Consider the following 143,019-nt stretch of genomic DNA (forward strand, 5'->3'; position numbering starts at 1 on the left):
GTGTTGGTTTCAGATGCACAGCAAAGTGAGTTAGTTATAGGCACATCCACTCTTTTTTAGATTCTCTTCCTATACAGGCCTAAGCCAGAGTAGTGAGTAGGGTTCCCTACACAGTAGACCTTTACCATCTTTCCGACACAGAGTGTGTGTCTTTCTCAATCCCAGCTCAGCTCCCCTTTCCCCCCAACTGGGCTTCCCTGGTGGCTTAGTCAGTAGGGAATCTGCCTGCAATGCAGGAGACCCAGGTTTGATCCCTGGGTTGGGAAGATCCCCTGGAAAAGGAAAGAGCAAACCACTCCAGTACCCTTGCCTGGAGAATCCCATGGAGAGAGGAGCCTGGTGGGCTGCAGTCCATGGCGACGCAAAGAGTCGGACACGACTGAGTGACTCACACTTAACACAAGGCCCTACTGTGGAGCAGGAAACTCTGCCCCATACTCCGTGATGACCTATACGGGAAGAGACGCTAAAAGAGGGTGGATATTTGGGCATGTCTAACTGATTCACTTTGATGTAGAACAGAAACTACCACAACATTGTAAATCAACTACACTCCAATAAATTTTTTTTTTAAGTCATGGATGTCAAGGTACGGACTAATGTGTTCCAAAATGAAAGGAGAAAGGACTATGATGAGCTCACTGGTATGGGTTAGGAATCCAGCTCAACTCCCTTTGGGAGAACTTTGAAGACTTCCCCTGCCCAGCTTCAGGCTCCGGCCCCTCCTTACCCTGATGCCCACCTCCCAGCCCCTGCAGACAGAGTTCTCCCAGCCCAGAGGCTCAGCCACTGGAGCCGCTAAGAGCTTGCTCACCATCTGGCCACTTTTCACTCTCCTCTTTCAACTTCGATTGTTCTGCAGAATCAGTGGGCAGAAGTTACTAGCAGAAGTATTTTTGTTTTTATACTCCTTACAAAAAAAAATTCAGAAAAATTCAGAAGTCAGTTATTTTTTCCTTTTCATTTTGGAGAAATTAGGGGGAAACTGCATGGCAGATATAATTACTAAGAGGAAATTTTAAAACAACTTAGGTCACTCTGGAGCACCCTTCAAACGAGGTCAACCTTTTCATGCTTTCCCTCTTGTTGCTGAATAATTCTTTGTTTGCTGGAAAGAAAAACAAAGAAACACCTTGAATAACCAAAACCACAAGTCTGTTGCTGCTTCCTCTGTATTGGAAAATATCTTGTCTTAACATTTGACGCACTTGTAAATACAAGCACACATTTCTAAACTCAGGCTATTTTTCTCCACAAACTCCATTAAGACCTATACAAAAACATAAATGACCACATGAAAGATTTTATAAATCTCTCTATTAACACCAATCAGAAATTTTAAAAATACATATGTGGAATTGCTTCAAGTACTACAAAAAAGGTTTTTCAACACAAACTAAATATTATATGAAGTACTCTTCTGTTTACTGAGTAATCCTCCAAAAATCAGCAAGTTTGATGAATAGAGAGGCTGTGAGAGCCGGCAAGAACCTGGGGTCACCCTGATCTTTTAATTCCTTTGGCTTGAACAATATCATGATTTGTAGATGGTGATGTTCTGCCAAAGATTTATGTGACTTCCCAGGGGAGCCCTAAACTCCCATGGTTACTCTTGGCTGTAAGCCCCTCATTCCTACTGAATTAGTTGTGAATCATATCACAGTGTCCCACATCCTGTTTCTGCTCTGTCTGAAATTATTCCAGATATAGAAATGGTGCCTTCCTTCATTTTCACAAAAAAAGAAATTCACCAAGCAAGCCATAAAGTGAAAGCCAGGCTCACCACAATACTCAACCCGGCAGACCTGACCCAAAGTTAGGGAAGCTCAAAGAAATTAACATCACAGCAAGGCAAACAACAGAAACCAAACCAAGTATAAGTCTGTTCCCAAACCGCTTGAGGCCACCTACTTACGGCAAACTCACCTGTCCCACCAACAAAAGCAAAGCTCCGCCCTCAGCATCCTTCCAACCACTCCCCTCCTCCACCCCTCCTCCCAGCCCCTCTCTCACAGCATCCATACCAAGAATGGCTTATTTCTAACACAGCACATTTAGCTCGCTCTCTCCTTTTCTCCTGCTAACCCCATGTGATTTATGATGCTATTGTTTAAAGCAAAGGCATTTGCCCCTAACAGGAATGCTATTGCTATTAATAAATGTTTTTATGCAACTTTCATTGTAATACTTTGGACCCCTGATGCGAAGAACTGACTCATTGGAAAAGACCCTGACGCTGGGAAAGATTGAGGGCGGGAGGAGAATGGGGTGACAGAGGATGAGATGGCTGGATGGCATCACCGACTTGATGGACATGAGTTTGAGCAAGCTCTGGGAGTAGAGATGGACAGAGAAGCCTGGTGTGCTGCAGTCCATGGGGTCGCAAAGAGTCAGACACAGCTGAGTGACTGAACTGAACTTCATTATAATCACCAAATCTTAGGAATCAGTCGGGCCAAGACCCTTGTCTTAAAAGGTGAGAAATACCTAAAAAATAAAGACTAAATAAACGACTTTACCCCGAGGTCTTATATCTTAGTAGAAGCAGAGTTAACAGGAAAGCCCTCCTCTTCTGAATTCTGTCTGACGTTTGCCAATGCTAAATACAAACACTAAAACATCCCAGTACTGGCTGATATTAACCAGTAGGGAAAGCCTAAAATTCTGTTTGTTTTATACATTATAAAAAAGTAGGATGACTAATGCAAAACCAGTCCAGGAGACTTTTCATCATCAAATATTTCTGAGCTCACATTTGTGCTAAACGTCAACACAGGCATGACGGAGCCAAGACTGAGCGGAATGTCTTTGGCATTTAGACAGGTGCTTCCTTAGTGGCTCAGATGGTAAAGAATCTGTCTGCAACGCATGAGAGCAAGATTCGATCCCAGGGGCATATAGACACCCTGTGTCGTGACCCCAAACTACCTTCCCTTACTCCTGGCTGTAAGTGCCATCTGTATGCTGATGATGCTCTGAATTTAGGTCTCTCCACTCCTGACCTCAGTGGCAAGCTCCGTGTTTGTACACCTAAACGCCTTCTTTACCCTGCTGTCTGGTTGACTAATCAGCAAAACAGAACTCTCAAATTGTTTCTCAGCCACTCCTTAAACAGTTCTTTCCTTGGGTTCTCCGTCTCAGTAAATAGCATCACAGCTGCCCAGTTGCTCAGGCCCAAAACCCTCAGAATTTTCCTCTGTTTGGCTCATTCGATTATAACCTACGCCTACTCTCTCTGCTTTCCTAAGTACGTCTGAATCTCTTCCCTTCTGTCTCTGCCACAGTCCCCCCATCCAAGATCTCCTGACAAAGACTGCTCTAATAATCTTCTCACCAGCTCCCCTCCTCCACTCCTGCCCTCTGTGGTCTATTTTCCACAAAGCAGCCAATGGGAATTTTTAAATATAAATCACATCATAATAATCTCCTACTCAAAACCCTTCAGTGTCTCCCCACAAGGTTCATTAGGACCACCAACTTTCCTTCTAGAGGCTATGACGCTTTGCCTGATTGGCCCCTGCCTGTCTCTTTGTGATTAAATATATCAATCTCTTCCTTTACTGTTTTTATTTTATTTTATATATTCCTTTATAGCCTTGATGAATAAGTTCTTCCTACTGTAAGAACATAAGGACATGCTCTTCAATTTTTTTTCTAATCCAAATGCAATTGATTTTGGCATATGGTGTGATGAAAGCATTCAACTTCATCTTTCCCCACATAGATAAAAATTACCTCGATCCCATTAATTGGTATTGACCCCCATTGGAAATTGCATTTCTGTGAATGGGTCTGCTTCTGGATCTCAATTCTGTCTCATTGGTCTACTCTTTTATTGATCTGAACAAACACTGCATTTTATTAATGATTATAACTTTACAGTAACTTTGGTATCTGATAAGGCAGTTTCCCCCACATCTTTTTCTTCTGCAGGGATGTCTTGGTTATTGTTGGATCTTTGCTTTTTTGCATACATTTCAGAATTAGTATTAATTATAAATCAGCATTGAATCAAACCATAGTACTGCATTGAATTTATGAATTATATATATATATATTTTAGTTTTGAATGTGCATTTATTGAAATATAAGCCACAGTGCTTGAAAATATATTGGTTGTAAGCTAGTATCTTTACAAATTGAGTCTTCCTATTCATAAATATGGTATACCTCTCAATTTGCTTCTCCTAATTAATAACTCTCCATATAGTTTTATAATTTCACCCATAATCTTTTGACAGACTTATCATTAGAGCCGACTCATTGGAAAAGACCCTGATGCTGGGAAAGATTGAAGGCAGGAGGAGAAGGGGGCAACACAGAATGAGATGGCTGGATAGCATCACTGACTCCATGGACATGAGTTTGAGCAAGCTCTGGGAGTTGGTGAAGGACAGGGAAGCCTAGCGAGCTGCAGTCCATGGGGTTGCAAAGAGTTGGACAAGACTGAGCGACTGAACAACAACAACAAAATTATTGGCTGACAAGATTTTATAGCTGTTAAAAGTATTATCATTTTAATGTATCTTCAAGGTGTTTACTGCTGGCTTCTTTACACTGATTTTAAATCAACCCAGTTTTTGACATGTTTTCAGATCTCATAATTTGCCCATAGTTGTTTTTTTTTTCTTTGAATTACCCTGTAAGAAATTACACTATGTGAAAATAATGCACGTATCATTTCTTGCCTCCTTTTCGGTTCCTCCTGTTTTCTGTTTTCTTTCTCCTTTTGTCCATCTCTTCTCGTCTTGCCATCTCCCGTCCCTCTCTCTTCCCCCCTCCCCACTCCTTCTCCTGGACCAGTCAGGATCTCCAGAACGATGTTAAACAGAAGCGGTTACAATATGCAGTACTGTGTAAAACATGATGTTGAAGGAAACTTCTAATATTTCACCACTCCATACTGCATTTGTGGAAGATTTTTGTAGATCCACTGTATGAGAATAATGATTTCTAGCTTTCTAATCATTTGGCTTCCCAGGTGCTCAGTGGTAGAGAATATGCCTGCCAGCGCTGGAGACACAGGTACCTGGGTTCAATCCCTGGGTCAGGAAGATCCTCTGGAGAAGGAAATGGCAGCCCACTCCAGTATTCTTGCCTGGAGAATCCCATGGACAGAGGAGCCTGGTGGGCTACAGTCCATGGTTGTAGTCGCAAAGTCAGACACAACTGAGTTACCGAGTTCTCATGTAATACTGTTCATTATGAAGAGACCTGGAGGGAATCTGCTGGGAATCTGCATCTGTGGAGCTAGTCTCAATTTTGTCCTCAGAAATGAGGAAACACCTTGAGGACAAACTGCAAGCCAACTCAACGTCCACTCCCTTTGGTTCTGCTTTCTCTGCGTTAATGGCCTTTCAAGTCCTAGCAGCTTTGCATCCTGAACACCAACCGTCCTGCCTGTGGCAAGCCTCAAGCTGCCACTTTCTGCCGTTTCCACACCCCATGGTCACGGGGCCTGAGTCAGCAGATACTCCAGGGGGAGAGCAGCAGCTGGAGAGAAAGGACTCTCTCCTAACCGCTTGGCCCTTCCAATCCTGGCAACCTTGACTCTCGGAGGCTCTCAGACTACTTTCCATTTTGTTTTATCCAGCTTCGCAGTTCCTCCCCGCACAGGTTATCCTGATATAAAATACTTCTTCACTGCCACAAATGGAAATCCCCTGCAAGGATTCTTTTTTTTCCCCCCAAGAAATGTACCAGGTGGCGTATTTTCTTACTTAATGGAAATGCCTTTCTGTTGGCTTTAAACGTGAAAGATAATTTGACACAGAACAAAATTCTTTGTTCACAAACACCTTCTCCTAAAGATTCTGTAGATGTTTCTCCATATTCTTTTTGCATTTAATGTGTCAGAGGAAAATGCTTAGGTGAGTCTGATTTTTGTTTCTTTGTAACAGGTGTTAAAATTAATTAATGTTTCCAGCAAGACACCAAAAAGAATGGTATCAGTTACAAGGCAATGGCTGCATAGATTTTCTGAGTGGGTGGATAATAAGGAATTTCACAACTGGAGCCCTCCCACAAACAGGATGGGAAGTTGGGATAAATTGAAAGGAGGACATTTGTGTGTGGGGGTGGGGAGGGGAGGTGCCTTTGGAGTGTGAGTTCCACACTCTCTCACCTCAAGTGTGAGCTCAAGGGGGAGCTCAGTGGAACCCTCAAAACCCCCGAGATGCCACCTATCTTGAGATTAGGCAACGCTTTCCACATTGCCTTCCATAAATGTTTGTATATTGACCATGTCTAAAAATTCATATCATATGCTCTCAACTAAATGAGGCATGCACAGTAAAAATATTTTAAGAAATCATACCAAAAGGATTATAATGTGCTTGGAGTCTGGGGGATTTTTATTTTTGTCTTCACTTACTTCCTTATTTTCCAAAACATGTACATACAAGTTTTTATAATTAGAAATCGTGTTTTTAAATATCTAAGTACAATAAAAAAATTTTTACAATACACCATGTATGCTATGTATGTATGCATGTTTAATACACAATTATGTAAAAAATATTCATATTAAAAAAAAAAAACAATCCCGGACAGAACTTTTCCCCTCAAAAACCGTGATGTTCTCTGGCTAGTGATTTCTCCGTATATATGTGTTTTTATGTAATAGGCGGCGGGGGAGGGCTTCAGGAAACAGCGGTCCCATGCCTACAGTGGGTCTACCTGCTCGTCATGGGGTCTGAGGAGCATCTGCCGCGTTCTCCCCCGCCCCACCTCCAGGTGAGACCCTTTCATCCCGCCGCTTGCCTCCCCCTCCTTCCGTTCCCACGCACCCCACCGCCTCTCCTCTGGACCCCCAAGCCCCTCGCAGGCCACTTAGCTGGCCTGTGCTAGCATCTTCGCGTACTGCCGTCCACCTGACCGGCCCCTGCTTTGCGGTCCGGTCTCGCCTGCAGCCCGCAGCGCCCGCGGCGCGGCGATGCGACCCCAGGCCGAGCTCGAGGTGCGCTTGCCGCCATCGCGACTCAACTGACAGGCGCCCCGCTCCCCGCGCCCCTGCCCACCCTCCCCGGCCGCCCGCCCCGCTCCAGGAAGCCCCGGCCCCCAGCTCTGCCGGGACATCAGAGGAGGAAAGGGACCAGGCCACGCAGTGGCTCTCCCGGGTCAGCAGCAGAGCGGCGGGGCGGGGAGCGGCGGCCCCTGGCGCAGTCGGGTCCGGGGTCGAGGACCTGCAATCGAGTCCCAGCGCCCCCCCCCCCACCCCGCCCCACCCGGGACGCCTTCAGATGCGCAGCCAAGTGAACTACGATGAGAAATGCATCCTCGGCCTCCCCTCATCCGCGGCCCAGACAGGCGCGGAGCAGAGGCCGGCGCTGGAGGGCCGCGCCCCGCGATGCTCAGGGTGGGGGCGAGAGCGGGGAGATGTAGGCCCACCCGACAGTTTCTTCTCCAAAGGACCATGGGAAGCGCTCCCTGCGCCCCACGACCCTCGAGTGTGTAACTGGGCCCCCGACCAGGGCCTGTTCGCTGGCCACCAGCTCCCGCAGCCGCTGCGCAGCCGGAGCGCACGGCCCCTCCAGGCGCGGGGGTGGCCGGAGCCCGGCGGGTGGGGCAGCCCCCGGGGCCGGGGTGGCGAGGGGCCAGCGCCGCAGGTTTCCGGAGGCCGCCGCGGCCCCTACCATCTGCGCACCGCGCGGACAGCCGCTGCGTGGGCCCCCGGCGCCGGCCTCCCCCGCGCTCTGCGGGCCGGCTCCACGTCGGGGCTGCGGGGAGGGGCCGCCCGCCGGGCTCGCTGCCCCCCAGACTCGGCATTTCTAAGTCGTTTCTTAAAGTCACCCTTTACACTGCCGGTCTGCTGCAGGCCGCGCAGCGCCGTGGGATGCGACGCCCTGGCCTCGGTGGGATGCGCCGCGTGTCTCCGCCGTTTCGCGGTGGAATCCGCGGCAGCCATCCGGGATGTTTGGGATCCAGGTCGGGCTCGCCCGGCCCCTCCGGGCCCGCAGGGCGCTGGCTCGCGGACCAACACCGCCATCTGGTGCTCGTGGTCAGCAGGTGCGGGCCTTGCCCGGAAAACGGCGGGGTGACGTCAGGGTCCGCGTTTGCTCTGAAGCGGGCTCTGCGGCAGGGCCCGCGTCGCCGGAGTTCTTACCGCAGTCTTGTAAAGGAGTCATCGTGCCAGAGGCTTCGCCATAGGACCCAGGTTATATATATCGCCACTGAAACTTCCCTCTTTGACTGCAGTCTCTTCTAGGGCTGCTGGATTTGAAACTGAAAGGGACGGAGAGATGAAAAACCAACCTTGACTCACAGCTCCGAAGCCCGCTCGTCTCCCAGGCGCAGGCCCGTCAGTCCCCCGCGTGTGACCTTCTCGTCGGGCCTGGGCCGAATCGGGTGGCAGTCAAGGAAGCAGCTGAGGGTGTCACCTGGGGTTGGGGTAAGGGGGCGGGGAGGAGAGGAGACCACGGGGAAATCCTGGTCCCTTGACCCCAGCCAGCTTCTTCCTTCTCCCAGGACTGCAGGGCACACCGCTCGCTTCCTGAAACGCTGGCGGCAGGGTCTCCCTCCAGCGCATTCTGACCTCTCCTCTGTTTTTCCCCTCTTTGCCCCCGACCAGAACCCCAGCTGACATCCTCAGTTGCTTCATGTCTGGCACCCGATTCGGCCAAGGCTCAAGGAGAAAGTCTTCCCTGGTAGCTCAGTTGGTACAGAATCCATCTGCAAGGCGGACCCGGTTCGATTCCTGGGTAGGGAAGGTCCGCTGCAGAAGGGATAGGCTACCCACGCCAGCATTCTTGGGCTTCCCTTGTGGCTCAGCTGGTAAAGAATCCGCCCGCAACGTGGGAGACCCGGGTTCTACCCTGGGTTGGGAAGATCTACTGGAGAAGGGATAGGCTACCCATTCTAGTATTCTGGCCTGGAGAATTTTGTGGACTGTATGGTCCAAGGCCTCCAAAGAGTCTGACAGGACTAATCGACTTTCACTTTCATTCAATGAGAAAGTCACCATTCTGATTGGCTGGGAGGCAAATTTAGGTGATTGGCCTTGGGAGCGCTCCCTGCAGTTGAGTGCTTTCAACATCTGTTGATTCCTGCAGTGCAGACGCACCAAATGTTTCCTTCTGATCTTCAGCTCTTGCCCGTACAATACTTCACCTTGTGAAAAACAAATTCTCCCATCTTCCAGAGATGAAGTTCCCCACATGGGAGCTTCCTCCATGTTGCTCTTTTGCCTTTAGAATGTTTGTATCATCTCTTGTATCATCTGTCAAGGTGGGGGCCGGGGGTGGGGGGTGGGGATGTCCTTTGTCTTTTTCCAAACCAAATACCTACTTTTACCTCTAACATGAAAATACTAAGCCCAAACAAAACAGGAAGGAAAAATAACTCAAAGGAGAAAAAAATCAAGAAGCTGAAGGAAAGTTTAAGAAACTATCAATAATATTCTCAGGTGCATGGGGGAAAGAAAGATATTACATACCTGAGAAAGGGATGCCACAAGAAAAGGAATGTTAGGAAGAAAGGGGGGAAAAAGCCTCTTGGAAATTAAAAGATATGATTGAAACAATGACATATTCAAAGGAAGAGTTCAGATCACACTCTAGGGAGGCCCCAGAAAGTTGAACAAAAAGGCAGAAAGATACATGATTAAAAATTAGAAACATAGCAACCATATAAATCAGAGGCAAAATCAGCTACATGATTTGAAAGGCTCAGCACAAGATGGTAATGTGGGCGCCCTTGTTTAAAACTGACTAGGGTGTTCAAGGGTGTTAAAGCCGACATGGGGCAGGGTCCAGAGGACTGTGTCTGCTGGACCCTGCCCCATTCCTCTCAATTCAGGGATGTCAGGAACCTATGGCGGTAGGAGTCCTGATCAGAACTTTGAACCATGAGAGCACTGCCTGTTAGACTGTTAAGGGGTTGGCGGAAGGCAAGAGGGCCATATCGGCCCTGGGGGCTTGAAGCTGAGTCATCCAAAACAAAGCCTTGTTGTTTAGTTGCTCAGTCACGTCCAACCCTTTGCGAGCCCGTGGACTGCAGCCCACCAGGCTCCTCTGTCCATGGGATTTCCCAGGCAAGAAGACTGGAATGAGTTGCCATTTCCTTTTCCAAAGGATCTTCCCGACCCGGAGGTGGAACCTTTGGCCTCTCTTACATCTCCTGCACTGGCAGTCAGGTTCTTTGTCACTAGCACCACCTAGGGAGCCCTTGTAATATGTAGTTGCTAGAAAAATACGTAAATGTAGCTCGTGTTGTATTTTCATTGGATGGCACTGGTCTGAAGAGATTTATTACTGAGCCAGTCAATAACCTAGTTACTTCTATATTTTGTTTCTTTCTTTCTTATCACAAGGTCTCGGGACCGCAGGCTTGGCCCTGGCTGTATCCTTCAGTGTCCAAAATAGAAAACAGAAATCACGTTAGGTATTTTGAAAGGCTGGAGATTTGCTATGGGGAGTTAGGTTGCCAGATTGTTATAAAGGCCAGAACAGCAAAACAGGAGGGTGGCGGGTCCTGAAATCCAGAGCTGCGGAAAGCTGCTGCCCCCTCTGCAGGAGCCAGAGCTCCGGCGAGCCCACTCCACTCCCCTGCGCTGCTCTTCAGCAGCCCCAAGAGCTCACGGCAAGCTCAGGCCGCCCCAGGCCAGAGGCTGCCCGCCTGGAGATGCGGGTCGTGTTGCGGCCATTGGCACGCGGCAGCAGGCAGGCACCCTCCACCATCACTGAGCTGGCGTGAGACAGGGCCTGCCAGAAACATAACAGCCTCGATCTCACTCCTAGCTTCTGCGAATGCCTCCAGCAGGCAGACTTAAGCAGCATTCAGCTGGTAATGGAGTCTGAAAAAGGTAGTTTGCAAGCTTCCAGTCCTGGAGGTGAGAAGGAAAGGAAGGTAGACCAAGGCACAGAGGTTTCCTATAGAATCTCTTCTAGATGCTGAAACTGGCAGATGTGGTGGAATGTACCGGGAGGGAAGTCTTTGGCTGAACGGGAATGAATCATTGATGCTGTTGTTGTTCAATCGGTAAGTCGTGTCCCACTCTCTGAGACCCCACGGACGGCAGGACACCAGGCTTCCTTGTCCTTCACATCTCCCAGAGTTTGCTCAAATTCGTGTCCATTGAGTCAGTGATGCCATCCAGCCATCTTGCCCTCTGCCACCCGCTTCTCCTCCTGCCCTCCATCTTTCCCAGTGTCAGGATCTTTTTCAATGAGTTGGCTCTTAGCATCAGGTGGCCAAAGTACTGGAGTTTCAGCTTCAGCCACAGTCCTTTCAATAAATATTCAGGGTTGATCTCTTTAAGGATTGACTGGTTTGATCTTGCAGTCCAAGGGAGTCTCCAGAGCCTGAGAGTCTTATTGATAGTGACACAATAGTCTTATTGATAGCGACAGGGAAAACTAAGAGAGCAATAACAATGTAAAAATACGTCAACTATAAACTCCAGGAGAAGCAAAAAGTTCTACAATAAAGGAAATGTAATCACGGTGCTTGACTAGGTTCAGCTGTGAATTAACATGTCTGTGGTCAGAATAATATAAATTCCTAATATAAATTTACCAAAAATGATATATAATTTTATTGGTATGAAGGGGCATGTAAAATAGGCAAGTGTGAATTTGAGCTCCAAATCTTCATCCCCCCCATGGTAGAAATTCAACACATAAAAGCAAATCTTGGAGAGAAAATCAAGATGTAGCAGTACAAGATCGTCATGTGTATGTTTGAAGCTTTGTCCTCAAGGAAGCAACTGAATAGTTAGACCAGGAAGTGAGGATCTAAGTGAGGATGAGGCAATGACTCTGTCCTTTGGGATGGTAAGCTCTTGGGAATGAGATCATTGGTTTTCCTTTTAAAAGCAAAATTTAGCATCTTTTTGATTTCGTATATAAGGAAACCTCCCCACCCCCAACCCTTCACTTCTCATAGAGTATGCATTGTACACACAAATTTATGGTAATAATGAAAAGAAAACACAATTACTGTCAGAGTTAAGCAATGCTTGACAGCCCTGAGTGGCATGATTTATTTATGGAAGGAAAGTTGACTGGGCAGGAACTAATTATTATCTTTAGCTAATATTCTTTACCATAAATTCATATCAGCTTAATTGTACTTTGGGTGAGCAACTGAGGTTACAAATATGCAGCATTCTGTTTCAGACTACCTTGCCATGACAAGATTGTTAATTAGGTAACTTTGAAATCTATGTTAATTCTTTGACACTAAATTGTATCTGGAGTATGACAGTTACCGCTCACCAAATGTCCACCTCTTATAATCAGGTAGGTCCGTGTGACATTCTGGCCAATAGGCCACACGTGGGAGTGATTCGAGTCCCTTCTAAACGAAGGCACTTAGGAACCAGGATTCAGCTGGCCAGCCCTCTGTCCCCAACCTTGGTGACTGCTGAGAAGAGCGTTCTGAGGTGGCAGCGGCGTCCTGGGCTGCTGAGTCAACCCGGGGAGAGTGGGTTCCATGAGAGTCACCCATCACCCAGTGCCCCTTAGGTGGCTGAGAAACAAGCTGTTACTGTTTTTACCCCCTTGAGATTGCAGCATGCATGTGTCATTGAAACACAGTCCAGTCTATCTGACACAATGTTCTTTTGATATGCTGTTTATAGAAAACACTTTCTAATCCACCATCATAAATCCATCACCCCGTGTAATTAAAGCATGGTTCTAATGGGAGCAATGGGCCTACGCACTCCCCCCCACCCCGCCCCACCGAGGCTCCTAGGATGACTTTCCTTAAGGTGGTCGCAGGAGGAGGAGGAGGCAGGTGGTCACGTGACGAATCTTGGGTCTGTGTGACATTACCTCACCAGGGCGGGAGCTAGGCCCCTAAAGGAGCATGCCTGGTGTTCTAGCTGACAGCCCACCAAGGAAACAGAATACGAGGGGTTAGACTGTTTAGACTGAGTCAAACATTTCAATCAATCAATCAATAACATTAATTCAAAGCCTGCTGAGTTCAGTGTGTTGAGCCAAGCACAACATCAGACTGAAATGAGGGAGAGATATGTTTGTTTCCCCCAACAAAGGAAAGAACTGCTGCGAGAAAGGAATGCTCAACGTTCCTATAAAACAGCATCTCAACAAATACCCAACAGCATACTTCAAATTTCCACGCCCCTGGATTTTTAGCTAACTTGTTCCTTGATGCTTCATCTCAACTACATTGTAACAGTCTGATTGCAGAACCCATAGCTCACCTGTTTGTTTTGGATTTTTTTTTTAACTTCTGCAGAATCCATGGTAGAACCTGGTTCTACTGAGCGCTTCCCTTATGGAGTGCAGTTTCATCCTTGTGGGAGCTCGTGGAGGGTCAGGGCAAGAGTGGAAATCTTGTTTTAAAAAAAATTTTTTAATGTAATTCCAGGAGATGGTGTGTGGGTGAAATGGGGAAAGGGGGTTGAAAGGTACAAATTTCGGGTTATAAAATAAATAAGTCATGGGGATGTGATGCACCGTATGGTGACTAAGGAAAAAAAAAAAGTAATTCCAGACTTTTGCATTAAGTTCATGGGCTATTTGGTCTCCACTTCCAATTTATAGTACACTAATTATGATTCATTCAGCATCATAACAGCAGACTGGGGCCCACACACATAGCACCAGACACAGCCAGCTACGCCCCAAGCTGTTAGAAAAACACCAGCTCTGAGGGAGGGCTCCTGGATGTGAGCGCTTCTGACTATTCCTGAGGAAACACTGAGTGACTCATCCGCTCCCCTCCAACACCTCCAGCTCGCCATCCTGTGCTGGGTCCATCTGGCTTCCCAGGGCCAAAATAGCATCCTGAGATGACTGTCCCAGCGTGTACCAGAATGGATAGACAGGATGGCGAAGCCTCTCCAGAGGCCCTCAGATGATTTTCTGGAACAGAAAGCGCCAGCAGTTCTTTTCTGCACTGGTATCCTTTGCTTGACCCTGGATACCAAAGGTCCTCGACTCATCCCATCTGCTCCACCGAGTCCTTCCGGGTGCATTGTTTTCTGGCAACAGTAAACTGCCATATGTCCTACAGATGTGGCATTGCTCGGGGACTTCAGCCTGCCTCCCCGGGCGCCCCTCTCCAAGGCTGAGTGGATTGCCACCATGCAGCATGGTGAAGAGACACTCCCACGAAGAGCATAGCTGCATGGCTTCTCATTCCCATGCTGGTCCCCCGACTGAGGAAGCTTATACCCTGGAGCCCAGGGTCTGTCAGTGCCCAGCACGCACAGACCAGGTGCCAAAGAACAGAGTAGGCTCCAGCCTCACGATGATGTCCGTGCAGAGCGAAGCCCAGGAAACCTGGCTCTTGACTCACGCATGCTCTGTGCTCAGTCGTGTCCGACTCTCTACCACCCCATGAATCTCAGCACGCCAGGCCTCCCTGTCTATCACCAACTCCCGGAGTTTACTCAAACTCATGTCCATAATGAGTTGAGTCGGTGATGCCATTCAACCAGCTCATCCTCCATTGTCCCCTTCTCCTCCCGCCTTCAATCATTCCCAGCAACAAGGTCTTTCCCAATGAGTCAACTCTTCGCATGAGGTGGCCAAAGTACTGGAGTTTCAGCTTCACCATCAGTCCTTCCAATGAATATTCAGGACTGATCTCCTTTAGGATGGACTGGTTGGATCTCCTTGCAGTCCAAGGGACTCTCAAGAGGCTTCTCCAACACCACAGTTCAAAAGCATCAATTCTTCAGCGCTCAGCTTTCTTTATGGTCCAGCTCTCACATCCCTACATGACCACTGGGAAAAACAAAGCCAGGAGCCCGGCGGGAAGCTGCAGGGCAGCCTGATGGCCACTAGGGGGCTCCCTGCTGGCATCTGCCAGCGCCAGAGGGCTTAGTCCCTGAAGATTTCTGGTAAATTCCACAGGATCTAGCAAACTGTTTATTTCCTCCTTCCGCAGATGTTTAGAAAGCAGGGATAATGTGACGATGCCAAGTGAAGAGGAATAGTCATCTGTTTAACGGTCACTGGCTTTTGGAAAGGAACTGAACCTACTGTTGGCCACAGTATGTCATCCGGGCGTGGGAAGTTGGCAGCGAGGCACCTCCCGAGGAAGGCAGGCGGGCGGCCCCTCGTCCCGGAGCCGAGGAGCCCTGGGCGCCCTCTGCCCTACGAGATGCAAGACCCTCGTTAGCGCCTCGCAAACATCGTTCCTCTCGGGAGGGTTAGGTCTCCTCCTCCTTCTCCTTTTGAAGTTTTTATTGAGATAAGTGCAGATTCACACGCGGCTGTGAGAAGTAATGTTGATGCTTCACATGTGCTTAACGGAGTCTCCCTAACGGTGACATTTTTCTAAACTGTAGTACAATATAGCAACCAGGATATTGACTTTAATACAACCTACTGATCCTATTTAGATTTCCCCAGTTTTACTGGTACTCCCGTGTGTGTCTGTCTCTATGCAATTTCATCACCTGTGGATTCAGAAATCCACAACCAGTCAAGACACCGGGCCTTTTTATAACCAAACCAACTCGCTCCCAAGCCTCCAGCAATGGATAATCTGCCCTGCGTTTCTAAAATTTTGTCATTTCAAAGAATATGATATAAATGGAATAATATAGTATGTATATTTTGACGACTGGGTTTTTGTTTTTGTTTTTTTTTTGGCTCAGTATAATTCCCTGGAGATTTATCCAAGTCACAGTTTGCATGCACTAGCCTGCTTAAACCATTCATCTACAAAGAACATCTGGGTTGATTTAAGATTTAACCCTTAAGCGAAGTTGCCGTGACTGATAGTGCAGTGTTGTTCGTGCTGCTGGCTACTGATGTTGACCATTTTCATGTGCTTCCTATCTAATCACCTGGAGAAGGAAGTGGCGACCCACTCCAGTATTCTTGCCTGGAGGATCCCATGGACTGCAGTCAATGGGTTTGCAAAGAGTCAGACATGACTGAGCGCCTAACACTCACTAATTATAAATCCTCTTTGAAGTAACTCTTCTTGTCTTATACACATTTTCTAATTGGGTTGTTTGGGGTTTTTTGACTGTTGCATTTTGAGTACAGTCAGACACGGCTGAAGCAACTTACCACAGCACACACGTATTCTTTTTCAGAATAGTTTTTATGGCAAATTCAGTTTCTTTAATCAGTTCAATTCAGTCGCTCAGTCGTGTCTGACTCTTTGTGACCCCTTGGACTGCAGCACGCCAGGCCTCCCTGTCCATCACCAACTCCCGGAATTTACCCAGACTCACGTCCATTGAGTCAGTGATGCCATCCAACCACCTGCTCCTCTGTTTTCCCCTTCTCCTCCCACCTTCAATCTTGCCCAGCATCAGGGTCTTTTCTAGTGAGTCAGCTCTTCACATGAGGTGGCCAAAGTCTTGGAGTTTCAGCTTCAGCATCAGTCCTTCCAATGAATACCCAGGACTGATCTCTTTCAGGATGGACTGGTTGGATCTCCTTGCAGTCCAAGGGACTCTCAAGAGGCTTCTCCAACACCACAGTTCAAAAGCATCAATTCTTCTGCACTCAGCTTTCTTTATAGTCCAACTCTCACATCCATACATGACCATTGGATAAACCATAGCCTTGACTAGATGGACCTTTGTTGGCAAAGTAATGTCTCTGCTTTTTAATATGCTGTCTAGGTTGGTCATAACTTTTCTTCCAAGGAGCAAGCATCTTTTAATTTAGTGGCTGCAATCACCATCTGCAGTGATTTTGGAGATCAAAAATAAAAAAATAAAAAATAAAGTCAGCCACTGTTTCCATTGTTTCCCCATCTATTTGCCATGAAGTGATGGGACCACATGCCATGATCTTAGTTTTCTGAATGTTGAGCTTTAAGCCAACTTTTTCACTCTCCTCTTTCACTTTCATCAAGAGGCTTTTTAGTTCCTCTTCACTTTCTGCCATAAGGGTGGTGTCATCTGCATATCTGAGGTTATTGATATTTCTCCCAGCAATCTTGATTCCAGCTTGTGCTTCTTCCAGCCCAGTGTTTCTCATGATGTACTCTGCATACAAGTTAAACAAGCACGGTGACAATATACAGCCTTGCCGTATTCCTTTCCCTATTTGAAACCAGTCTGTTGTTCCATGTCCAGTTCTAACTGTTGCTTCTTGACCTGAATACAGATTTCTCAGGAGGCAGGTCATGTGGTCTGGTATTCCCATCTCTTTCAAGGAAATTAGAGATACCAAGGGAACATTTTATGCAAAGTTGAGCACAATAAAGGACACAAATGGTATGGCATTAACAGAAGCAGAAGATATAAGAAGCGGTGGCAAGAATACAAAGAAGAACTATACAAAAAATATCTTCATGACCCGGATAATCACAATGTTGTGATCACTCACCTAGACCCAGACATCCTAGAATGCAAAGTCAAGTGGGCCTTAGGAAGCATCACTATGAACAACGCTAGTGGAGGTGATAGAATTCCGGTTGAACTATTTCAAATCCTAAAAGATGATGCTATGAAAGTGCTGCACTCAATATGCCAGAAAATTTGGAACACTCAGCTTTTTTAGTGGTTATAAGTATATTCAAGTTATCTATTTTTTATTGCCTGAGCTTTGGTGGTTCATTCTTTTCGAGGAAATTGTGCATTTCTTTCAAGTTTTCAAATTTTCCAGCATAAAATTGTTCATAGCACTCATTTGTTGTCTTTCAAATGGTTGAAGGATCTGGAGCAATATTCTCTGTTTTATTCCTGGTGTTGGTGCTGGGTGTCTTCACTCTTTCTATTTTTGTCAATCTTGCTAGACGTTTTTCAATTTCATTGATTTTTTTTTTTTCAGAGAACCAGTATTCTCTTTCATAGATTTGTTCTATTGTCCTGTTTTCCATTTCTCTTCTTTATTATTTCCTTCATTATTCTTGGGTTTATTTTTCTACTCTTTTTCTGGTTTCTTGAACTGTATATGTAGATTATTGCTTTGAGACGTTTCCTCATTTCTCTTGTGAACACTTCATGCTATAGTTTCCCTCTCAGCACTGCTTTAGCTGCACCTCACATTTTTTGGTTCCTGGCGTTTCATTTTTATTCAGTCCTGTATTGTTTCTTAAATTTCCTTTGAGGCATCTTCTTTGATGATGGATTATTTAGAAGTGTGTTGTTTCATCTCCACGTGTCAAGAGATTTTCCTGTTGTCATTCAGTTATCGATTTCTAGTTTGATTCTGTTAGGGTCAGAAAACACACTCTGCGTAATTTCAATTCTTTTAAATTCACAGTCCAGTGGTTAGTACTCTGTTAGGTTAAGACTGCCAAGGGCCCAGGCTCAATCCCTGGTCAGGAAACTAATATCCCACAAGCAGTGTGGCTCAGCCGAAAATAGAAATAAATTTTCTGAGGTCTGTTTCATGGCCCAGAGTATGATATGTCTTGGTCAATATTCTAGGGGGCTTTAAAAATCTATATGTAATCTCTAGTCTGTGGATAGAGTGTTCCATGCATGTCATTTAGGGTCTGTTGATTGATGGCATTGACCAGATGTTCTATTTCCCTGATGATTTTCTGTCCACTCATTAATATCTGTTGCTGAGAAGGTGAAGTCTTCAACTGTAGTTTCAGATTTGTCTGTTTCTCCATTCAGCTCTTTCAGTTTTGACTCATGTATTTTGAAGTGCTATTCTTGGTGCAGACCCCTTTGAGATCATAATGTCTCCCTGGTGGATTGATCGTTTTATCATTATGCAATGTATTCTTTTTCTCTAGTAATTTCTTCTTGCTCTGAAGTCCACTTTATCAGAAGGTAATGTAACTACTTGTGATATCTTTACTAATATTTTTATGACATATTTTTTCCTATCGGTTTAATTTCACCCCACATCATCAAGTTTGAAGTGATATTTTTGGAATAGCATATAGATCCTCTACCAGCCTCTGCCCTTAGGGATTGGTATATTTAGATCATTTACAGTTAAGGTAATTACTGGTATGTTAGTGTTTAAATCTGCCGCTTTTGTGATAGCAGGTGACCCAATGCATGTGTGTGTGCTAAGCTGTTTCAGTCGTGTCTGACTCTGTGCGACGCTATGGACTGTATCCTGCTAGGCTCCTATGTCTGTGGAATTCTCCAGGCAAGCACACTGGAGTGGGTTGCCATGCCCTCCTCCAGGGGATCTTCCTGACCCAGGGATCAAACCACATCTCTTATGTCTAACCTGCATTGGCAGGCGGGTTCTTTACCACTAGCGCCACCTGGGAAGCCCAGGTGACCCAGAGCCCCCACCATAAACCACTGTTAGCAAAGACTCTCTGATGTGACCCAAGGTCCCCAGTAAACAAAGCCACTTCTATCAGAGAAGCTATTCCAGAGGCATAGAGTTTACCTCCCAGGAGCCAAGGGCAAAGGCCAGACCTTTCTTTTGGTAAGCGTCATTCTTTACTACACAGTTTGCAAATTGCAAAGGATAGTCCATGAATGTACCTGTATTTCTACTCTTTCCATTAGTCCCTCTTCCTTCCTGTTGGTCTTTGGTCCTCCTTTGTCTCATTTTGTTGAAAGCCTTTCCATTAGTCAGCCTTTAAGGGTGGGTCACTTGCAGCATGCTCCTTTGTCTCAGAAGGTCTTTATTTCCTCTTCATCCCTGAAGGATAGTATCGCCCGGTAAAGAATTTGATTGACAATTCTTTTCACTCAGCACTTGAAAAATATGATGCCACTTCCTTCTGGCCTCTGAGATTTCCGAGGAGAAATCCACTCTATCTGAATCAATTTCCCCCACAGATAACATGTTGTTCATCTCTGACTGCTTCCAAGCCTTTGTCTTTCATTTTGAGTTTAATTGTGACAGATCTCTGTGTGGATTTCTTTGGGCTTATCTTGTTTGGGGTTTTCTTATCTTCATGGGTCTGCGATTTTTGTGTCTTATGCCAAATGAAGGGAGTTTTCATGCATTTGTCTTATGCCAAATGAAGGGAGTTTTCAGGCATTTTTCTGCAAACCCTCTTTCAGCCCACACTCTTGCTCTTCTTCTCAGACTCTGATGGTACAGATGTTGAATCCTTTTTACTACCCCATCATCCCTGAAGCTCTGTTCATTTATTTTCTGCCCGTTTTTCTTTCTGTCATTTATATGGGTGAGTTTTATTGTTCTGTGTTCAAGTTCACTGATTCCTCTGTCAGGGAAGAGTATTCCCCTACTGCTTGTGGGAAGGACTCCCAGGGGTTCGCTAAGGATGGTGGGTGTCGTCACTGGGACCCCTGTTGGGTGTAGGGGAGGGGCCAGCCCTCCCAGGGCTGCCTTCACTGCTGGGCTGGGCTGGGAAATGCCAGGCCTGGATGGTCTTCTCTTGGTGGAGGGGACATAAGATGTCTACCTCTGTTACTCCTCCAGTCCCAGGACCCCGAACAAATTTCTCTTCTTCCTTTCAGAGTTTTCCTTTAGTTTTCTCTTGCATTATTTCCAGGGTTCCTAGTTGTGCTTCCATGAGGAGGAGCACAGAGAAAAGAGGATCCAGCTAGTCCTTGAAGTGCCCCCTCCCCAGTCTGGGAAGCCTACAGAGGACCGAGCAGGGATGCCCCAAAGTCAGCTCGAGGGTCTACAGGTTTGAGGAGCCGCTGTATTTGTGCAGATGCCGGGGGCTGTGACCACGCTTGGAAGAGACGAGGTTGGGAAAAGAGAGGAATTAGACGTGGTCCAGTGGCCAAAAGGCTCCCCTGGTGGCTCCCCTGGTGGCTCCTCCTGCAATGCAGGAGACCTGGGTTCGATCCCTGGGTCGGGAAGATCCTCTGGAGAAGGAAATGGCAACCCACTCCAGTACTGTCCAGTACTGGACAGACACTCCAGTACTCTTGCCATGGGAAAATCCCATGGACAGAGGAGGCTGGTAGGCTACAGTCCACGGGGTTGTGAAGAATCGGACATGACCGAGCAACTTCACCTTCACTTTCAGTGGCCAAATAGCACAGTGTGACCTATGGGCTACTGTGATAAACGCGTGGGCCACGAGAGCATCAGGGACACTTCGGTCAAGCCCAGGAGAAGGGACTATCATTATTGGGCTTCACTGTTTACAGACACGGAAACTGAGGCTCATGAAGGTCAGAGCTGGGCCTTGGAAATGGGTCTGCCTGTACCCAGAACTCACGTCCCCATGGGTCCAGATCTCTGATTTTTTTTTTTTTTTACACACATCTCTTAGCAGTGGAGCTAAATTGGCCTTGCTTCTCACTTTCAGAATTCTCTCCCTTGTTCAGACTTGGCAGCATCCAATGTGTGTACTCAGTCGCTCGTCGTGTCTGACTCTTTGCAACCCCATGTCCTGTAGTCCGCTGGGCTCCTCTTGTCCATGGAAGGACAAGAATACTGGAGTGAGTTGTCATTTTCCTCCTCCTCTAGGAGGTCTTCCCAACCCAGGGATCAAACCTGCATCTCTTGCGTCTCTGCCTTGGCAGGCAGATTCTTTACCTCCAGCACCACATGGAAAGCCAAAACTCCAAGTATGAGAAAACTCTAACATTCTCTGAAAAGGGCAGGGGTGAAGCATCCTACGTGAGCAGAATTGGCCAGGCCTCTCCTCTTACCCTGCCCATGTGGACTCATCTCTCTAGTCCCATATGGGGCCCAGCCTGGGCGGAGCATGGGCTCCTCCCCACTGCCCACCTGCCAATCTCCCCCTCCCTCAGGGAGGGTCCTCACCTTGGTGGATGCAGGTACATAAATGTGGTCGGAGTTGGGAGGCACCTGGATGGCTCAGGGTGAAGAACGCACTAGACAGGTATGTTACAGGGTTGGGAAGAAAGAAGAGGCTGGCCCTGAAAGCTCCTTTGTTTTGTTCCCTGTAGTTCAGCCCTGAAAAAGCCTGAAATGCACAGAGACAAATTCTCCTCCATTCTCATCTCCACTAAGCCCAAATTGAGACATTTATTAGAGCTGAATTTAAAGGTTTTTAAAATCTCTTTCATCCTAAAGGGAAAAACTCCTGGGTAGCTGGTGTGCCCTATAATAATGGCTGTAACTAATCTGTTGAGGTCTGTGCAGTGCAGTAGACAGGGCGGCGGCTGCTCCTTGGCTTTGCAGCCTGCGGCTTCAGGACAAAGACTGCAGGATGGAGAGCTCACAGTATAGCAGGAAACCCAAGGGCCACCTTCTGTCAGCTCCTCCGCGACACCCTCGTCTACTGTCTCCCATGGATGTCAGCTTTGGGGGGAAGCGTTATGTCAGCTTACGGGGGGACATCAACTCTCCCAAGCTTGGCTATAAATCTTGTATGGAAAATTGAAGACAAAAATCACATTTCTTTTTCATCGGTCTCATTTGTGTAATAAATGCCTCAGGGACTCGCAGCTCAATCAATGCTTCCAATCTCCTGAAATTAAATTATCTTCTTTTCGTGAGCGAGATAAAAATGACTGAAGTAGGTGGAATAATTTGGGTCTTATCTTAGCATTATTGACTGAATGGCATTACCATCAGTGATTTTTCCCCTCCTGTGTTATTTATTTCAAGAATTACCTGAGATTGCTGAATACACACACACACACACACACATACATATGTATGTACTGGGCTTCCCAGGTGGCCCTAGTGGTGAGGAACCCTCCTGCCAGTGCAGGAGATGTAAGAGATGCAGGTTTGATCCCTGGGTCAGGAAAATCTGGAGGAGGGCATGGCAACTCACTCCAGTATTCTTGCCTGGAGAATCCCATGGACAGAGGAGCCTAGCGGGATACGGCCCATAGAGTGGAAAAGAGCTGGACACGACTGAAGCGACTTAGCGTGCCTGCACATATGTATTACGGCACTAAGGAGTGTGCTTGCAAACCAGCCATACTCAGTAAATAGAAGGTGCTGTCATTTATCTCTTGGAGGAGAAGTGGAAACTTGAGGCCACTAGTCTTCCTTAAGTGAAAGTGGATTTAATCCCCTCCAATTCAGACAGTTCATACTAAATATAGAGCATTCTTACATAAGGCATATAAACACCCAAATCAGAACTACAGAAGAAATACAGAAAAGCACCTCCATCCTTTGATAAGAATAGCTTGTCTTGGAATGTTTTAATGCTTTGTGTGTTATACAAACGTTTATTTTGTAATCACTACATGCTACACTGAAGGCCAGTTTTTATGAATAGAAAGATGGATAGCACAGAGACCTGATATCCCACAAGTACACATAGAAATAAATACTGTTAATAGAGTGTAAATACTATAGCGGAGCTATATAACTGGCCCTGAATGGGAGAGTTTGGGATGGGGAAAAGCCTGAAGGATATGTTTTCTAACGCAGCGTTCCTCAACACAAGTTTCTGTGATGATGAAAATGTCCAGTTTCTTCACTGTCTAAGGTGACAGCCACCAGACACATGTGGCTCTTGAGCACTAGAAATTTTTAGTTTTATTTAATTTTCATCAGTTTTAATAGTGGCTCCTATGTTGGATAGCACAGTTCTGAAGCAGTAATTCTCAAACCTTCAGTCTGTATCAGAGCCATCTAAAGACCTTCTTAGATCTGATTTAGCAGGGATGGGGCCTAAGAATTTGCACTATTACAAGCCCAGTGACTGATGCTTCTGGTCCAGGGGTTCTCACCCCAAGAAACACTGTTCTAAAGGTCGAGTCTTTGGAGGTCAGAAGACTGTCTGCCCTTTGCCTGTAGACTTGCTGTGAGCAAACGAAGTCAGCTCTGTGACCTTCATTGGAAGGGCTTCAGCCGTGTCTTCAAGTTGTCATAATTTGTAAAACTTGTAAAACCCAGGTTGGTTAAGACCTCCATCTTCTACTTTGGCAAACTCTCCATCATGTTTCCCCATTCTGTCCAGTGTGTGGAGGGACCAGTTGCATTTGGGAGTGGTGTTAAGGGCAGATTGAACTGGACATCCATTTGGCTGACTAACTGGGATATATTTTTGTGGTTTCCAGCCACTAGCATGTATGGAGTTCCTGCAGGTGGTTCTCGTTCAGGAATTGCGTCCAGGAATTCTCCAGCCCTCTGCTTGCCTGTCAGCGCTGAGTAGTTTAGAGCCTGGAGGTCATTGCCTTATAGGTTCTCCATAGCATCAGACAGAAGTGTGTAGGTCATGGGGGAGAAACAAGGTTTGAAATGGAATCTGTGGGAATTGTTTCTTATCATCAGACATTTAAAATTATAAGTGGGAGTTTCAGTAGTCAAAATGGAAACTCTTGCCTATAGAAATCTATTTGGTGATTCAGCTAATACACTTATTCACAAGACATCCCCTTTTTGTTTATTAAATTTCTTTTTATAAAGAGAAAGATGTTTTCAATAAAGCTTGAAAAGACTGTTCTACCACTGAATTTGCAAGAGGTTTTGAAATATATCAATCAAACAAGTGAAAAATTTCAGAGACCTAATTTGGATATAGAAAAAAGGCATTTATTTTGCTCATCACTCAATTTATTTATTAAAAAACCAAGAGAAAAATCCAGCAAAAAATTAATTGAATATAAAACAAAATCCATAATTTGAACAATGTAGTAATCAGTATGAATTATTCTGATATTGAGAAGTAAATTCTAACAATTTTGTTTCTTTATAGTAAACCAAAAGTAGTAATTCATTAAGAGGAAGTAATGCATTTTGAGCAGAAATAAAGAATAGACTCTTTGGGTTGTTTGATAATCTGATTAATGAAAAGGAGTCCATTCTACAAGGAAAATGGGAAAATATTTAACTTCTATGGGTTTGGCACAAACCACAGATAGTGGAATTGACAACAATAACCTAAAACTCATAAGAAGCCACTAAACCAAGGCCTTGGTGACAAAATGATTTATGAGTGTTTCCAATGCAAAGATTTTTTTTTTTTTAGAAATTAGTTAGTGTATAAAAAACCAGAAAAGTCCTTTACAGAGTCCTTGAAAATCTACTGTATAGCTCAGGGAACTATATTCAGTGTCTTTTGATAACATGCAAAATAATTGGAAAAAGAATATATATACAAGTATAACTGAATCACTTGATGCACACCTGAAACATTGTAAGTAACTATACTTCAGAATGGAGAAGGGAATGCACCCCACTCCAGTGTTCTTGCCTGGAGAATCCCATGGACAGAGGAACCTGGTGGGCTGCAGTCTTGGGGGGGGTCGCGAAGAGTTGGACACGATGGAAGTGACTTAACATATACTTCAATAATTTAAAAAAAAAAGTCTCACCTCTGAAGCTACTTCTCAAAAAAAATAAACACATAAATAAAATAAAACAGAAAACCCGTTACTGCATGAAAGAAACTCAATAGATGTTTTCCCAAATTTGACAATAGCCCTAAAACTTAACCAGTAACAAATTGAGAAACCACGTAATCATCTTTTGCAAACTAGCAGTAGTTCAAAAAAAACCTGGCCAACACCAATCAACAATGCTGGAGGAAAGTCTAAATTATCTCTCTAGTCTCTTCATGGGAAAATATGACAAAGCTGCCACCTGGAGAGAGTGAAACTCCGGGAAATCCAGGAGCAACAAGCACTCGTAGAGGAAACACAGATATCAAGAGTCAACTAAAATGTTATTTTTACAAATTTTGCAATGTCTTGCTATTTGTTGACATTTAAAACTTAATGATTTTATTATTTTTAATTTAATGATTTTAAATTTAATGATATATCATTTCTTCTGTCACTTGAAATAATCAATGTAAATATTCATTTTTATTTACAATTTTGCTAATTTTTTCTTAAAGAAGACCTGTAACTTGTGAGTTTTAGGCTCCACAAAGCCTGGATTTACTCCTGTCCTTCTCCAAGTATTTATGAAGTGAGCTGGGAAAAACCTCTCTAAACAAATGGACCTAGGAAATGGTTTCTTTACTCTTGCACCCCCAGCGCCCAGCACATGTTGTTCGGTCATTTGGTTGTGTCAAACTCTTTGTGACGCCATGGACTGTAGGCCGCCAGGCTCCTCTGTGCATGGGATTCTCCAGGCAAGAATACTGGAGTGGGTTGCCATCTCCTTCTCCAGGGGATCTTCCCGACCCAGAAATCAAACCCGAGTCTCCGGTGTCTCCTGCATTGGCAGGCGGGTTCTTTACCACCGAGCCACCAAGGAAGCCCACCTAGCACGTAGTAGGCCTTTAATAAAAACTTGTTAAAGGACAAATGAAGAGTGAAGCTATGAGCAAAAATGGTGAGTAATTACCCCAGCCGGAGCTATAGCATCAGGAGGGGAGACGGAACCCGTGGAAGGCAGAGCACACCCTTTGACGCTTGCCCCTGGGGTGGGGAAGTCACAGGATGGATGTCAGAGGAGAGAGATGACAGGGCGAGGTCACTGGGACACGTTTATGGAAAGTGACTCCGAAGCAGAGGAAAGGAGAGAAGGCTGGGGAAGGGTGGGTCGAACCAGGGATGCGGGTGGGAACCCACGTGACCTGCTTGAAAGGGGCAAGCCAGTTGGTGAAAGCAGGAAGGCTGGACAGGAGAGTCTGAAGGGCAAGCTCAGAGCTGCTTTGGGATAATTAGCCAGGAAAGCCAAGGCGACCCAACCAAGGAGCTTGGTTCTACCCCGAGGAGAGAAAAGACCGCACAATGGGTCTGCCCTTGGGGAGACATGTGTGTGTGGAGTTCAGAATGTCTCGTCTCCACGGCAGGAGGAGGTCTTGGAAAGAGAGACCCTGGGCAAGGAGACCAGAGCAGAGATGATTCCACCAGCTCAGGAAGCGGGGCGCACGGTCCAGGGCTGGGGAGACGGGGTGAAAACAGCCAAGGAGGTGTGGGACCGAGACACAAGACACAAAATAGAGGCTGCTGGGGGCGGGGGCGGCGATTTCTCTGTTTTACCGTTGATTGAACGCCTACCATATAGCGGACGCTTTTTCATGGACCACTTCACTGACTCCTCAAACTCTCCTGAGATGAGGGAGACCGTCATGCTCAAGACACAGGTTAGAGAAGCAGGGCTCAGGAAGAGACAACCGTCCACGCTAGGCAGCCAGGATTCGGGGCGGGCATCTCAGGATCTATCCCCCTCAGGCCCCTTCTCCTTGCAGACCCCACATGGCCCCGGGGCACAGGCAGAGGGCAAGTCAAGAACAGCTTCTGACTTCGCCCCTTGGAGGCTGAAGACCGTCTGTCAGAGAGCAGTGTGGTGGGGGAGCGGGAAGATCCAGGGAGAATCTTCTGGAGGCATATTTCTACTTGAACAGCTGGAGGACACCTTCTTTGTCCTTGTTCTCCCAGCCTGACAAGTATTTTGAGCCCTGAGACTTTGAGAGAATCACTCTGCAGCTGTCCCTGACATTTTAAAATGTTTCCAGTTTGAATTAAGTGGAATCTTCAGTCTTGGATGTGAAAGTTGTTGCAAAAAAAAAAAAATAAGGTTGCAGAAAGCAGTTTATTTCAGCTTTTCTTCCTTGTTGCAACTGACCTTCTAAATAAAAATATGTGATAACGGCAGGCTTCCCTGCCCCCCGTGAGGAAAGTCTGGGGGATCTGATCTAAAGCCATCCAGGGCTGGGGGGCCCTGTATCTGCCTCCCAGAAAGGGGTTTGCTCTGCCTTTCCACCCGTGGCTGGGCCGTGGACACAAAGGAGGTTAAGCTAATAAGATCTGAGTACTTTTTGCATGTGTGTGTTTTCCAGTTTCTCCAACTGTCTGAAGCTCCATCCTTGGGGAAATTTTCAACACTGGTGTATCCTCAAGAGAGATTATTTCTCCTGTTTGGTAAAGGAGAAACTATTTATGTATTTCCACAATTTGCATTGCAACAAAGACATGTGGATTTATTTAAATATTTCCTGACAGGGCAGCTTTAACATGTTATATTAATCTGCCAAAGACAACTCATTACAGCTGCAGAAAAACATCCCCTGCCTACTCGCAGGAAAACACACACACACATTTACAAAAATAAAAAAAGCTGATCACTTTAAAAGTTGCTCTTGCCGTGGAAAATGCGAAAATTAAAGAAACACAAAATAGTTGCATCAGAACAGGAAGCTGACTGGAGACCCTGCAGATAGTCTTTATGTTTTGAGGAAATTATATTAAAAGTGAAAGTAATGACCTCCACTTGCACCAACTGGTTGAACATTACCTTTAAATTTTCTTTTTAAATTGATCAAGTGCTATGTAGTCGTTGTAAAAGACACAAATGCTATAGAAACACACTTCTGGACTCTCCCTCCTTCACGGCCTACCACAGATTATTGCACTGCTGTGATGATTACATGTGTGACTTTCAGCATAAGATTCATGGTATATATTCCAAGGATATAGTGTTCACTTCTTGCTCAAACAATACACGCTTCTTGACCGTTTCCCTAGCTATATCACAAACCTCTGTGTGTAGCTTCCATCTGGGCTATCACATTGTCCACTTGGGCTTTGGGGCAAAAGAGGAATCAAGGCCAGTACACTGATGCTTATTCTGCTCATTATACTGTGAGTAACCAAGTCCTTTGTTTCTGACCCCAAGTCTCACGTCTTGTGCCCACATCTGTGAAACAGTTAACAGCTAAGCTCCTTAGCTTGCAAGGAAGGTAAAGTCTGTGAATCTTCAGTTATTAACAATTGTTTAAGAAAAAAATCAATGCACTATGAAGTTTATAACATATGTAGAAGTTAAATGATTGTGATAGAATAAACAATGAAAGAGATTAAATGGAAATGTATTTATTGCAAGTTTTTATGGATGCATGTTATAATCCCTAGAGCAATGCTGTCTAACAGATATATACCATAAACCAGAAATGCAGGCCATATATGTAACCTTAAATTCCCTAGCTGCCACATTGGAAACATAAAAAAGAGGAAGTTAATGTTAGTATTTTATTTAACTCAGCGTCTTCAAAACACTATCATTTCAACATTCAATCCACATAAAAAATTCAGTTATGTATTTTACATTCTTTTCTTATACTAATTCTTTGAAAATGAGTGTATACTTAAACCATCAGCATAATCTGTTTGTTTTAGCTCCATTTCAAATGCTAACGTAGCTAGAGACTAACCTATTGGACAGCATAGCTCTAAAACCACCACTAACAACATCAAACAAGGACATGGCTGAAAAGTGGACAGAGATGAAATGGAATACTAAAGAAATACTGTATTAACCCAGAAGAAGTCAGGAAAGAAAAGAACAGGCTGAGAAGCAATGGCTCAAATGACACATTTGGATATTGCACACTAATTCTTCACCCCCAGGAAGGAGGAAAGGTGAGCACGGAGGCTCAGGTTGTGCAAAGAATTTTAGTCCTAAACATGCCATTGGTAATCTCTGGGGATTTAGACAAGAGACCTCATCCTTCTCAATTTGCATATATTTCTTTATCATGTAGTTGTATCTGTTTATGGCAGTAATAAGTGTTACATTTCAGAAAGTGGATTTGGATGTTAGCCCCAGATTTGAATCTGGACTTTGCCCTCATGTGACTTTGGGCAAATTGTTTAATTGCCCTAAAGTTCAGTTCTTTCTTCTCCATAATGGGTATTATATAACGCCTACCTTAAATCCACATAAAACACAGTGTCCATCATTTTCGAAGCCTTCAAGAATATTAAGTTGTTTTATTATTATTATTATTAAGCCAACTAGGACCATGAACTATGGGTTAGACACCATTCAAGGCAGTGATGACTCAAGGTGAATGGCAAAGTCTCTTTCTTCAATAGAGAAGCCAGACACCTACCTGACTGCCTACTAACATGGCTATTATGAGGCTATAGTAGGAACACAGAGAGACGCATTAAGGTAAAAACACGTGTTCCTTATGCCAGTGTTCATACTGTGATGTGTAAACTTTTTTTTTTTTTTTACAAAATACAGTATCCAGGGAGCCTGGAATAATCATGAATAAAGTTCTGTTCTGGTCATTATTTCAAAAAACTAACAGACTTTATTCTACAAGTGAACGAAGAGCAAATTATTCTCCTTTAAGATATGACTCAGTGGTAAAAAATCTGCCTGCAAAGCAGAAGACCTGGGTTCAATCTCTGGGTCAGGAAGATCCCCTGGAGAAGGAAATTGCAACCCACTCCAGTATTCCTGCCTGGGAAATCCCATGGACAGAGGAGCCTGGCAGGCTACAGTCCATGGAGTTGCAAAGAGTCGGACACAAATGAGTGACTAACACTTTCACTTAACTTAAAAGAGCAGTTTCTATTTGTTCACTAGGAAGCTCCAATCTTCTGAATCTTACTATTGGTAACTAGTATTTTATTGATATTTTTCTTCACTAGCATCCTTTTACAAAAGTACTGTGGTCATTCACGTATCTTACCTAGCCCCTAGTTTATAAAGTGAGAGTTAATCCGTAAAGATTACCAAGTTTTTTATGCCAAATATATAACAAGCACTTTTTCATACCTACTCAATCTAGTTTTGTTTTCAAGCCTGAAACATGGATTTAGCAAGCTGCCTTTAATAGATGAAAGTCTGGGACTTGTGAAGGTCATACAATGGTCTGTGGTGGGGCCAGAATGTGGATGAAGGCCAGCCTGATTCCACCCGCCCCTTGTAACGCTTCCTCTCCTGGTGGGTGCTTAGGAGAGGTTGAGCAATAGTATTGCCAATTTGTTCAGAGTATGAGGAATGTGTCACACATCTTCAGTTGCTCTTACCAAATATCTGAAGACTCTCCAAGCAAATCATATGCTCCAGGTTACAGTGGCAACGGCAGCAGCAACGGTCTGGGGCCACAAGTTCACTGTCCAGAGTGGCAGCCAGAGCGATACCCCTGAAGAAGTCTCTACGTGACTTTTAAGTTGCGTGCGTGGGTTCTGAGTCACTTCAGTCCTGTCCGACTCTTTGCAGCCTTATGGACTGTAGCCCACCAGGCTGCTCTGTCCATGGGATTCCCCAGGCAAGAATACTGGTGTGGGCTGCCATGCCCTCCTCCAGGGAACTCTTCCTGACCCAAGGACCAAACCCACATCTCTTATGTCTCCTGCACTGGGACGCGGATTCTTTGCTACTAGCACCGCCTGGGAAACCTGACTTCTAGTTTAATCATCTACAATTACAGAGAAATTATTCATGTTTATATAATATCTTATATCAAGAATTCTTATTTTTCTATATTACAAGCACTAAATATTTCTATATTTTCTTAACAGTCTGTGTCATCCTCTGGGCAAACCTAAGTCTCAAACAAATCTCATGGCAGAGTCTTCCTTACCTGCACCAGCTTATATAGCCATTTACACCAAAGATAAAGAGCACTGGGCAAAAAAGGAGATAACGGTAATATGTTTGTTGATTGGATTTTCATGAAGATCAAATTCAGCAGCCTCTTACTTTCTGTTTCTCTTGTGTAAATCTGACATTCATCATAGAAAAATAGGCACTAGACATACATGAGAATTTACAAAGGAATAAATACACATGACCAATAATAATAACATCAAAAGTGTTTAACTGTACTAGTGCTGAAATAAACATGAATAAATTGAAGGAGAAACCAATATTTATCTACTAAATCAACAAAAACCATTTAAAAATAATAATACCTCATTGCTGAGGGGATCATTATACTGTTTCTGGAAAACCGTATGATAGGATGTATCAAAAGCCTTAAAATCTGGTGATTCTTCACCTTGCTGTGCCCCTGAAATACTATAAATCAACTATAATCCAATAGAAAATATAGATATTAAGAAAAAAATCTGGTGATTCTTTTCACAAAGCATTTCACTTTTAGGCATTTACCCCGAGGAAATAATCATGGCGGCACAAAAATGTAGAAAGAAGAACATTCATGGTAGCAGTATCTCCCATTATGCTGCTGTTAACAACAGTCTAAATGCCTAAAGTGTAAACTGATTAAGTAAATCATGATCAATCCATGCAGTGGAATACTATACAGTTACTAAAGTCATGTCATGGAAAGTGGAGTGAAGTCACTCAGTTGTGTCCAACTCTTTGCGACCCCATGCACAGTAACCTATTAGGCTCCTCTGTGCAGGGGATTTTCCAGGCAAGAGTACTGGAGTGCATTGCCATTTAAGGGGTTGTCGATGACCAGTGTAAACACTGCAGTGTGTTACTCTGTGTGTAGTTTGTACACTGTGGTTGTGTGTGTGAATACCAAAGAACATTTCACAAAGTGTCAGTAGTGTTTATCTCTGGATGCTGAAATTATGGGTGATTGTTTTTCTTCTTTGTCCAGCTTCCCTGCCCCATCTCCCTGCAGGGGAGGGCTATCTCCAAAGTCCTTCAATTAGGATGTATTACTTTAAGAATGAGAAAAAGAAACTGTGATGTATTTTTGAGAAACAATGACATCACACTTTAGCTTCTTGGGGAGCCCAGACTCTCAGGCAAGGGTGAGCTCTTGCTTTGCCCTCCCTGGGAGATGACTCACTAAGTCCAGAAGTCCAGTCTCCAAGGCCAAAAAGATGAGCTTATTGGGTCACACCCATCCTCTGTATTTCATCCATTCAGTCTAAAGTATTTTGTTGAGTACCTGCTCTGTGCTAGGCACTAGGGGTACAACAGTCAGGAGGAGAAGAGAGAGAGAAAGGAGAAGGGATGAGAAGGAGGGAGGGAAGAAGAAAGACTTCTTACTGTGAGGGACTCTGACCTTAACCACGTGGGGGCCAGGAGCAGCCCTGGGAACGAGCTTGTTCTGGAGGGAGCTGCCAGGGGTGGCAGAGCTGAGCTCTGAAGGCAGCTCAGGCATTAAGGTGAGACAGAGGGATGAGCAGCCAGCACAAGGTAACAGGACGGCCTGGAGACGCGGGCTCAAGAGGGAGCAGGGTTGCTATAGAGACAGAGAGGGCGGGGCCAGCAGGGGTTGGAGCAGAAGGGACCAGACCACCTGCGAGCCTTGTGGCCATATTCTGGGGCCCACTAAAGGGCTCTGGATCTGAGAGCAGCAGGGGGATCCTAGGAGACCCCGAGGAGCCCCATCCTGGGCGGCGGCAGGCAGACATAAGCAGGAAGAGAGATCCTCATGCAGTCCCAAGGAAATCACCCAGTGATGCATAGACTATTTTTAAGTGACTTCATCTTTGACTCCCTGCCGGGAAGTCTCCGATCTTAAGGTTCAAAAGCTCGAACAAAGGAAAGACCAGCTTTTTGAGCGCAAAGTGACAACACAGGGCTGTGGCTTCCTAACACAATTAAATTCTAGGTGAGCAGAGGCCACAACCGTGGAAAGCATGGTTTTGCCTGGAAAGTACAAAGTGCCTTTTCCCCGCTTTATTCATCAATAACCCTACAATCGGAGCTGACACATCCAGGCTTCAAAGCGAAAGCAAAGAGCTCAGTTTGTGAATATTAAGCGGCTTGCCGAGAGATGGTCTGACCCTTACGTTTCAGCGGCGTCCAGTGGTGACAGAAAAAGGGCCTAACGTTCATTAGACCCCTTCAGGGCTGGCGGCTCACTGGCCACCTTCTGCGGGCTCTCTCTTCTGAACTTTCAAGGGCCTGTTTTCCATGCAGACTTCACATTTCTAGTGGGGAAGAGATTTCTTCTAATGAGAAGGCATTTATGTCCATCCATTTAGTCACCTGCCATGGGATGCAGGGCCTGGCTTTGGCTGAAAAGAAGTGTCTGCAAACTAGATTACTGAGAAACTTTTGAGCCTAGCACATAGCATTTCTCCCCGTGTCTGCTTTCCTCTAAAAATGTAAGTATTAATTTCTTTTTAAAAGGTGGGGTCTCACACTTCCCTAGGGGTGACCCTCCCAGAGGCCTGAGAGACTGTGGGAAGACGCTACTGAAGACCGTCGCTGGCGGGCACCAACCCTACGAGATGCGCATGTTGCCCACACGACAAACAGTAGATGTGAAGAGAGTTAAAGAGCAAAACCGCGCGGCTCGGCCCTGGAGTGGCGGGAGTGGCGGGAGTCGGGGGCACTAAACGGTGTGACACCGGAAGTAGCAGGGCTTCCTGCCGTCTGCACAGGAGAGGGGCTGTTGTTTCGGTTGCGCTCAATCTGGAAGCCAGAGTGAGAAGAGACCATGCCGGTGCCCTCCCGCCGCAGGATGGCAGAGACCAGGGTCAGCCCACAGCGGGAAGGAGCAAAGCGGGAAGTATCGCCCAGTATCACGAATACCGGAGAGCAGCCTCCGTCGAATGCAGTGGGCCGTGGAGACACACTGGCCTGGGAGACAGAGTCCTGTGTCGTCAGAGCTGCTGGCCCGCTGTCGGCACGTGAAGGACATTAACGGCCTAAGTCGGCCGGAAGCCCCGTCCGTGCACCGCAGGAGGGCAGCGTGCGGCCCGAGGCTGATCCGCTTTCCCCAGGGCACTGTACTGCTTTGGGGACCATAGGCCGAGGCCAGCGTGAAACCCTGTCCTGTTCTCACTGCGCGCGCACACACATGCATTCCTGGGGTGTTTAAGTCTCTAGGGAACCCGTGAGGGTCACGGGGTGGCGAGGAAGCACCTTAGAATCCCCGCAGCAAGAACTCCAGCATCCAGCCCGTCCTGAGACGGCCCTGGGCTCGCCCCGCCTGCCGCCCGGGGCTCGCTCCCCGCAGCGGCGGCTCCCGCCTCGCTGCTTCCCCCCACTCCTTCCCCTCACGCTCTGCATCAGAGCCAGCTCACCTGCTGTCACCCTACCTTCTCCTGTGGGGCGTCGCCCTCATTCCACTTCCATCGTTGGACTCCTGCCCTCCGTCTCCCTCTCATCCTGCAAGGCTCTCCTGGAACATCAGAGTTTTCTTAAGAGCGCGGGCACTGACAGCCACCCTGATGAGAACATTCTTCGCTGGCAAGAAAAGAAACCCACCATCGCCAAGCGAACCTCTGTGGAAAGAAAGCTGGCGACAGGGAAGAAGAGGGTTATTTAAAAGAGTAGAAGGGAAATCTGAACGAGACAGAACAGTGCGGGGTCTTCAGCAGGGCGTGGTCCAGGGCCTGGAAGTCAACCCCAGAGCTTGGTGGTATAGTCGGTCACTATTTACATACACATACTATTAAATGCAGGTAACTACTTACATGCAGATAACAATACATACATGTAACATAGTTACATACACGTAAGGACAGAGGATGAGATGCTTGAATGGCATCACCAACTGGAGTGGGTTGCCATTTCCTTCTCCAGAGGATCTTCTCAACCCGGGGACTAAACCTGTGTTTCTCGCGTTGGCAGGCCGATTGTCTACCACTGCGCCACCTGGAAAGCCCCTAGATGCCAAAACAGCCTCTGAATGATGACTCTTTTCATGGCAAGGTCCTTTGACTTACACAAGTCTGCAGCCCAGTCCTCAGATGAGCTGGCCTCCCTCTTGGGGCTTCTCATGGGGCATCTCTCCTGCTGGGCTCCCCCGGTCCTTCACCTGGTGGGTGGGGCTGCTCCCAGGGGTGGAGGGGCGTGGCCTCAGCTGCTCTTAACCCTGACTGTTCAGAGCCCTCTCAACGAGGAGCCCTCAGAGGTCCCTGGAGAAAGGCTCCACATCCCTGTCCTGGAGTCACTACTGGTCGCAGGCTCCCAGGGCCCCCAGCTCTCACCTCCTCAACTCTTTTCACAGCATGCCACCCTTCTGCCCATTCGGACCCTGCAGAGCGGCCTCATCTCTTCTCGCAGAAGTTTACCCCCTTCTCCTCTCCTCTATGGTTTTTCCAGTGGTCATGTATGGATGTGCGAGTTGGACCATAAAGAAAGCTGAGCACTGAAGAATTGATGGTTTTCAACTGTGGTGTTGGAGAAGACTCTTGAGAGTCCCTTGGACTGCAAGGAGATCCATCCAGTCCATCCTGAAGGAAATCAGTTTTGAATATTCATTGGAAGGACTGATGCTGAAGCTGAATCTCCTATACTTCGGCCACCTGATGCAAAGAACTGACGCATTGGAAAAGACCCTGATGCTGGGAAAGATTGAAGGCAGGAGGAAAAGGGGATGACAGAGCACGAGATGGTTGGATGGCATCACTGAATCAATGGAGATGTATTTGAGTAAGCTCCGGGAGTTGGTGATGGACAGGGAGGCCTGGCGTGCTGCAGTCCATGGGGTCGCAGAGTTGGACATGACTGAGCAACTGGACTGACTAACCTCTCCTCTGGGGCTCAGATTTCCCCTTGGGTTTCACAAAAAGCCAGTGGTTCTTCAATTTGAACGGGTGTCAGACCCGCCTAATGGGCTTATTAAGACACAGTGCCAGCCCCGCCCAGGAGTTTCTGATTCAGCGGGTCTCAGATCGGCCTGCAGCTGAGGAATTTGCATTTCTAACAAGCTCTTGGTGCAAGTTGTTGCTGTGGTCCAAGAATCCTACTTTGAGCAACTCTGTTGAAAAGCAACATCATTGAACAAAACAAAAAAACCAGTCCCCAAATAATCACACCCTTTCCTCTCCCAAGAAATCCAAAGTATCCGTCAATGAAGTCAACTTATTTTACTGGTAATTAAGTTCCACTTACTGCGGGAAAAAAAAGTTTTGAAGTTACTTTAATTCTTATTTAAGCCATCAGCAGAAACAGTCAATTTACCCAGTGCGCTCAGAGAAATGCTTTTCCTCCCAGGGGAAATCGCGTTCTCTGCAGCCTCTAAAATCTGCTGGCCCCAAAACAGCCCTGACTCTGGTTTCCTTAAGCTAAGGAGGAGATGGGGTTGGGCTGGGGACCAGGGGTGAGCAGCTTCGCTGTCACAATGCAGGACACCGGAGGACGGGAGCAGGGAGCGAGACTCTTGGCTTTGAATAGGAATCGGGCCGTGACATCAGTAATCCTGCTGCTGACCCCAACCATCAGGCTCCAGGCTTCCTAGGGAAGCCCTGACTTCTCCACCCCTCCCCGCCCTTCCCACTAAGCTGAGCCCAGAAACAGAACCCAGCTCCCGTCTCTGGGCTCTTGCCTGCATCTCCTCTCCAGAGGCCACAGCAGCTGCCCCTCAGGGCACCCCTGCTCCCCCAGCTGAAGTCTGAATCCCGGAGCGGAAGCCAACAGGGCAAGAGCCTCATTGCAGACCTCAGAGGTCCTTCTGCAGCCCCCAAAGACCAGACGCCACGGGCCGGCCCCAGCCAGACCCCCGGTCCATAACCCCGCACCAGAGCCCCGTGGGGACAGTATGCCGCTGATGGAAAACACTTAGAGGCCTGTGGTTCCGCTCTCCTGAGTTCACTGCCCTACTTGGGGGCGGGATTCTAGGGAGGGTGGGTCTGTACTGGGGGCAAGGCTGCAAAGAGGGGCCGCTTATAAGGAAGGGCGGGCTGTGGGGAGGGCGGGGCTACAAGAGGGCTGTTTGGGGGCCCAGCCAAATGGTCATGCGCTACTTGCTGCCCCCGCTCTTTGAGGACAGAAAGTCAAACATCACCCACCCCAGACCCAGACTAGCCTCTCCTCTTGATTCAGGCTCCAAAGTTTCAGGGAACCGCATTCAAAGGCCACTGCTAGCTGCATTTCGGCTTCCCCGGTGGCTCGGTAAAGAATCTGGACACTGCCTGCCATGCAGGAGACCAAGGTTCAATCCCTGGGGCTGGGGGGCGGAGATCCCCTGGAGAAGGAAATGGCAACCCACTCCAGGATTCTTGCCTGGAGAATCCCACGGACAGAGGAGCTTGATGGGCTATACAGCCCCTGGGGTCGCAATGAGTTGGACACAACTTAGAGACTAAATCACCACCAACTGTCTTTTGCTTCTCACAGTGGTTCCCCAGGAGCATAAAATAGGAGAAGTGAAACTGATCATGTTACCCCTTGATGAGGGGGGAGGAGGAAGCAGATGGACAGCGCTGTTTATTGGGCCCTGTTATCGTACTGGTCACACACAGGGTCTCTGCGCCATGAAAGGGTTCGCAGCCGCCCTCCTCATCTGGACTCTGCTGTACCCCCAGAGAGCTGGCGGGGAGGCCTGGCCCACGCACACAGCCTGCAGGAACGGGAATCTGCAAGTGCTCTACCAGAGCTGCGGTAAGTGCTTTCTGAACCTCGGTTTCTGTTTACAGGAAAGGCAAGGCCCACATGTGTAAGATGCTTGAGCGCTTTATGGGGGTGGGGGGAGGGCAGGGACACAGCGGCTGAATGGGTAGGTGCAGAGTGGGGAGCCCCGGGCAGGAGAGAGCTGAAGAGCATGGCCAGAGGACCGGAAAAGCGCAGCAGTTCTCTAGATCAGAAGGGAAAGAAAGACCTGCCTGCAATGCGGAAGACCTGGGTTCAATCCCTGGGTCAGAGAAGAAAGATGGCTACCCACTCCAGTATTCTTGCCTGGAGAATTCCATGGACAGAGGGTCCTAGGGGGCTACCATGCATAACCTCACTAACCTCAGAGCCCGAAAAAGAGCAAACCGGCCTGTGAGTCTACCACGTCGTGAAACCTCGCCAGTTCAGGATCAGGAAGAGAAGGTGCCATCAGCTCAGTTCAGTCGCTCAGTTGTGTCCAACTCTGCGGCCCCATGTACTGCAGCATGCCAGGTTTCCCTGTCCACCACCAACTCCCAGAACTTGCTCAAACTCAACGTCCATCAAATCGGTGATGCCATCATGGTGAAGCTTCCATGACCTTCCCCGATTGCTCACCTGGGGCACCACTCCAGGTTACGTCGTTTGCAAGTTGAGTGAAAAGATCATTTACAACAAAGGAGAAGATTCTTGTCCTTCTGATGACACTGCCAGCGTGCCTCTCACAGCAGCAGCATCATTTATTCATTCAACAAACACTTACCGGCAGCTGCCGATGCCACGGTTCTCTCTAGCTCTGGACATGATAAGAGGGAATGAGCCACGGCTGTTACCCCACCGGGCAAGCGTAGACACCAACCAACACTGCAACCTAGTGAACAGAGTGCAGGGAGGCGCCGTGGTCAGGGTCTGAACTGAGTCTTTGGAGGGTATGGTTGCTCGCAGGGGCCATGAAAACACCGCGGACCCCGCGGACCGAGGGGCTTCCACAGCAGAGGCTGCAAGCCTTGCAAGACCAAGGTGCCAGCAGGCCCCGTTTCTCCCGGGCCTGCCGGTGGCCTCCTCCTCCTGTCTTCACCTGCTCTTTGTTCTGTGCCCGCATGGTCCTCGTGTGTCTGTGTGCCTTCTCATGAGGACATCAGTCGTATCGGCTCAGGGCCCACCCATTCAGGAAGATCCCCTGGAGGAGGAAGTGGTAACCCACTCCAGGAGTCTTGCCTGGGAAATCCCATGGACAGAGGAGCCTGGCAGGCTACAGTACATAAGGTCGCAAGGAACCAGATAGGACTGAGCGTCTGGGCACATATACACACATTCAGCTCATAAAGGGGGCCTGAGTGGGGAGAAATGAGCCCAGTCTCAGGGTTGCGTGTTGAATGAAGATGAGAGGGACTGGCTCACGAAGCCATGACCTTGTGAAACATGACATCTTGGCAGTAGATAGGGGGAAAATGCTACTCAGACTGTAGGCAGTGGAGAGCAGATGCCCTTTCATTATCCAGGTCAGCCCCACAATAAGCTGAGGGGGGCGTCAGTGTTACACCAAGCAGAAGCTGGGCCCTCCGACTGCCGCCCAAGGAGCTGCCTCACAGGTGTGCAGACTTGACTCTTTTGAAAAGAGGGAACGTTGAAGATTGAAATACACACACGCCAATTTTGTTTAATGGAGACGGGAAGGAAAGGCTGGGTGCTGGATGTGTTCATCGCCTTCCTCTTGCTCTTCCCTGGGAGATGGGATGCATTCTGCTGGCCTCTTCATTTTCAGGGCAGGATGAGAAGCAAAACTTGAGATGAATGCCCTGCTCAGGATTTGTTCTTCCAGTTCACCCTCCCATAAACGGTTGCCATGGCTGGTCCACCCCTCAGACCAGCCTGCAGCCTGCGTCCAAGCCTGGCAACCACCTCCCCCGCCGCTGCCAGGAGCAGACGCTCCAGGGAAACGGATCGTGTCGCTGCCGCCCGGGGAGAACTCCTCCCTCTGAAGGGGCGGCTGCTCCGTGGAGGCAGTGAGTGATGGCCACAGCCTCGCTCTAAGCACACAGTGGAAGGAAGGGAGGAGCCGAAGCTCTGGTCCAAGAGCGGCGGGAGGAGGAGCCAGGCGTCAGGGTAAACGCCCCGTGGGAAGGGCTGGACCTGAGACAGTGTCCTGCACCGGGCATGTGGTGATGGCTGCAGAAGAGGCTGAGTCTAAGCCACCAGGGAACCTGGCCTCAAGCTTGAGTCCAACCATGTAGGATGATGAGAATAGTGATTACAGCACCTCATGTTCACGAGGGGTATATGTGGCAGGCATCATGCTGAGTACTTTCTAAGCATTAATTTTACTTACAGATGTGTAAACTGAGGGTGCGTGCTAAGTCACTTCAGTTGTGTCCGACTCTTTGCCACCCCATGGACTGTAGCCTGCCAGGCTCCTCTGTCCATGGGATTCTCCAGGCAAGAATACTGGAGTGGGTTGCCATGCCCTCCTCCGGGGGATCTTCCAACCCAGGGATCGAACCCAGGTCTCCCGCATTGCAGACAGATTCTTTACCATCTGAGCCCCCAGGGGAGCCTAGAATACTGGAGTGGGGCACCATGCCCTTGTGTGAGACATGATGAGCAGTGAAACAACAAACTGAGGGTGAGTGATGTCAGGCAACTTTTCTGAGGCCACCAGGCAGCAGAGTGACACCTCCAGTGGCACAGAACGGGCAGTAAGTAAATGTTTGCGGAGTTAAAATGCATTCATCCCAGGCCCACTCTGAATCACCTGGCATCTAGAATGTTGTCAGAAGGCAAATGGCGCAGGGGTGGGAGCGGGAAGGAGCGTTTAGGCGAGGACCGTGTGAACGAAGGCTGGGGAGGAGGCATAGACTCGGGGGCTGGGGAAGGGCTGGGACGAGGGGAGGGTGAGCGATGCAGTGGGAAGGGTGGGCAGAGCCCAGGGGTGATGGGTGACTCTATGTGTCAGTGTGGCCAGGGCACGGGATGCCCAGATGGCTGGGTAAACTTCGTGTCCTGGGTGTCTCTGAGATGTTTCCAGAGGAGATGAGCGCTGGACCAGTGGGCTGAGTAAAGCAGATGGTCCTCCCGTTGCGGGCAGGCAGCTCCCCAGCGGTGAGGCCTGACGCCCGCACAAAGGTGGGGGCAGGGAGTATTCACTCTCTGCCCGACTGTGAGGCTGGGGTGCCTGTCTCCCACCTGCCGTCCCCCCCACCCTGGGTCTCAGGCCTTCAGGCCACACCACCGGCCTTCCTGGGGCTCCGGCTTGCAGACGGCAGACGCTGAACATCTCAGGTTCTGTTGTCACATGAACCTACACCGTGTAACAAGCCTCTTTCCAGGACAGATACGGACATGTGGCATGATCACCAACATGCCATGGCCTGTGCGGGGGTTGGAAAAGAATCTCCAGGCAGGGTGAAAGGAGAATAAAATTTATTAGAGTGGGAGATGCTGTTAGAACAGCGGGCTGGCTCCAGGGAGAGCCAACCCTTTCAAGGGCTAGTAGCCAATGTTTATAGCCTCGAGACAGAAAAAATTCCTACTGGAAGGGTGCATTAGGTGATGGGTTAGGATGCTGTAGGGTGGATGCTAACAGGGTAGAAATGTTATCTAATATGGAGTCTGGGAACTGGCCACTGGCTGGAGGCTCGTGGCAGCAGCTGCTATGGGTTCGGTCAGTTCCAGAGATGTTGGTACAGGACTCCACGCAGAGGGCATAGGTTCAATCCCTGGTCTGGGAACTAAAATCCTCTATGATGCATGGTGTGGCAAAAGGGAAAAAAAATCAATAATCCAGGAAGGAATTGCTGGGAGCCTAAATTAGCCTCATTTCAACAGCCTTAATGTCAGAAGGAGACTTTGGTGTACGCCGGGGTCAGCAGATAGGAAAGTGGTGTCCTGGGTGCTCCTCCAGAGATGGGTCTCCCTCCTGTCTTGCCAGCCATCAAGCTGCGGAGAACCGAATGGCTGCACCCCCTCCCCGATGGAGATGCCCCCCTCGGCTACTGCAGTCACTGCTGGACAGCCTCTCAAGGCGTCACACCAGTGAGGTACATAAAGACCGTGTGCTATGATGCTGCATCCAGGCCTGGGCTTTAGACATCCTTGGGCACAGGGGCTCCTGGAATCCCAGTACAAGGTGCGTTCACATTGCATTCGTCCACAGATGTGGAAGAATCAGCAATCAAGGATGCGCTGTCTTCCGGGTTTAGCGCTTCCTTTCCCCCTTCTCTGTTCGTTTTATGATCTCAGTGGGAAGGGGAGATCGTAGGCTAGAAACTGTTCTGAACAATATAAAAATCCTCCAGGTGAAAGAAGGAACTTCACAAGCAGTTACTGGGCGCTGGGCTTAGACCAGGAAGTGAGCAGAAGTGTCTGAAAAAGCAGAAGTCCTGCTCCGTCCAAATGGTGGTGCTGCCGCAGAGAAGCGGGTGACAGTCTTTACAAAAGTCAAAGGGTGAATGAAAGCAGTCGGGGGGGGCTTTCTTCTGTTAAATCCTAAGACCGTTTCCAGGGCTAGAGGAAGCCCAGCCCGCCAGGACTCCTGCCCATAAGTGCTGTTGTGGCCGTCCCTGCTGTTACTGCTCTAACGGGGTTTTTGCTAAGAGTGGGAGAGCAGAGATCTAGGTTGTATTTTCTGGCAACAGCCGTGAGTGTAGATCCTAGTGTTGTCAGTTAACATGCCTTGACATCAAGCAGACAGATAGGAGGGTCAGAAAAAGTAAGAGACTTGTACACAGGTGGGGGCCGGGTTCTCCCCTCCAAACCTCAGCCCCAAACAACGGTTCGGGAGAGGAGGTTAACTGAAAGAAAAGGGCCACCGGCCCAGGAACTGTGTGCCATCTGGCTGGGTGTTGGTTCCTTCTCTGGGAAGCCTTGTGATGCTCCAGGCCTTCCCTCTAGGATGTAAAGTAGCCGAGTGAGCATCTGGGAGCCCTCTGCGGTCCTCCAGGGGGCCCTCTGCGGTCCTCCAGGGAGCAAGCGCTATGGTACTCACGCGTCTGTCTGGGATCTGGGTGCAACCCCGAGGGCATTCCTGAGCAGCAGGCAGAGGGCAAGCCGGCATTGTGAGGGACCTGCCTCCTCGCGGGGAGCCCAACAGGGCCGAGCGGTGCCTCCTGCCTTCTTGAGATTCTGCGCCAGTATCCCCCGCAGAGCCTCTCCGCCTCCAGAACAGAAGGGAGGGGTAACCAGCCAATGGCCCGGAGGAGGAAGAAAAAGATCCGGGGCCCAGAAGGCGCTGCTTCCAAGCTTCCAAGCTCCCAGTGGGGGGTTCACCCGGCTGCCGGGAGCCACAGTGAGGTCAGCGGGCTCCCTTGAGTGAGACCAGGCGTCTCTCCTCTGGCCGGGTGGGAGCTGCATCAGCCCCCAGTAGAAACCCAGAGAACGATCAGGGCTCCCTTCAACTGTTCACCCTTAGCATCCTTTCCTGTAGCTGGGGTCTTTCATATTCGGGGGCGTCTCTGTGTGTTTGGCGTTCAGTTTTGTGCTTCATATTCTATTAAGGGGTTTCCCTGGTGGCTCAGTCAATAAAGACCCCACCTGTAGTGAAGGAGATGAGGGTTCAGTCCCTGAGTCAGGAAGATCCCTGAAGAAGGAAATGTCAACACACTCCAGTATTCTTGCTTGGAGAATTCCATGGATGGAGGAGCCTGGCAGGCCACAGTGCTTGAGGTCACAAGAGTCCGACACAGTTGTAGTGACTAAACTGCCATCAAGTTCTATGAAAAATATCCCTTTAAACAATTAAACTCTACTTGCATAATTAATAAATCAAAACTTTGTAAATTTAAAAAATTGGTTTTATCACAGGCATGCATCCATGGGTCACAAACTTACTAGTAGAATTGTCTTAAGCAGGTAAACAAATACAACAGATTTCCTTAAATGCTTTAAAATCTTTAAAATCTGACAAAGCAAGCACGGTATCACAGTGATTGTTCACTTCCTAGGACCCTTTTCTTAGACTGCTGTCAAGATATTGGTCGTTTTTTAGTCGCTCAGTCATGTCCGACTCTTTGCAGCCCCACGGACTGCAGCACACTGGGCTTCCTGTCCTTCACCATCTCCCAGAGCCTCCGCAGACTCAGGTCTCTTGAGTCCATGACGCCACCCAACCATCTCTACTGTGGATTTTACTTAATCGTCTCTACACTGATATCTATTCTTCCTTGTATTCTTACTTTTTTTGGCGTTAGAGCAATGAAAGTGTGAAAGTGTTAGTCACTCAGTTATGTCCAGCTCTTTGTGACCCCAGGGACTGTAAGCCCACCAGGCTGCCCATCCATGGAATTCTCCAGGCATGAATATTGGAGTGGGTAGCCAATCCCTTCTCCAGGGAATCTTCCCAACCCAGGGGTCAAACCCAGGTCTCCCGCACTGCAGGTAGATTCTTTACCATCTGAGCCACGAGGGAAGCCCAATTATAGCAATACCTAGGTCAGTATTTTCCTAGGGGATGTTCTAGACCAAACATAAAGCCTATCGTTCAGACCAGCCAGGACATAGGTTTTGAATTACCCATCAGTTGATCCTGGGCCTGGTGGCTGGGCCAGCAAGTTGACATCTCTGCACTTGAACTTGACCTATTACATGCACTTATACTTGACCTACTCGAACTAGACCTTTTCAGTCCCTTCCTGTCTCCGGGTTCCCTGTGTCCTGCTGCTTTTTCAGCCACTGATGCATGTTTCTCTGGGTCATTGTGAAGCCATCCTAGCATCACTGTGCATTAACCTGGCCTGTCAGCATTGCTAGAAACATACACCCACCACTCTAATGTCAGAGATACAGTGAGGGGATCATTTAGAAGCCACAATGGATTTTATCTTCTGCACAGCTGAGGCTCACCTTTACCATATTTAGCAAACTTATTCTCTTAGAACAGCACTGGGTTATCTTTTCACTTGTATATTCTGTGTGTTTGCTGGTTCTGGTTTGACTCTCGTCCAGCTTTCAATCCAGTTTTTATATAAGACCATTTGAGCTGATCAATCCTTCTGTTCTAATTTTTTCCAAGCCCTTGTGTTCATATATATATTTATACACATTATATTTATATTATATATATATATATAATACATACACACGCATATATTTTTTCCCCTGGTTTATTCATGATGCTTTGTCTTCACTCCTACCTCCTTACAAAGATAGAAGCAAATCTCTGGTTCTCTCTGGCCTATCCAAACTGGTGGGAACATTCTGGATCCCCGAAGAACTAAGAACAAGGCTTCATGCTCATCCAGTGTTTGTGATGTGACGCAACTTCCTTCTCATCTTGCTCAGGCTGCCTCACCCAGACAGGCCGGCGAAGTGACTCTGAAAGACAGAATCCCCAGAGACGACATCTTCAGGAGCCCCACACGGCGGGCACTGCCTTTCTCCCTGGTCCCGGAAACTGCCTGTTGTCACCCCAATCCGCAGAAGGGAGCAAGGCCCTGGGGGCCCCCTCCCAGCCGCCCCCTGCCGGTCAGAGAGGGCATTACAGCCCCCACCCCCCACTGGCTCCCGCTCTGCTTCCAGCTCCAAGGCCCGCGGGAGGCCTTGGTCTCCCGCCCGCGGTCTGCAGAGGCGGAGTGGAAGGAGGCACGCTCCAGCCTGGGCGGGGTTCCTAGAGCGGCTGCCGGTTCGGCCTCACGCTCTGTGGGACTGAGGCATCCGTCCCTGACGGGGGCCTTGTGGCCGCCTATTGTGGTCCTGGTGTTACTCGGCCTTAAAAGGAGCCCAGCAGCCAGGGTCTGTCCCATGCCGACCCATTTCTCCACAAGCTTGGTGCTTTGCAGGCATGTGGGGAGGGGTCAGCATCCTTTCACCCCCACCCCCGCACCTCACGCAGGCAGACAGCGGGCCTCTTCAGAACTGGGAACTGTTCTAGCCAGACAGAACCCCAGGGCTTCATTCCAAACGCCTCCTCGTCCAAAAGAGGAAACCGGAGCCAGGGAAGCAGCGTGTCCCGACCACAAGCCACAGAGCAGCGTGGCCGCAGCGCCGTCCCTGGACCCCCGGGGCAGCCCTGCCTCCTGCCTCCTGTGTGAACGCCACGGTGTGAACGCACCCAATCTCAGATCAAGGGTGCCTCCTACACTGCGACCAGACCCTCTCCATCCTCCTCACACCCCCAACGTGCAAAGGATCCTCATTCTAGGCAGGCCTTCTCTGAAAGCGATGTGCCCACATCCCTTCCTGCCAGGCCTGGGCAAAACAAGAGCCTCTGTGTCTGCAAGACCTAAGGGGGCTCATTTACAATACTGAGAGGACCATTTAGTTCCATAAAGGTTCTGTCACTGCTGGCTGTACATAGAAGTGACAGGGTTGCACACAACAATGAAAGTAAAGTTGTTTCGGAGGAAAGCTGCCTTCTGTGGCATAAGCCCCGTCGAGGGTTCTAGCAGCGCTTAGGAAACAGATGACCATCACGGAGGACACCTGATGAAAATAGGACAGGTGACTCGGGCCCTTGAAGCCCCACCGCTGGATGCTGGCAGCCGGCTTCCTCCGGTCCCTTCTCCATGTGTATGAAAGCTTGCTGAGACCAGCCAGCTTCTGCCATCAAGGAAAATGCCCAAGTCCCCCCGCCTCCCCGGGGATCTGCAGGCTTGGGTCTAGATCCTGTTTGGTGCTATTCTGGAAGCACAGCACTGGAGCCCTGGTTCTCTGGCATCTAAATTCCAGTCTGACCAGCACGGCGCTGCTGAAATCCAAGCCGGATGGAGAGTGGGCAGGAAGATCCTCTTCCAGGGTGCACAGCTTTTCTGCCTCACACTTAGCTTCGGTTTTAACTAAATGAAAGAGCAGTTCTTCTGTCAGTGAATATGCACATTTCAGAAAAAAGTCCCCAAGGAGAACAGAGCATTGCCAATGGCTCTTGGTTTATTTGAAGCAGCGGTTGAACAGCAAGTATCGTGTCCAGTCGTGTCTGAGGTTTTAGAGCCAGTCGCCAAAACGAGGAGCAACAGGTGCCTATGCAAATACTGCCAGCTCCCAGGGTCTCAGGGATGCCGCCTTCCTGGGGGAGCGGACCTTCAGGAAGGCAGTGACAGGAGAAGCCAGAGAGCGGAGACCCCTGTTCCCTGCCTGCCAGACTCGTATCTCCTCACCTCTCACCCGCTCCAGAGCCCAAGTCAGATGCTCAGATACCTTGATGGAAAAGGCAAGTTGTGAAGGAAGGGGTCAGTTGTAACATACAGTAAAAGTTACAAGGACTGGAGCTCAGCTCATCTCAAGGAGGAAACTGCTGTTCTGCTCCATTTGATTGGAGACCTAAGACATCCAACCTTCTACTTTTTTGAAAGAAAATCTCCTAATCTAGAAGCTCAGCCTCCTGATTTATGAACATGGCAACCAGCCTAAGGGCTCTTTAACGTTGTGAAGGGCAACGGAACACTTCTGAAAGCTAGGAGCAGATCAGGCTGTAGCGACTCACAGCCTCTGCTGCAGAGAGAGATGTTGGTCTGCTCACACCTTTTTTTTTTTTTTTTTTTGACAGCTAGTCCTGAAGGCCTTCCCTTCCTGGATGTAGGATAGCTGGAAAAAAAAAAAACCAACATCGTACTGTTCAGTTTTACCATCACTATGCTCTGTATCAAAGTAAGACCTCCACCTGAATCCCCAAGTGTTATAAACATGTAAGTTAGGTATATGTGTGTGTGCTCAGGCATGTCCGACTTTCATGACCCTATGGACTGTAGCTCGCCAGGCTCACCTGTCTGTGGGATTTCCCAGGCAAGAATATGGAAGTGGGTTGTCATTTCCTCCCTAGGGTATCTTCCCAACCCAGGGATTAAACCTGTGTTTCTTGCATCTCCTGCATTGGCAGGCAGATCCTCTACAACTAGTGCAAAGCCCCCAAGGTAAGGAATCGACTTCCTCAATTTGGAGTGTTCTTGCTAGCCCAAGAATCAAGTGTTCAGGCATGTCAGGTCATGCTGTTTCTGTCAGCATCCCGACACCCGACCTTGCTAGTTAGATTTTGACCCAAATCTGTTGAACTGTTCCTTGCTACCTACAGTCGTCACTAAAATGTATATTTCTATTTAAAAAAAAGGCAAGAAAGCAGGAGGCCTGAATATGAACGACTCTGAAGATAAAACCATTTCTTTGCTTTTATCTTTGAGTCCACAACATTTAGCACCATATGTGTCATCAATAGTCGTTACAAATTAGAGGAGTAGGTTTAAGTTACAGGGTTTCCTGAGAAATGACCAGTGACACAAGGAATCAAGTGCAAATGTATTTGAGAAATGATTCTGGGAAGAACCGGAAGAGAGTGAAGAAGTGAGTCGGGGAAGAAAAGGAGGCCCATCCGGGTCACCAGTGTGGGCAGCTGAAGCCCAGTCCCTCTGGGCTCCTGGGAGAGCCGGGAGACCTGCCTTGGGGTGGTCAGATCTGCGGGGAGGAGAAACTGGAGTGCTGGTCTGGCGACTTCTGTGTGTCATGGTGGTTCCTGGGTACGTTGTTTCCCCAGCTCGTCCGGCTTGACTGTATACAGAACAAGCTCACCTCCACAGCCAGAGAAAGCCCTCAGGCAGAGCCGTAGGAATTTTCAGGAGGACTTTGGGGAGAATAAATGCCCTGCTACAGTGTCCTTGTGCATTGAAATCTCTCCTAGCCACAAAAGCCTCCATAAGTAGGACACTGGTGAAAGAGACCAAGACAGCCCATAAAAAGTGACCAACGCATCCTGGAATGGGCACGCTGCGGTCTCCACATGATGGAAAACTGTCTTGCTATAAAATCTGTAGGTAAAATGTGACACAAATCTTTTTATACACATAGCTGAGCTTGCCTGAAAGAACGGGAGCTCTCTGGGAGCCAAAACGGAAAGAAAACACAAAAGCAGAGTGGAAAGAGGGCTCTGAGGTGTCTGCGCTCAGGCCCTGCGTCGGCCTCCACGAGCCGGAGCGGGGCTTCAGCAGCTGTGCAGGCGTCAGGCAGCCATGGCCCGTGCTGTGCAAAATGGGAATTGAGCCCATCGTGAAGCCAGGACCTGCCAAGAGCGATAGCCCCAATAAACAGTGGATGATAAACAAAGAAACTCATCTGACTCTGCTTGGCCTCTGGAGGAAATAACTCTTCCCTGAGAACCAGGAGCTCCAGACCTGATATCAACACAGTTTTGAGGCTCAAGTGTATAGTCCCTTCATGATCCAGGAACTCCCAAGCCTAGAAATTACATTCAAGTGGGCCTTACCCGGGAATACCTGAGACATGTTGGCAGAAGAAAATGTCAGTTTTCCCCAGAGGAACACATACTCTCAATTCAACTTTCACGCGATTTCTGAAAATTCAGCTTACAACCCAAAATTTAAAACCACAAGGAAATAAACCACCATAAGGGAAAGTCAGCAGAAAAACAAAATGCAGAATTCCACCCCTAAATATATTAGATGTGGAAAATGTAAGATACAGAATATAAAATAGAGAACATGTAATTTTTTTAAAGAAGTGAAGAAGATAATCTGAAACACGAGAAAGGAAAAAATAGAAGGTCCAAAAAAAACAAAGTCTGAAAGATTTGAAAAAGAATCAGACAGAAGCCCTTAAAATATTTAATTGTTGAAATAAAAAGTCTCATGGCTAGGTTACAGCACAGATTTTAAAATAGCTTAGAGAGGGGAGTTCCCTGGTCATCCAGTGGCTAAGGTTCTGCGCTCCCAGTGCAGACACGGTCCCTGGTCAGGGAACTAGATCCTGATTGCCACGACTGCGAGTCGCCTGCCGCAACTAAAAAAGAAGAGAATCCTGCCTGTCGCAACAAGGATCCGTGTGTCACTAACTTAGAAGTAATGAGCTGGATAAAAGGGCTGGAGATGTTATTCAAACTGTATCACAGAGAAATAAAGAGACACAGGCTTCAGCTACAAAACAAAATAGAAAAATAGGGAAAAGGCAATTTCTGAAGAAAAATACTGGAATTTTCTAGAATGAATGAAAGACCTCAACCACCAAATTCACTGCACACAACTTCCATGTGGGAATACCACAACTAGGCCCACTGGAATAAAACCACATGTTAACAAAGGAAAAAGATAACTGGTGTAAGGAGCAAGAAAAATCACATAGCAAGAAATTTTATTTAGAATGATAGCAGATTTTAATATAGCAACATCAGTATACTCAGAAGAGAAAAGAGCAATCAACCTTGACTTATATACTTAGGTAATTACCATGCCAAAACAAGGGAATTAAAGACTTTTTTGGACAAACAAAATCTAGAGTTTGCCACTAAAAGACTCTCAGTAATGAAACTTTCTAAAGGACACTTCAGAAAGAAGTAAAATGATCCCAGAAATAAGTTCTGAATTGCAAGATGGACTGGGACAAAAGAATTGATAAATATAAATATGCAATGATTGTAAGGATGATAAAAATATCTAATTTGAAATAGGAATGCATTTGTTTCCTATTGTTGCATAATAAATCACCCTAAAATTTAGCAGCTTAAAACAACAAACATTATTATCTCACAGTTTTTAATGGCTGAATAACATTTTATATGTATGTATGTATATATATTATATATATATATATATATATATATATAAAATCACAACTTGTTTATCCCTTCATCCACCAGTGGACATTTAAGATGTTTCCATGTCTGGACTATTGTAAGTGATGCTGCTACGAACATGGTGGTACAGATCTCTTTTCCAAGTTAGCGTTTGTGTTTCCTTTGGATGTACTCCCAGAAGTAGAATTGCTAAATCATATGGTAGTTCTATTTTTAATTTTTTGAGGATCTGCCAGCTTGGATTTTGAAAATCAGCTCCCTGCTCTTTAAAGAAATGTACCTAAAATACTGTTCTACAGTGAGCATCACATTGAATGGTGAAACGTTGGAAGCATTCTCTTTAAAACCAAGAATCGGGCAAGTGAGAGTGCCCACCCTCACGACTTATATTCAACATGGTGCTGAAGGCCATCACCAGCGTAGCAAATACAGCATCTGGAAAGGGAATGCAAAATAGTTTTGTAGGCATGCAATATGACAACATAGAAATGTCTAAAATGTATGGAATTAGTGACAGTTGAATTAACAGTGTATTTTGAAATCAATGTATTGCATTATTCCAAGAGATAGCTAGTATGTGTAGCTTTGGTGAATTCACTTTCACAGCTATAGAACATATCATTTGTGCATAGACTACAATTATATACATTCTCCTTCTAATAGATATTTGGGTTGCTTCCAATTTTTCACAATTACAAACTGTTGTGAGCATCTATTTACATCTCCTGATCTCAGGAAAAAGCTTCCCAGCCCAGGACTTTTCTTTCCATTTCTCTGAGGCTTAAGCCTGGGCAAAGGTATGTAGCAGCATTTCTCTAGTTTCACCAGTTTTGTCTGGTAATGTTTCCATACAGTAACGGTTTTTAAATGCTATGTTCTGAAAACACACGAGCAGATGGCAAGAAAAGGCTGAACAGTATCCAAACGGTTCCAGCGATGGCGTGAAGGAGACGGGTAAGGTGTTGAGTCAGGCCTGCTTGAAACTTTGCTGATCGGCTCACGGGCTGCCCGGAACCCGTGTGCAGCTCGGCGGGCGTGAGGAGGCTGTGGTTACCCAGCAGGCGCACGGCTCTCGTTTATCAACCTGAAGTCCGCTTTCCCATCTTACTTTTCATTTCAGCTTGCCATCTTCCAACAGAATTCTTTTTATAGTTTTAGCAAAAGTATTTTTAATCCTCTAAACAGGAGGAAAATATAATAGGATTGTGTTGATTCAGGAAGCAGAGAAATGACTGCTCTTCTCAATCGGGAATTTATTTTGCTGGCAGAGGCGGCCGGTTCTTCTCCCCTCTGGCATCTGGCAGTGAGTGCTTGCAGACCTGTGTCATTCATGCCACGAGATCCTACTCCTGGGTGGTCCACGCCACGCGGATGAGAAACTTCTCCCTCTTTCCCATCAGGGAAAGCTCTCTTGCAGAGTTGGAATGTCCAGCAGACTCCGTCTGGCTTCATTGCATAATGTGAGCGATGCAGGGGGAAAAAGTGGTGAGCTAGTTCTGGGAATGAGGAATTTTGCTTCCCTGATCAGTACAAGACATCCTGGTAGAAATTCACGTTAGGGAGCCTCTCCACCTTGCCAGGAGAAGACTCGAGAGTCCCTTGGGCAGCAAGGAGGTAAAACCAATCAATCCTAAGGGAAATCAGCCCTGAATATTCATTGGAAGAACTGATGCTGAGGTTGAAACTCCAATACTTTGGCCACCTGATGGGAAAAACTGTCTCCTTAGAAAAGACCCTGATGCTGGGAAGACTGAAGGCAGGAGGAGAAGGGGTGACAGAGGATGAGATGGTTGGATGGCATCACCGACTCAATGGACATGAATCTGAGCAAACTCAGGGAGATGGTGAAGGACAGGGAAGCCTGGCCTGCTGCAGTCCATGGGGTCACAGAGAGTAGGACATGAACGAGCGACAGAACAACAGACACCTCAGGAAAGCTCCGTGGTCTCTCTAGGAAGAGTCGACTGCATGTCCTGGAGACACTGTGCCTCTAATTCTAGGATAAAGAATGAGTCTGTGGGCCCCCTGGAACACATCCCTCCTTGTTCCAGGGCCTTCGTGGGGCACTCATGCTCATTCTAAATCAGGGTGGTCGGACTCAGAAACAGAGTCACTCTCTGTCCCCTTGTCTGAATGCTAACCACGAAGAGGAGGGTCTTCACCCGTGTTATGTACTGAATGTGTCTCCTCAGAATTCATATGTTGAGGCTCTAAACCCCGATGTGATGGGGTGTGTGTGTGTGTTCTCAGTTGTGTCTGACCCTCTGCAACCCCATGGACTGTAGGCCGCCGGGCTCGTCTGACCACGGGATTTCCCAGGCAAGAATACTGGAGTGGGTTGCCATTTCCTCCTCCAGAGGATCTTCCCCACCCATGTCTTCTGCATTGGCAGGTGGGTTCTTTACTACTGTGCTCCTGAGGAAGCCCATAAGGTGATGATATTTGGAGCTAATTCGGGTTAGATGAGGTCAGGAGGGTGGGGACCCATGACGGGATTAGTGTCCTTCCAAGAGGAAGAGAACAGAGTGGATGCTGTCTCTGTCTCTGCTGGGTGGGGACACGTAGAGAAGCCTGCAAGCCTGGAAGAGGGCTCCCACCAGGCCCCGAATCAGCCAGCATCCTGACCTTGGACTCCCAGCTCCCAGAACCTCGAGAAGTAAGCGTTTGTTCGTCATTTCAGCCACTCAGTCTGTGGTATTTTGTTATGACAGCCCGACAGACTAAGATAGACCATCAGCTCCGTCAGTAGTCTTGCTTCCTAGGAAAAGTGTAAATTGATGTTTCGTCGTGTGGCTCCGATGGGGGCTTGGAGGCAGCAGTGGACAGTTTCTTACCAAGTGTGGGGAGAGCAGTGCTCGAGGGAGAAGAAATGTTTAATAAATTGATCTCGTACTAGAAGCACAGGGGAAATGAGTCTTAAGAATTCTGCCAGCCTCCATGTGACAGAGTGTGGCCAAAGCCACCGTGGGGTCTTGAAGACCACGATGGGAAGGAAGCAGGGGAGGCTGAGAAAGGAAACCCCCATCGCGACTGGCCACTCAAGCCACCCTCCCCCGACACCCATTGACAGCAATGAGCCGCTGCTGCATGCCCAACTCATGGCTTCCAGGATTTGCTTTTCCTGGGGACATTCATCTCATGTCATGGAGGGTGTTTTGCCTGAACCTGGAAGGTTGAGTGGGCATAGAAGTTGTTGATCCCATAGTGACCATAAGCCCCTCTCCTGATTTCTCCCAGGGAACAAGCTTCTCCCAAGAGAACCTGCCTACCATACTGGGAGGGAATGTAAAATGCAGTCACTCTGGAAAACAGGCTGTTTTTTGTAAAACCGGACATACGCTTACCATAGAACCTAGGAACCTCAGTCCTGGGTATGTATCCCAGAGAAATGAGGACTATGTTCACACAAAAACCTGTGTGTGAAAGATCATGACAGCTTTGTTCGTGATGGCCCCAAACTGGACTGATATCCTTCCACGTGAAGGACAGGTGTGTAGCTAGGCTGTGAGATATCCACACTGTGGAAAAAAGCTCCTGAGATACACAGATGCCTGAATGGCTCTCCAGGGCCACTTGGAGAAAGAAAAAATCCAATCTTAAAAGATTGCATATGTGCTGATCATTTTATAATGTCTAAAAACATTGAGTCACTATGCTATATGCAGAAAACTAATACAATATTGTAAGTCCACTATAGTCAAAAATAAATATGTACATATTTTTATATCTTAATATATATATGACAAGTTAAGAAGAACACTTACATACTGTATGGTTCCACATATGTAACTTTCTCAAGATGACAGAATTATGTTGCTGAGGCAGTGATTTATAGTTGCTGGGGTGGGAAAGCGGACGTGGGGTCAGGAGTGATTGTCAAGGCACAGCACCAGGAAGGTTCTTCGTGTCTCTGTCTTGACTGTAGTGGTGGAAGTTGAAGCTATGAATAGCAACCCCACCACTAAGATTGACTTTAACCTGCCAAGGGATCAGGCCAGGTAATGTGGGGTGAGTGTATGGCCGACATGGCTTGCACACGAAAGACCGCGTGACTCTATGTTGGCTATAAAATAAGAGATTTAGAGTACACGTGTATCTTTTATTGAGTTTATGTTTTGGCTGTGTAATATCATAATTAGGTGATGGAAGTATTATATTCCAGATGGAAGCGGAAGCCTTTTCTGGTTCGTCTGTGTATCCCCAAGGCCATGTATCAGGTCCTTGGTGAAATGAATGAGAAGTTGAGTTGCATTTCCCATTTTTCAGCCACTAATATGCACTGTCAGCGGTAAGACAAGTTCAAGTTTGTTTGCACTCTCACGTTAAGGTTTATGTGGCACCAAGATGCCCCCAGGGCTTCCCAGGTGGCACTAGTGGTAAGGAATCCACCCGCTGATGCAGGAGACACAAGAGATGCAGGTCTGGTCCCTAAATTGGGAAGATCGCCTAGAGCAGGAAATGGCAACCCACTCCAGTATTCTTGCCTGGGAAATGCCATGGACAGAGGAGCCTGGTGGGCCCCAGTCCACGGGGCTGCAAAGAGTCGGACATGACTGACTGACTGAGCACAGGGTGTGTGATACCCCCATGGTAACACACAGTAAAACTGCATTTAGTGTTTATCATCCATCTACTCTTGGGATGCAAAAGATCAATCGTGAGGGCTTCAAATGGGTCGTTATTTCCCTTGAGACATTTGGCAAGGTGTTTTCGATAAAAGCTCATCTTCATTGCTTTTTATCTCTTTTTTGGCCTCAAATGTTTATAATATAAAAAACCACCTCCTTCTAAGCTCGTGGAAGCCAGACTCTGGTTTACCCCTGGGGAGTGGAACTCAGAGGCCAGAAGATGGTGCACATTCACACCCTGTATCTGTCAGTGATGAGTTCCAATGAATCCCGTTTCTTTTGCAGTTAGAAGTAAACAAGATAAAGGATACAGAATGCTGAATTTGGCAGCCAAAACCTACCTTCACGCTCAAAAATGCATTTGCCCAGCTTACAGGCAGGCTGTGGGGTGTGCGCACTCTTGCCCTCTGTGTTACAAGCAGTAGCCGTTCTGCTGTGAGGGTGTTCATTGCGTTTTGTTCTCTTTGACATTAGGAACCATGGTAAGCATTTTTGAACACCCAGTCTATATAGCCAAGGCTTCCTGGTGCCTCAGGTGGTCACAAATCTTCCTGCAAAGTGGAAGACCCAGGTTCCATCTCTGGATCAAGACCATCCCCTGGAGAAGGGCATGGTTACCCACTCTAGTATTCTTGCCTACAGGATTATATGGACAGAGGAGCCTGGCAGGCTATACAGACCACGGGGTCATAACTGAGTGACTAACACTTTCGCACTTTCACTTTCCTACATAACCATGCTGAAGAAACAAAAATCTAGATCACATACCCTCCTTTGGCTGTGTGAGTCAATTCCCAATGAAATGCTGACGGAGGAGACTGGAATGGGGGCAGAACTGCTATTATTTGAAATACAATGGCCCATCGGGGAGCTTTGCCGTACTATTCTGCAGTAATAAGATTTGACAGGTGGGGAAAAAGGAGAGACCAGGAAATAACAGAACAACTAGCTAGAATGCATTTACCACCTCGTAAGTCATTTCTTTCTCTTCAAAGGCAGGAAAAGAGGATGGGGCAAGGGGGAAAGGAACACGCCACAGCACGTCAAGGACAGAAAAGAGGAAATTAATTTTGTGTTGCCATGGTAACTGATTTCCAGCCAGGGCATCTCACAGAAGCCTTCCCGTCGTCGTCTTTTTTTTTTCAAGGATCCACAATGACCCTTGAATGTTATCATAGGAATCACACAAGAAAATTAAAACACCCCATCAAAACACAGCCGTATAAGAAGGCAAACTTTCAGATCCATGCACAGCTGGGCCTGTATGGTAACAGAGCACCAGCTTGCAAAACCAGTAACCACCCAACCTAAAGGAAGAAGTCAAAAGCAAGATCTGTTTATTTTGTTTTATTTGCAGAAGAATTCTGAAAGACAGCAGAGATTTATCTGCTAATATTTGGCCTGAGACTAGATTTTCATCCACACTCAGAAACTCCATCCTAAGTGCCAAAGCAAATACCTCTGTTATGAAGATGATAAAGTTAATATGTGCTAACACCTTTCCGAAGAGTCTTCCAAGTGCAGGAGAGATCAGTCACTGGCTTCAAAACTCGAGCTTCCCAAGTGACTGCTGGCACCCACCAGAGCCAGCGTGAAAGTCCAGCTTCCCTCCTGCTTTCATCCAACTGCTCAACCTTGCCTCTTTTCAGTTTATTTATCCAACCAGCTGAGATATGTGATTTGTGGGCATGTCCACTATGATCAAATCAGTCAGTCCTAAAGGAAATCAACCCTGAATATTCACTGGAAGGGTTGATGCTGAAGCTGAAGCTCCAGTACTTTGGCCACCTGATGCAAAGAGCCGACTCATTTGAAAAGATCCTGATGCTGGGAAAGATTGAAGGCAAAAGGAGAAGAGGGCAACAGAGGTTTAGATGGTTGGGTGGCATCACCAACTCGATGGACATGAGTTTGAGCAAACTTTGGGAGATGGTGAAGGACAGGGAAGGCTGGAGTGCTGCAGGCACTGGGTCACAGAGTCGGACATGACTTAGTGGCTGAACAACAGGCAGAGCTATGAAATTTGGAAAATGGGACCTGCATCACGAGGCTAGTCCCCTCCTGTGTCCCTCAGACCACCCAACCAGCAGCACAGAGGCTGCAGGGAGCAGAGTGACTGCTGTGGACTCGAGGACTTAGGGATGCGTGTGTGCCTGAGACATACCAGCGGGGAGCCCAGTCCGGTGCACCCGTCTGGCCCCATCAGGCCCCACTGACCTCAGAGAGGAATTGCACTTCCCGAGGCTGTGCCATTGGAGTTTGTTTTCTTGTCCTGATTCCAGCTGAGAGCCCAACACTGGTCAGAAACGCCCCAGGCCAGCGCATCCTCTCCCAGATGACCGCCTGAGTCCAGCCCCTCCCGGGAGAGCACAGGCCACCAACAGATCTTAAGGCCCCAGGATGGCTCTGGGGCTGAGATGTGTAAAGACCCTGCACACGCTAAGCCGCTCCTGTCCATCTAAGTCTCTTCTACTCCACGAAGGAGCACGAACCAGCTCCAGGAGGCGTGTGAGTGCCCTTAGCGAGAAGGCAGATGCTCCTGGCTGCTTCCCCAGCTGCTCCCTCACCCTTCTCCCCCGGGGGTTTCGTGTCCACTGTTTGGAGGAGGCTGCCTTCCAGGCACACCTGTCCCCGGGGCGTGGGGGCAGCGGGGCAGCTCACCCACTGTAACTGCCGCCCTCTCTCGGGTGGGCGCCTTACAGGAGGACTCAGCAGACAGGATAGAGGTAGAGCTCAGAGGCTCAGGAAAAAGAAACTTCGATGAAGAGATCAGACATCTCACCCCGAAGCTTCTCCTCTTTCCTCGATTCATTCCCTGCTGTGCGGTGAAGTGTCGGGAAGAAATATTTATCTCTGCCCTTGACACCCAGGAACACCACTCTCGTTAACTCCCCAGGTTTATTCTTTCAGAAGATTCGAATTCAGATAATCCGGTTTCTATGTGGTCAAAATTACCTGGGGCAAGTGTCCAAGGAAAAACCCCCCACCCTGGTCTCCAATCAACTCCCACACCATAGAAGACCTGCTTTAAAAATGAAGCCCACTTTCTTTATTTTGGTAGCTGATTCTGTAGGCGTTTGTCTGGCAGCTGAGAAAGCAGTTCTTCAAAGTAGTGGTTCTTCACTAGGGGAGTTCATTCCCAAGAGGGTATTTAGTAAAATCCATAACCTTTTTTGTTGAACTTGGGGCTGGGATGCTACTGGGGTCTAGTAGGTTAGAGGTGTAGCTAATATCCTACAGCGCACAGGAAAAAAAAAAAAGAAGGATTTTCCCCAAAAGGATTTTTGACCCAAAATGTCCATAGTGACAAAGTTGAGAAATCTGGCTTTCAAGTTCTTGATGAGTTTACTGTATATAATCCCTGTTATTCATTCGACAAACTACTACTTGGAACCTAGTATAATCTTTTTCTTATGAATGTCTTTGTTTTTTATTTAATTTATTTTGTTTTTTGGCCATGCCAAGTGGCATGTGGGATCTTAGTGCCCTGACTAGGAATTGAACCCGTGCACCCAGCAATGGAAGCAAGAAGCCTTAGCCACTGGACCAGCAGAGGAGTCCCACATAGTATAGTCTCAGCACGTGATGCCGGGCTCTGAGGCTGGGCAGCTTGCCTTGAAGCATCTAGTAGAGGAGTGGCAGAGGTTTACAAGAAAATAAAAAATATTTTTTACAGAGCATGCTAAGTGCCTGAGTGAAAATATTAGTCAATAGGGGAAAGGCCGTAAGTGTGTGAGGGTGGGCTTAGGGGACAAGGAACAGATGTTATTTTCCCTGAAACAACGGCAAACTGCATGTTCACTCTAAAGTATAAGATTCATCCTCAAGAAATAAATAAATAAATAAAAAATCACTCTCAAATATAAAATTGAAATAACTGCTAGGAAATATCACCAAAGTCCTAATCAGTTTTTAAGCAGTCTATCTTTCTGTTTTATAGTCACATCCTCAGAGAGAAGCAACCCACTGCTTTCTTTGTGACTTTGTTCCTTATTAAGATGATTTTCTTCACAATAATATTTTTCTAGTACCAGGGAGATGTTTTATTTCCTTCTTCTGGCCTCACTTTATTCTCTCCAGCTATGCCTTTAAAATATTGATCAACACAGTGTGGCTCTGTGCCTGATAATTAGCTAATCGACACATGCTTATCCCCTTTTATCCTTCCTCAAATAACAACTTATATTTGTTCACAATCTTGAGGATGCACTTTCCTAAGCCTCTGTTGGTTGGCCTAAGGGTCAAATACGTAGCGGGAAACATTGTCTCCTTAAGCCCTGCTCCCATATTCCAAGCTAAAATAAATGCCAGGAGGGCACAAAGATGCTGATGAACAAGTAAAATGGGCATCAGAGAAAATGGCTTATCCCTCCAGGAAATTAGTGACCAGATCATAGGAGTTTCATCAAACAAAAGTGCACTTAGATTAGATTCGCAGGGCTGAATAGCATAGTGATCATTTCCACGGCAGATACCACAGACAATTATGCATCTTCCAGGTCAGCAGTATGGATGATTAAACTGTCTGGAATGCTCCCACCAACAAATGTGAACTCATAGCTAAGCTGAAATTGAAACCAGTTATGAAACAGAACTGCCAGATGCCGCAGGTCTGCACACAGAATACCGCAGGTGATCTCACTAATCAGATCATTAACAGCCACCTTCACGGCTCTGCTTTGTGCCTGCTCTGTGCAACACTGGGTGGCAACTTGTTATTTGTTGGTGTTTAAGTCTGAGTTTGAATCCTGACTCTGCCATTTTCTAGGTCTTAAACCTGGTTAAGTCAACACCGCCTCTCTGAGTCTTTATTTTCCCATCTGTGAAATGGGGATGACCAGGCCTGTCTCTGAAGATTGTCATTCATTCCATCAGTCCAGGTCCAGTCAGAAATTCAGAAACCCCATCAGTTATTTCAACAGAAAATTTAATACAGGTATTGGTTAAGCAGTTGTTCAGTTCAGTTGCTTTGTAGTGTCTGATTCTTTGCGACCTCATGGACTGCAGCACGCCAGGCCTCCCTGTCCATCACCAACTCCCGGAATTTACCCAAACTCATGTCCATTGAGTTGGTGATGCCATCCAGCCATCTCATCCTCTGTCATCCCCTTCTCCTCCTGCCCTCAATCTTTCCCAGCATCAGGGTCTTTTCCAATGAGTCTGCTCTTCGCATCAAGTGGCCAAAGTATTGGAGTTTCAGCTTCAGCATCGGTCCTCTCAGTGATTATTTAGGACTGATTTCCTTTAGGATGGACTGGTTGGATCTCCTTGCAGTCCAAGGGACTCTCAAGAGTCTTCTCCAACACCACAGTTCAAACCCATCAATTCTTCGGTGCTCAGCTTTCTTTACAGTCCAACTCTCACAAGCAGTTGTTAGAGAACCAGAAAAGCAAAAACAAACAAACAAAAAAAGCCAATGAGGACGCAGCTGCCGCCCAAGGGCTGTGAGCAGAGGGCAGAGGTGAAGGTTGTTAGAATGTGTGAGTTTGATGGCAGAGCCCTTGCGGGGCTGAGGTGCAGGCAGCCGGAGAGGGGGTGAGTTGCCGTCACCACAGAAGCTTTGGGGCTGGCAGAGCTGAGCCTCAGCTGATTCCAGGAAGGTACAAAAGAGAGCTGGACACTGGAACCAGCCGCCACTGCCGGCGACAGGCCTTCAGCAGGGGACACGCTCCAGCATCAGCAGGAGTGTAAGAAGTCCTTCTCCCGCTCAGCCTGTCTCTTTCTGGCGCATCTCTGGCAGGTGGCAAAGTAGAAATGTGAATGCAAAGAGCCCCCAGCTTCACACAGCAGAACCCTGAAGGCTAATTTGAAGCTGAGAGAAAATAGCTTAATACATAACCCATTCGTCCACGCATTATGCACATTTATGGAGTGCTTACTTCATGTTTGACCTCAAGGCTCTGCGATAGGCACAGGGGAGTCTGGAGAATTAAGTGGAAACCCCATGAAGTGCATGGCTTGCAACTCATATAACACAGACCCTTACTTAAAATCATCTGTCTTCTCTGGGACCCAGAAGGAAACATAAGGAAAAAGGAAATTAAAAACGAAACAACACGAATGAAACAAAACTCTGGCTCTTGCCTTTCGGGAGGTCTGCATTTAGGTTAATTATTGTGAGGCAAGTCAAACGTCAAGGCACAAAGTCACACATGCTCGTAGGCCTTAAACAGTACTTCAGACACAGCTGTTTGAAGAGCTCAGAGAAGCAGAAAAATATGTGGGGGAAATCTGGAGGAGGGTGTGGCAACCCGCTCCAGGATTCTTGCCTGGAGAATCCTATGGGCAGAAGAGCCTGGTGGGCTACGGTCCATGGGGTCACATAGAGTCAGACACCACTGAAGCGACTTAGCACAGCACAGGGAAACCTTCACACAAAAAATGTGGGAATGAGAGACTTTAGTTTGTAGACAACGGCCTGAACCGGTAAGACCCGGAGACTCAGGAGAAAGCGCCCAGAACTTGCTGGAAAACTTGCTGGGTGGCGCTGACGTTGCTGCCAAGATCTTGGGGAATGGAGCGTGGACTCTGATGTGGGAAATGGAACTTGGGGCCAGCAGAGCATTTCTTGACTCTCTCTAAGGCATAGACGAGCCACTGGGACGTTCGGAATAAGCAGAAATTATACGTAAAAAATATTGGTTTTGTAGCTTTTCTATTTGACACAATATCTTTCAGATAGTGGGATATTTGGAAACAATTGCTGTGTTGAATGCGATGGGGTAGGATGGAGTGATAAAGGCAGGTCTTAACTTTGAAAAGTTGCACCTACTTTCCCTTGTTTGAAATATAGTACAAAATACTTTGTGAAATATTTGAGGCAATCAATTTTAAGGACAAAAGTTCAGGAAATAAAAGCAAACAATAATCGGAGTTTTAACAAGTAAAGATAGAACCCATCCAGGACTCTGCTGGTGGCCCAGTGGTTAAGATTCTGCGCTTCCACCACAGGGGCCGCGAGTTTGAGCCCTGGTTGGGGAACTAAGATCTCATGTGCTGAGTGGCGCGGCCAAAAAGTTAGCAAAAAAAAAGAAAAGATGAAACCCACCCATCAGGACCTTGTGCTCATTTCTCAGCCTGAGACCTGCTGTCAGAGTGAACACGGCGACGGGTTTGCAGAGACGGGGAGGGGCGGTTGAAAGCATCATGGACTTCGGCAAGAAGTGTGCTGGGCAGTGTGCTGCCAAACCCGTTGCAGTGACTCACGTGGAAAAAAGGCACAGAATGGGTGTGAGTCTTGAGCGTGAGCTTGCAGACTGTGTGGTGTCCTCACATCTACCCCGTCCTTTTCTTCTTGGCAGACCCATTGCAAGATTTTGGCTTTTCTGTCGACCAGTGTTCCAGACAATTAAAACCAAATCTCAACATTAGATTTGGAATGGTTCTGAGTAAGTAAACATTATTGTCATAATATAAAACATGACACAACCTTTTCGTGGCCCAGACACCCAGTTATTCGTATTTACTGTAGTGGCTGAGCCGCTGCATCCCATCACTCTCTGGAATTAACTATTTTCATTTCCATTTCTCTCTCTGGGTAATATCCAGATAGAGCAGAACTCTCATTTAAAGCTGTTCTTTTGTGAGAAGAGACCCTAGACACTCATTTGGATGCTATAAGCACCTGGAATCAGTATATCCAGCAAAAAAAAAGAGAAAATATTTTGAGCCTAAGTATCAATGTTTGCTCAAGAGAAGGCTTTTTTGCTTAGTTGTCTCAGCCACAAACAAGTCTGGTGCCAGCAGCATGGTTTATCTTTGCATTATTTCATTCCACAAATAGCTCATCTAAGCTCTTAAACCTGGACGCGGGCAAAGACACAGGACATCTTCTCTGTCCCCTGAGTCAACGAGCCAGAAGGCTTCCAGGTTGCTTATTTTTATTTTTACGTGGCCATGTTGTCACAGTTGGTCATAATATTGCTATAGCTGCTAGACTCTCTCCTTTCTCACAGTTTCCTCAAAACCAGAGCAGAAAGATTTAATAAATTGAGCACGTGGACTCTTTCCAGAGAAATGGAGGGAACATTCCCGGATGCCAAGACCTCTCAGGCATCTCGGTATTTCCAGACCTTGCACAGTGTCTGGGCTCCATACCAACAGCTCCAGGAATGCTGTAGGGAGAAACAGGACTAGAAGGAAGGGAATGAGTGGAATCTAAACAGGGAGGAAAGGAGAAAAAGGCAGAGAGTCGGGAGCCAGCCGTGCAGAGTGGCCAGAAGCTTTCTGTGTGATAATGGGCATCAGTGGTGGGGGTTGCAGGATGGACCGCAGCCCGCCGCTCTCGGGGGAGGCACCTGGGACCACATAGCTGAGGATCCGTAGGAGGCAGGTCCCCAGGGTCCATGGCATCAGGGTAGGGGCGCAGGTCAGCTAGCTGCTCTAGGCAGGTGAAGTCCATGAAAGGGCTGTCTTTCATCCACAGACTTGTCCCAGTCGCATTGCCCAAATGCTGTTTTACCAAAACAGAAAGCTGTTCGCCATATAGCGCAGATTTCTGGCGAGGAAAGGCCCTTCATCAGCTCAGGCTTTTATGACTTCTGCACACTCTGACGCTCAGCGAAACCCACACTAACAGGAAAGCTGGCTTCCCCTTTGCCCCCAGGGGAGGACATCGAGCAGCTGTTTCTGGACATCGCGCTCTTCAGTCAAGGACTGTCCATCCTGAATTTCTCCTACCCCATCTGTGAAGTGGATCTACCCAAGTTTTCTTTCTGTGGAAGAAGGAAAGGAGGTAGGTGTTTGGCTGGCTGATGGCCGGCTGGGGCCCAGAGAGAGATGGACAGGAGCTTGCAGCCAAGTTCATGATATCCAGACCGGCGTCTAGGGTGCCCCCTCCCCTGCGGATAAGGTTACCCTCATGTATCATCACATGTTGTATAAAAATGACCACACAGCCCATCCCACAGGACATGCCTTACAGGGTGAGTGTGGACATCAAATGAAATGTGTTTATCAGGTGTTTGCAAAGAGAAAATTGTTGTTAAGTGTTAGCAGTGGCACCTTGTGAAAAATAACCAGTGTGATAAGCTACATGAAAACATTAGATATGGACTTAATTTTAAAGGCATTGCAACCTTGGAGTTGCAAGATAAGATAAACAAGATCAGATAAGATAAACATGACCCTGACGCCTTTTGCAAGCTGATGAGTCCTTTAGTCAAAGAAATAATCGCTCCCTGGTTCATCTTTTGTGTCAGTCCGATCTTACCTGCGTTAAGTGTTTGTCCAAAGCGGGGAGTACATCATAATTAGATGAATTTCAATACATAACAGAGAAGATCCCCTGAGAGCTATTTTTCATGTCTGACATGACCTTGCCCAGGAGGCAGCTGTCATTCCTAACAGCAGCTGGAATTGTAGGGCTTCCGCGACAAAGGTCACTGATCTCACACCTGCAAGGAAGACAAAGCAGGAAGCTTAGTGGGCGCTCGGGCTAGGCGCCTCCCTGCCCTCCCTTTCACAAACGTGGGCATTTCCTGTCTGTCCAGGTTCACGCTGAGCACGTGAGCCTGGCCATGCCCCGAGATTACTGATTGCAAAGGCCTCTCAGTCGCACTGTCTCTAGCTGTTTAAAGTCAGTCCTGACAGCTCACGTTTCATCAGCCAGAGTTCCGCCGCCTCACCGTCTCCAAGTGCTGCTTTCTGTGGGTCTAAGAAACAAAGGAAATTTGGAAATTACCTAGATTTGGAAAAAATGCCCCAAACACTTTCTACAAAATGCCTTATACCTCACACAGCTGTAGTAGAAAACAAGACAAACCGCCTTCCAGGCAAAGGCCCCCTTCAAGAGTCCCACTGGTAATCTGTGCCGAGGACCGGACAGCCTCTGTCAGCACAGCCGCAGCCCCACCTGGGGCCTCGCTTTTAACTGTCCTGCATTCACGGTACATGTTAGTAACAGATGCAGTCCCAGGAACCAAGCCACTGATTTCTGCTCTAAAAGAAGGGGAGCAAGTGGCTGTGTCTGAGGCCTCACTTCTAAAATGCATCTTCCCTGGGGTAGCGTCCCCTACCTGTTTGCACATCCGTGATTTCTGGGCCGTTGTGGACCTCCTTAGGGGCCCTGTGGTGTAATGGTTAGCACTCTGGACTTTGAATCCAGCGATCTGAGTCCAGATCTCAGCGGGACCTACTTATCTTTGGGCTGCGCAGGTGGCTGAGCCGTAAAGATGCAGGAGACCCGGGAGATGCAGATGCGGTCTCCAGGTCGGGAAGGTCCCCTGGAGGAGGGCATGGCAGCCCACTCCAGTCTTCTTGCCTGGGAAATCCCATGGACAGAGGAGCCTGGCGGGCTACAGTCCGTGGGGTCGCAGAGGGTCAGACACGACGGAGCGACTACACAACAGCAAGACTTCTGTGTCTCCAAGTTGCTTCGCTTTTTCAGGCTTTCGGTCCTGCGGGTCCCTGGGCTTTGTGTTCAGTTCCAACACAGGGCTGGAAGCCAGGCTTACACGGAACCAGACCTTTGCTTCCCTCGTGGCTGTGTGACTTCAGGCAGAATCACTCAGTGTCTGAGCCTCAGTTTCCACATCGCCACACAGACCTCATGGGATTCTTAGTAGGGATAAATTGGACAATTATACAAAGTCCTCAGGACAGAGTCTGGCACACAGGACTCAGTAAGTGATAAATGGCAGCAGCTGCCCGCAGGTGATGAGGGATTTCTCAAGCAAGGGCTCTGAGGCCCTGAAGTCATCAATCTCAGAGTGGGAGTCTGCATTTTAATAAGGCCTGGGGAGGCGGCAGAGCCTCGGGGGCTTAGAAGGTTAAGACCCTTTTTCCTCGGAGGCGGCCAGAACCTGACTTGGGTCCAGGTTGGATATCCTCTTCTGGCTGAGAGAGCAGAGCCCCGGCAGCCCGCTTCCACCTCTGCGGAGAGACCCCCGCCTGCAGTTCTCACGAAACTGGAATTTGGAAGCAGCAGCAACTCAGCCATCAGCCTTTCTTCTCTTCATGTTTTATTCTTTGTCTGCACACTTCAAGCAGCTGTGGGTTTCCTACTTGCAGTGACTGGGCAGCTGCCGCTGCTGCAAGTCCATAAAGAATCAAGAAAAAGAGTGGTTTATTACTGCATTGGCAGAAAACACCCACCCTTGATCTACAAAAAAAATAGAAACAATGATCACCTTAGACTTTTTTTTTAAGCTGAGAGAAGGAAAGGAAGGAAAGAAGAAAAAAAAGATAGACAAGAAAGAAGGGAAGGAAGGAAGGAAGAGAAAGACATATTGCCTGTTAAGGAATCCTGTAGCCTTGGGAGCTTCCCTCCATCCTCAAAATTAAGCCTCTTGAAAATGAGCCAAGAATACGTTGAACTTGTCCTTTGAAATCCATCAGTTCTTTTTGTTGAGCCCAGAATATTGAGATTAATAGTGACATAGGACCTAGGTCTGGATAGTCAAAGCTATGGTTTTCCCAGTAGTTATGTACGAATGTGAGAGTTGAGCATAAAGAATCTGAGCATCAAAGAACTGATGCTTTCAAACTGTGGTGTTGGAGGAGACTTGAGAGTCCCTTGAACTGCAAGGATATCAAACCAGTCCATCCTAAAGGAGATCAGTCCTGGGTGTTCATTGGAAGGACTGATGCTAAAGCTCCAATACTTTGGCCACCTGATGCAAAGAACCTACTCCTTGGGAAAGACCCTGATGCTGGGAAAGACTGAAGGCGGGAGGAAAAGGGGACAGCAGAGGATGGGATGGTTGGATGGCATCACTGACTCATTGAACATGAACTTGAGTAAACTCTGGGAGACAGTGAAGGGCAGGGAAGCCAGGCGTGCTGCAGTCCATGGGGTGGCAGAGAGTCAAACATGACTTAGCAATGGAACAGCAACAAAGGACCACAGTGTTTTTAATTCTCTAAGGTAATACGGCATCCTTTACACATTCTCAGCCTGCTGCGGAGTTTCATTAAATCTGATTGAAGTGAAGTCACTCAGTCGTGTCTGACTCTTTTCGACCCCATGGACTGTGCCCCGCCAGGCTCCTCTGTCCATGGGATTCTCCAGGCAAGAACACTGGAGTGGGTTGCCATTTCCTTCTCCAGGGGATCTTCCGAACCCAGGGAGTGAACCCGGGTCTCTGGCATTGCAGGCAGATGCTTTACCGTCTGAGCCACCAGGGGAGCCAGTACTCACAATTCTGTGTAATCATCGTTTAGGAAGCTATTTGAGAAGGCGGACTGGCAGCTCTCCTGTCCCACCCCAAAACTTGGACCCCGTGGGTTGCTGGTATTTGCATTTTAACAAACATCCTGAGAGCTCTGGTGTGCACAAACACCCGACCCCCCAGCCTGAGGAGGACTGCCCTCTGTGATGTCTGTTCCATCACTTCCAGTCACGTCGCCCTTCCCTGTGGCTGTCCCGGATTTCTGAAGGTTGTCTCAGTTTCTCCTCTTTCTTCCCATCGCCATCCTCTTCGCTTCTCCTTCTGGCAATGCAATCAGCCCACCGATTCACAAGCTGTATTTTGAGACTTATATTAAGTGTTTATCCACAGAAATCCAAAAATAGATTGGTAAGGAAAAAAAAATTAAATCCTCCTTCCCTTCTTGCTGCCAGAAGTTACAGCTCTTACAGAGAAAACCTGGGTGACAAAGACACACAGTTCTTGTAGGAGGAATGAAGTTGGAGAAAATCATTTCACCTCCTGGGCCGTCCATGGCTCCGTTGTTGGCCCTGACCAGTCCAAGAGCCACTGGTCACGTGTGGCTCCTCATAATCAGAAATGGGGCCCATCCAAGTGAGATGAGCTCTGAGTGCAGAGTTTGCACTGAATTTTGAAGACTTTGTACAAAGCATAGTATGAAAAAAGAATTTAAAAATCTCATTGATACTTTCTATGTTGGTAATATATTGAAATTATAGTCTTTTTAAAAAATTTGTTGAAAAAATCTTTCAAGTGGAGATGATTCACATAACTTCGATAAAATTATTAATGGCATATTTTAATTCATGCATGTTTTACTTTCAATATGATCATAAAGGTTGCCATTTTTGAAAAAGGATTTTGAAAAGCTTGATCAGTTTTTTCAAGTTTAACTTAACTTTGATATGCACGTCATTGCCTTATAGGCATCGTCATTTCTTTTCCCTTTAACTGTTAACTGGTCTCACTCTGCCAGATAAGTGTTCACTGTCAATGGCTTTAAGTTCTTTAACTCTTTCTTTGCCTTTCAGTTCAGTTCAGTTCAGTTCAGTCGCTCAGTCAAGTCCGACTCTTTGCCACCCCATGAACCGCAGCACGCCAGGCCTCCCTGTCCATCACCAACTCCCAGAGTTTACTCAAACCCATGTCCATCAAGTCGGTGATGTCATCCAGCCATCTCATCCTCTGTCGTCCCCTTCTCCTCCTTCCCCCAATCCCTCCCAGCATCAGGGTCTTTTCCAATGAGTCAACTCTTCACATGAGGTGGCCAGAGTACTGGAGTTTCAGCTTCAGCATCAGCCCTTCCAATGAACACCCAGGACTGATCTCCTTTAGGATGGACTGATTGGATCTCCTTGCAGGGACCTAGATTTTTTTTAAAAAATTAAATTCAAAATTTGCATTTTGTATGCAATGTATTAATTACATTTTCATTGCAAAAAAAAATGTTTTAGTTGAAGTCTAGTTGCTTTACGATTCTGTGTTAGTCTCAGCTGCACAGTGACGTGAATCAGCCACACGCACACAGTTATGCCTCTTTTTCGGGTTTTCTTCCCACTTAAGCCACCACAGGATACCGAGCAGAGCTGCCTGTGCTATACTGCAAGTTCTCATTCGTCATCTATTTTATGCATAATATCCACAGTGTGCATATGTCATGCCGGGCCCTGCGTTCACCATCCCACCCCCTTTTCCTTCCTTGGTGTCCATGCGTTTGTTCTCTATGTCTGTGTCTTTATTTTCTGCTTTGCAAATAGGCTCATTGAAATTATAATGATTTTAATATTTGGATTAATATACATGTGTTGTTAAATTAATTCCACTTGTTTCTTTTTCCTTTTTAAAAATAATGCAAATTACAGACATGGCTCATGTGATATTTCCATTAGATAGTGCTGACCTAAAACCCCAGTGTCCAGTATGATAGCTGCTCGTCACGGGGGGCTATTGAAATCACTTATGCTTAAATTAAATTATACACTTAGCCACACTAGCCACCTTTCAGGTTTTCAGTGGCCATGTGTGGACAGCAGCTGCTTTACTTAATGATGCAGACACAGGATAGTCACACCTTTGTGGAAAGCTGTACTGAGCATTACTGACCTGGTAGGTTCTATGTGGCCCTACGTTTGTCTTAACCACCTGTCCTGAGTTTCGTTGAAACGTGTGTTGGAAACTTCACTCTCTAGCCCAGGTACCTTCTCTTTTGTTGAAATCCTAGAGTACGCGGATGTCACAGTTCCAAAGACGTCTTTGCTGGGAGCCCAAGAATCTGCTTGCAATGCAGGAGGCCTGGGTTTGACCGCTGGGTTGGGAAGATCCCCTGGAGAAGGGAAAGGCTACCCACTCCAGTATTCTGGCCTGGAGAATTCCAAGGACTGTATAGTCCATGGGGTCGCAAAGAGTCGGACACGACTGAGCGACTTTCACTTCACTTCAAGTGTATGTAAGCCACCACTCTTGGTCAACCACTCTGCGGTCAACCACCTAGCATCTCCCCTCTGAACCCAAGGTCAGTGTATCAGCGTCCTGCTGCTGCTGCGACCCTAGTGACCTGCCACACAAAGATGCTCTTACGATTCCAGATACCAGAAGCCTGAAAGCAGAGTCAGGAGGGCTGTGTTCCTTCTGGAGAATTCAGAGGATGGATAAAGATCTGTTTCCTTGAGGTTTTTAGTTTTTGGAGGCTGCTGGCGTTCCTTGGCTTGTAGCCACTTCCCTCCTCTCTGCTTCCATCCTCACACCCCCTTCTTCTTCCAATCTTCTCCAGCTTATGAGGACCCTTGTGGTTACACTGGGCTCACCCAGACAATCCAAGATAATCTCCCCATCTCAAAATCCTGAACCTGACTGCAATTGCAAAATCCATTTTGCCTTGTAAGGTATCTATGGGTTCTAGAAATCAGGACTTGGACATCTTGTAGGAGAAGGGAGTGGGCATTAGTAGCCAGTACAGCATCCAAATGGAGAACCAGCACAGCTTGTCTGACCTCCGCATACCCTGACGTTGTGACGAGGCCAGGTACTTATGCCTCATCAGAGGAAAACTCAAACTCTGTATGTTTCCAATGAAAAGGCCCTCCAAGAAGTTCTGAGAACTTCACGGGTGATACAGCTGCTGGTGTAGCTGGGGCAAGATATAAGTGTCTCTGTTAGGGGATCCTACCGCTGCTCAGAAAAGGTTTCCCTCCTTGGACTGTTCTTGTTGCCCTTTCCCAGACCCCCAAAAGCTCCCACCAGCCAAGTCCCCTGCCCAGAGGAGAAACTATCTGGCTAGAAGTGGGGGACATACCCCATGTGTCTGTTGGAATCATTCTTGGCAGAGAAAGAGGCTAAGATTGTCCACGAGTCCTTATAGGAGTTTGTCGTTGAGAGGAAGCCAATGTGATATTAGGGCAGAAAGACGAGGGTTAACAAGCACATCTCTAAATGCCTGGAGAGGGGGCGTGGCAGGACCCTGAGTGAGTAAGCCTTAGAAGGTTGCTCATTTCATAGTTTTATAAATGCCCCATTCCAAGTGCACAATGAATATGGCCAAGTTTAAATAACATTAGATTACTCTCTTAGTGAAAGGGCAGCCATCTGGTCCACGACTCTTTGGGAGCTTTTATTTCCACATTTTAAAATCCATTTCCTCTCTTAAAATATACTGTGTGCCAATCACTCAAATATCTGGGTCCCCCAAAAAAGTCGATTGGCAGAAATGACTTCAAGTATTAAGAAGCAAGAGGGTGAAAATTTCAATCCACTCCATATTAAAAACTGATCAGGATTCCCAAAGTAGGAAAGTAAGAAGTGGGTACAGATATAACGTGGCTCTTTTTATAGCCCTGGAGTGTGAGGATGTTAATTAAAGGAATCTCAGAACCCGAGATGATCTGGAAAAGGAAGGAGCAAGAATTTAATTTTAGGTGTTATTTCATCAGGTTAAAAAAAAAAAAGTTTTGCGAGTTACTTGCAGCAATTCTCAGGAACTTCATGGGCCCACAGAAAAGCTCCAGGTGAAACTGTAAAGTGAAGACCAAGTTCATGGCAATCTCTCATCCTGCAAAGGTCCCTCATAGTGAAGCCCAAATCAGCAGATCTCGGAGCATTAAATGAGCGTAACAAAGTGCTAAATAGCATTTGTTTGGTATGCTTCAAAAAACAGCACTCATCCATTTTTTAAAACGGAAGTAAAAAAAGAAGACACCAGTAGAACTTAGCAGTTGTTCACACTGGCTCAGGAAGAAGGTTCCCAAACCCAGCCTTGGTGTGTTTCTCCGCGTCCCCCACGGGCACCTTCCCGTCCCTCTCCCTCACACTGGTGAGTAAGGTGAGTAACTGGACGGGGAAGACCTGCTGGTTCTGCCCTGCCCGGGGCCCCGTCCTCCACGAGCTCACACGAGCTCCTAGTCCTCTCTGCGGCCGGCAGGAGAGGCGTTCCTGCTTCTGTGTCGCAAGTGCAGGTGCTGACTCACAGGGGAGTTAGGCAACTCGTCCACCAACACTCAGTGGGGAGGAGAGCTGGGTCCTGCCTCCAGGGCCCAGACGTTGGCACCGTGTCGCCTTAGAACACCAAACAGAATCATGAGGTCGGTATACAACGCGTCCAAGGGAATCCAAGCCGAGTCCAGCCGCACCTGATGGGGAGGGGCGCAGTCCCGGCTGTGCTGGGGCTCTGCTCCTGTCAGCTGTGTCCGTTCCCTGACGGACTTTAAGTGGTTCATGGTCCTAGCAGTCATGGTTCTTGAGCCACAGGCAGCAGAAACCCACTCCTGCCAACAGCAGCCAAGGAAGGGATCGTCTTGAAAGGCTACCGAGAAGTCACAGAATCAGCGAGAAGCCTCGGGGCGATCTTGTCATCCAAACGTCCCATACCAAGCATTGTCTCAAACGCAGCATCTCTGTTCGTACCTTTAGCAAAGCTTTCCAAATGTCGTTTATCAGTGCTTTATACGGATTAACTCTCTTCATTCCTCGCAACTCTGTTGTTGTCCTTACTATACCCGCCTTAAAAACAAGGGCGCTGAGCCCAGAGGGATCGGAACTGTCCAGGGCCGATCAGTTACGGGAAGTTGTCTTAGGATTTAACCTTGAGCATCCCAGGGCCAGCCTAGCCTCTGCACCCTCATTCTGTCTGGCTCTCTCGTGACCTGCGTGTCTCCTGCTACTTGCTACGGCCTGGATTCTGTCTCACTTAGGGATTTATGTACCACAGTCAGAGACCTTTTCCTTCCATCACTGGCTCCCCAGGGCACAGTAAGCACAGATAATAGAGCAAGTCAATCTTACTTTGGATGACTGAATGACGTGATGTGCGTTTTGTCTGTTTTTTCAGAGCAGATTTATTATGCCGGCCCTATCAATAGTCCTGGATTTGAAATTCCCAAGGTAAGGGTTTGGTTTGCTGTTTTCTTTTTTTCCTTAATTATTGTATCGAGCAGTTTCTTAAAGGAGGAGGTGGGTGGGGGAGAGACAGCAGAGGAGGAGGAGAGGGAATTAAATGAAAATCTTCAAGGTTTTGCATAGCCCGCCACGAGAAGACCCTCTCTGGGCGAAGCCATTACTTCATCGTGGGCACTTGCTAATTAAAGCTTGACGCTCGGGCTTTGGCGCTTTGGCATTTAACGTTTTTGTCCTGTGGGACCCTGGGGCACCCCTTGTAGAGACAGCGCCCATAGAGAGCGGCTCTGAGACCCTGTCCTGCTGGAGGACTCTGTCCAGGGGCCTCCGCGTGGCCAGAAATGTTAGAGGTGAGGGAGGCAGCCCCAGGCGGGCTGGCCGTTCAGAGGAGGCAACAGAGACAGCCCAGAACGCGCTAAGCTCCCCAGTTACCGTGCTTGCTCAGCGCTCACAAGCTCCCACCCCATAAATAAAATGCCCACATCTTGCGCCTTCACTGTTTTTCCAACAATTCCATTTTATTTAAAACACCATTACTTTATGAAACAGCTGAATTCCAGCGGCTTGGACATAGCGATCCATGCTCAATAGCTACTCCTAAGAGCATCCTTTGGAAAAACATCACGAGAATCACAGACATGTAGTCAGTCTCATTTTTTGGTTTTCAATTTCATCCTTTTCATCTTCCAAAGCCTGAGTATGACTCTAGGAGAGGACCTCCTTCTCCATAAAGAATCTCTTAAACTCGTTTCATCCCCTGGGCATGTTCCCTTTCTGTCCCAGCCTCTGGGTTCTTCTGCTTCAAGCCGCCAAGTCTTCAGACCACCTTGGTCTTTCTCCAGCGATGCTCTGGCAGCTGGGGGCAGGTCCAGCTTTCCAGAGTCTTCTCCTTGGGCCTTTCAGGGTAACATGCAAGTTGTGCAAACTCTCTTCCCTTCTAGGATGTGAGACCAAATTCCTCCCACAAAGTTTTTCCTTTAAATCTTTGCTATTTGAATTCTTTTTCTTTCTCCATTTTTCTGTGGATCCTCCCCCATGCACCCCCAATCCATCAACTCGAAATTTGAAAGCAATTAAATCTTGTGTTGCATTATTGACTTTAGAAAAAAGCAGTTACTCTTAACAACTGCAATAAATAGAAAGAACTTAAAAGTCATAGCATCGCTTTGAAAGAAATGAAGCCCAGATGTAACGAGGTTTATTGCATCCACGTAGGATACGTGGGTGAATGCGTTACCTGTATCCATGGCCCACTAACGATGCTCCTTGAGATGTTGTCCACTGTGAGGCCAAGACAGTGGTCAGGTTGCCTGCCCCCACCTGCCTGTTCAAGCATCCTCAGGAGCCCTCTGCCCGGTCCTCCTACCTCTTTAAGACTTTCTGGGACCATGGAGCAGGAACCTGGCCAATCCTGACCCCCCAAGCCAGGCCTGCAGGGGAGAGAACCAGAGCGGACACGTGTGAACCATCACGTGAGCTGCACAGGCAGCTGGAGGCCTTAATCCTGACCTGGGCTCCTCTGCTGGCCCGAGACCAGCCCGGCCAGCCCAGGCTCCCCTGGCCGGCCGCCAGCCTGCAGGCCGCAGAAACGCTGCTTCCTAACATGGGACAGAAATGGTGCACAGACTTTTGGTTTCAGAAGACCTTCCCCAGGTCCCCCCTCCTCCCACCAAACCCCCAGAGGTGGGCTCTGTGCTAATTCCACTCCTGCTTAACTGGAAACTTCCCACTCAGCCGCTAGTCTTGTGTGTCGGTATTATTTTCTTTTTCTCACAACCAGTCCTTGGCCCCATTGAAGTCCCGCCTGCAGCGGCATCTGTCTACGGCAGCTGCTTTCTGACTTAGAATTTAGAGACTCTATAAGCTTCCAACTTGGCTGCCAACTTGCAGGTACGACCTGAACCATGCTAATGCCGAGGGTGCAGCTACAGCCTCCTACCTGGCAAATCCAAACTGCAGAAAGGCCCGTGTTCTGTGCCTCATCCCTTCCTCCTGCGCACAGATGCGCACAGCTGCCTGAACACTTTCACCCCTTAGAGCAGAGTATGTATTAATGTATCTTGGGATTCAGAATCCCGAACCCCTTCCTTCAAATACTGCATCCTTTTTTAGGCGTCTAAAGCAAGGATGAAAGATTCAGTTGGGTTACAACAATTTTGTGTGGCGTGTTCTTAAAGGCACAGGAGCAGTGAAGAGTAGATGATGGTGATGATGATGATGACAGTGAGGAGGAAATCTACTCAGCTGCACGTGTGAGCTGGTCTTTATCCAGACCTGATTCTCTGGCTTTTACTCTGCGACTGATACCCTAACACTGCTTCTGCAGTCGTAGCTGCTGCCGTGTGAGCAGACCCAGGGAGCCTAGACTGTCCCAGGGTCTTTAAGGGGAAGGTGCCGAAGGTCGCCTTCAGCAGCGCTCACACCCGAGACCCCATCAGTGCTCGGGGACCCGCTCGCTCCTGGGCCTCTGCTAATTGCTAGAAAGTTCTTCTCTCCTAGCCTGAGACCAGTCATGGACCATCCATCCAGTGGTCTGATCTGGCCCTGCCTTCTGGCTGATACAGATTAAACACCCTCCCTTCCTTGGATGGGGGCTTCCCTGGTGGTTCAGATGGTAAAGAATCTGCCTGCAGCGCAGGAGACCTGGATTTGATCCCTGGGTCGGGAAGAGTCCCTGGAGAAGAGAAAGGCAGACCACTCCAGTATTCCTGCCTGGAGAATCCATGGACAGAGGAGCCTGGCGGGCTTTAGTCCATGGGATTGCAAAGAGTTAGACACAACTGAGCAACTAACATGCTTTCCCTTGGGTGACCGGCTCCTCAGAGATGGGCCAAGAGTTCCAGGAGCTTCCTACGCCCTCCACCCTCCGCCACACAGAGCCTCTCTCCTCGGGACAGAGCACCCACAGCCACCAGCTTCGGCCACAATCACTGCAGACGTGGCTCCTGCCCGGGTACTCTCTGCTGCGCCACTCACAGCCTGGCTGGCCTTCCCTGACCGCAGGCAGAGGGGCTCCTTTGTGACCGGCTGTGGCCAGAAAGGACCCCTGAAAGGCAGGAACACTTTCTCTAGTGGCGCGTTCGGGTTCCGGGCCGTGGCGTTTTGCCCCCCAGCTGTCTCCTCCGTCTCAGCACACAGCACCCTGTCTTTCCTGTTGCTCAGGCCAGCATCCTTGGGGTCACCCTTCACCCCTCTTCCCCACCCACGTGGGTCTCCTCGACAAACCATCCCAGCTCTTCTTTGCAAATCCAGCCAGGACGCCCACCTCTCCCCCCTCCCCCAGCTGCTCTGAACCCTCCCCACCTCTCGCCTGGCCTCCCCACCTCTCGCCTGGCCTCCCCACCTCTCGCCTGGCTCTTGCAGCGCCTCCTACCTGGCCCACCGCTTCCTCCGCGTCCCCCCCCCACCCCGTCTCCTTCCAACGAGGGACCCTGCCGACAGCCACGTCAGGACAGGCCACCCCCTGGCGTGGAGGCCAGCGCCCCCTACCCACAGCCCTCGGGGCCGTCCCCTGCCTCCTCCCGTCTCCTGCCGGGAGTCCCATCCGCCTCTTCAAATGCAGGGCCCCCAGCCTCCAGGGGAATGGCGAGCTCCCACACTTCCTTCAGGTCTTGGCCCCAAGGTCACCCGCTCAGGGGACCTGCCTTGAGCACCCTACTCAAAACCGCACACCAGCCCCAGCCACCCCACCACCCCATCGGCCCACCCATCGCGGGAGCGCCGTCTGGAGCACGGGCATCTCAGGCGCAGCCAGCCATCCCGGGCGCCCTCCGCTCTCCCGGCCAGCCTGGGGGCCCGCGGGGCGGGCGCGGTTTGTCCCGCTGACCTAACCCCCAGGGTCGAGCGCGGAGGCCGCCCATGAGGGCTCGGTAGCGCCCGCTGCGAGGCGACGGCTCTGTGGTCTCACTGCTGCTGCTTCCCCGTGCCCTCAGGGGGACTACCAGGTCCTGCTGGAGCTCTACAACCAGGACCATGCCACTGTGGCCTGCGCCAACGCCACCGTCCTCTATTCCTGAGCATCTCGAAGCGCCGTCAGCCGTCCTGTGGCAACAGCATCTCCTCCCACGGACCCTGCCAAGAGGGAGGACCAGCGGACCACAGAGCAAGCCTCCCGGAAGGGGCTGGCGCTGATGTCAGCCCCAGGACCAGAGGTCCCCGCACTCCACGGATGCAAAAAAGGCCCCAGAGTATCCGCCTCCCAGGAGCTCCTGGGGGTCAACCCAGCAGTCTTGAGGGACCGTCTCTCACCCCCAAGTGCTCTCCTGACAAAGCTCACCTCTTTCCTGCTCCTGGGAGCCCAGGATCAAATAAAGAATCTGGCCCACAAGGAGTGCCTCGTGGTTCGTTTAAGAATCCTGGTACAGCCCTGTAGCTATAGCGTGAGCATCTCTGCCCACAGAGTCGCGGGCTGCCACAGCATAAGTGATGCTGAGAGATGCAGGAAGGTGACGGCCCTCCTGCAAGGGCAGAGCTGGGGGTGAGCCGTCCCTTCTTCCAGGAAGCCCCACACTGGACGTGAGGCCCGGAAGCTGGTGAAACCTCACACGCAGACATCACAGTCTCCCCTAAACTAACCTCCTGATAACTTCATCCTGGAGTGAGGCTGTCCTGGCCCCGGCACACCTTGGCTCTCCTGCGCGTGCTCATTAATTCACCCCCCAAGTCACTGCCGGCCACTCACGTACCGGGCCCTCTGCTCAGCACTTAGGCTACACCAGGGGACAAAAGAGACCTTGTCTCTGCCCTCAGGGAGCCTGCAGGGCCCTGAAATATTAAAATTTCACATGTCCACCAGGGCCAAATCACGCACACGCAGAGCCACCTCCTTCAACGCCCCCCATAAACGATGAGGTCGCCTGCTGTTGCCAGAGGCCATGGGGCGCCCGGAGGTCTCCTGTCCCTGGAAGTGCAGAATCCCTGGGGGGCCCTGCCCCCCTCCACACCCTCCTGCTCCCCGCTTCTGCTTCTGTCCCTCTTGCTCCTGCAAAGGGGCTGGAGTTGGGAGACTGGGGTTGACCGTCTTGTTTACAACCGTCAAGGTGCCACTGTGTTAGCAATGAAAAGAGGAAAGAAATGCATGGTTTTAAAATGCCCGTTGCTATTAATTACCATCTGTCTGTAATTGAACTTCCCGGAATAGCAAGCCTGGTGAATCAAAACCTTAAACCCAGCATCTGAGGTTTCCTGGGTTGTGGAGAGACAAAATTACAGCAGTGTTCTCGCTGACGCCTAAAACGTTCTGGGGTAAAGGCTTGCTGTGGCCAGGCCAGGCTCGGGGGCAAAGCTCAGGGCACACACGTGGCCGGGGGCGGGGGGAACTGTTGTGGATCCAGATGGCAGACTGGACTGCTGGTCCTTCTCCATTCCTCCCAGCCAGACATTCCCCGTTCCCTTTCCAGAAACATCCCCACATCCAGTAGGGGCCCCTGGGTGGGGTCCGAGAATTCACAGGTTCCATAGATGGCTCAGGACAGCTGTCGCCGCCTTCCAAAGATGGGGACGGGGAAGACGCAGTGCACATCTCATCTTCCACTATTCAGCTGTTCCTTTTTCTATTCTTTGCTCTCTTCTTAAAATTCATTGACAGTGTGTGTGTATGCGTGTGTGAGAGGGGGGGTGGGGCGGGGGAGAGAGAACCGGAGAGACAGGGCAGGGGGAGAAAGAAAATTTTCGAGGCTCTAGGTTTAGTTAAACAGAGACTCCCACACACACGTGGGCTGACCCTGCCTCGGCCGAGCACACAGGAGTTCACAGCAGTTGCACTAAGAGTGTGATTTAAGGAGGAAAAAGTGTTTCTCGGCCCCCAGATATGTCTGCCCTTACATTTCACAGAGTTTCACTCCTGCAAGTTGAGAAAGTTTTTCCCTGTTTATGACTCTCCTATTAAAAAGTACAAGCCGTCCTGGTAGGAGAAATGCCAGGATAATTATCATAACTCAGGCAGAACATCATAAGTAGGGTGAAGCTTGGAGCTGCCAACACAGGAAGCAGGAGGTATTAGGGGCAGGTGGGCAACCCACGGCAAGCTCTCTTAGGCTGGTCACCCGCGTGTGCCCAGCGACAGGGTTGGGGGGGGAGAGGGGGCCCTGCCAAAGAATTTAACTTAATTATTTCTTATCAGTGATTTGCCACTGTTTCAAAATCACCATCAAGTATTCTAAAAATTTCTCCTGAATAAACCTCTCTGTAAAAAAAAGAAAATTCTCTGATTTAAGGTTATGCTATGATGCCTCCAAACCAAGGGACTCAAGTGGAAATAAACGAGCTCCAGTCATTTTGGTGTCCGTAGGCCCTTCCTTATATTTTAAGGGCACCTGTGTGTGTGATTTTTAAGGGAATGCCGGTGCCCAAGGAGAGCTTCCCCAGGCGAGGTTCAGGCAGAAAGCTGAAGATCCACTGGGTCAGTGTGATGGGCCCGCTTGGAACGCTTGTCAGGAGCGGGGACCAGCTCCTCTGGTTACACACGGCTCAGCGTCACTGCTGAGGCCACGCGGTTCCGGCCCCAGCCGCGGTTCGCTAGAAAGCTCCACGCGGTCATCAGCACGTCACCTCTATTTCTGTGCAGTTCTCTTACCTCTGGGCTCCCTGAAGATTGGCTTCACCCTCCGACAGTCCCTCCCATAATAGCAAATAGTTTCACACCCGTCCAAAGTACAGAGGAGAGTGGCCTCCCTGCCCAAGCCCTGCATTTGGTCTGAGGGCAACGGTTTGGATCACGTGACCACCCCTGGCCAATCACCTCGCCCGGGTGCTGATTGGCTAGCCTGTGTCACATGACCCACCCCGAGCGCTGGATCGGCATAGTCCCACTGGAACCACAGCATCCCCCAAGTGGACGCTGGGGAGTTTAGGACGTGTACAGAGAGGAAAGAGTTGTGGAAGAAGCGTCTAGAATTAGGCCATCTTTTCAGCTGTTAACTGGACAAGAACCTCAGATTCTCTAAGCCTCTCTGTTCATCTGCATGTGCCAACAGTAATAACACCTGCCTTACTTACAGAAATACCTTGAGAAGTAAATGAAAAGAACAGTGCAGTTCAATGAATGTGAGTTATTTTATCCAGGAGGTGCGTGAGTCAGTTCAGAACACTATAATGAAAATACCATAAGCTGGGTGCCTTACAGACAACAGACATTTGTTTCTCACATTTTTTCTCATTTATTTCTGGAGCTCAGAAAGACCAAGACCAAGTTGCTGGTAAATGCGATGTCTGCTGAGAGCCTGCTTCCTGGACCACAGACAGCTGTCCTCCTGCTGTCGTCACATGACGGGGGGGGGGGGGGGGGGGGGGGCGGTGCCAGAGCTCTCCGGGGTCGCTTTTTATAGAAGCACGAATCATGTCATCACCTCCCAAAGATCCACCCGCTAACAGCATCTCGATGGAGGTTAAAATCTCAACCTATGGGCTTAGGGGAGACACAGACATTCAGTCCAAAGCAGATGGGTACTCACCTTGGAGCAGAAGGCCTGCTTCCTAATTTCCCTTCGACATCGTCGGGTGCAAACTGTCTCTGAGCCCTGACCTCACCCAGAAGCCCGCATTCCTTTTAAGTCCTGACAAGGTTCCTTGGCACCTTGATTTCCTCTCAGTGTGGCTGGTTTAAGTAGATCTGGGTTAGGCACATATTCGCTGAACTACATAAACCCCGAAAAGAATTTAAGGGGAACATTCAGGGACAAGTTTCCCCTGAAACAGAAACTTTCCAGGCCCCCCCAAAAAAAAAGCCTAGGAAAGAAAATGCATGCAATTTTTAATTAAACTTGTTTCCTGTTTAAAAAAAGAAAGCAAGAAAAGATACACATTGGGGATGTGAAGAACTAAATGTAACATCTGCAAATGTAACAATTACGTCTGCCTCCAGAAAAAATCACCCAAAATAGCTAGTGAGAGAATGGAAAAGGCCACATGCTGATTTTAACCCTGACTTGTTAAGGAGGGAAAACGTATCATCCCAGCAGTTCAATTTCAGGTTTGAATCAGCTACAGTTTTCTCAGCCAGCTTTCTCAGACAAGTTCCTTTGTCTAGTTTCCCCATCATTTGATCTGAGCAAGCAGGGGTCCCAGGAGATTTGGAGATCAGCCACTTAACATCTAGTTTGTAAATAACTTCAGTTTTTTCATTGGAACTGAAGCCTGCAGCTGCTTTCAAATGTACCAACCTGATTTTTTTTTTCTCCCCAAACCCAGATTTCCTTTAAAAGGTAGTATAACACCAAATTCTTTCTTTCAATTTCTTGGCCCCTCACTCTTGGAAAAAAAAGAATATTTGCATTGATGTTATTTCAGCTGAAAACAATAAGTTCTTCCTCCAGCTGAAGTTTTTATGGATTCCTTGAAACTCAACCAAGGATGCAAAGAAGGAAAAAGTCCATGCCACACAAGCTCATATCATTTTATTGTGGTTTTCCCTCCTTTTCTTCTACTCAGAAATGGTTGGAGAAAACTGGAGAAGGGGCCAGAGAATGTTACTGAAATAATCAAAGGGTTACAGCAAGGATTTCACATCAGTTCAGTTCAGTCACTTAGTCATGTCTAACTCTTTGTGACCGCATGGACTGCAGCACGCCAGGCCTCCCTGTCCACCACCAACTCCGGGAGTTTATTCAAACTCACGTCCATTGAGTCGGTGATGCTATCCAACCATCTGTCATCCCCTTCTCCTCCTGCCTTCAATCTTTCCCAGCACCAGGGTCTTTTCAAATGAGTCAGCTCTTCACATCAGGAATCAAGGATTCCACATAAAGGTAGACTAAAAAGGTTAAAATACATGATATAGAAAAATAACGTTTGAGAAGGCAGAACAACTGCAATAGTAATATTGTCAGTTTAAAAGCTAACAATTTTTTGAGCACTTGCTATGTGTTGGCATTGTGCTAGATACTCTGTGTTCAGTTACTCAGCGTTGTCCGACTCTTTGAGGCCCCATGGATTATAGACCGCCAGACTCCTCTGTCCGTGGGATTTTTCCAGGAAAGAATACTGGGGTGGGCTGCCATTTCCTGCTTCAGGGGATCTTCCCCACCCAGGGATCAAACACGAGTCTCTTGCGTCTCCTGGATTGGGAAGCGGATTCTTTACCATTATGCCCCAGGGGAGTCCGACCTCCGTCTCAATGCTTAGTCTCGGTGAGCCGATGGGGATAATGCCATGGCCCACTTCACAGAAGAGGAAGTTGGGGTTCGCGAGGTGAAGAAGCAGAGCCCTGTGCCTTCAGGGGTCAGTGGGCCCGTAGCGGCCCTGCCGCCCGAGACAGGAGCAGTGGGGCCCTCAGGGCGCCCGGGGTCCGCCGGCTTCTTCCCGCGCTTACTCCTCCAGCCAGACCAGTAACACTCCGAGTCACGCCTGTCCCCAGAAAAGGGTCAGGTGCTTGTAGCCTCTCCTCCTGTCTTAGTTCGTTTTGCTGCTGGAACAAAAACACCATGGAATGGGCCACTGAGGAGCAACAGAAACTCCCCTTTTCACATCTCTGGAAGCTGCGAGTCGGGGGTGTCTGGGGTCGGCCCTCCTGGCTCCTGGCTCTGGGCGCGTGATGGGTGTCTTCCCACTGTGTCCTGAGTGCTGGAAGGGCCGGGGGAGGGGGGCTGCCTCCGGCCTCTTTGATAAGCACTCCAAGCCCTCCCAAGGGGAGTCCAGCCTCTTGACCCAACCATTCCCCAAAGCCCTCACTTGGCAACACCCGCACCAGGGTGCGGTCTGTTTCAACATCTGAATTTTTGAGGGATGCAAACATTCCGACCTCACACCTCCTTTCTATTTTTCCTTTTCCCACCTCATTTTTGGTCATGAAATGGAAGATACCAAAAGACAGCTTAAGGATGAAACTCCCCTATTGAAAATTAATTATCCCAACCACCAAAAAGAAAGAAGAGTTATGCAATGTGATCGAAGCAGTAAATATCACTTTGACAGCAATCATTGCAATACATGGCTGCATTGTTTAATACCTTGTACATCTTAAACATACACACAGTTGTATGTCAATATATTTGATTTTTTTTAAAAATTAAGGAATAAACCATCTGGTCACCTGCCCATGCCTGCACTCTCAGTGATGACCCTCTCCACCATCCTGGGTGACACACGTCTGGTCTGCAGTCATTTAGAAGAGAAAGGTGCTGTCACTCTTGCCTCGTTCCCTATCCACAGTTTTTCATCATCGAGCTGGATTTTCCCTTTGTTGCCTCCAAAGGTACCAGACTGTTTGTTTGCCTGAGTTGCCTTTTTTTCCCTTCCCTTTCACATACCCTGAGGGCTGTCTGCAGCTGTTTGCTTCTTGTTCAATTTTTTAATTGGATCTCACTGTTCAATATTTTGCGTGTTTTGACTTCACTATTTCACAGCCACGCTCAGGCTCCAGAACCCTGGACTTGGGAACGAGCCCCTAAGGTCAGCCCTGGGAGCGGGGTCACACCTGCCCCACTCAGGGAGCTCACTCCCAGATGCCGGAGAAACGGCCCTAAAAATCAGAAGCTGAGACTCAGCACAGCTGTGGAAGGAAGCCGATCCTCCCTGGACCCAAGGGCACCGCGTCGTCTCTTCTGGATATTTCGGGGTGGAAGTCGTGATGTGGGCTCTGCCTTGTGGCCGAGGGGAAGGGGCCCGGGGCCCCACGCCCCCACCCGACCCTGCAGACATGCACTGGGCCTCGGGGGGAGAGTGCGTCGGCAGGAGTCTGGGCAGGAAGCTGGTGCCCCAGGCACTCAGGGCCTCCAGGCCCCCCGTGGCATGCTGTGGGGTCCCCATGGCAATGGGGTGCCGGCACCAGAGGGTAGAATACCGCACAGCTTCTCCACGAACCGGGGGGTCCCAGCACCAAGCTGGGAGAGGAGAGCCAGGCCTGGGCACGGGGCCACGCGCCCCCAGGACCCGCAAGGGCAGCGGTGCTCAGCCTTCTTGCACCCTGAGAGCCTGGGTCAGCGCCTGGGGGAGGCGCCCAAGAATGAGAGAGGAAAGAACTGCTCTTCTGCTGACAGAGGCCCCAGAAATTAACCAGCGGGCGGCAGGAGGAGAGTCTGCAGAGATCCCTTCACACGCGAGTCGAGGGCTCCGTCAGTGACGTTTCATTCAGCTCTCGTCGTGAGAGCGTCTTCACTGGAACCCACAAGCGGACGCCCGAGACGTTCCAGCTTTGCTGGTGGGCGGGGGTCCCTTCTGCAGAGCCCCCCAGCCTGGAATCCCATTCCCTCCCCACGTGCTCCCACCTCGTCTCCTTCAGTTTCCCTGCAGACACGTGGGGTCGACTTGGACCTCCCTGGACCTCCGCGCTGTCCCCGTCTGTCGTTTTCCCGTCTCCCTGACGACTGGAAGCATGCTCCGCTCTCACCCTGGACTCCCTCCCTCAGCCCCTCCCGACAAGAAGCCCTGGACTCTCGTCTGTTTACGGTCTGGACCACACACCGCCCCCCCAGCCCCTACGGCTCCCCATTCACCTTCCTCCCAAAGGAAACTTGTGGTGGGGTGTATAGCAGAAGAAACTCCAAACCCAGGGTGATTTACAGCATTATTGTTGTTCAGTCACTAAGTCGTGTCCAACTCTTTGTGACCCCATGGACTGCAGCATGTCTGGCTTCCCTGCCCATCACCATCTCCCAGAGTTTGCTCAAACTCATGTCCATCGAGTTGGTGATGCCATCCAACCATCTCACACTCTGTCACCCCCTTCTCCTCCTGCCTTCAGTCTTTCCCAGCATCAGGGTCTTTTCCAACAAGTTGGTTCTTCGCATCAGGTGGTCAAACTATTGGCACTTCAGCATCAGTCCTTCAAATGAACATTCAGGAATGATTTCCTTTAGGATAGACTGGTTGGATCCCCTTGCAGTCCAAGGGACTCTCAAGAGTCTTCTCAGGGCCACAATTTGAAAGCATCATTTCTTTGTTGTTCAGCATTCTTTATGTTCCAACTCTCACATCTGTACATGACTATTGGAAAAAACACAGCTTTGACTATATGGACTTTTGTTGGCAAAGTGATGTCTCTGCTTTTTAACATGCTATCTAGGTTTGTCAGAGCTTTCCTTCCAAGGAGCAAGCATCTTTTTACAATGTATTACAGCATATTAGATCTTTACTATGTATAGGACAAGAGTGAACTGCGTAGGGGACAATGTCCTACCTACATAGACAATATTTATGAGTTATTAGCTAACCACTCAAAGAAATTGTGTCCTCTTCTCTCTAGGCTCCACAAAAACCAGATATTAATCTCAACCTCAGGGTCATGAGCCAAAAGACATATAGCAAAAGTTCAGACTAGCAAGTTAACTGGGAGGAAGTGACTTAGCCCATGAGATGGGAATGAGTGGTCTAAGAAAGAAACATAAGGTGATGATGGGCGAGTTTGCTAGGGCTGCTACAGCGAAGAACACAGACTGAACGGCTTAGAACGGCAGCAACGTGTGTTCTGTCCGTTTTACCCGGAACCAGGACTGGAACCCCGGAGTGTTATCAGAGAGATGTTTCTAAAGCACAGACCTGGCTGCGCCCTCTGTGTCGAGTTCTCCAAAGCCTCCCGCCTGTGCCCACAGACTCCTGCTCTGCGATGCTGAGACTCGGTAAGCCGGCCGCTCTCCGCTGGCCAGCACCCCTCCTTCCACGCTACCGTGAAGCTCCCCGGGGTCGGCTCACACCTCCTGGAGCACAGAGTTCTCCTGACTTTGCACGGACGCTCCCTCAACCTAGAACCTGCTTCTCCCTTCTTACCTGGCTGCTTCCCACAGAGGGTCTCTGTTGGGATGTCGCTGTCTCCCGGGAGCTGTCCCTCATCCGAGGGAATGGATTCACTCTCCCACCAGTGAGCTCCCTCCCATCCCATCACGGCACTAATCCCTCTGGGCCACGATCACCTGTTTGTCTCTGTCCCCCTCACATCACTGGGACCGCCTTGCAGGCAGGCTCTATGTTCAGTCTGGTCTCTAACAGAGGGCCTGGCCCTGAGTGAATGGTGACCATCACCTGTGGGGCTGAATTGTATCCGTGGCAGCAGAGACCCCAGACTGGGCTTCCTACCCCTCCGCTACCACCCCCTCGGTTGAGGTCCTTGATAACTACCCGCTGTGTGGTTTCCCGTCAAATACATGCTCCACCCTGGGACTTGGTCTCCCCCCGGGACATCATGGCGTGCCCTCTCCAGATCCCCCCTTATCTGAGCCCACACATTTTCAGCCTATCTTCAGACTCACAGGGCAGAGAGCTGGTCCCTGTGAGGACCGCCCTTTAACCCCAGACGTCATCTGTGGAATTAAACCGTACCAGAGTCCACAGTGCCCTGGGAATTAGACTTCCTCTGGTGCATCTCTGTCTCCTTTGTCTGAATCTTGACCGCCAGTACTGACCATGTGGACCACCATTTCCCGGCTCACTTTTTCCACCCCGCCCCACCTGTCGGCCGACGCGCACACCACCCCAGAGAAATCTGATGCAGAAGCCCATCTGTGACATTTTAGATTTTCTGGAAGCCGTATTTCAAAACACGAAGAAGAGGGCTTCCCTGGGGGTAAAGAATCCGCCTGCCAAAGCAGAAGACCCGGGCTCAGCCCCTGATCTGGGAAGATTCCATGCATCTCGGAGCTCCCGAGCCCGAGCACAACTGTTGAGCCTGTGAGAGCCCAGGAGCTGCAACCACTGAGCCCATGAGCCTACGTGCCCGAGAGCCCGCGTGTGCGGCGACAGAAGCACCGCGGCCCCGCTCACCGCGGCTGGAGGAAGGGCACGCGGCAGCCAAGACCCACCGCGACCAAGAGCAAACAGCAAGCAAAGTTAAAAAGGAAAAAGAAACCGGCAAAATTAATTTCAATCATATGTTTTGTTTCACACAATATGGCCAAAACATCGTTTCAACACGCAATCAATAGTTTTAAAAAATTGTCAGGACCGTATGTGACATTCTTGTTTTCGTACTAAGACTTCACGGTCTAGTCTGCAACCTTCACTGGCAGCGCACCTCGCTTTGGATTACTGTCCACTCACTCGGTGCCTGGCGGCTACAGGGGCCAGTGACTGCCGCCCTGGACAACACAGGACAGGCGGCGGGGTAGTCATAGTAACAGTAACTAGTGGAGACGATGTCCTTGTCACTTGCCCAGGACTCTACTGAGCCTCTGAGACTTTTCATGCACTAATAAGCTTAAGCTTCACAGCAATCCCACAAGCTACAGTCTGTTGTTAACCCCATGTTGCAAATGAGGAAACAGTCTCAGAGATTAAAAAACTGTATTTACCACTCATCTCCCCTGCCCCCGACCTATGGAACACTTAGTAAGCACAGGATTTGCTAAGTCTGAGAAGTCACATATCAAAAATGCACATAAAGGTTAAAGATGCTATGGATGATAAAGCAAAAAAGTTTGGATGAGCAAATCCATGTTTTGAAAGTCATCAGAGAGGACAGTCGTACACTTCCAAAAGCTACCTCCCTGTGCCATGGCCAAAAAAATAGATGAAAAACACGACAAAGGGTAGCTTTTATTATGTTCTCAGGCTTTGAAATCTTCAGAAAGAATTAGCTGAGAGAAAGTTCATTTTCAACAGTTCTGACAGATGTTTAAAATCAAGCTGGTTTCCTTTTGGTCCCTTCATGGAGCAAACTTTGCCAGCCTCTGGGGCCACTGTTCTTAGCCGGGCACACGGTGGGGGGTGAGGGCAGCTGCTTTCTCACGTGCTGTTTTCAAAGACTTCTCCAGGATGGGCATCTGTGGCTTCCTTCTCATGTCCTTGAGAACCTTGAGAGATGACTTCCTAGCAACAGGAAGGGGAGACCTGTCCCCTCCCTCAACAGATGGAAGAAAGATCACCTCCCAGCAATAGTCTTGGGTAATTGCACCTTTCTTTGTGCCACAGTTGAGCCTCTGGGAAATATTTACCTCTTTAACCTTCAGACTTCACTATCCTAATTGAAAAGAACCTATGAAATGTATGAGGATTAAGTTCCATTTCATGGAACAGAAAATCAAGTAGTGATTTACACCAGCTAGAAATCCAGTTCTCTCCTCCAGGAACCCAAACAGTCTGTGATCAGCAGGGCTTCAGTTTGTCTCATTCTGTGACTTTATCACCCTCCCCAGATGGCTTCTGTCTCGTGGACCCAAACGGCTGTGCAGATCCAGTCATCTCATCACATTCCAGCCAACAAAAGAGGTGAAAGGGCAGGGAAGGAATAAGCCCTCTCTTAAGGACCCTTCCTAAAAGCTGTATATACAGCTTACATAAACGCCATACTGACCAGAGCCCAACACAAGGCCATCAAAGCTTCAAGAGAGGATGAGGAATGTGATCTTTGATCTGCTGTGTCTGCAGCAACATGCGAATGTGCCTCTCAGACTTCTGACTGCACGGAGTACAATCATTGGAGGTCCCCAGCTGCTGTGTTCCAAAATCCGTCACTGCGTTTGCAGGGAGGTCATCCTTCCCGCAAGCTGCCCCAGCCTGAGTGTATCAGCACTACTGAGGCACCCTTAGTTGTAGTCGTCCAACTCCTCTGATGGGGAACATCAGCTAGAGAACTGTATGAATTACCTCTTCCCACGTAACAAATTAAGTCTTCCCTGATGGCTCCGTGGTAAAGAAACTGCCTGCAACGCAGGAGATGCAGGAGACCCGAGTTTGATCGCTGGGTCAGGAAAATCTCCTGGAGGAGGGCATGGAAACCCACTCCAGTACTTTTGCCTGGAGAATCCGGTGGACAAAGGAGCCTGGCAGGCTGTGGTCCATGAGGTCGCCAAGAGTCAAGACTGAAGGGACTTAGCACGCATGCAGGAAGTCCAAACTGTGTAGTTCATAAGCATGGCCAGGAGGTGGCAGTCGTGACCAATGAGAAAACCCTGCGGCTCTGCCTCTATCAGCTGTTCATTGCCCAGTGGATGCTTCCTGGACCTAATCTGATTCTTATGAAAGCGATTTCCTTCTTACGAAAACATCAGACCCAAACAGAAACTAACCTCATCCTGCAGATAAAGACTGTTTGTGCCTCACAGGCTCTCTTAGCTCTAGCCAGACCCTCAGTAAGTACTTTCCCAGCAGCAAGAGGCTGGAACGTCATGGGAAGCTGGGTGGGCGCAGGCCTCTCCCTGAAGCCCCACCGTCTTATCAGAAGCGGTCCAAAGAGGGCGGGCTTCGCAGACTGCCAGACTGATCCCAGCCCCAGGAAGGCCGAGCAGCTGGAGGATTCTGCAGGAAATAACAAGAAGCCAGGCGGCTGCTGTGTTGAGGTCACGGTGCTGGTCCCATGTCCTGAGTCACTCACACCAAGTCCTCTCCCACCAGTAATGCCCGCATGCCTTCCTCATGCAGGCACAGGTCCAGTAGTCTTTCCCGAGAGGTGATCATTGAATCGGCATCATCGCCACCTCTCTAGCTACAGATCTAGGTCGGCTGGTCAGACAGCGAAGGGTTCTGGGAGGATTGGGAAAGCCACTTAAGGAGTCCAGACCTGACCCGGTGGCCGCCAGTTGAAGATTTCCAGCTGGAGAGGGCAGATGGGGCAGAACATAGAGGAGGCGAATGGGAGCAGACCGAGGAAGCTCTCCGCCATCCCTGACTCTCAGCATCTTGTCAATCTTCTTGAGCCTCTCGTAGCATGCTGAGACAAGCGGAGGTGTTTCCTGGTTCCTTCCTCTGCCTCATCTTTGCCAAAAAAATAGCCCTGTTTCCATTGAGTCCTGAGACTCATGTGATGGCAGGAGAGCTCATGGCAGTGGCATCAGAGGGACCAGGCTTCAGGATCTGGAGGCGTAGCAGAGGCCCTCAAACCTCTGTTTCCACGTGTGTTACGTGGGGGTGAAAGTGTTTATCACAGGGGTTACAGTGAGAGTGCAGTGAGACCAGACAGATAAGTCCTTAGGACGGGCCTGAGCGGACACGTGCTCCATAAGCTGGGTGCCACAGGCCGGGGCCGCCTGGGAAGCGGCCACGGAGCAGAGCAAGCTCGCCAGCAGGCGCTGATCCAGCCCTGGGGCTCATCCCATGCATGCACGGTTCTATAGGCTGCACAGGCATGCGCACACAGCCCCCCACACGCACACACACCTGTGCATGCACACTCACACATACACACCCACCTGTATGCATACACATACATACCATACACATACATACACCCGCACACCCACGCATGCACACACACCCACCTGCATGCATACACATACACACCATACACATACACACACCTGCACACACACACCCGCACATACACACACCTGCACACACTCACACCCATCCACATCCACACACATATACACCCACCTGTATGCATACACATACACACCCGCACACACACACACACCCGTGCACGCACACACACACACACCTGAATGCAGACACATACACATCACACACACACACACACACACACACATACACTGAGGCACAGAGGGCCCCTGCTCCCTCACACACACCCAGGTCTGCTCTGAGCTGACTCTCTACCTCCTCAGCGGTGCGTGCAGGTCTCCCTTTTCCATCTGCATGGGTCTGCTTCTGGAGGGCCCACCTGGGGGTCAGCCTCCTGGGGTTCTGTCCCTCTGAAGTGGTCCTGACTCTGGCCACCATCCAGGGCCAACTCCCCTCCATGGCCAGAGTCGAGTCACCTGCTGGCTGATAGAAATATTTCCTTGTGGGATCAGACACCTTGTAGGATCAGACACCTTGAGGGACTAGATATCTTGCAGGATCAGTCACCTTGAGGCCAAGCCCAGGTTCTGCATGTATTAGAACCGCCAGGAAGGGAAGGTGTCCCGTGAGGTTAGGAAGAAGGTGGCCCCTCACAGGAGCCTCGTGAGGAGAAGCCCCCGCCTCCGCCCCGATAAACACCGCATTCCATCTGCCTGCCCAGGCAGGAATCTGTCCCTCGGAGGAGAACCCGGAGTGTGACAGGGCTTGCGGGCTCTTCCCACCCAGCATCCGGGGAAAACTGCGTGTGTAGAGCTCAGCCTTCGCCCAGGCCAAGTCCAGATGCCCTCCTATGACAGACGGGGTGGGCAGAAATGGGTCGCCTTGCCCTGTCCACACTGCCAAAGCTCCGAAGAGTGGTCTCCCGGGACCAGGGGCCACTGCCAGGCCCAGACCTCCTAGTGCAGCTGGACTCGTGTGACAGAACCTGTGAGCCCCGGCCTGCCCATCCTACACCCTGAATGTGGTTCTGAAGTTGGTTTGAAATGGGTTTCCCATCAAGACAAGGGGGCTTGGACTGCACATGTGTAGGACTCCCTAATGGAGATCAAATCCTTTCTAGGCCTCGTGTGGATACCAGAGGTCAGGTAAAGCCTGAGAAGTTTCGGGTGACCAGACCAAGATCAGAGTTGGGGGGCAATTGACAAGAGAGGTCAGAGAACGGGGATGGATGCGAGGGAAGGTACACAGAATACTGGGGAGATGAGGAAGGATCCCGCAAGCCACTTAGGACTTCGGATCTGCCTCAAGGGCAATGGGGCACCCTCTGGAGTTGCTCCCACGGGGAGCCCCCTGACCACAGAGTGAAGCCCTTCTCCCCTCGGGGCTGGAAGGTGGGTGCAAACTCAGCGGTGAGGAGCAGGCACTTAGGAGGAAGGACCTGGGCTCCTCCCTGATGGTGGGCAGGGAGGGGGACCCTGAGATCTCGGCTTCAGTATTGGGGGGCAGAGGAGGGGAAAGGGTTGTTTGTTCAAAAGGCCAGCAACCCACCAAATCCGAGGTCAGGGGGCTTGTTTTAGTTTGGGTGGCAGGTGTACACAACTAGGGGAATCTGCGTTTTGCTCCCTTGGAAATTCTGTCTCCTCCCAGCCTGGAAATTTCCATCAGCCCAGACCCAGCACCCGTGGGGCTGCGTCAGCACTGAGAGGATGGAGCAAGACAGAAAGAAGGGTCTGTTTTCTGGGAGGCGTTTGTTGTCTCTCCATGTGGGACAAAACCAAAGTCCATCGTCCTTCAGGCCCGAATAAATTGATTTCTGTGTGTCCAGACAAGTCCTGCATGGAACTCGGGGCCTGCGGGAAGTCATTTAAAAGTTGAAATATTTTCATGATATCATAGTGTTTTTCTAAAAGGAAAGATACTGCGAATAAATACACCTGCTGCACCCATGATAAGTTTAACTTCTTTTTCTATTTAACTATATTAGTAAACAAAGGCACTCAAGGACACACGTATCTCTACCTACTGGTCAGTCGGTGCAGGAGCAGACGGGCCAGGCTTTCCAACTGAAACCTTTTTATCGCAGCCACATCGACTTTGCACAAATGACTGTTCATTCTTCAAAGTGCATGTTTTATAATACGGACATTTTAATTTTTCTCTACATATGTTTTCTTTATTTGTTAATGTCATCTATTTATATATTTTTCATTTGTTTATTTAAGACAAAAGCCGGGATTAACAAAATTGAACCAAAAATGCACCCAGAAACATAGCCTTATGGTATCAGAACCTCCTCTCCGAAAAGCAAGAAAGTTCCATAGCTAAATTACGAAAACTTGGTAGGCTTCCATGAGATTTTGAAAATAGTTCCATGGCAAGATGGCTCACATATTTTTCCACGACTAGATTAGAAACAGATTGATGACAATTGAAACAGAAAACATAAATACTGCCATATTTCATGGACTTTGAGACTCCATCAGTGTAAGACACACGGTTGTTTAAATAAAGCACCACGCATGAGAAAATGCTGGCTGCTCACTGCACGTGTCACAGTGCTGTCTAAGCACTTAGAATGTTTATTTTAAACATGTTAAAAGAACTCTTGGACCTATTTGAACATAGAATGCTTTAAACCATGTATCACTCTTCTACATGCATAAAAAGGAAACGCGGCTAAATAAATAGGCTTAGCTTCCCAGGTGGCTCAGTGGTAAAGACCCTGCCTGCCCACGCAGGAGACGTTAAGAACTGCAGATTCAATCCCTGGGTCAGGAAGAATCTCTGCAGGAGGGCATGGCAACCCACTCCAGGATTCTTGCCTGGAGAATCCCATGCACAGAGGAGCCCGGCGGCTGCTGTCCATGGGGTCAAGACTGAGTGAAGATGCAGACACACGCGTGCTGGCACAACTCAAGTCTGCAGAGAGATGAGCTCTGCTCTGTCCTTAGAGGCCACGGCTGGAGTCAGACTGGTCCCCGGCGATGGCAAGTCCAGTCATGGGCAGGCGGCAGCGATGACGCAGCTGATCCCAGGCTGGCTGCTCGGAACGGCTCTCCCCGCCCTTTGCCAGGCTCGCCTCCCGCAGCATCCTCCCGGCCATGCCAGGCAAGGGCCCCTGCACAGGGCGTGCCAATACCAACCTCTGCCTCCCAGGAGCCTCACAAACCTCCTTCCCTGCTGAGACTCGGCTCCAGTCAAAGGTGGGGCTCGGCTGCAGCGGGCAGGAAGCCCAAAGCGTCATCTGAAGCTCAGCACCCACTTGGCTCTGGGAACTTGAGGGATCCCTTTGCCTTGGTTCCCGTCCCCGTGATGAGAATGGTAGCCTCATCTCCTCTGTAAGTGTGTCTGTAGGGCTAACAGTTTGCAAAACATGCCCGCTTTGTACCCTCTGACGGTGGAACACAGAGGGATACCACTAAGGCACTATTGTGGGTGAGCTTCCAGCTTGACCATTCAGTAAACCATGTCCTGTGTTCCCACAGGTGTATATACAGAGAATAGCCCTGTCTCTGATTCTCTCTTTCCTGTTCCTGGTGTGTGCAGTTTATTTCCCCTCTGCTTCTGGAAACAGCAGTCCTCCCCAGTACACCATAGCATCCCATCACCCCATCCCATCTCAGTCCTGTCTGGCAGGAAAGGCGAAGACCCAGGGCTCAGGTCTGGCAGGTGAGAAGACCCCATCGGCCCCAGCCTGCGTTTCCCTGAAAGCTGAGTATCACGTGCACACACGGCAGTTTATCTGGGAAGAAGGTCCAGGGCGCAAGTGCGAGCGAAGGAGGGAAAGTCAACACAAGGACGTGTTACCAGACTGGCCACCAAAGGCGACTGCCTGGAAAGAGATCCTGCAGGGCTGGAGCTCCCCCGAGGGCCTCTGAGAACCGTCGGCCCGAGAGGCGGGGCATTCCCCCCGCGCCCCACCCCGTCACACTGGCCCTTATTTCCAGGGGGCCTGTGAGAGCCGGGAGCAGCCCCGCTGGGATGGGACCCATGCAAGCGTCCTTAGTGACCGAGTGTGGACGCAGCCTCTCGACGGCCCCGCAGCGCAGGGAACATCAAGAGCGGAGGGCTCACCCCAGTAGACAGGACCACCTTGCAGCTGATGGCAGTGAAGCAGGAGTCCCCAAACCTGAACTGTACTTGGAGACCAAGAGTTTAAGCCTCTGATGAGTGTGGCGAATTTTCTGTGAACGTATTTAGACAACCAGAAAATGTCAACAAGATCTTATTTTAGTAGATACACAGCTCATAACAGATATCATGTCTATCTCTATCTATCTATCCATCAATCGATCAACTATCTTTGATCTGTCTGTCTATCCTACAAAGGGAACTGTCAGGATGGAGCTTAGCCATCTAAATTTCCTAACGCATCACAGGCGCTCAGGAGTCTTACTTCTCCTTACAGTCTCGACTGTCACCGCTAAGCGGGTGATGCTCATCTCCACATCCTCGGTACAAACCCCCCCCCTTAAGGGCTGACCCACATTTCAGGGACATTCTGGACGTTCCCACAGGCACTTTCAGCTCTTCGTGTCTAAAACACATCTCCTCCACATCCACAGGAAACCTCTCCTTCCTCCCGACCTCCCTGCCTCCCCAGCGCCCCTCCACCTTCCAGACCTCCCTCTCCCTGACTCCAGAGGGGCTCCCCCACTTCCCTGATTCCTGATCCCATCAGCGGCACAAGTGATCCTGTCTGTCTGCTCCGTGCAGTCCGGCCACCTGCACCGCAGTCCAGGCCACCCTTCCTTGGCGGGGGAGGGGGGTTTTAGAGACCCCCCCAGAACCCCCCACCCCCGGGGTCCCCTGCCCTCGTCCCCCCACACAGGGCACTCCTGGCAGCTCGGCTTCCTTTGCCCTCACTGTCCCCTAAGTGCAGATTTCCCGTCTGGCAGCGCAGAGTCCTCTGTAATTCATGCAGCCTAACAGTCACCCAGGCCTGTTCCACCAAGCCACGCAGAAACAGACTCGCAGACACAAAGGACAGATTTACACCTGCCGGGGGGGGGGGGGGGAGGGGAAGGGATGGGCTGGGAAGCTGATACTGCAAATGCAAACGGTTACATTCAGAATGGATAAACAGAAGGGTCCTACTATATAGCACAGGGAATGATTTCAGTATCCTGTGATAAGCCACCATGGAAAAGACTATCAGAGAAGCATGTCTACATGTACAACTGAGTCACTGCTGTAGGGAAGAGACAGGCATAACACTGCAAATCAACTACACGTCAAGAAAAAATAAAATCCTAGAAAGAGGACAACCCCTCCCAGGCTGCTTCATCGGCGGCACTGAGAGAAGTGCGTCACCCAGCAGGGACGGGGCTATATTCTTCCCCAGCATTTGCTGTCCTAGCCTAGCCTGCCTTCATCTCCCCTCCCAACACACACAGGAAACAGTTACCCCTTTAAACCCAAAAGGACAGTTCTCCGAAATAATCAGCAAAAGTCAAGGATGAGCAGATGTCGCACAGGGAGCAAGCGGGGAGAAGCATCAGGAAAATGCAGAAATCCCAAACTTTAAACGATAGCTGTCATGACCTCTTAGAGCCTACACGGAGAGAGGAGTTTGGGACATAAATCCTTCCAGAAGGAGGAATCCAGGCTGGAACCAGGGAGTTCCCGGAGGCGGTCCAAAGGCAAGGACGAGCCTTTTTCGGGGCCTGCAGACAGAAGTCCGTATGCCTGGAAATTACGAGAGTACTTTCTCCTTGACACTGAGGGGTTAAACAGGAAAATGTACAGGCGGAAGCTATGAGGGAGAAGGAGGAAGGGAAGGGAGTACGGCCTGCTTCCTCCCTCTGGGCAAAGAGAAAAAAACGTCTGCATTAAACAATGAGAAGACGGTATCATGATGAGACACTGTGAGGTGTGTCAGCTGGTGAGCTAGTCATGCCGGGCCTGGCCTGGAGCTTGACTGACCGTGGAGACCCTGCCTGCCTCCTTGCAGCCACTCCTATAGGAAACTGCTGAAAACATCGTGTGTATGTTTATGTGTGAGTGTACATGTGAGTGCTTGAGTGCGCATGTGTGTGGTTTTTCATGCATACATATGTAATTGTGTGTGCATGTAAGTTGTGCGTACATGCTTTTGCACATGTGTGCATGTGATTGTGTGTGTGCATGTTTATGTATGAGTGTATGTGTTTAGTGTGCGTCTGTGTGTGGCTTCGCATGTATGCATGTGAACTGTACTTTGCACATGCGTGTGACTGTGTGTGTGAGTGTGTGCATGTTTGTGTATGTGAGTGTGTGTGTGAGTGCTTGAGTGCACGTGTGTGGTTTTGCACCTGTGTGTGTGTGTTGTGTGCACGTTTTTGCACCTGTGTGTGTGAGTTGTGTGCATGTTTTTGCACATGTGTGTGTGTGTGATTGTGTGTGCTTGTGTGCACACAAGCGTGAAGCCAGCACAGGCTGCTGTGAGGCACACCCACTCCATGCCACCCAGAGCTGCACAAGTCCAGTCTGATCAGGTGGGAGAGCGGCAGTGACAAGAGCAGACGGAAGGAAAATCGCTCCTCTCCCTTCGTCTTCACTCTACTCCTAAAGGCAGGAGCCTTTGGGGTTGAAGACCGTAACCCAGTGTTTCCTAACCTGCTTTCAGGGGACACAGACCTGTGACCCTGTGGGGCCCTCCTCCTTCCCCTCCCCCAGTGGAGAGGCAGATCCTCCCCACCGCCACCCACTCTCCGCCTGCGCACACACCCAGTGTCCTACCTCCTCCTTCCCCTCCCCCAGTGGAGAAGCAGATCCTCCCCACCGCCACCCGCTCTCCGCCTGCGCACACACCCAGTGTCCTACCTCCTCTCTTCACCATGGTCACCGGAGCCTCCGCCCTCAACTTCCCTAAATCAAGACTTGGCAGAGAACCCAAGGAACTGTGCTCCATGTCCTCCCAATGACCTGAAGCTGTGCTCGGCACTGTTTGGATAATACCATCTAACAGAATGCCTGGAAGTTACAGAATATACTCATTAAACACAGCTACCCATTCATAAGCCCTTGAAACATCTTAGAAGTCTCAACAAAGACTCTTCTGGGGACAGAGAGCCGGGCGGTGCCTAGGTCCTGCTTAGGAATTAGATTTTGTTTCAGAGACCACTTGCTATACTGTCTCAATACAGTATAGCAAGTTTCAGCAGCTGGATCAGTCCCTCCTGGGGAAAAAAACACAAAAATTTTTGGTGACTCTGTGCCATCTGCCTTGGGCAGGGGAAGGGGGTGGCATGGCTTGCCACCTTCAGCGGGCTACATGCTTAGGCACTGTCTCATCTGATCCTTGAGCGCTGTGTGCCAAGACGTTTCAGTCGTGTCCGACTCTATGCAACACTATGGACTGGCTCCTTTGTCCATAGGGTTCTCCAGGTAAGAATACTGGAGTGGGTTGCCATGCCCTTCTCCAGGGGATCTTCCCAAGCCAGGGAGAGAACCCGCATGTCTTAGGTCTCCTGCATTAGCAGGCGGGTTCTTTACCACGAGCGCCACCATCAGTCTCGATTCACAAACAAAGCAATGGAGGGTCTTGTATTCAAAAGGGGGAGATCCTTATGTCTGGAACATGAGGATTCCCCTAAAGAACGGCTTTGGTAGGAGTATCCTGGTGGCCAAGTGGTTAAGATTCCAGGCTTTCACTGATGTGGCCCAGATTCAATCCTTGGTCAGTGATGGAGATCCCACAAGCTGCAAGCCAAAAAGTAAAAAAAAGAGAGAAAGGCTTTGGCATTAGGACTCCCCATTGGCCTGGCTGAACCTTCCTTAGACCTGCACTGATGCCTTCCTCCCTCCACTGAGGCCACAACTGCATCTCAATCCAGGGTTCCCCAGCCTTTCTCGGGCCCCTCGGGAGCTCCCCACCTCTCCTCTCAGCTCCTAGATGCTTTCATTGCTGTTTAGTTGCTCGGTCTTGTCCGACTCTTCTGTGACCTCGTGGACTATAGCCCACCAGGCTCCTCTGTCTATGGGATTTTCCAAGCAAGAGTACGGAGGTGGGCTGCCATTTCCTTCTCCAGGGGATCTTGCTGGACCAGGGATCAAACCTGCATCTCTTGCGTCTCCTGCACTGGCAGTGGATTCTTTACCACTAGTGCCAGCTGGGAAGCCCTCAGATATGGAGCCCCTGACTAAAGAGGTGGAGCTCTGCAACGCCACTGCCAGCTCCACCGTGATCAGACCTCTGTTAGTTTCCTAAAGCACCCCAAGTAGGTGACTGATGACAAGAGATGTTTATTCTATTACATTTCTGGAAGCCAGAAGTCTGACATCAGGGTGTGGGCAGGGCCAGGCTCCCTCTCAAACCGGCAGGTGATCTCTCCTGGCTTCCCGCTGGCTTCCAGTGGTTCTCCAGGAAGCTCTGGCAGACACACCACCCCAGTCCCCCAGCTCCACGTGGATTTCTCCCTATGTCTTCACACTGTCTTTCCTCTGGGCAGGCCTTTCTCTGTAGTCAAACTGTCCCTTTTTATAATGGCTCCAGGGGGTCCACCTTCATGCACTGAACTCATCCTGCTGTGGTTAAACCGGCAAAAAATCTTATTTCCAAACAAGGTCACATCCACAGGTATGGAGGTTAGGACTTCAACCTGTCTTCTTTGAGGGGGGAACACAACTCAACTCATACCAATAGCGTCCCTGAGAAGGTCATTGCCTAGTAAGTAATTGTAAGTAATCACTGGGGAAAGGGGAAGACCCAGATACTGTAAGAACTATTGGGTCCAGATTGACCCCTGGAGACCCAGAGAGTCACCATGGCCCCCTGTTTAGCGTGGGTGCCTCTGGGGCCTGGCAATAAATGAGACCTGGTCAGTGTCCAGCTCACGATGGTCCTGCTTTTTCCACCAACACACCTGTGTGGCCACTTCCTTACAATCGTAATGGCTATATTTAGCGGCTGGATTATCTTCAACACTGGGACCCTCGTCCTTGGGATAAGTCCTATCGTAGTGGAGGACACCAAATAGAAACCTCTGAAAATATCCCAGTCCATCAAGGCAGTAAATCAAAAACAACATTGCATTCTGAGAGGGGTGGCAGAAATTTGTATCACCATTAAAGACCTCGGAGGGTACAAAGTCATTGTACCAGTTCTATCTCCATTTAATGTACTGGTCTGGTCTCTGCAGAAGTTGAATAGATCTGAGGGAATGACTGTAACCTACAACAAACAAAACAAATAGCCACTGTTCTCAGGGGCTGTGTTGGATTTGGTCCGTGATTGACCTGGCAGATGCTTTCTTTTCAATTCCAATCAAGAAAGAGGATTAGAAACAGTTTGCATTTATGTGGGATGGAAAACAGTGTTCAGTTAGCACTTTGCCCATGGCTATAAGAACTCTCCTCTCTTCTTCATAAAATGGTCTGAAGATATGTGGACCACCTGAACATCCTACAGAACACGATGACATCATGGAGACTGGACAGAAGAAATAACAAGTTCACCTTGGTAAAAATACATGCATTAGAGAGGATGGCAGATAGATCCCATGAAGATTCAGGGCTTACATGTCATTGATGTTTTCAGGAGTCCAGTGGCTACAGAATGCCTGAAATGTACCCTCCAAGGTAAAAAACAACTTCCACATCTTGTATCCCTTCCCACAAAGAATGAAACAGTGCTGGCTGTGCCTCGTTTGATCCTGAAGGCAAAACATTCTACACCTAGAAATACTGCTCCAGCCTGTACACTGGGTGGCACAGAGGATATTAACTCCGAGTGGGGTTAAACTTCAGGAGGTCCAAACTTCAGTTTACATACACCCACCCCTGGAGCCAAATGATCTGATGGACCCATGAGGCTGGAGGTGTCAGCGGTGGGATAAGACTGCAAGTTAATCACTAAAGGGATGTTGCCTTTAAGCTTAAATTATACATAATAGCTCATGTCTGGGGACCCTGCCTGCCAGGTAATAAGCATTAGGCTAAAATACCTTTGTTCAGCTCACAGGAAACATCCTGACCAGGCCTACTTGTGAACTACTGCAGGAAGGAGGAAATTAGCACATTCCCTCTGGAAGCCGAAAAGAACCAGGAAATGTTTGACTTTATTCCCTCCCCTTTGAGTATCAAAAAGCTTGAATTCTAACTCAGACAGATGGTTCTTTGGGACATGAGTCCACCATCATCTCTATCTACTGCCTTTCCAAATAGTCACTCTTCCTTACCGCACAACTCCTCTCTTGATATTTTGACCTGTCGCTAAGAGACAGTACAGGCTTGGACTCGCTAACAGTCACAGTGAAAGTGCTACCCAGAAATGAAGGTCTTCCAGGAGGAGACAGGAAGGCACTACATCCTCCCGGGTTTTCCTTTGGTTCCCGAGCAGCATCGGCGGCGAGTCTCCAGTGATGTGGAATTTCCAGTCCACATGCTGTCCTTTGTTGTACAAGGCCCATAGGATCCTCGCCAGCAACATGCAGGGAGTCCTGAGCTTCCAGGCTGTGTGAGGAGACAGAGGCCTGATGAAAGCCAGTTTTTACTCTAAGAAGGGTCTCTCAGGACTTTCCTGGTGGTCCGGTGGAGAAGAATCCACCTGCCAATGCACGGGACACAGGTTCAATCCCCGGTCGGGGGACTAAGCCCGCAAGCCACAGCAAAGGCCGCCCGCGCGCTCTCGAGCCCGTGCTCCCGGACAAGAGATGCCAGCACAGCGAGAAGCCCCAGCTCCGCACCCGGAGCCCAGCCCCTGCTCGCCACAACCGAGGAAACCTGCCTGCAGAAACAAAGATCCAGAGTGGCCAAAAAACTGTTTTAATTTAAAAAAAGAAATTGCCTCTCATTCCATTCAAATGAGACACTTAGAGTAGAAATCACAGAGACACACGGCAGGGGTTGCCAGGAGCAGGGGCGTGGGGGTGGGTGGGAAATAGTGTTTGATGGGGACAGAGATTCAGCTGAGAAAGATGAACGTTCTGGAGACGACAGAGGTGATGCTTGCACAAAGCACATGTATCTAATATTTACCACTGAACTGTATGCTGAAAATAAATCTGATGGTAAATTTTATGTTATGCATATTTGACCACAATGGAAAATTTTTTAAGAGAACAAAGAGATGAAGCATGTACTGATACACACCATGGCATGGATGACCCGTGAAAACATGATGCTGAAGGGAAAAAAAAAAGTCACAAAGGTCACATATGGTCTGATTCCATTTATAGGAAACCTCCAGAATAGATGAATCCACAGGGACAGAAATCAGCTCAGTGGTTGCTGGGGCTGGGAGGGAGACCGGGGGAAACTTCTAGGGTGATGAAAACATTTTGGACCCAGCAAGGGGTGGTGTTTGCACGCCATTGTGAATGTGCTAAATGCCACGAGACTGCTACTTTGGTGAAGTTGATGTTATGTGAGTTTCACCTCAATGAATTATTATTTTTTAAGTCCAACAAAAATTGCTGACCAAGCCGGTGGGTGTGGGTGGGAGGGAAAGGAGTGCTGGGTGCTGAGTTCGGAGATGGCGTCTGGCTCAGACGATCCCTGGCCCCCGGGGGTCTTCTCCGGGGACCTCCACCACAGTCTGTGCAGAGACCTTTGGGTCTCTGCAGCTTCCCATCCTCGGAGCCACAAGGCAGTGATTGATCCCTATTTCCGTGGGTTCTCTGTGGTTATCCATATGAGACAGGCCCTGTGTTTGCAGGCAGTCCCAAGGGGCAGAGGCTCAGATCAGAGCAGCTGGGCAGGAAAAGAAAATTCCAGGCCCTGCTGGGTCCAGGGGGAAGTGGGTGGCCTCTGCCTCTGTCCACGATCTCCCCTGCCTGGCTCAAGCAGGGGCTTGCAAGAAAGAAAGAAAGAAAATGAAGTAGCTCAGTCATGTCCAAATCTTTGCGACCCCAGTCATGTCCAAATCTTTGCGACCCCATGGACTGTAGCCTGCTAGGTGCCTCTGTCCATGGGATTCTTCAGGCAAGAATACTGGAGTGGGTTGCCATTTCCTTCTCCAGGGGATCTTCCCCACCCAGGGATGGAAGCTGGGTCTTCTGCACTGCAGACAGATTCTTTACCGCCTGAGTCATCCGGGGCTGGCAAACACCTTGCCAAAGTGCCGCGCAGGTGCCCCATGTAACCAGACCAGGAGAGGGGAGAGGGCTGGGGCCGGGGAAGATGAGACCCTCCAGGGAAAGAGGGGGCGGGGCTGCTCTGGGAGCTGGAGGAAGAAGCCAAGGTTCTGAAGGGTGTAGGGAGCCGAAGACCGTAAGCTCAGTTCTAAGAACAACACAAAACAATCCTCTGGTGAGGGAAAGACCGAATGTGCAAGAAAGGGGGTGATGAAGGGCGCTGTGTCGCAGCAGGTGGGCGGTGGGGGCTCCTGGATCAGTGGGACACCAGGCAAGTTCGCAGGAAGAGGGGATTAAACAAGTGCTGACTCAGGAGCCCAAGAGGGGCTAGATGACAGGAACTGAGGGGACCCTTTGGCATCCTTTTCACTCCAAAGCACCACTGCCCAAAAGCCCGCAGGGAGAAGGCTGGTGGTGGGGCTGGAGGCTATGGGTGGCATCTACCCAGCAGGGTGGAGTCTACCCAGGAGGGTGGGTCTACCCAGAGGGTGGGGTCCATCCAGGAGGGTGGGGTCTTTCCAAGAGGGTGGAGTCCATGCCGGAGGGTGGGGTCTTTCTAGGAGGGTGGAGTCTACCCAGGAGGGTGGGGTCTTTCCAGGAGGGTGGAGTCTACCCAGGAGGGTGGGGTCTTTCCAGGAGGGTGGGGTCCATCCCAGAGGGTGGGGTCTACAGATGAGGGTGTGGTGGGAGGTCCTGGGTATGGGGTGGGGGGACCGTGAGCACAGTTTCAGCTCTTGACCTTGGACCCACACTTGGCAGAGACCAGAATAAAGGCAGGAGACAGCTGACGGTGAGAGAGGAACAGTGGCGGGAACAGGTCAAGACCGGAAGTGAGTGAGCTTGAGGGAAGCAGGAGGGTCTGAGTAGAAGGTGGGGTTTCGGGGTCGGGCGCCGTGGGAGCCGGAGCGGGAGCAGCGCCCCTGGGTGGGGTGGGGCGTGTTCCCAGGTCCCCCGGAGTCCCAGGACACCTTCCCGAGGCTGCAGCTATACACAGATACTTGGGGAGGAGATTATTTTCATATTGTAATAAACACATTCCACTGATTCACGTGAAATAGTAAATTTTTTTAATTTAAAAAAGACTTCAAACGCCTTTCTCCTGGCTGCCTCGGGCTCCACCCCAGGTTCACGTCCCTCTGTGGTTTGGTGTGGGAGGAAGAGTATGCACGCTCTGCTGAGGAATCTCTGCAATTAGGGCCGACGTTCCGAGTCTGGATCTCTGGGAAGGGCTGCAGGTTTGATCCCTGGATCGGGACAATCCCCTGGAGAAGAAGTGCCAACGCATTTCTTCTAGTATTCTCTCATTTCTCTAGTGTTCTGACCTGGAGAATTCCATGACCGAGAAGCCTAGAGGACTCGCGTCCATGGGGTCGCAAAGTGAGGGGCTGACACTTTTGCTTTCATTTCATAGCGATTCTACTTTTGCATCATGTGGGGAACATTAAAAATGCCAGTGAAGGTCAATTGCATCTGAATCTCCAGGCACTGATTTTTTTTTTTTTTTCATTTACTAGGGTTGACAGTTAGTGCCTCAGACAAACAATTTCGGATGGTTCAGTGTCAGGGTTGGGACAAAAGAAGGCGTGGGACCAGCAGCTTGGAATTCAGATGGTCGCCAGCACTGGGAGAGGGGACAGCGAAGTGAGCCGGGGGAGCTTAGCCTGAAGGAGGGTTGGGGTCATGCAGCCGGTGAGGAGACACGGCGACTATTTACAGCTGTCTACCTTAGCAAAGCGCCCATCAAGTTCTGCAGCTGATGACGCTTGCAAGAGTTAGGAAGAAAGTCAGGAAGGAATGGATACCTGCATATGTATAACTGCATTCCTTCGCAGTACACGGAAATGACACGGCACTCAATCACCAAGCTCTGTTATCGCAGTGAGGGACAGGGAAGCCTGCCGTCCAGTCGTCCACACATGACTGAGCCACTGAACAGCCGCAGCAAATGCTCTACTGTGAAACTGAAAATATGAATATTTATATTCTATCTAATATAAAATTGAAAGTGAAGTGACTTAGTCGTCTCCAACTCTTTGGGACCCCATGGACTCCTACCAGGCCCCTCTGTCCGTGGGATTTTCCAGACAGGAGTACTGGAGTGGGTTGACATTTCCTTCTCCAGGGGATCTTCCTGACCCAGGGATCGAACCCAGGTCTCCTGCACTGCAGGCGGACGCTTTACCGTCTGAGCCCCCAGGGAAACCACCAATATAAAATACAATTAAATTTCAAAAAAGGAAGAAAGGCAGAAAAGAAGGGAGAGGAGGATGGGGATGGGGGGCAAGGGAGAGCAGACACAGAAAGCCATCAACTTGTGAAGCTTGTCCTCGACTCTGGCCGATGGCTTCAGGAGACAGAAAGAGAAAATGAAGACAGAACCAGTGAAAGTGCCGCGCAGTCTGTTACTCCACCGCCCACAGTCACACGGAAATTCAGAGCTGGAGGGCCCCTGACCACCTCACTGCTCCCATTTTATGGGTGAAGAGACCGGGGCACAGAGAGGTCACGTGAGGGGTCACGGCCTCGCTGGGCCTGGAACTCGCAGCTTTGCGCTGAGCCCAGGGCTCCGGGGGGCAGGCTTCCCTCGCACAGGCCACCCCTCTCCACAGGGCGGGTTCTGCTTTCTCATTGACAGGCTGAGGCTGTGAGTGTGTGAGGCTGACACCTAAGGTGGGGCGAGATTGCGCTCGATCTCTCATCAGACAGTCTTTGCAGAGCTCCTCCCATGCAGCTATCCCAGCACGGCTCCACCCTCTGCAGGCAGGCAGCACGTGGCCAGCCCCGCGGCTGCTGATTCACCGTCCGGTGGCCCCGGTGGGTCCATTCTAGGCCGGGGTCTAGCAGCTCCCGGCTTGAGCTGCACCCGCTGCTCGGAGTCTGACCCCAGTGCACGTCTGTGATGGACTTTCCAGGGCTTCATCCGTGGCAGGAAGGTGGCTCTGTGCTGCAGGCCCGCCGACCTTCACCTCCACTGCCTGGCGCTCAGCGCTGTCTCAGCTCCGGGGACCTCTCTGTCCTGTTGCCATGGCCACCAGCCTCGCCCCAGGCATCCCAGCACTGCAGTGTTCACGGATTCTGGCTGACGTGCGGGCAGAGGCCCAGCAGTTGGAGATGACACCATCCTCTGAAAGCGGTCCCGAGGCCGCTCCATGGGACCCTCTGGACTGTTGGCGGAGTCTTTCACTGGTGTCCACTTGGCAGCCGTCTGCAACCAAGGATGGTTCATTTCCCTCTTGCAGCAGCTTCCTGGCCCCTTTAACCCCAATCCTAAAGAAGGCTGTTCCCGGAGCTCAGATGCTGGCTGGTCACTAAACCCTGAAAACCCCACCAGCTGTCCCCGAATCTCCAAGCTCTTGAGAGAGAATGTCCCCCCCGACGAGAAGTCCGGCCTGGCCCGTTCCTGGTGCTCCGGAGTGTCCTGTGACCCGAATCCGCTCTGAGACAGGGGAATCAGTGGCAGGGAGGTAGAGAAGCACACGGTTGGGGCTAGAGGTGTCCGCTCATCACAAGCCAACGAAGGCAAACCTCCCGCGGTAACACGGCCTGAGTCGCGCCGGCCCAGTGCTCATGATCACAGCCATCCCAAGCAGCGAGGGGCTCCCTGAACACGCACGCTGCCCAGTGACACCTGTCCTGGGGCAGGCCGCCTGCACTCGCCTTGTCAGCCCTCGACCCGAATCCTCCACCAAGAACAGGCAGGCGGGAAGCCCTGCAGGTCAGAAAGCATCAGAGAACGCTGTTTCCACAATGGACATCCCCACTCCTGCCCTCAGATCGCAGAACCAGGAAACCAGAGCCCCCCACCCTGGAAATGAGCCCCGCGGTCCCAGAGCCCGGCCCAGGGCCGGGGAGCAGGGATGGACTCATAGGTGTTCGTCCCTTACAGGGAGGGGTCAGGGTGGGCAGGCAGCGGCCAGTTCTGCAGCCCAGCCCGCAGCTGTTCCAGCTACCCAGGGCCCAGGGCCGCCCACCCCCTTCCCAGTCCTCAGTTTGGGTGTTCATCTGCCCAGAGGTACTTTGCTGAGAATTGCCCTGCACTTTGCTGAGGAGGAGCTGAAAAAAATTAAAAAAGGAACATTCAAATTGAACTGCCTCAGGGAAGCTGCTTCTTTAGAAGCAATGTCCAAAAACTAATCTCTTGCCAGTGGGAGAGAGATGATCGTAAATTAGTAACTAGATACAAATTGAAGAAAGGAGGCTGTGGTTTGAATTTCTTTGTACGTTTTTGTGCTCCCTTGGAATAATTCGTTCAGCTTCTCCTTTAAGTTCGAATGTCTTCACAAAGATTTATGGTTTAATTTTTTAAACTGAAGGACAGTGTGTTTACCACTAGAACTGGCAAAGCAAACCTCAAGTTCAAGCCTTAATATTCAGACTCCATGGCCAGGCCCAAATTCCCGTTAGACCATAAGTACCACCAACTTTTAACAACATCCCAGGGATTTCCTGATGGTTGAGTGGTTAAGGCTCCTCACTTCCAAGGCAGGGGACTTGGGTTCGATCCCTGGTTGGGAAACTAAGGTTCCACATGCTGTGTGGTCCAGGAAAAAAAAAAAAATCCTGTAAAAGCAGGGAACAAAGTCGGTGGGTCTGGGGGCTGAAAAGGCCAGTGTTCAGAGGGATTGGCAATCGTCACACATCCCAGGACAGTCTGCACACACCCATCCTTCCTCCCATCATCCCTCCCCGCCCAGCACCGCCTTCACACCCATTTATTTAAATGATTCCCAGGGTCTGCGGAGAATATTTAGAGGATCAGGAGGCTGGCCAGGGTCCAGCAGGAAGAAGCCTCACACGTGGAGAACAAACTGGACTGAACTAGCTCCGGAAGTCACCGGCATGCTATGGAGACATGCCGTCTCCTGAGAGACAGTTGGAGACTCCTTGCACGGCAGCAGATGGGCCCCTCACGCATGCTTCGCCCCGCACGCACACGACTGCTGTCTGTCTGCTCCTCGCTGGTTCACAGGCCCCGTGTGTCCCGAGGGATGGCCGCTCCCAGACCCGCCCGCAGCTGAGGCGGGATGAGCAGTGGTTTCCAGCCGGGCTGGGCTGCGTGCGGTGACTCACGGAAGCCTCTGGGTGGGGAGGCGGGACCCAGATCCCCTTGGTGAAGCCGTGTCCCCGTGAGAACGAGCGTGGAGGGGAAGCTCTGCAAGCACGCGTGTGTCCTCAGTCACTTCAGTCATGTTTGCGACCCTGTGGACCACAGCCTCTGCCAGGCTTCTCTGTCCTTGGAATTTTCCAGGCAAGAATTCTGGAGCAGGTTGCCATTTCCTTCTCCAGGAGACCTTCCTGAGCCTGCCAGGCTCCTCTGTCCATGGGGATTCTCCAGGCGAGAATTCTGGAGCAGGTTGCCATTTCCTCCTCCAGGGGATCTTCCCGACCCAGGGATCGAACCCGAGTCTGTTATGTCTACTTGCCTTGGTAGGAGGGTTCTTTACCACTAGTGTCACCAGGGGAGGCCGGCCACCTTCCAAAGAGACCAAAGGAAACTCCAAGTTTTTTTTTTTGTTACTGGGTTTCAAGTATTTGGAGGGCTCATGTGCCTCTGGCAGCTGCTGACTTCCTGAGCCTTAAACAAAATAAGAAGAGTCTTAGCGTGTGGTGTGGGGTTCGGGAGATGTGGTTTCGGCCGTGGCCCCTAGTCCCCCACCCTCTCAGGCCTTCACCTCGGGGACAAGCTGCGGCTGCGGCCGCTCCTGCTGCTGTCTGAGGCTCAGAGGAGAGGTGGGCGGGGTGGTCCTGCCCCAGGGGAGGCGCTGGGGGAGACTGCTTGGGGCCAGGGCACAGATATGTCTTCTGTGTCTGTCACCCCATGGTCACTCGGTACGTGTTTGTCCTGTCCCCCTCTCTCCCCAGGCAAGTAGCCACCGTAGAACTGGTTCCATCAGCTCCACCTCTCAGCCAAGCCCCACACCCGGCTTCTCAGAGACACAGGTCCTCTGCACGAGGTGACTCCGGGGGCATCTGCAGACCAGGTTCCCAGCCCTGCTGTGTCTCTAGCTGTTGGGGCAGCTTGGTATGGGGAGGTTACAGTCCTTCTTCTCTCCTGCTGATCCTCCGCTTCCCCACATTTAGTTAGACGTTGAGCTTCTCTCCATGAACCTGGATGGTCCATGATTGGCAGGGCTTGAGTTTGTCTTCATTTGTGGCTTCATCACTCTCCACAGACAGCTTCTGTCTCATGGCCCCAGATGTCTGTCCAGATCCAGCCATCTCCTCATATTCTAGATGAACTACATCCATCATCATAAACCATTTTGTAATATTGAAGACTTTCCTCATGAGAAATCCTTCCCGGAGGCCCGATTGAATTAAAAAAACTCGGGAGGGAATGAAGGTCTGCTCAGTTCCCCAGCCCACCTGCTCTTGATGGTCAAACTGAAGGCAGCCCCTGGGGTTCCCTGGAGCATATTTAGAGAACTGCAAGACTATGTTCTAAATCTGATATTCTGCAGCTCTAAGTGTTTTCAGGATCACTTGGGCTCATTTCTGAGCCTGACAGCATTAGCTCAAGGCTGATGTGTAACACGTATCAGGAAGAAGAAGACCAGACGCCCTTCCACACCCGGCTCTGCACATCTGTCACCCGGGAGAAGCCACTTGGAAGTGAATTCCTATTAATTAACTGATCTCAGTTGGAGACTCAGCAGCTTTGGGGGAGGGGAGAGCATAGGAAAAAGAAACATGAGAAAATAATGTACCCTTATCCTGAAAAGAGTGTCCAGTGAACATAAACCAGTCAGCGGAGGCTGCAGGAATAGGACCTGCGGTAAATTAGTGTGAGCCACCAGCGAGAGGTGGGAGTGGGGCAGGAGATCCAAACTCCTCGTCCAGGTCTCCACTGAGTACTGACCTCGAGCAGATTCTGTCTGTGCTTCACTGACCTCCCGGGTAGGGCTAGGCCAGGCTTAAACTTCTGCGGGATTTTTCCAGCCGTAAACTTCTGTGAGTCTCAGGACTGCAGGCACTTGAGAATGTTGACAACAAGATTGCCCAACTGGGACTTCCCTGGTGGTCCAGGTTTAAGACTCCACTCTCAGTGCAGGGCGTGTGGGTTTGACCCCTGGTCAGGGGACTAAGTTCCCACACGCTGCTTCACCTAAAACATGTTTTTAAGTCATCAGGAACCCAGGTCCCTTCTAGCCCTGGGTGCTCCCATCCTCGGGCTCAGGCGCCTTGTCTCACGGCTTCCAGAGCCCTTAGTGGTCCTGGGTCCACACCCAGACCTGCAGGGCGACCTCACGGGTCGTCAGCCTGTGCAGTTTCACAGGGCCCCGCACTTGGCTTCATGCTTTGCTGTCACCATGGTGAAATCTTCAGTACTTTTGCCTTTGAATTTGGGTTTTGTGAGTGGAGTCCTAGGGACAATGAGACGTGCATGTGAGCAGAGGAGGAGTGTGCAATGCGGGGTCCTCCCTTCCTTGCAGCCCCATTCACAGGCCCTTACCCCTGACGTCGTGAACACAGAATCCCGGTGTGGGGGGGGGGGGGGGCGGGGCACACACACCCGGGAGTTCCCTGGGACTCAAGCATAATACACCTACCCTGAGTAGCTGGGGGAGCAGTCAGCCCCTAGAGGCCATGATTCCGTCCAAACTGGAGCTGGCTTTAAACACAGGAAGACCGCAGAAACTCTGTCCTGTTCTCTCATTCGTGTTACTTCCCTGTATCAGCCAAGCACTTACTCTGAAAATGACATGGACAGAAAAACAGAAGTGGCTGGCTTAACACACCGGTGTGGATTATTCCAGAAGGAAACCAGTAGAACTCCAGCCTCTAACTCTGAAAGTCGCAATTTTTTGCCTTGTTCCTGCGCCTTGATTTTTTTTTCCTTCTTCTATGAACACAGCAGCAGGCTACCATCTAAGTCGCGTGCAGTGTCCTCTCTCACTGTGGACGTCTGCCCAGAACTGTGTCATCTTCCTGGATGCTGGCCCCTCTGGCTTTCTTTCCTTGGCTGTCACGTGAGCCCCAAAGTTTGCTGTTTGCTCCCCTAAAGCAACAAGTCCCCAACTTCTCCAGTTCCTCCGAGAGGACTTTGAGAAGAAAAGAGGGGACATCTATCCCAGGGCTTATTTTTCACTGTACACCCCTTTTCGTACTTAAATGTCTTAGCATGTGTCTACAGGATCTAGAAAAACGGGTCTATTATCTATAGTTTTGTGTGTGTTTAGTCACTGAGTTGTGTCCAACTCTTTGTGACCCCATGGACCGTAGCCTGCCAGGCTCCTCTGTCCTTGGGATTCTCCAGGCCAGGATACTGGGGTGGATAGCCATTGCCCTTCTCCAGGGGATCTTCCCAAACGCAGGGGTAGAACCCAGGTCTCCTGAATTACAGGACTATTCTTCACTGACTGAGGAACCAGGGAAGCCCCTGTCTGACTCTTTGTGACCTCAGGGGCTGAAGGACAGAGAAGCCTGGCTCCCTGCAGTCCACAGGGTCGAAAACAGTTGGACACAACTTGGCGATGGAACAAAGACAACGAAATCTGTATTTTTACAATCACCTATTCTCAATTGTTTCGGAAAGCAAAATAAAACAAACAAAACAACTCAAACCTCTTTCATGAATATCAAAGGGAAAAAAGGGAGCTATCATCCCTCCCAGAAAGAAAAAACAAAACTTCTCAAAGAATGGGATAAAAAATGCCAGGGTCCACCATCACTTCTTTCTTGAGGATGACTGGCAACCCACAGCTCCCCCGAGGGGACGACAGAGGGTGAGAAGGTTGGATGGCATCACCAAGTCAACGGACAGGAGTTTGAGTAAGCTCCGGGAGAGGTTGGAGGGCAGCAAGGCGCGCTGCAGCTCCCGGGGTCACAGAGTCGGACACAGCTGAGCGACTGAACCACAACGACAGCACAACTCCGCTGATCCCAGAGTGGAAGCAGGCTCTGCAGCGTCACTCTGCCGCGAGATGGAGGCCCTGCCCTGGCCAGCCTTCCCGTCTCCCGGCGCCCTGCTCGGCAGCCGCTTCTCAGTGTGTGGGGATGGGAAGCCAGGCACGCATGCCTGCAGGGAGCACGACTGGGCGTGCAAGGCGGAGCACAGCTGGGCGTGGAAGGCGGAGCACAGCTGGGCGTGGAAGGCGGGGCGCCGCGGTTTCTTCTTCCTTATTCCTGCTGTGCCTCAGCAGCTCCACACCTACTCGTGCACAGACTTGTTAGAGAATAAAAGCTGTCAGGGCCAGAAAAGAGCTGAGGGTGCTTATTGCCACCCGAGGACAGTGCCACTCCCAGCGACACGCGGCAGGTGCGTGCAGAGCCAGGGCCCAGGCTGCGTGCTCCGGGCCAAGCTCTGTCCCGACAACATCCAGCTCCCCAGAGCCACCCCTCACGTATGTGCCCAAGACCAACTTTTGTCCTGAAACAAGAGGACAACCAATTCTATTTCTACACTGCGGCTCGTAAAATGTAGAGACAGAACTTTTCTGTAAGCAGCCACCTCCGTCACTAAAGCCAAGGGCCTGGTTTCCTTCTGTGTCTTGGATGAGACTAGAGAACGCGGTAGAAGCAGTGCTGTCGGCAGACGACTCCCCTGACCCCAGCAGTGCTGATGCTGGGGGCAGGACGGTCCCTGTCGGGGGTTGCCACGGCCTTGCTGGTCGGGGGCTGCCCCGGCCTTGCTGGTCGGGGGCAGCAGCCCTGACCTCGGCCTGCTGGGCTCTGGCCGCACCTCCGCCCGTGGGCTGTGACGACCAGAAGTGTCTCCAAACGTTGCCAGGGGCCTCTCCAGGGGCAAGGTTGCCCCCAGTTAGGAACCACTGATAAAAAGAAACTCGATTATTCAGTTGTATCTTGTTGTGGAATCACTCACTCGTGTCCGACTCTTTGCGGCCACACCAGGCTGCCCAGACCATGGGAATTCCCAGGCAAAAATACTGGAGTGGGTTGCTATTTCCTTCTTCAGGGAATCTTCCCAACCCAGGGATCGAACCCCCGTCTCCTGCACGGGCAGGCGGATTCTTTACCTGGGGGCTACCAGGGAAGCTCTGACCAAAAGAGAACTAGATTGTTTGGTCGTCACTCGGAAACACAGCGGAGCCTGGTGGGCTGCCATCTATGGGGTCACACAGCATCGGACACGACTGAAGCGACTCAGCAGCAGCAGCAGCAGGAAACACTTACCAACAACAACCAACACGGTCGTTCATGGTTATTTTGGCTTCGTAGTCAAATTATACAGGAAACCGGGAGAGGCAGAGGCATGCCTCCGTGCTGGTTTGTGTTTCCACGTGTCCTGCGGAGCCGAGCGCGCGAGAGCACCCTGCCCCTTTGGCCTGGCGCTGCTCTTGGAGCCGAGGGAAGGCAGCTGTGGTTCTTCACGGCAGAAAGAACCCCAGTGCCTTAGAGGCTCTTAGCTTCTGGCTTTGGAGTCAGAACAAGCTCAGACTCACGTGATTTGGGACAAGTTTGTGTGTGTGTGTGTTTTAACAGTGCACAGATACTGATTATAAAAACCAAATGATACAGAAGGAATACACAGTGCACAGATACTGATTATAAAAACCAAATGATACAGAAGGAATACACCCTCACTGTAAGTGAAAAGTCCCCTTCCATCTCACTCCTTTCCCCTTGGGTAATATCCAGTTATCATTTTATTGCATTTTTTTCCCCTGAATCCCTCCCCTGCATTTACAGAGATGGGGAGATGGTTAAAATTTTATTATTTTTAATGTAATTCCAGGCTTATTTTTCTGTGACCTACTTTTAAAAGTATTCCAGGTCAGTACACGTGACATTCTTTTCTGATTCTAAATTCATATTAACTTCATTGAGTATAATTTGCATGCAGTAAGACTCTCCTGCACGACAAATACATATGTGTGTAACTGCGACCCCAGTCAAGGCAAAAGCATTTCAATCCCTCAGAAAAGACTTCTGTGGGGCCCCTTCCCCGTCAGTCATCTCCTTGCTCAGTCCTGGACAACCCCTGACCTGCTTTCTGTCACTGTGGATGAGATCTGTCTTTTCAAGAGTTTGATATAAACGAAATCCTGTCATATTCCGCATGTCCTTCGGATGCCTGGCTTTTTTCTCTCGATACAGTGCCTTTGCAATTCAGCCACAGTGGTTACACAGCTCAGCGGGTCAGAGTTTTTTTATTGCAAGGTAGTGACTCACTGCACAAACACCCCAACTCATTTACCCCTTCACCTATGGATGGACACAGGCTTCCCAGGTGGCCCCAGCGGTAAAGAACCCTCCTGCCAATGCAAGAGACGTAAGAGATGCAGGTTCCATCTCTGGATTCGGAAGATCCCCTGGAGGAGGGCATGGCAACCCAGCCCAGTGTTCTTGCCTGGAGAATCCCATGGACAGAGGAGCCGGGGGGGCTACAGTCCACGGGGTCGCAGAGAGTCGGACACGACTGAGATGCCGAGTGTGCGCTCGTGGATGGAGAGCTGTGTCCACTTTGAGGCTGCTGTGAATAGAACTGCTGTGAAGACCAGTGGTTAGGTGTCTATGTGGACATGTATTTCATTTCTTTTCAAGAGAATGAATTCCTCAGAGAACAAATGAGCAGCAAACCCTACTCTTAGGGTAAGTGTATGTTTATCTTTGTTAAAAAAGAAAGCCAAACTGTTGTCAGAGGCGGTGGTTCCGATTCGTACTCCAGAAGCTGAGTATGAATGGGCGCACCAATTGTTCTGTATCCTGCCAAGTGCTGGCGTTAGGACGGAACACGTGAATTTGGGGAGGGTGTACAAATTCAGCCCATAGCAGTGGGTCTTACCTAAGTCCGTGGGGGAGAGTGCTTTCTGCAGAAGTCCTGCCCCAGAACACGCAGCGTGGGAGAGCTCGGTCACAGAGTCGGGAGGATGAAGCTTCGCTGCGGTCTGGGGAACGCGGGGTCCATCTAGAGCTCAGCACTGTCTCCAGGACCCCGCCCCCTCACTTGCTCCGCGCCCCTGAAGCCTCCCCGGGCTGATGGGGGCTATGGTGGGAAAGCACCTGTGAAAAGGCAGGGAGGGGCCCGCAGAGCCCCCGGGAAGAGCCCGTGGAAGGGAGCCACACAGAAGCAGAGAAAGTAAGTGAGTAAGGGGAGCGGGGAGGAGCGGGGGGGAAGGGGGCATGTGGTGTGAGGTCGCCAAGGGGAGAGAGGAAGGGGACAGCCAAGCCGCAGGACACTGGACAATACGAGAGGAGAGATTCCGTCCATCTTGGAAGGCCCAGAACCAGAGGAAGGTGGGTCCGGAAGTTTCCACTGTGTTGTTCCCTGTAATGCCCAATCTCTCACCTCTTCACATGGACGGACACACACACACACACACACAAAGTGTTAGTTGCTCAGTCGCGTCCACTCTTTGCAATCCCATGGAGCCCACCAGGCTCCTCTGTCTATGGGATTCTCCAGGCAAGAATCCTGGAGTGAGTAGCCATTCTCTTCTCCAATGGATCTTCCTGGACCAGGGATCGAACGGGGGTCTCCTGCATTGCAGGTAGACACTTTACCGTCTGAGCCACCAGGAAAGCCCCCACCTCATCACAGTTCCTCTGAATTGTCCAGCAAACGTATTCCTTATTGTCCAAGACCAGTGGCATCTAATCTGTGGCCCTGGCCTGGTGGGTCAGGAAGCAGGGGGAGCAGGAAGGCTTGTCTGGGCAGGGATGGGGGCAGTCTTTCACCTGCCAGGTACCTGGCTGCATATCCCATTTCCCTCGCAGACTGGAGGCTCTTTGAAGGAAGGCCCCCATCCATTTTGTGTGTCCCCTGCTAGACAGCAGAGGCTTATATACAAGTGATTCCTGGATCCCCTTGAAAATCCTATAAACAGTCACTTACAAATCAACCCAAACCTTGTTTTGCATCTACTTGTGTTTTCAACTTGCACCACCTCTCGGGGGTGCTAAAGTCCCAATTCTTCCATCCCCCTGTGTCCTGACCAGCCAGGAGCTGCGTGACCATCTGAGCTCTTCTGTGCTGTGAGTAACATGGTCAGAGTGTTGCAAGAGAAAGTTGACCAGGCCCACTGCTTACCCAGAGGACCCAGATCAGGGGATTGGAGGAGGCACAGAGCCAGGCCAGGGGCCGCCCAAGAGCCCAGCAGGGTCAGGCTCTGGGTGTGGGGCCCCGGAATGGTTAGCATGTGCCCTGGTCCCCCCCAGCAGCATGCTTTGGTGCTCTGAATTTAGTTCTATTTTGGGCATCTGTTGGGAAATGAGCTAAGTGCCAAGAAGAGCGATCTGGGGTTTGAGGGCAGCAGGGCTGACCGAGAGGAAATGCCAGCCAGTTCTCCCCGCCGTCCCCTCCCCGCCACCACCTCCTGGGGTAGCACAGTGGTGAGGGGGCGTCTGGGTGAAATCTCAGCTGCCTTGCTCAGTCATGCAAGTGGGGGCAGCCAAGCAGAGGCCTGGAAACGGCTCAGAAGGAGAGAGGAAAGCCAGCCCTAGCGTGGGAGCGTGTTTTCTCTCTGGGCGATGCTGGAGGTGTGCAGAGCAAGCACTCATGACTGGCGGTGACCTGGTCAGGAGCCAGGAGTGGACCAACGCCCTTCTCAGGGGGGCCGTGGCTCAGCGTCAGGAGGAGTTTCCGCCCCGCACTGAAGAGCCTTTACAGCTCTGCTGGCCTCCAACCCAGACCAGCCCAGGGCGCAGACAGTTTCAGGACCCATTTCTGCCCTATTAAAGCCAACTGCCAACCTCCCTAGGGAGATCTGAACTTCCAACTTTGTGAACCACGGTAGGAAAAAAAAAAGCCCGGAAAAGCAAACACAGTTCGAACAGAAGGTCTTCCATCTGCTAACATCCCCACATCCTCCCACTGAAAAATGACTCTCCCAGGCACTCACCCTCCAGCAAAACATCGTGTTGTCTCTTTAAAACTCAAGCCGGCAGAGCCAGCAGCGCAGGAAGAGGGAGAGGGGAGCTTCCTCGCCGTGAACTTCCTCGTGGTGGCCGCTGCGAGGATCAAACAGCTGCACTGCAGCCCCAGAGGAAGCTCTGTGTCCCCCTGAGAACGGAGGTCAACGATATGCTGGAATCAGTTTAATGAAAACACCCGTGACACTCAGCCCGGTCCAAAAACGTTTCCATTAACACGCAGCTAAGCCGATGTGCTTGGGTCAGCAAACACCGCACAGCCCCAGCGCGGGTGCAGAGGGACCTCTTTCTCCAGTTAGGTTCAGGGTTTGCGTTAGGGAGTTTGCCTGGCCCTGGCGTCTCCCTGCGTACCGGCAACGTGGCAGACTTGCACGCGCCCAGGTCCCGCTGCAGGAGCCGCCTGCCTGGGAGGTGGTTTGCAAACAGAAGCATCCTCGGCGCCACTTCCTGCCCTGCCCGGGTGCCCCTCGCACACAGGGCTGGTGTGGCTGTCAAGGTAAAGCAGAGCTCCTGGGAGAGATCCGGGGAAAGCCACTCCGCTGCAAACGGAGCCCTAGATTCTGGGCTTCGTCTTCTTTAAGAAAGACATCGTGTATGTTGTTTAAGGGCTTCCCAGGTGGCATTCGTGGTAAAGGACCCCCGCCCCCCGCCAATGCAGGAGACTTAAGAAACATGGGTTCAATCCCTGGGACTGGAAGATCCCCTGGAGAAGGAAATGGCAACCCCCTCCAAGAATTCCATAGACAGAGGATCCTGGCGGGCTATAGTCCATGGGATCACAAAGAGTCAGACATGATTGAAGTGACTTAGGATGGATGGATGATGTTGTTTAAAATAAATAAAATAATGAGGAGATGAGGAAGAAGAAAGGAAAATAATTTTCAAAAGACAACCTTGAATTCCCTGAGAAGAGCAACTCTTAGTGTCTAGAAAGGACGTCATCTACACCTTATCTGTGGACAGAGAGGTCTGCTTGTTGGGACAACATCGTCTCCCCAGACACACCTATCCCATGAGCAGAGTGGGCAGCTGCACAGAACCAAGAACTGATGCACAGGCTGACCCCTTCAGCCAGCGCTCTGTGACCAGGAGCTTGTCCCCAAGGCCGGCGGTCACTGAGGAGATTGATCCATTTCCAAGTAACGTGCTCTTCCTCCTTTCCGGGACAGGCCCCATGTTCTCAGCTTAACGCATCATATTTTCCATGTCCCAGGATGGGACTGTTGTCCTGGCATCCAGCACACCCAGTGGACTTAGAGACTCTTGATTTCCTGCTGATGCCTGAGAAAAACAGGCATCATAGAGAAGCAAGGTCAGGAGGCAGCAGGGTCAGAGCCCTGGGAATTCCCAAGGATCCCTTAGCCTTGACATCTCTGCATCTTTGGGGCCAGAGTACCAGCGGTCAGCTCCTCACTAAACAGACAGGGTTGGGGAAGGATCCACGTGTGAGGGCTGCACGGCTTCTCCAAACTCCATTTTAAACAGCTCTGAGCATCTAACTCTGTAACACACGCTGATGACACAATGGCCAGAGCCACATCCTCCATTAAACAAATGCACTGCAAAACGCACAAAGGTGGCAAAAGCAAGCAATAGTCTTAAAGCACCAACCAAGCAGACAAAAGCCTTCCTAGGATCTGGCAACCAGCAAGCACACAGCAGGCAGAATGTGCGCCTTGCTTGGGCTGCAAGGCTCCTGGTCACAGGACCACGCAGAAAACAAGCCTTCTCTGTGGAGGCTGGATGGGTACAAGATGTGCCCAGAGGTCACTGATGTAGGAAGTGAGGTCTCACCATCCCCAGGAGCGTGGGGCCCAGGGAAGGGTATTTTTTGTAGGAGCCCCTGGCTCTGCCTGCCATGCAGGAGACACAGGAGATGCAGGTTCAATCCCTGAGTTGGGAAGATCCCCTGGAGGAGAAAATGGCAACCCACTCCAGCATTCTTGCCTGGAGAATCCCACGGACAGAGGAGCCTGGCAGGCTACAGTCTATGGGGTCGCAGAGAGTCAGACACGACGGGGCAGGCAGCACCCTGGCTCCAGGCTGGAGGAGGGCGTCCAGGGAGCTCTCACAGGTTCACTTTCTGACTTGGATCAGGCCATCCAGACAAACTCGGGAACTCAAGTGGAGCTGGACGAAGGCAGCGAGGCCAGAGCCCAGCTCCAGAAAAGAAGGCCAAGGGTCCAGAAAGACCATAAAAGAATCCATTTACCTAACATCGAAACCAAGAGGGAGGGAGTCTGGTTCCCATCTGAAGCAGTCCCATGCAATTCATTCACTCCTTCATGCACTCTTTTCTCCTACCAACGTCTACAAACGTTTCTGGAAGTGCCCTGTCTGCAAACCTAGGCGGGAGAGGTAGAGAGGGCAGGGAGGGGCCCTACAGAGACCGAGGGAGGGGAGAAACACTTGGTCACTGGCGTTCTAAGCCCTGGCTTCCAGGCACTGAAAAGTACTTTTCACTGACTGATGAGAATAAAGATTCACATGGATGCTCAGGGAAGTTCCTGGTCCTAGCAGTTAAGAAGCCCACTCTCGTGGGAAGGTGCTCTCCCACGAGCTGGCCCCACGTCAGCGGCAGGCCCCTTGCTGGCCTCAGCATTTCCTTTGTCCCTCGGGCTGGTTCTCAGGTTCTGACAAGTGTACGAATTTTCCCTAAATTTTCACAAAGCACAAAAGCTTCTTTTGTGCTGTGGAACTTTGTGGAGTGTTTGGTTTCTTGCCCGTGGCTTGTGGCCACTCACACTCACCTCCTAGGCTGGTCAAAGGGTAGGGGACTCCCTACCATCCCCCCGCCCTCATCCGCCCCTGCAAGGAGGCCATGGGGGGGATGTAGGGAAATGCCCTGGAGCTAAACTCAAGAGACCTGTGAGTAACCACCTGTCCTGCCACCTGCTGCCTCATTCTCACTGCTCTGGGGGAAAAGCAAGGGGGGAGGAACTGGTCCAGACTGGGCTTTCTCCACCTCGGCGTTACTGACATCTTGGGAGAGATGGTCCTCTGCTGGGGATGAGGCGTGGGGGATATCTGTGCACTGTGTGCACGATGTTTTGCACCATCCCTGTCTCCACCCAGCAGCAGCCAGCAGCATCCCCTCCAGGTGTGACAAGCCCCAAGATCCACGAACACTGATAAATACCCCTCCCCCAGGCAGGAGGGGAATTTCCCCAGGAGACCCTCCGGTCTGAACCAGTGCTGTCTAATCCAGAAACCATCCAGGGCCCCTGAGCAAGCGAAACGTGGCTGGTCCAAACCGGCACGTGCTGTAAGCATAAACTGTATCCTGGGTCTCAAATGTTTACATGGAAAACAAAAAAATTGTAAACCAGCTCAGGAATATTTTTATATGATTATGTTACATTTTTACTGGTTACAATAATAGGATTCTTAATCCATTGAGTTATATAAAATAAAGTGTAAGAATTGATTTTACCTCCCTTTTTTTTCCCACTTTGAATAACATGGCCTCCTAACACGTTGAAATAGCATCTGTGGCTCAGCTGGTGGGGCGTTAGATCCCCGCTGCTCAGCACAGGTCCAGATGCTGCCCACGGAGGTCCTCCCTGAGCAGGCCCAGATTCCCTGGGGGTGAATGGCTGCCACACCAGCAAAGCAAGCATTTGTCAGGACTCTCTGCCCTGGCGATGGATCTGGCAGCTGAGGCATGACAGGGCGGACACAGAATCAGCAGAAAGTCTCGATGCTCGTGCCCAGGTTTCTTCTCAGTGAGAAACGCGGCACAGTCTGCAGTGTCAGCATTTAGAGGCGATGCCCCACAATATCCCACAAAGGAGGCAGCCCCAGCTGCCAACATCCTGCTTGGGTCTGACGGAAGCAACAGACCCTGGACACCCCACGCAGGAGCCTGGGAAACTTTCCACTCCTACCGACCTGTAAGAGAGCCTGGGGGCGCACCGTCCCCCCTAGCCAGGAGAGCCGGGGGTCAGAGGAGCTGATGGAGCGTGTCGTGAGGCACGTCCCACCTCTACCACTTCCCTCCGTTCCCGAAACAGTCATGTGAGCTGGACGCTGGACTGTCTCCATTTTATTTATATGTGGCCAATAGGAATTTTGCTTTCCCTCTCACTGAAAAAACAAAAAGCACCATCCTTAGCCATCCCCCGCCCCCGACCTCCTCTGCACACACATACACACACACCCCTTCCTCTGAGTACCAGCAAGCATCATCTTTCATCCTACGTGACTTCAGGCATCCAAAATAAAATTCACAACAGTGGGTTTCCATTCAGGCAAACTCTGCTTTCCATCCGGCACCACAAACCTCCAGAGTGATAAGGAGCTCAAACACTTGACCTTCTGGGAAGGAAGACCCCCCAAAAATGACAACAGACAACACACAATTTAAGATCTCTATAAATTATGCTGTTTCCGCAAGTGGGGAAAGCAAGACGGTGTGCAGTCAAGATAATCGTTGAGTATTACGCTTCTGGAAAGTGTCAGAGGAGGAGCCCAGCCCAGGACCCCTGACTCCCCCTAAATAGATCACTGTCGCTCCCCCTGTCCACACCCCGGGCCCAGACCCCCAGATCCGGGGCCTGGAAGGAGAGCTGACAGCGAGGCCGGGGGCAGCCGGACCTCCGGGCCCCCAGCTCTATTCCCGGAAGTGCCTTCCTCTTGGGAAACTCCTTGTTACGCAGCTTCAAGGCCCCAGCCGACACAATTAGGACTCACCTCCCTGCTCACTTAGCATTGCTGGAACCTGCTGGAATGTTTAAACAGGACCTTGTTGGAAGCTGAGGTTCACATATCTGATTTGCAAAATACTTTTCTCACTCAGCTTTCTACAGAAATTGTTGCTGTTGTTGTTTTTTTAAGGTAAGTAATCAGTGAAATCCATAGGTGCTGCAGGAATTCTGCAAACCCGTGATTCCAAGAGCAGTTTTCAGGGGGCGGGGGTGCCCTGGGGAGGTGGCAGGCGGAATGGTTCATGAAGAAATCCGGTTGAGAAGAGGTGTGGAATCGTGGAACCATTTTATCACAGGTAGTCGGTTATCACCAGGGTAACGGAGAAGCTGATCAAAGTACCCATCATAAAACTATAGAATCGATCTTCAAATTGGATGTTTGCCATTGGAGCAGGCCCAGCTCAGGGACCAGGTGGGAATCCCTGCTGAGAGGTCTGCTGCTTCAGGCTGTGGATTCCGTGAGAGCGGCGGAAACGCAGAGATGCAGCGAACGCCCCCACACGCGACCCAGAGCGCAGATCCTAACATGACTCTGCGCCCGTGCCCAGCAGGGGAAACGTACTGTCCCGCGGAAAAGCCTTACAAAATGCCACGCAGTTAGCCGTAGAGCTGAAAGGCTTTATCTATGAAAACACAGTGTAATAAGACATGGGATATAGCACGGGGAACTATATTCCACGTTCTGTGATTGAGCCATAATGGAGAAAGATATTTTAAAAAAAGAATGACACATCAAACGGCAAACTGATTTTGATTCAGAAAGACTTTGTTTTTTGCTTCTTATGCCTTTTGATTTCTTATTATATACATGTTAATTTTTAAAAAATACGTGTTATTTTAAAAAAAAAAAAACCTTTTTAAAAAATAATGTGTCTCTGTACAGCATAAATTAGTACAACATTGTAAATCAACTGTATTTGTTTAAAAGATATGGGAAAATCTGAAATACAAATAAAAAGCAAGTATAGCTTCTTACAAACCTGGATGCCTGTTAAAAACGTAGCCACAGAAATTGAGCTATACAAAGCTGAAGAAAAAAGCCAGACAAAACAGTGTACTGAACAGTTCCATTTATAGAAATTTAAAAGGGGCTTCCCCAGTGGCTCATCGATAAAGTATCCGCATGCAATGCAGGAGACGCGGGTTCAATCCCTGGGTCAAGAAGATCCCTGGAGAAGGAAATGGCAACCTCCTCCAGCATTCTTGCCTGGGAAATCCAACGGACAGAGGAGCCTGGCGGGCTACAGTCCATGGAGTTGTAAAGAGTCAGACACGACTTAGCGACTAAACAACAGTGAAAAAAACAGGCAAAACTAGTTATGGAAAACAGTAGGGAGGTTCCTCAAAAACTCACAAGTAGAATTACCACATAGCAGTCACTCAGTCGTGTCCGACTCCTTGTGACTCCACGGACTGTAGCTGGCCGGCTCCTGTGTCCATGGAATTCTCCAGGTAAGAATACTGGAATGCGTTGCCATTCCCTTCTCCAGGGGATTTTCCCGACCAAGGGATCAAACCCAGGTCTCCTGCACTCTGGGCAGATTCTTTACCGTCTGAGCCATTGCTAGAATTACCACTTGCCTTAGCAATTCCACCTCTGGGTAATTATCCAAAAGAATTGAAAATAGGTCTTGAAGAGATATTTGCACATCGATGCTCATAATGACTTTATTCACAATTGCCAAGAGGCAGAAGCTACCCGAGTGTCCATCAGTAGATGCCCAGGTAAACAAAAGGGGTATCAACACTGCGGAGTACCCGTCAGCCTGATCAAGAGAAGATCCTGACGCAGGCTGCACTGCCGAGGGACAGGAGGACATCACGCTCAGTGACATAAGCCGGTCACAAAATGACAGACACTGCTTGACTCCACTTAGAAGAGGCCCCCAGAGTAGGCAGGTTCATAGACACAGACTGGTGCGCTCCAGAGGCTGGGGAGGGGGAATGGGGACAGAGCTTCGGGTTTGCAAGATGAAAGGAGGTCTGTGGATGGAGAGTGAGGGTGGCACAGTTTGAACGCACTTCATGCCACTGAGCTGGGCGCTGAGAGACAGTGACGATGATAAATTTTGTTTTATGCCTTTCGCCACAATTAAAAACTATTTTTTTTAAAAAGGGAAAAAACAGACAGCACTAAACTATGATGCGAGACCAGGGCTGGTTCAGGAGAAGGGGGGCTCCTGGTGGCTGAGCAAGTTCCGTTCCTTAGTGTAAGTGTCGGTTGCATGAGTGTTTTCCAGTTGTGAACCCTTAGTGAATTATACCTTTAGGCTTTGGACACTTTCCTGCATGCATTTTTTTAATAATTTTTAAAAAATATTGTAAAATGCATTCAGCCAATTCCTCCTCCCCTACCCCCATGTATACTTAAAAGTTAGAAGAAATTATATGAGCAACAATGAAAACCCAATTATACAGGAAAGGCCACAAGGACGAAAGGTAATATAAAATCTGCAATTACATACGAGACGATTCACTTTTGCCCATATCGTGTTGCCCAACAGCTTCTGGAGCTCCCAAGTTCATGAAGCAAGTCCTCTGTGTTTTCGTTGCCACTTCTGTTGGCGAGGAGAACACCCCCCAAACATCAGACTTCTAGAAAACTTTGTTCCAGGGGCCCCCTCCCCCAACGGCTGCCCAGCACAAGTCAGGCTGAGTCAAGGGGGCACGGGAAAGGCCTGGGTGTGCAGAGAGCCCGGGGTGAGCGTGTGGGGATTTAGGGAATCCCAGATGCACCCTGACCACAGCGCACTCATCAACCAGGCTCTTCACCGGTTAACCGGCTGGTGCTCCAAGGCCCCTCTCGGCCTGGCAGACTGGGAGCTTTGGCCTGATTCCCAGTTCGCCCCCACCCCCAAGTCCCCTTTTCTGCTCCCAGCCAAGACCTCTCTCCACAGGGATCCAGACCGTAATCCCAGGGCTCTATCAGGTTCTGCTGAATCCCCAGGCAGGGCAGACGCCGCCTCAGACCCTGTTTTCCCCAAGGCCTGCTCCCCACGCCTGCTCCAGAAGACAAGGTCTTAGCTCTCCTCTCTCTGTTTCCTCGTCTTCCTCCCAAAGCTTCTGTTTCTACTTCTACCCCAGCTCCTTGCCTTACACGACCACAAGCCCAGGTGAGGCTCAGGGCTTGAAGAAGTCAGTTCTATATCTCATTTCCTTTCGATCCTTTTAATTCAGACTTTTAAGAAGATAATCCTACTGGTATCTTACCAATTGGCATCTAAGCATTAAACTTCTATAATGACACTCACAATATTTTCACCCCCGCCACACCAAATGGAGGCTGGGAGAAGTAAAAAGCTTCTGATCCCACCAAGTAGCAAAGCCAAGAAGATGCAAGTTCCGTCTGGATGGTGCAGGCCCATCATCTCAGGTGTGCTGGAGCCTCACGCCCACCCTGAGGGGTCTCGGTCCTGCTGTGGGCATTTCAGCCAGTTGCCCAGAGGCCAGGACCTTCAGACCCTGGCAGCTTCCCCAAACACTGTGAGAACACTCACATGAAGCAAGGAATGCAGGGAATCCCAACAACTCTAAGAGGTATTCTTTAGACGGTCACACTCTTGTGTTTTAAATACCACGTATAAGCCCAGGGCCCTCTTGTTTACCTTTGATGTTCCCCAAATAAAACCAGGGAGCCGTGTCTGCAGCTCAGCAGGGCCTGGCTTTGGGAAAACACTCCTCTCTTGAGAGGTGGAGCTGGCCTTGCAGGAAACGTGAAGGAAGAGTAACTGCATGGATCATCTCTCAATGTCTCGTGACGCCATCCTTACGCCACAGGGGCGGGAAAGGAATGTTGAGGGGAAGTGTGGCTATAAAACAAACCAAATCCTGGAGTGCATAATACACATGTTCAAGCAGACCCAGCTCCGTTTCCGTTTCTGGGAGAAAGGAGCCCTCAGAGCTTGACCCCCTGCCTGCCGGGCTCTTAGAAGCCAGAGCAGGGCCCGCTGAATCCCTCAGGCCTGCCTGGGATGCGCCTAAGTAACTTTAGAGAGATGCCGGCTGAATCAACACTGTCAGTCATCAAAGACGAACACGGCCCAAATTTCAGGTCGGTTCTGCCAAAAGAAAGGAACCTTTTTTGTTTTAGTGTTTTTCAGAATTTGCTCAAGATTTTCAGAAAGGAGGAACAAGTCCATTTTTTATTTTTTTTAGTTGAGTGGGAAAAGATGAGTCTCCTAACAATGAGTTTCTGCAGCTAGAAATCCAAATAAAAATTCAAAATGAAAATAAATTTTAAAAAATGCTTCTTTTCCATTTCTGCAGAGTGGCCATATCGGAAATGGTGAGGTGCTTGAACCCCACATGAAAACTGGACTTTCCTGAGGGCTCAGACAGTAAAGATGTGTGTTGGATTCCTGGGTCGGGAAGATCTCTTGGAAAAGGAAATGGCAACCCACTCCAATATTCTTGCCTGGAGAATCCCATGGACAGAGGAGACTGGTGGTCTACAGTCCATGGGATTGCAAAGAGCCAGACATGTCTGAGCTACTTTCACTTTCAATTTACGTGAAAACTTATAATTTCTAATTTCAACCCCTCCTCCCCCACTTTCTGGTCTCTATCTCCGCTCCTCAGGGCAGAGGAGAGTAATGGTTTGCTCCCACCAAACAGTGGTTTCAATTCCCTGGGAATTAGCACATTAACCTCTGTGACCACCACCCCCAATTTAAGGAAAGCTGAAGGTGGCTAGCTCCAAACTTTGCTTCATAGTGAAGTGAGTCTTTTTTCCTCCTAAGGAGATTCACGCTATAAAACCTTGAAACTCACAAAAACTCACTTTAGCATCGTTTCCTGCTGAGCAGGACGCTTTGCTTTTGCCAGATTGGGGGCTTATTGCAGGAAAACAGAGTTCTTTCCTCTTTTAGCTTCTTTCCCTCACCTCTGGAGACAAGTTTGCCAGCTACCAAAACAAAATGTTTCCCAGTTTCTCCTCCCACATTTGTGAACTTTGTTCTTTGATTAGGTCCCAGACTCCCCTGGAAACAGAACCGGACAATGTTCAACCAAGCGCTCCAGGTTCTTCAAACATGAGCTGGAGAGATGTTGTTTCAGGAGGTGTGTGTGTCCTCCCCGCCTCGCCTTTCAGCGTCTTAGTTGGTTTTCGGGGCTCCAGCAGGGAAGCTCCCTCCCCAGAAGGCAGAAAAAGGAAGCTGCTTTGGATGCACAGATGACAGGCCCTGCACGCCCCTCTCTAGGCCCAGCAAGGAGCTGTGAGCGCAGGTGGACGGCACGGCTGTAGGACAGGCTGGTCCCAGCTCCTAAGCTAGAAAATTCCAGTTATTTCACAGCTGGCAGTGAAACACTGGACCATTTCCCCCCTCCACCGCCCACCCCCAGCCAGACCCACCAGGCCTGCCTGCCTTTTGACATTGCCCCCAGCCCCTCCCAAGAGCAAGGGCTGGTCCTTGGCGCTGGGGGAAGGGAAAGAGCCCACTTTCCTGGAAGGAATCTCGCTGTGGACCCTCCACGAAGGCCTGGGGCTGCTGTTGCAAGGGAGCCGGGGCACTTGGAGCCGGAGCCGATAGAGGGCAGCATGTGCTAGCGGATAACTAACTAGAGCCGGCTTCTCTTCCCAGGGCAGGGCGACTCAGAGAGCACGCGCTGGGATTCCCGCGTCAGCAGAAAAACAAGTCAGACTCGAGGGAGGGCTGGGCTGGGAGACAGGGGAACGTCCCTCCAAGCCAGGCCATGCTCAGGAGACGCTGCGAGGGAAGAGCCAGGTGGCGTGTCCTGGCAGAGGCTGGGTATATAAAGCCGGGAGATGCAGGCCCCTGAGCAGAGCCACACCTCCCGCCCCACGAGCCCGCGTCTCATGGGCTCCTCGGCCTCTCCTGGCCCCAGTTCAGTGCCCGGACCTCGAGCAGAGAGGGTGGTGGAGGGGGCTTGGGGGATCGTGAGTCCCAGCCTGCTTCAGCCTTCTGGACCGAGAGGACAGGGGAGCGCCCTGAGGCTGGCAGACGCTGGGGACCCGCCTGGGTCTGAGAAGGGAAGCCCGACCTCACCAAGTGGGATCTATGAGGCGGCCCAGTCCCGAGGGCAGCGCCAGGCTCCGAGCTGGTGGGTGCCAGCCTTGCAGCTCGCCGCCCAGAGAGGGAGGGCCGGGGCATCCTTCCACGGACCGCGGACGGATGGGAGCTGATGCTCGGGGGGTCCCCCGCCAGAGCAGCTCTGCACTCAAGGAGCTCCCAACACCCCTCCTTCTGGTCCCCGGGGCGCCCTGCCCGAGGGGAGAGCCCAGCGTGCTGGCAAGCAGAGCCCGGAGCGGCGGCTCAGCCCTGATCTCCATCCAAGTCACCAGGGGCAGGAGCGGCGGTGTCTGTGCAACCCAGGGACCGTCTCTTCCCACGAGCCCCTGGCGCAGCCCCGTCCAGGCGGCCGCGGGCCTGGGAGACAAGGACAGGCTCTGCCCTAACAGGCCGGGGAGTGTCCGACTGCAGGCGGCAGGGGACTAAGCCCCCGCCCCGAGGTCTCAGCCCCCGCACAGGCCCCAGGACTTCACTACCTCCCCCATCCCTCCGCCTCCCATTTCCTCTCCTCCCAGAGATCCAGCCGGTCCGCACTGCACCGCGCTGTGGTTCCGCTTGCGGCTGTGCCTGCCATCTCTTCATTGAGCGATGACCGTTTTTAAAGCACCGTTCACACGTCTTTTTTCCAAATCACGTGCCCTGAAAACCGAGCACAGGTCCTGAGCGGGCAGCACAGCAAGAATGCGGGAGCCAGGACCCCCAGAACCCCGAGCTCTGCTCACCCTGTCGGGGTCAGCTTCTGAGCCCGCGTCCCCCTGCTCCTTCCACTCCATGACCCAAGGGAGAGGGGCTGCGGGCCTCTAAGCTGGGGACGGGCTAATTATAGAAGCGACACCGTCGAGAATAGGACGCACTTGGAACTGAATAGGAGCCTCATGCTGTCGGGAGGGTTTCCAACTTCCAACAGCACCAGGCGAGGTATTCAGACCAAGTTTCCCACTGACAGCAATTTAAAAGCTGGACAATATAGAAAAGGACTCTGAGTCTTTCTGCTGTAATTTTTAAATATTGAGAAGTAAAGAATGTTGGCTTTTGATGCGAGGAATGAAGCAGGACTGGGGTGCATGCCTCTCTGATCACCTCGGCTTCGGAAACAAGGTTAGACAGTAACTATGCAGCCTTTAAAAAGGAGATGCCCGCCCCTGTGACAACATGGATGGGCCTGGAGCCCCTCGAGCTGTGAGGAATAAGCCGGACACAGAGATGCACTGTAAGATTTTGCTTGTAGGTGGAACCTATGATAGTCCGATGCACAGAGTTGGCAAGTAGACAGTGGCTGCTGGCGAGGAGCGGAGAGAGAAATGGCATGGTGTGGGTCACAGGGCTTCGGTTATGCAAGATGAGTGTGTTCTAGAGAGAAAGCGAGAGAGTCGTCACACAGCGTGGTGACTGTTGCTGACAGTACTGTACTGAATGCTTGAGAGCTGCAAGAGAGGACCGAGCTAAAAGGAAATCATCTCACCACACACACACACACACACACACACACACACACACACACACACGGCGGTAACTATGTCAAGGTGAGGGATGTGTCAATCAGCTTGGGATCTTTTCCATGTCTACGTGTATATTATCTTCTGCTCAGATGTTCAGTCGTGTCTGACTTTTTGCGACCCCATGGACTGGGTCCTGCCAGGCTCCTCTGTCCATGGGATTTCCCAGGCAAGAATACCAGAATGGGGTGCCATTTCCTCATCCGGGGAATCTTCCCGACCCAGGATCTGAACCCCTATCTCTTAGGTCTCCCACTTTGGCAGGTGGATTCTTTACCACTAGCCCCACTTGAGAAGTGCCACAGTGTCTATGTATATCAAAACATCAGGCTGGACACCTTAATTAGATGCGATTTTTCCATGTCAAAGATATTAAAAAAAAAAGAATTTTAACATTGGAAAGCAGAAAAGAGTGAGGCAAGAATGACAAGGGGACACAGGAAGGAAGCAGGAGAGGCAGACAACCCCCTGAAGACGGCAGAGAGGGGGCGCCCACGGCCCGGGGGTGGGACCCAGGGACCAGGTTTTCAGGTAGATGGTGACCTCGCCCAGAGGGATGTTTTCACTTCTTGAAAACCTTTTGGTGGAGGAAATACACCCATCAGTCTTTGCTGCAGACAGCTGCCTGGGAAGGGCAAGGCTGAGTGAAAAATAGGCCTTGAAACCAAACCTCGAGCCTAGTACTTTGTTATGTAACTCAGCGGAAGCCTAGCATCTCTTCTGGTCGGAGGCTCTCCAAACATTTGGGGAATGCGGCCTTTGGAGAGATGTTTGCGGAGGTTACCCTGGACACTCGACGAGGGCGGTGACCCAGCCCTGACCACGGGCGGGGGAGGGGAACAGATCTCAGCCCGGCTCCCGTTCAGGGTCCAGAGCCGTGCCTCTCAGACCCGCCTGCCTGCTGCCTTGCTGCAGGGCCAAGGATACTTGGAGCGCAGTTTCTTCCTTGGGAAAACAGACGAATAACGTGATCACAGTAACACGTTTACTTCCATGGAGTTTTGAGTGACTCTGTGGAATGGAACCATTTCTTTACGCATAAATCACACGTTAGTTCATGCCCATTGGAGTCGGATGGACTTGCTATGTTCTCTGAGCCTCACGTACCCGTAAAACCACCCCAAGTAAGATAGGGTTGTCGAGCACAAAATGCTCAGAAGAGATTTCTTCAAAGTGCGTGTGCGCTCAGTTGCTTCAGCCGTGTCCAGCTCTTTGTGACCCCACGGACTGTAGCCCACCAGGCTCTTCTGTCCATGGGATTCTCCAGGCAAGAATACTGAGTGGGTTGCCCTTTCTTCCTCCAAGGGATCCTCCTGATGCAGGGATCAAATGCGCATCTCCAGCCTTTGGCAGGCAGGTTCTTTACCACTGAGCCACCGGGGAAGCCCCTTCTTTAATGCTTTCCAAATAGCTTTATGTGACTCTTCACATCTCTTCCCAGTACATGCAACCCAGAAATACTCAACGGAAACAATATTTAATCTCACTCTGTGCAATACATAACCATCTGGTATTTTCCACACTCTCATTTGTTAAAACACTAGACACAGCTCCCTCACTGTAGGCTGTACAGACTGAGGCCCTACAGCTCCCAGTTTGAGAAACATTGGCTGGGCGCTTCCAGACAGGAAGAGAGACTGCACACATATTTTTCACCTTTCCCTTCAGAGACCCTATTAAAATGGTAATAAAGGAACAAAATGTCATAAACCCACAAGGACAAAGGACACATGAGGGGACATCAACAGATGGAGACTTTGACGTTTTCAGAAGACAGATCACCGGGTTTCTATCACAGTTAATGACAGAAGAACCCAGAGTCACTTGACAATGTTGGTTGCTCACCGATAACACTTGCCTTATTCTTCCTTGTAATAGGATTCAGATTGTATTTAAGTCCTCAGCCTCCACTGCAAAGTCATGGTGTCAGGAAAGACCAACCTCATCTTCAGCTCCAGGGAGTAAACCTTGATTAGTTGAAGACAGTCATATTAACTTTATTTCCCTTGTCTAGTGATTCATTTAAGAAGAGCCCTAAGACCTAATTTTGGATGTGGGGTCTTAATAGAAAGTCTGCCAATGATGGGACTAATTCTAGGAAACATTCTACAGTTTTAAAGAGTCAGAGGACGAGGTAATTCCAATTTCTGCCTCTGGAATATAAGCCACTGCCATACTGTGCCCACAAAAGGAGCCACCCAAAGCATCCTGGCAGAACAAACGGATTTTTTTAAAACCAGGGTTCCTGGTGTAATTCAGCCACTGAGTTAAACAACCTGAGAGCCACCTTATCCCAGGACTTTTATATTATTCAAGAGAATTAACCCACTTGTCGTTGGGGCCATTTTAATTGGGCTTTCTTCACTTCCAGGATCCTAACTGATACAATAAGGAACATCATCACAAAACTCCACCACACCAGGGGAAACTGAGGGCCCTCGAACTCCCAAGGAAGGAAAAGCAAGGGAAGACACAGCAAAACAGGAAGGAAAATGGTACAGCTAATATAGCTTTGGATGCTAGGACAATCAATGACTTCAAAATTCTAAGAGAAAATGACATTCTGTCTGGAATTCAATAACCAGGGCTCCCCTGGTAGCTCAGTAGTTAAAGAACCCACCTGCCAATGCAGGAGACACAGCAGATGTGGGTTTGATCCCTGAGTTGGGAAGATCCCCTGGAGAAGGAAATAGCAACCCACTCCAGTACTCTTGCCTGGAGAATCCTATGGACAGAGGAGCCGCTGGGGTACCGTCCACGGGGTCACAGAGTCAGACTCGACTTACCGACTGAACAACAACAAAACTGAACAAGAATGAGAGCAGGTAAGGATATTTTTACACACACAAGGATTAAAAACAAAGTTTTTATCTCCCACAGACTTTTTCCTAAGTGCTAATGTTTGATGGGTTTCAGGAAAAGAAAAGAATAAAAAGGAAGAAAAGGAAGCCTAATCACGTGACAGCAGTGATTTAAAAGCCTAGGAATAATACCTGCTAGAGAGGGTGCAGAAAAAAGGGAACCCTTCGACACCGTTGGTGGGAATGTAAATTGCTACATCCACTATGGAGAACAGTATCAAGTTTCCTGAAAAAACTAAAAATAGAGTTATCATATGATTCTGCAACCCACTTCTGGGCATATATCCAGAGAAAACGCTAATATAAAAAGACACATGCATCCCAATGTTCACAGCAGCACTATTTACAACAACCGAGACACGCAAGCAACGTAAGTCCATCGACAACGGATGGATAAGATAGTGTGTGCATACAACATAATATTGCTTAGCCATCAAAAACGGATGAAACAATGCCATTTTCAGCAATATGGATGGACCTAGAGATTATCAAATTAAATGAAATAATTCAGACAAAATCAAATATCCTGACACCATTTATATATGGAATCTGAAAAAATTATACAAATGAACTAATTTATAATGCAAAACAAACAGATTTACAGACATAGAAAACAAACTCATGGCTTTCAAAGAATATAGTGGGGCGTGGTGGTGGAGAGAGAAATCAGGAGTTTGGGGTTAATATATTTGCCCTACTGCATATAAAATAGATAAACAACAAGAATCTACCATATGGCACAGGGAACTCCACTCTATACCTTATAATCTATAAGGGAAATGAATTTGAAAAAATATATATATATTTGAGCAAACTCTGGGAGATAGTGTCGGACAGGGAAGCCTGGCATGCAGCAGGTCCATGGGGTCACAGAAAGTCAGACGTGACTTAGCGACTGAACACATACATATATATAACTGAATCACTTTGTTGTACACTTGAAACTAACATAGCATTGCAAATTAACTACGCTTCAATTTTAAAAATATATTTTTAAGTAAACTTTTTTACAAAAAGGAAAGGAGGCCTAAGGAAGACTAAGAGACCTCGGAACCAGCAAGCACAATCAGCAGGGTAGGGGAGACGACCTCTAAGCTGCAGGTCTCGAGAATAACCAGCCCAGTGGCAGCAGAAAGGTGGAGACAGCCAGGAAAAAAATAGACTTGACAGAGTAGGTCATGTGGCAAGTCTAGTGACAAAGTGATAATCAGAATGAAATTAAAGGTATTATATTCATTATCTCTTGCTGCATAACCAATTACCCCAAGACTTAGGGACTTAAAACAATAAGCATGTATTATCCTACAGTGTCCAAGGGTCAGGAATCTGGGAGCAGCTTGGTGGGGGGATCCCAGCTCAGAGCCTCTCCCGAGCCTGCAGTCATGATGTTGGCTGGGCCCGGTCAACTGCAGGCTCCACTGGGTCCATCAGTTTGACTCACTCACAGAGCTCTTGGCTGGAGGCCTCGGTTTTTTCCCCATGGATCCAGCCATGGGGCAGACAGTGTCCTCACAAAGCGGCAATTCTTTTCCCCCAAACAAGATCCCCATGAGCAAGGTCAAGGCGGAGGCTGTGTCGTCCTCAGCAATCTGGTCTAGGGAGCCACGCATCTCCCTTCTGTCACTGTCAACTTGTCAGAAGCGATCCCCTAAGTGCAGTAAGCAAAATAGGGCTTTACTTCTGAATGGACGAGCATGTGAAGGGGAGGGGATGTTGACGGTGAGGGAAGTGAGGGTGGGCATGGAGGCATCTGGGATCTTGGAAATCTCTGTAGTTTCTGCTCCATTATGCCATGAACCTAAAACTGCTCTTACAAGTAAAGCCGATTAAGCATGGGTGTGGTCAGGGCTATGAGCTAGTTCCACTCTGCCCACTCGCAACCCCCAACCAGCCTGCCCACCTCCCCTCCTGGCTCATCCTCACAGTAGGGTCTTGTTCCCACGTGGCTCCCACCCCCAAAATGACGGCCTTCCCACCTTCACCCTCCTGCCCCAGATGGTACACTGGTACCCTGATGAACCTACACTGACCTGTCACCGTCCCCCCCCAAGCCCACAGCTCCAAGTCCAGATGACCCTGAAGGCCAATCTCCAGATAAAACAGGGAGTGAAATGAATTTGGTTTCCAGGGACGAGGCTGGGGCAGGTGGGGAAGGGGGAGGACCAGGAATCACGGGGTGGGAGGAGGGCTCAGACCTGGACCCTTCGTTCCCCCAGCCCCTGGCCCTTCATCTTGCCTGCCTTCCTACCTTGAGCTCCCCATCCGACCCCCGCACACACCCTTCCTGCCCACATCCTCACAGCACTGATGGCGGGAACTCCGGACCGTAGGTGTGAGGGTCATTGTGACTACACTGTCACTCGCCAGGCAGGGGAAAATGCCTTCTGGTCCCTGCCCGGCTTCTCTTGGCTCCCACAGAGCCGAACCTCAGAGCTTTTCATCCATTCTTGTCTCCTCCTCTTCCGGTGATCCTGCCGCCTTTCTACTGAGCAGGAGAAGTCCACGGTGGGGTCCCTGGACTTCCTGCCCAGGCTCACACCTGTCCCTGCTCCCTGCCTACTCCTGACCTTCGACCCTGACCTTTCACCTGTGAGCTGACCCCACTCAGCCTCCGCTCCCCAGAGCCCCCTCCCTGACTCCCATCCCCCCCTCGCCGGTCAGCCCCTTGGTATCAAGACCCAAGTTCTCGCCGGTTAAAACCAAAACAATAACAAAGGAGAAAAGTGTTCTCCAGGCAACAGGAGGAATCGCACAAAACACTTTCACCAACGGGGCGGGGACCTGGAGCTGGCCCCCGGGGCAAGGGAAGAGGTGAGTCCATGGGGCGAGGAGGTACAGGCTGGGCCGGAGCAGCTCGCCGGGGTGTGGCAGGGCTGGACCTGGAAAGTGGACGCTCCCTGGGTCGGTCGCCACCCGGGCCTTCTCGCGGCCCCGGTGACCTTCCTGCAGACACACCTTTGGAGCGACAGGACGACTCTGAGAGGACACTCTAGCAGTCTCGTCATGAGCACGGACATATCCACAGGGTGATCGCAGGCAGGCTGGGCTGTCCCCCAGCAGCGCTTCTTTTTCTCTTTTGGAACAGGAGATGAAAGTAGAGAATCTCAGGCCAGGCTCCAAGCAGAGCCAGGCAAACAGAGCCCCTCCCTCCGCCCCGTGTGCTCCCCAGCTTCTGCCCCAAATTCCCTACAGGTGGCTGGCTTCACTTGCTGGTTTGGGTGCTTGCCTTCCAACCTCTGAGAGGCTGGCTTCCGGCCCCACCTCTTCCTCCTGACCAGCTCTGATGAAGGCACTAGTTAGCACTGAATTCTTAAATCTAATGGGCTTCCCTGGTGGCTCAGATGGTAAAAAATCCACCTGCAATACAGGAGACCCAGGTTCGATCCTTGGATCGGGAAGATCCCCTGGAGAAAGGGAATGGCAACCCCCTCCAGTATTCTTGCCTGGGAAATCCCACGGACCAAGAAGCCTGCTGGGCTACAGTCCATGGGGTGGCAAAGAGTCGGACACGACTGAGAGGCTAACATGCACACACAGTGGACAGTTTATTGCTTAATAACTGTCTACAGTCTTAACTCATCACTTTGCCTTCTTGAAATCAGCTTCTTTCAGGCTTCCAAGACTCCCGTCCCCGCTCCGTTCTCACGGCACCCACGCCCCCAGCAGCACTGTCTTCCTGCCTGGCTGCTCCCCCAACTCCCTTCCTGCCAGCTGGTCTCCTCTGTGCCCTTCCCTGGAGACACCTCCCGTGAGCAGCCTGACCTTCTCCATGCCCCATCTACCCCACATGCTCCACGACCCTCCCCCGTTTGCATTTCTGCCGCAAGGCTCCCCAAAGGGGAGGACACCTACAGATCCAGTCCGTGAGTAACCCAGGAGCCAGCAAGAAAACCAAGCACCGTGGGAGAGTAAGAAGGGCTGCAGGAGGGACCTCCCTGGTGCTCCAGTGGTTGGGACTTCGCCTTCCAATGCAGGGGTGCAGGTTCGATCCCTAGTGGGGGAGATACAATCCCAAACAAAACAGAAGCGATATTGTAACAAACTTAATGAAGACTTTAAAACTAGTTACATTACTCACTCCTTGGAAGGAAAGTTATGACCAACCTAGACAGCATATTAAAAAGCAGATACACTACTTTGTCAACAGAGGTCCATCTAGTCAAGGCTATGGTTTTTCCAGTGGTCACGTATGGATATGAGAGTTGGACTATAAAGAAAGCTGAGGGCTGAAGAATTGATGCTTTTAAACTGTGGTGCTGGAGAAGACTCTTGAGAGTCCCTTGGACTGCAAGGAGATTCAACCAGTCAATCCTAAAGGAGATCAGTCCTGGGTGTTCATCAGAAGGACTGATGTTGAAGCTGAAACTCCAACACTTTGGCAGCCTGATGAGAATAACTGACTCATTGGAAAAGACCCTGATGCTGGGAAAGATTGAAGGCAGGAGGAGAAGGGAACGACAGAAGATGAGAAGGTTGGATGGCATCACCGACTCAATGGACATGAGTTTGAGTAAACTTCGGGAGCTGGTGATGGACAGGGAGGTCTGGCATGCTGCAGTCCATGGGGTCGCAAAGAGTCAGATAGGACTGAACAACTGAACTGAACGGACATTAAAGAAAAAAAATCCTTGCAAAAAAGTTTTTAAAAAATGAAGAAGGGCTCCAGGAGAGAGAGGGAGAAAGGGACCAGAGTGGTGCCAGTCCCAGCCTCCCAAGGACAGGGAACCAGATGGCCCAGGGCCCTCCTCGCCTGGCCCACGGGCTCCACACGAGCCCGCAAGGAAACCCTCAGCTGTTTCCGCACATATGTCACAGCCTCAGTCACACAAGTGCAGTTTCTAACTCCCTGGTACAAGCAGCATCTGTTTTCAGCCTCCAGCTTGAGGGCAGGGGAAGGGGGGGGGGGTTCTTTCAGTCTTTTTATATGAGGAATCCATTGAACTGAACAAGGTTCCTATTTAATCAGAAAAAATAAAAGCCATAATTGCAAGGCAAAATAAAAACTGCACAGATGAAATAAGCATGAATGGCAGGGTCGACTGCCCCCTGCATCCTTGTAAGTGGGCATCTCTGTCTGAGTAGCAACCCCACCAACAGCTGCTTAGATACAGATCTAGAAGCACTGTGTCAAGCCGCTTATCAGGACTTGGTCACTTAGAACGTGCTAGAAATTAATGTAACAGTCTTGGCAACATGGATCCAATGAAAAAGCAAATCATTCCCATTTAGTGACTAATAATGAAATAATAAGATTTTACCCACTGTAAAAATGTCAACAAGCTGGGAAAATGTTAAGAGAGCAGAAAATTTGAGCCAGATGATGCAAAAAGAGAGAAAAGCAGAACTTGGGGAGAGTGCTGCTGATCTGGGGTCAGGATGGCACGAAGTTTTCCTGCCACATGGGAAGTGCCATCAACAGCAGACATCCACCCAGGAGCCCCGAGGGGAAGCCTGAGATAGCCCTTGGGAGCTCAGGTGGATTAAGGAGAGATGCCAGCCACAGGCATGAGGAACGTGACCCATAGGTTTGCAGCCAAGACCCAGGGGCCCCTGGCACTGGCCAGTGTCTATGCAGGGATCAGAGGTGGCCACCCACAAATCTCTTGCATTCCTAAACACTAACAACAAAAAATGAGAAACAGAAATTAAGAAGGTGACCACAATCAGTGTCAACAGTATAGGATGACTGGGGCCCGACCAGCAGCTGTCGGGCTCTGTCTTTCTATCACCCATAACACAAGGAGGAAATTTAGATCCCAGCCCTGACCTCTCTTCACATCTCCAGACCCACATCTTCAACAGTCCCTTTAAAACATCCACACAGGTGTCTATAAGCATCTCTAACCCAATGGGTCCAAAACCAAAGTCTGAATCCCCTCAACAGACTTGATCCTCCTCCAGGCTTCCATTTCAATGGCCTCACCATTGTCCGCTCAGCTGCCCACACCGGAAACTGGGGAGGCCTCCGGGATTCTTCCCACCCTGTCCACCAGACCTTGACTCCACTCAGAGTCCACCGCTTCCACCTGGTCCCAGCCAGCGACATTACTTGGATGTCTCTAAGCGCCTCCTGAGCCATCTCCTAGCTTCTTTCCTTCCCCACCACAATAGTTCTGCCTCCACACGCAAAGAGAATGACTATTTCACTGCCGATGTCGGATGGCATCCTGTGGCACGGAGGATAACCCCCTGTCTCTGGAGAATGGCCCCTGGGGAACTAGCGTCTGGTCTCTGCCCACCTCTCCTTTTTCTCAGGGGCACTTGACCTGCAGCAAAACTCTGCTTCCTGACGTCCATTCCCACCAAGTTCTCTTGCATCTGGTAGCCCATTCCAAAGAGAAATCCAATTCCTTTCCAGGCGAAAATGCAAGACGGAGTTTGGGGTTATTTCCCAAGAAGGCCAACCCCACCCCACCCCACCCCCCGCCCCCCAGCCAATCTGGTAGCATATTTCGCCCACTGGGAAATTCTTGAAAAGCAACTAGCTGGTCCCCAGTCAGGCTCCCCGCCCCCAGTCCCTCCCGCGCCGTCCAGCCGGCAGCCTTGGGTCACCGCTGCAGCTGGGCCTGGCCCCTTCGGAAGCCGAGGCTCCGGCGAGGGCAACGGATTTATGGTGCAAGGTTAGCCGGCGCGTAAACCTGGGCGTCGGCCATCACGGGCCCTGGCGTTTTTACTGCCTCCTCCTCCAAGCCCCTGCGTGGATGTGAAGCAACTGGAAGGAGGAACATCTGGTTTCACTTTTTGCATTCACCAGCACAGCTCCCAGCTGACAAAACCCTCCGTTCTTGCCAGGGTCCTGCTGGTGGCTGGTGGGCTGAATGCGCAGGCAGGGGGCAGCTCTCTGCCAGAGAGCTCGCTTCTTTTTTTTTTTTTTTTCCTGCCTCATCTTGGAGCTAAGAAACCGCCAGCCACGAAAGCCAGGCTGGCCGCGGAGCCGGCTTGCCAAAGACGCCGAGGGCCACTTGTCGGGGCCGCGCGCAGGTCCCCGGGCCGGCCTTTACCAGGGGGCGTGGCCGGGCCGTGAGCGGTGGGTGCTGGGACTTGTAGTCTCCGCACGCAAGATGACGGTGGGTGAGGGCCAGCATCTCTGTCCTCTGGAGCAGGACTTCCCCAGGTAAGGCTGCCCCGTGGTGGCCAAGGGCCGCACCGGAGGAGGAAGGCACGCCGAAGATAAGAAGCCTCTCTGGTGACTTAGGTTCAGAGCCCCACCTCATGACAGAGACTTAAAGTAAAGTGAAGTCGCTCAGTCGTGTCCGACTCCTTGCGACCCCATGGACTCTAGCCTACCAGGCTCCTCCGTCCATGGGATTTTCTAGGCAAGAGTACTGGAGTTGGTTGCCATTTCCTTCTCCAGGAGATTTTCCGGACCCAGGGATTGAACCCGGGTGTCCCGCGTTGTAGGCAGATGCTTTACCATCTGAGCCTCCAGGGAAGGCCCCTGACAGAGGCTTACTTCTCTTCTGATGGAGATGGCCGGTGAATATTCAGGGTTGATTTCCAGTATAAGGGTCCAAGCAGAGCACTGCCCTGGGGCCCTGGGAAGATGGCCCAGGTGGCCAGATCTGTCCTTGGATCTCCGGTTCACTTTCTTCAGGATTCCAAAAGCAGACAGTCCAGACTGACATCCCACCAAGGTCCTCACAGGCTCCTCTCATGTGGAGGAAAGGGAGCACTCCTACCCTGTGGGTGGGAATGTAAACTGGTGCAGCCTCTGTGGAAAACAGTGTGGTGGTTTCTCAAGAAACTAATGATAGAACTGCCATATGACCCAGCAGTGCCACTCCTGGGTATGTATCAGAAAAAAATGAAAAACTTTGAAAAGACATACTCCCCAGTGTTCACAGCGGCATTATTTACAATGGCCAAGATATGGAAGCAACCTAAGTGTTCAGCAACAGATGAATGAAGAAGATGTGATATCTAATGGAATACTCAGTTCAATTCAGTTCGGTTCAGTCACTCAGTCGTGTCCGATTCTTTGCAACCCCATGAATCACAGCACACCAGGCCTCCCTGTCCATCACCAACTCCTGGAGTTTACTCAAACTCATGTCCATCGAGTTGGTGATGCCATCCAGTCATCTCATCTTCTGTCATCCCTTTCTCCTCCTGCCCCCAATCCCTCCCAGCATCAGGGTCTTTTCCAATGAGTCAGCTGTTCGCATGAGGTGGCCAAAGTATTGGAGTTTCAGCTTCAGCATCAGTCCTACCAATGAACACCCAGCACTGATCTCCTTTAGGATGGACTAGTTGGATCTACTTGCTCAACCATAAAAAAGAATGAAATTTTGCCACTTGCAGCAATATAGGTGGACTTGGAGGGTATTATGCTAAGTGAGATAAGTCAGAGAAAGATAAATACTGTATGATATCACACATAGAATCTAAAAAATAACAAACTAGTACAATGAAAAGGAAGCGGACTCACAGATAACAGAGAACAACCTAGAGGTTACCAATGGGAAGAGAGAAGGAGGGAGGGGTAAGATAAGGGTAGCGGATTAAAAGGGACAAACTACTGGGTGTAAACTAAACAATAAGAGCAAAGGCAGTGACTTCTCCAGGACTTCAGTCCCTGACCTTACTCTCCTTCTCCCTCTCTCCACCCCTGTTTCCACTGCAACCCTCCCTCAAGCAGTAAAACAACTCTTCTAAACTTCCATTTACTTCCCTCTTCCATTAGAGCCAACCTTCTTGAAAGGGCTGTCAGCACAGTTTATATCCACTTCCTCTCCTTCCAGATATTCTCTCCTCGACCCAATCCAACCTGACTTCCACTCACTCCACTGATACTGTTTAGCCAACCACAGCCAGCCTCCAGATCACCAAATCCAGCCAACTTCCAGATTGCCAATTGCCAGATTATCGTCCTCTACACAAACCCCACATGAAGGAGCGCCTCAGAACTCAGCCTGGGCCCTTCACTCCCTTTATTTTATGCCCTTTGCTGGGTGAGCTCGTCTACAACCATAGTTTTCATACTCACAATCCCAGATCAACACCACAGACCCAGGTGCACCCCAGCCTCTTTGAAATACCCATTTCCCCAGCCTCTTTGAAATATCCATTTCATGTCCCAAAGGCGTCTCCCTTCTAAGACATTCTGGGCTCTCCTATTCCTCCTCCACATCACATCCCCCCACCACCCCACCACCCCCCCCCTCTTTTAAGTCCCAGCTCAGTCTAAGTGCAGTCTCCAAGTCACGTTGACTCTACAAACTTCATGTCTGTCACATCTGTGCCTTACTCCATATCTTTAGGGCCAGATTATGACCCCTTTTCTTGCTCACATGTTAAGAACATCACAAAAGTGTTACAGGAAAGAGCCATTTTTTACTCCATGTTGCATCTGTTTCTTTGGCTTTAACCTTTGCTTTTGATTACTTTTGTTATTATAATCATACACAATGACCTGCCTGAGGGAACCTTGCCCCTCTGCCTAATTGTTAAACTAAAGTGCCTTTGTTCCGCTCACTGAAAGACAATCTGACCCTGCTCACCTGTGAATGACCACAAAGAAGAAGAAATGAACACATCCCCTCCCCCAGGATGGCCCTTCCAGGGGATTTTTGCAAGATTAAAGGCCTTTATACTTTGTTTTTTCAACTCCTCCCCTCCTCTGTTCTATAAAAGAACCTGGCGTCCAGAAACTGACAAGATGGTTATTTTGAGACATTAATCTGCCATCTTCTTAGTCACTCAGCTTTCCGAATAAAGGCATACTCCTTGCCTCAATACCTTGTCTCCGATTCATTGGTCTGTCATGTGGTGAGCAGAGTGAGCTTGGACTCATAACAAAGGGATATTCCTCCCCAAGGTGGGGCCTAATTCCTTTACCTTTGAATATGGGCTGGACTTATTGACATTCTAGCAAACTAAATGTGCCTGCAGGGATGGTACAAGGCCATGTCTCAAAAGGCATCCCATCAGCGTCCCCATCAGCTCTGGTTGCCATAACCAAATACTGCAGAATGGGGGGCTCAAGCCACAGACATTTATTTCTCACAGTTCTGGAAGCTGACAAGTCCAAGATCAAGGTGTCTGCAGATTCAGTGTTTAATGAGAGCCTGCTTTCTGGCTTGTAGAAGCTGTTTTCTCCTGGTGTCCTCATGTGGCAGAGATAGCAAGGGCTCTGGTTGCTTCCTCATCTCTGAAAGGCACCATCTCCATCAGATTGGGGCCCCACCCTCATGACCTCATTTACCCCTGATTATCTTCCAGGGTCTCCATCTCCAAATAGATTGAGAGTTGGGGTTTCAATGTGTGAAGTGGGGAGAGGGGACAAAATATGCAGTTCACAACAGACACTTTGGCCTCACTCTCCCAGGTCACCCGTTCTGGAGTGACCCTGCAGGCAGCATGCTCACACAGCCTGTGGCAAGGTTGACAGGGAGAGGAACTGACCATCTGCCAATGACAAGCACCAACTTGGCGGCCGTGAAAGTTAGCCACCTTGGCCTTCCAATACTATAGCCTCAGCCAGCATCTTCACGGCAACCTCATGGGAGACCCCAAGCCAGAACCTCTCAGCTGAGCAGCTCCAGAAATTCTGACCCAAAGAAAAATACCCCCCTGTATTCTAAGCTGCTGTGTTTTGAAGTGATTTATGTTTCAGCAAAGATAAATAAGCCCTTCATCCCTATCCCCTGATAACAGCCAAAGCCCTATTTTCAAAATGTAAGTATGATATGTCATTCCCTTACTTAACATTTTTTATGGTTTTCAAAACCTCCCAGAGAATAGTGAAACTGATAGTAATGGCATTCAAGCTTCTTCAGAACCCAGTCTCATCACTCAAGGGCTCCTACAGGCCAGAGTGAGTTCATATCTGATGCCCCTCCACCAGAACCCTCCTTGAAGCGGTAGGTAACACCCTGAGATTTGTATGTACCTTTACCAACACACATTGACATTTGCCTGTCCATCCCCACGCTGGCCTAGGGACCTTTACCAGCACACATTGACATTTGCCTGTCCATCACCCACGCTGGCCTAGGGACCTTTACCAACACACACTGACATTTGCCTGTCCATCACCCCCCCGCTGGCCTAGGGACCTTTACCAACACACATTGACATCTGCCTGTCCATCACCCACGCTGGCCTAGGGACCTTTACCAACACACACTGACATTTGCCTGTCCATCACCCCCCCGCTGGCCTAGGGACCTTTACCAACACACATTGACATTTGCCTGTCCATCCCCACGCTGGCCTAGGGACCTTTACCAACACACATTGACATTTGCCTGTCCATCCCCACGCTGGCCTAGGGACCTTTACCAACACACATTGATATTTGCCTGTCCATCCCCACGCTGGCCTAGGGACCTTTACCAACACACATTGATATTTGCCTGTCCATCCCCACGCTGGCCTAGGGACCTTTACCAACACACATTGACATCTGCCTGTCCATCACCCACGCTGGCCTAGGGACCTTTACCAACACACACTGACATTTGCCTGTCCATCACCCACGCTGGCCTAGGGACCTTTACCAACACACACTGACATTTGCCTGTCCATCACCCACGCTGGCCTAGGGACCTTTACCAACACACATTGACATTTGCCTGTCCATCACCCACGCTGGCCTAGGGACCTTTACCAACACACATTGACATTTGCCTGTCCATCCCCACGCTGGCCTAGAAAGGCTCGTCTATCATCGGCCACCCCAGCACAAGAGTGGTACTCAGCCCATGGGAACCATTCAATAAGTAATTTTGATGTGAAAGAGAACAAAATGAATACAAAACAAAAATCATCTTGAACTATCTGACTTCCAGAGCAGCCACTAGGACTTCCCTGGTGGTACAGTGGATAGGCGTCCACCTGCCAGTGTGGAGGACACAGGTTCAATCCCTGGTCTGGGAAGATCCACGTGCCACAGAGCAGCTAAGCCCAAGCACCACAACTCCTGAAGCCTGTGTGCAAAGAGCGTGTGCTCTGCAACAAGAGAAGCCACCACAGTGAGGAGCCTGCGCGTTGCAACAAGGAGCAGTCTCGGCTTGTCTGCAACTAAAAAAAAACTGCACACAGCAATGAAGAACCAGCACAGTTAATGCATAAATCTAAAACTAAAGAGCAAACACCAACTGAATCAAAGAGCATGGGTCCATGAGGCCTTCTCTATTGACTCATCTAGACAACCCAATCTTTTCTGGAGTCTCTAAGCCAGTTTCGGGAGGCTGAAAGCTTCTGAAACAAACTTGGACAGTTTTTGCATTTCCCTTTGGCCGGCAGTTGGAAGAGCCCATCTTATGCTCCTCCCCTGTCCCACCCTAGTCATGGCCCCTGATATCCAAGGCCTCCCTTCAGGTGGACCTGACAGCTGACTGCCATTTGAAACTGTTCATGAACCTGGAACACGAGATTTCAGGTCGAGTGTGTGTTCGGGGCTGTGCCTGTGAGAGGCGAGGATGGGTGGGTCTGAAGGAAGCATTTGCTGGAACCACAGTGGTTTGCTGGGATGTTATGATGGGCATGGACCTGGAGATCATTTAGATGCAAAAGCAACTTGTGGGGGAGGAAAAGTGAGTGGCATTTTGGACTGTTGGTCTGAGTGATCCATTTTTCATATATATTA

General features: G+C 49.8%; 1 protein-coding gene and 2 long non-coding RNA genes across 6 annotated transcripts; 1 reads left to right on the plus strand and 2 right to left on the minus strand.

The window, feature by feature from the left end:
* The first annotated feature begins 6,634 nt into the window (after window positions 1-6,634).
* On the plus strand, window positions 6,635-76,673 carry LY86 (lymphocyte antigen 86). 2 transcript variants are annotated; one of them, XM_020873226.2, is made up of 6 exons: window positions 6,635-6,735; window positions 37,431-37,694; window positions 62,114-62,200; window positions 63,418-63,546; window positions 72,282-72,334; window positions 76,279-76,673. In XM_020873226.2, exons 2-6 carry the CDS (start codon window positions 37,472-37,474, stop codon window positions 76,360-76,362), a joined length of 576 nt encoding a protein of 191 aa, XP_020728885.2. In that variant the 5' UTR covers window positions 6,635-6,735; window positions 37,431-37,471; the 3' UTR covers window positions 76,363-76,673. The 2 variants fall into 2 exon arrangements, with proteins under 2 accessions (XP_020728885.2, XP_020728881.2); XM_020873222.2 differs by lacking the exon at window positions 6,635-6,735 and adding an exon at window positions 35,720-36,187.
* A 35,926-nt stretch (window positions 76,674-112,599) lies between these two features.
* On the minus strand, window positions 112,600-115,916 carry LOC139031518 (uncharacterized). Of its 2 annotated transcripts, XR_011484017.1 has the most exons (3): window positions 115,305-115,916; window positions 113,249-113,466; window positions 112,600-112,936 (listed from the first exon to the last, which is right to left on the minus strand). It is a non-coding gene; the product is annotated as an uncharacterized lncRNA (long non-coding RNA). The 2 variants fall into 2 exon arrangements; XR_011484016.1 differs by having other exon boundaries at window positions 113,249-115,916.
* Window positions 115,917-130,944: 15,028 nt separating this feature from the next.
* LOC139031519 (uncharacterized) lies at window positions 130,945-136,816 on the minus strand. 2 transcript variants are annotated; one of them, XR_011484019.1, is made up of 4 exons: window positions 136,667-136,816; window positions 134,280-134,418; window positions 133,383-133,500; window positions 130,945-132,075 (listed from the first exon to the last, which is right to left on the minus strand). It is a non-coding gene; the product is annotated as an uncharacterized lncRNA (long non-coding RNA). The 2 variants fall into 2 exon arrangements; XR_011484018.1 differs by having other exon boundaries at window positions 134,280-136,816.
* Between the last annotated feature and the right edge of the window lie 6,203 nt (window positions 136,817-143,019).

Source organism: Odocoileus virginianus, chromosome 27, assembly GCF_023699985.2.
Source record: "Odocoileus virginianus isolate 20LAN1187 ecotype Illinois chromosome 27, Ovbor_1.2, whole genome shotgun sequence".
NCBI lineage: Eukaryota > Metazoa > Chordata > Mammalia > Artiodactyla > Cervidae > Odocoileus > Odocoileus virginianus.

What these genes read in the sequence shown, in the direction of transcription:
- LY86 (XM_020873222.2), top strand. Translation starts at nt 36,166, where the DNA reads ATGAAGTCAACTTATTTTACTG. An exon ending in AGTGCTCTACCAGAGCTGCG is followed by an intron (nt 37,695 to 62,113) that starts GTAAGTGCTTTC and finishes TCTTCTTGGCAG; the next exon opens with ACCCATTGCAAGATTTTGGC. An exon ending in CTGGATTTGAAATTCCCAAG is followed by an intron (nt 72,335 to 76,278) that starts GTAAGGGTTTGG and finishes CCGTGCCCTCAG; the next exon opens with GGGGACTACCAGGTCCTGCT.